General features: G+C 41.0%; 2 protein-coding genes across 5 annotated transcripts; one reads left to right on the top strand and one right to left on the bottom strand.

Annotated features, from left to right (window-relative positions):
* Nucleotides 1–10558: 10558 nt before the first annotated feature.
* On the bottom strand, nt 10559–16107 carry LOC121329297 (beta-1,3-galactosyltransferase 6-like). 2 transcript variants are annotated; one of them, XM_041274839.1, is made up of 3 exons: nt 16026–16107; nt 15819–15905; nt 10559–14102 (listed from the first exon to the last, which is right to left on the bottom strand). In XM_041274839.1, the coding sequence occupies exon 3, from the start codon at nt 14072–14074 to the stop codon at nt 13079–13081; it is 996 nt and encodes a 331-aa protein (XP_041130773.1). In that variant the 5' UTR covers nt 14075–14102; nt 15819–15905; nt 16026–16107; the 3' UTR covers nt 10559–13078. The 2 variants fall into 2 exon arrangements, with proteins under 2 accessions (XP_041130773.1, XP_041130772.1); XM_041274838.1 differs by lacking the exon at nt 16026–16107 and having other exon boundaries at nt 15819–16019.
* A 7101-nt stretch (nt 16108–23208) lies between these two features.
* Nucleotides 23209–83354, top strand: LOC121328412 (adipolin-like). Of its 3 annotated transcripts, none has more exons than XM_041273058.1 (8): nt 23209–24274; nt 58891–59010; nt 61269–61380; nt 62327–62508; nt 65783–65891; nt 67918–68008; nt 81092–81170; nt 82701–83354. In XM_041273058.1, exons 1-8 carry the CDS (start codon nt 24122–24124, stop codon nt 82797–82799), a joined length of 945 nt encoding a protein of 314 aa, XP_041128992.1. In that variant the 5' UTR covers nt 23209–24121; the 3' UTR covers nt 82800–83354. The 3 variants fall into 3 exon arrangements, with proteins under 3 accessions (XP_041128992.1, XP_041128991.1, XP_041128990.1); XM_041273057.1 differs by having other exon boundaries at nt 23209–24292; nt 67918–68002; XM_041273056.1 differs by having other exon boundaries at nt 23210–24292.
* Nucleotides 83355–141166: the final 57812 nt, after the last annotated feature.

Genomic DNA, 141166 nt, shown 5'->3' with positions numbered 1-141166 from the left:
CCATTAATTCACAGACGCTCCATTTCGATGTTTTTTTACTACAATATTTATGTCATTTATGCAATCTCTGTTTAATTGGAGACGTATGTAGTAATCAAAATTGCTGCATTGTCCAATTCCTTGAACATTTGGTTCAATTGTTTATTTTTAATTTTAGCTGTTGGTTTTTTGGTGATATGCTGTAACAAGTGGTTTGAAATGCTCAGCCGAACATTTTTACTGTTGAAATCCCAGTCTGCTAGCTCTGTGACACAAATAATTGACTGCACAAATAGTCCAAAAATACCAGTCAAAACTGTTTTTCAGTTTGCAATGTCAGTGTATGACAGGCTAGCAGTGTGTGTGTGTGTGTTGGGGGGGGGTTATTTTAGCATGGCCAGCTCAACTTTGACAATGTACAGTGAGACTTCAATATGATATTGTTGGATTATAAATAACAATATGGCTATATATACAAAAAGTACCAAAATGTAGTTCTGATCGGTCCATGCAGGTACATGTGAAGCCACCTTGAGGCAGGTAATGCAATTTAAAAGTTTAAAAAAGTGGTCAAAATAAAAAAAAAAAAAAATAATAATAATAATTAAAACAATACACACACCTTACATAAACAGTTGTAGCAACACATGGGGACATGTAACACAATAAAATAAAAAGGTCCTTATGTACCCTTGTGGCAAAGTGCCCACCCCTGTGTGTATTTTATGTTGTATGTTGTGTGTTAAATGTTGGTGTATAGTCATTGGTACACGGGATATAAACGGGGATGTGTAACACGAGTGTTTAAAATGTATATTTGTATTTAGGCACGAGGCTTGCACAGCACTTCACGTGCAAGTAAAAAGTAATAATATGTGAGCACGGGGAATTGCACTTTATTAATTCACGTGCAGTTGTACCGCGACTCCAATTGAATGATTGATTAGCAGTCGAGTCTCGGTACAGCTGCATAAAACCAGCACGTTTTCACTCACTCGGGGTTGTGTGTTCGGTGAGTGGAGATCGGGATTGGAGACGGAGGTAATAATAATAATTGTAATAATAATAATAGTAATAGTTAAAATATCTGCTCACCGTGTTTTGTTTAGTGTTAGTCCGTTTTGTTTGTCTGTTTATTTTGGCTGCCTGTGCCGTGTCCTGTGTTTGTGTTTGTCTTACAACCGTTTATTTTCTGACTGTTCATTTATTAAATGCTGAGCAAGACCATTCGTTCAGCTTCACCAAACTCCACCTCTCTGTCGTTTATTTCCTGGTTCCTGTTTCTGGTCTGACATCTCCCACTCTGGCCGTCTTTGTGACACATGGTGTCAGAACCGGGACTACTAGCGCCTCCTAGATGCAGACAGGAACAGGAACCACAGTTTCTTGTTTAAACAAAAAAAAAAAAAAAAAAAAAATGGAAGGCTGGAGAGATGGCTGCACGGACCTAGAGGAGCTCCTCAGTGGAATGGAGGACCAAGGCAGGTGCCTTGCCTGTGGGGTGTAATGGGAACCGGCCCAGGAGAGGAAGGTGAGGAGAAGGAGGGGCAGAAAAAATCTGCAGCAGCAGCCACAGCAACAGCAGGAGGAGGAGATGGCAGTTGGGAGGTTTTTTTAAAGAACCTCGTGGCGGAGCTGGGCCCCAGCTGTGGGGCGTATGGGCACACGTTGGCCATCTGCCTCATGCAATATACAGAGGCGGAAGTAATGCCTGTGTGGGAGGAGCCCGTGCGTCTAGCGCCCAGATGGGGGGAACCGTGTGTGTTCAGCGCCCAGACGGGGGTACCATGAGCGTCTAGCGCCCAGACGGGGGGACCGTGAGCGTTCAGCACCCAGACGGGGGGACCATGAGCGTCCAGTGCCCAGACGGGGGGACCGTGGGAAACCAAAGCCCGAGTGACTGCTGTTGCCACCTCCACCAGCAGAGGAAGAATGCCTGCTGACCCCATCTCCATCAGCAAAGGAAGAATGCTTGCTGACCCCATCTCCACCAGCAGAGGGTGAGTGCCTGCTGGTATCACTTCCCCTACCGTCACCATGTGGAGGAGAGAAGCAGATGCTTCCTCTGCTTCCATCACCTTCCCCTGCAAGTGAGGGAGAGCCGTACCAGTCCCCTGCAAGTGAGTGAGAGCCGCACCAATCCCTGGTAATAAGGGTAGACTACACGCCGCTCCCACCTCCGCCGCCAGGAGACTACACGCTGCTCCCACCTCCACCGGCAGGAGACTACATCCCTCTGCCACCTCCATCGGCAGGAGCAGAGCAGCAGGAGCTGCCTCTGCCTGCGCCACCTCCACCAGCAAAGGGTGAATGCCTGCTGGGTTCCTGTCCACCAGCAGAGGATGAATGCCTGCTGGTATCACTTCCCCCACCAGTCGAGGATGAATGTCTGCTGGTATGACTACCCCCACCATCATGAGGAGAGGAGCTGGAGCTGCCTCTGTCTCCATCACCATCGGGAAGAGGAGCAGGAGCTGCCTCTCCCTGTACGAGAAGGATCAGGAATAGATGCTGGCTGTCCTCAGCAGCCCTTGCATAGGCTGCTGAGGAAAGCACGGGGAAGAACCGCCCGGCTGCAGTTGCCGAGAAGAGGGCCAACACCCGCACCCCAGCTTGTCCTGACTCCCTATCTCGCTTCGCCCAAGGATCCCTGTTTTGCTTCGCCCAAGGATGCCTGCCTTGCTTCGCCCAAGGATGCCTGTCTCGCTTCGCCCAAGGATGCCTGCCTGGCATCGCCTGTCGCTCCGCATTGCCTGGGGTTGCCAGCCGCTCCGCATCGCCTGGGGTTGCCAGCCGCTCCGCATCGCCTGGGGTCGCTGGAACTGCTTCACCAGGGGTTGCAGTCAGCTCTGCTTGGCCGCAGGGGTCAGTGTGGCCGGAGTCCCACCAGAGGGAGCTGCCAGCTATGAAAAAGGGGGAAGAGGTCAGGAGACCACCTTCCTCCGCAGCAGTTTCGCTGCTGGAGATCTTGGGGGAGGTCTGGAGACCACCAACCCTAGCAGCTTTTCCGCTGCTGGACTTGCCCCGGCTGAAGGAGTCTGACAGCCGCACCATTGGCAGCATTTCCACTGCCAGTGCTACAGCGGGAGAAGAGATTCGCCCCACTGTCAGCACGTCTGCTGACAGCATGGCCAGTAGCAGCCTAGCTACTGGCAACATTGCCGCCCATCAACCCCTTAAAGTCCCTGTTCTTGGCCCAGGACTTTGAATGAGACTTTTGGGATTTTAAGGGGGGAGGTGGCCATTGAGGCCATGTGTGCTTTGCACAAGGGGGGGTGTGGCAGGCTGGCGAGTGGATAGAGGCCCAGAGACAGACTTCAGTTCAAACAAATATACTTTTATTATAAATAAACACAAATGAAAGGGCACAAGGGCCAAAACAAAGCAATTTAAACACAAAAAAGATAAAAAGCAAAACTTACAAAAATAACAGTTTCCAGGCTGGGCAATGCCTTCACTGGATTCAAACTTTCTAAACAACCAAAAAAAACCCAACCTGCTTCCTCAGCTCCCTCTCTCCAAATGAGAAGCAGAGGCCTCCTTTTATATCAGGTGGCTGGGCGCTGATTGATCGTTAATTAACCTAATCAACCCCAGCCACCTGAACATAATAAACCCAGGCAGGTAGGGGAAGTTAACCCCATCCCTGCCAATTTAAAGGGCAGAGCTTTGCTCTGCCACAGGGGGGTATATGTGGCAAAGTGCCCAACCCTGTGTGTATTTTATGTTGTTTGTTGTGTGTTAATGTTGGTGTATTGTCATTGGTACACGGGATATAAACGGGTCTGTGTAACACAAGTGTTTAAAATGTATATTTGTATTTAGGCACAAGGATTGCACCTCACTTCACGTGCAAGTAAAAAGTAATAATTAGTGAGCGCGGGAAATTGCACTTTATTAAAATTCACGTGTAGTTGTACCGCGACTCCAATTGAATGATTGATTAGCAATCGAGTCTCGGTACAGCTGCATAAAAGCTGCATGTATTCACTCGCTTGGGGTTGTGTGTTCGGTGAGTGGAGAACGGGATTGGAGACGGAGGTAATAATAATAATTGTAATAATAATAATAGTTATAGTTAAAATATCTGCTCACCGTGTTTTGTTTAGTGCTAGTCCGTTTTGTTTGTCTGTTTTTATTTTGGCTACCAGTGCCATGTCCTGTGTTTTTGTTTGTCTTACAACCGTTTATTTTCTGACTGTCTGTTCATTTATTAAATGACCATTCGCTCAGCTCCACCAAACTCCACCTCTCTGTCGTTTATTTCCTGGTTCCTGTTTCTGGTCTGACATCCCCCACTCCGGCCGTCTTTGTGACAACCCTTTAAATCAATTCATTGAGGGATTATTTTCCCTGGCGGATCTTTACTGTAATTGTCACAGACGATGCTTCGACCCAGATTCATTTCAAACCCTGTCACAGACTCTTCACAACCGTCTACATAGAATCTCAAGCCTGGACTCACACAGGCGACATCCAGGCTATAGGGCGCATCCTGCACTCCACGCGGAGCGCCTTTACTGGATGCGACACTCGGGAGCCGCCCAAACTGCTCTTTAACATGTGTCTGTATTAACTGCTCTGCAAAATGATAAATCCTAGTTCAGCTTTGCTTTGACCAGTTACTTTTAACTATATACATTCAATATTAATGATCACATTCATGTTCTGGTAGTATGCATGTTTTATTAGCCTTAGAGGACATGTAGCTAAAAAGATCAGTCCAGTAAATGTTAACAAATATGCATTACAATTACATTGGGGTCCTGTAAGAAGATGCACATGTTATGATAAACATTGTTTTGGTATTTCTGCATGAATGAAACTGTAGAGTGTAACCTTTTCATGATCTGCAATGGCATTCCTGACTCTGTTCTGTAGTGCTGTTCAATTGCTGTTGCAGTTGTTTCACTGACAAAAAACAAAGGAATGATTGGAAACGTTCTTTTGGAAGTACTTGAACATATCCATTAGGGAGAGAATTTGGTCATGATTTAGGAATGTCATTGTCATCAAGGGAACACAGTGATTACATTGTTTCATCCCCGTTTCTCAGAGTCTGGTTAAAGTCTTTGAATTGAGCCAGGGCTTATTCTCCAAAGCTGAGAGAGTTAGCTTGAGTGTCAAAGCTGGTGCTCGGGAACAGAATTATAAAGTTCATGACTTTAAAGTAGGATCATTCATATATGTGACTCTATATTCTGGTTTGGACTGATTGAGGAGAAGTCAGAAGAATTTGCTGATTCACTGGCCAGAGTGTGATGCATGCTGGGTTTCTTCTATTGCTCTGTGAAATTCAGATTCCCAACATGACCACTTCATCTACCAGGAAATACAATAAGTCAAGCAGACATGGAGAAAACAGTCAGGTTCCTCAACGTCCATAAACACTCTGAGACATTCTCAACACCATGTCTCTGTCTCAATACCATGTCTCTATCTCAACGCTATGTCACTGTCTCAAAGCCATGTCTTTATCTCAACACTATGCCTCTATCTCCACGCCATGTCTCTCTCAACGCCATGTCTCTATCTCAACGGGATCCTGAGATTGCAATCTGAACACCAGTGCTCAAAACCAAAAACTGTGATCCTCTATAACAGCAGTGGCCAGTATGTGGATCACAGACATTCTTTGGTGGATCTTGGGACAAATCAGAACAAGCACTAACATATAACCATCCCAACAGTTTCTGCATATGAGACTAAAATGCTTGTGTGACGTACATTTTAATTTAGGCGCACGTGAGCGACTAAACATTCCTAAACGTTGACTATAAAAAAAAAAAAAAAGTGATATTTTTTTCACCTGAAAGTAAAAACAAAACAAAACAAAAAACTCACATAGCTCAATCGTAATGTACTCTGGGAATGTAGTTTATTGCTCGCCACTGCCCACTGTTAATCACACGTTAAAAACTACAAATCCCATACCCCGCCAATTTCACTGCTTTATCAGTGTGACGGCTACTCGTTTCCAGACAGTTTGAAAACTTGTCAGACCAAGATAAGGAAAATAACAAATTATTTTCATGTGATTGGAGAGGTTTCAAAAGAAAACCGCAATGAACAAAATTCAGATATGTCGACATCTTTACAAGAAACGAGCAATGAAGGCATGTCAGAAGAGGAAAGCGAACACTCCGAGAAGGGCTATGTTAGTTACACAGCGTATTCTTAGCTAAAGAACATTCAAGTTCAATCAAGTGGCTAGAAGATTTTCCCTGGCTTAAGTCTTTCAATGCAAACAAAACATGTTTTGTCAGGATAGTAATTGATGGCAGGCAAGACTGCATTTTCAACAGGTAGACAGAAGTTCAAATGTGAAAATATATTAAACGGTGTTCAAAAACGGCACGCAATGTGCGGAGATGCATTCGTTCAGAAACATTAGCCAGCCCATCCCTCTACCACAAACATGCAAGTAGCACAAGCATGTTTAGGCAGCTAAAAATCATTTAAGTTGGAAAAAAAGTTGTCATTTTGTTGATGCAAATGTAGTCAACTGCACAAGGGTTATTTAAGAAAGGAAGGAAAAAAGATTTGTAGATATTCAACAATAAATGTGTGCGATTTTTTTTGTGTGCCCCTAAATCTTTCAGTGTGCCTACATTTTTTAACTTAGATGCACATGTGGCTAAGAAAGTTAGTCTAGAGCCCCTCCTACACCAGGTTTCAAGACTCAGATGAAAAATGCTGGTTTTGGTTTCATTATTATAACTACCTATGCTTAATATTAAAAAATGCTTTGATTGCACGTTTGTTACTTTTTTGTTTTGTTTTATTATTGCTATCTTACGTATTGGACACTATTAAATCACGCTCATAATTGTTGGACATAGCTTACTGGTGGATCACGGAGCCCATTGAGATCAATTTGAAATATGGAGGTTTCTAATAAATACACGACAGGTGACACGTTTCTCAGATGGTGCTGTGTTCGCGGTGACCTGATTTGTCATGGAAACCCAGAGTGGTCTCAAACTGTTCAACAGTACCCTCCACACTTAGACTTGAAGACCCAGACAGGTACCTGGAATGACTTCAAAGTGGGATTCCAATAAGAGTACACCTCTCTACCACAGCAATACAATGGGGACGAAGTGACCTGTTTATGACTGACCATTTACAGACTAGACTAACGACCTGATCACTCGTTTAAATCAACATGGATTTAACAAAAACAAAAAGCTTTATGGTTATTTGACCTTTGAAGTTAACAGTTGAATGGTGTTATTTGAAAAGCAGTGTTAGTAATTATGTTTATATTGTTTACCAGTAGATTGAGAAACGGATTCTACAGAAACACTGCCTTTGAGAGGTGGTCCGCACTCTCCATGCTCTTCGGCAAGTTATTACACTGTGGGTTAAGGCACGTGCATATACACTTGTACAAAGTATTGTAGAAAACCTACATCTGACATTTGCTTGTGTGGGTAGCCCACCATAATAGAATTGTATTCACATTTTCCTTTTTGCATGTACTAAGTATTAAACTGCTTGTGTTAAGAATGGGTGCCCCGCCTCTGTGGTTACAACAGTTAGTCTCATGTGTGACTGGTAAGAGCTTGTCTGGACCCGAGCTGGGTACAGGCCCACACAAACAAACCCTCTACACTGTATTTACAGAAACATTGCAGTCTGTTAAGGGAATTGTACGCAGCTCTGCTGTACTGTGTTCAGTTAAATAAACAGAACACTGCTTTCAAGTCTTGTGGCAAGTTTCCTACACCTGGCCAGTGAACTGCTAGGAAATCATCGCATGTGATTGCCAGAAGAAGGAATGCTGGGATGTGCCTAATGTGCTGTGTGTAACCATTGTCATTTAATCAGCAAGTGCAGGCTTGTTTACATGTTAAAATTGAATCTCACCATGTCTTTAGAAGTTACAATCAAGGCTTTTGTTTATTGGGTAAGGCTTCAAACCTTGACAAACCTGCGTTTTTGATGATATACGTCCATAAACAGTGTCTTTGCTCACAGAGTTGCAGAGTCAAATGTGTAACAGGATAGGGTCACGGACAAGGCTGTTCACAGGTAGGAGGAAGACTCTGAGACGGAGAGCTGCACTTAAAAGCACTGTTTTGCACATTTATTGACATGAAACAGGAACAAAATAACCACAGGAACAATGAAACAAGGGACAGGGACCCAAAATAAAAGCTTTAAACAAAACACTACAAATATTTTGACAAAACCCTCACATTGGTGTTGGTATTGGGATCCCTGCTTCACCCAAACAAAAAGTATTTGGCTCCCTTTACATAGCATGTAGCTGGGGCTTGATTGACCATCAATTATTCAATCAAGGTCCCAGCCACATTTCCACATGTGGATTCTGGCAGGGGTCAAATTACCCCTTCCCTGCCAAACTTAAATTCTAAATAATAAATCTTTAATTACAACATATATTACACAGGGCTTCTTTCTGCCAAGTCACCATGTCACTTGGATGGGTTCTGTCCCATTTTCACTTTACACTTACAAGAATAAAAACATCTTCTTCAGATTATGTGTGACTCGATCTGGTTTTAAAAAAAGGAGACATTGTGAGTGTCTAGCAGATATATTTTGCTTCCTGTGAAATTGGTAAATACATTATTTTCAGGCAGATTTACTGGACATGGATACAAAAAGAAAAACAGCACCACTCCCACATGATGTACACATCTGTATAATACAAGGTGGAGTCTGCACCCTTTGGATTAAATGAATAGAGGACTGGCATTAACCTAGAGAAAGCATTGAGATAAATGGATGCTAGTTTAAAATGAAATGTATTTATTCACATTTGACCAAGTTCTCACCTATTTTTGCAGTGGGCCAAGAATGAGACACATACTTTTTTTTTTTTTTTTTTTACCAAAGATATGACATTGGGGTCTGTTTTAATGATCTAACTCTTTTAAAATGTAACAGAACTCCCTGCAGTGTTTACAGAAGCGCATTCCATTGTCGTTGCTGTGTCCCGTGTTGTCTGTATCGCAGCTTTATATTTTTGACCATGCTGCAGACTCTTTTAATACATTGTAATCAACATCACTCATGAATCATAAAAAAGCTGGGGAATACATTTCTCAACATTTACTAAAAGCATTCACCAGCACAAAGAGAATTTCTCCTGTAGGGACTGCAGTGTATTCAGGTCACACTCCCTCCTGCAGTGTATCCAGGTCACGCTCCCTCCTGCAGTGTCTCCAGGTCACGCTCCCTCCTGCAGTGTCTCCAGATCACGCTCCCTCCTGCAGTGTCTCCAGATCACGCTCCCTCCTGCAGTGTCTCCAGATCACGCTCCCTCCTGCAGTGTCTCCAGATCACGCTCCTTCCTGCAGTGTACCCAGATCACACTCCCTCCTGCAGTGTATCCAGTTCACGCTCCCTCCTGCAGTGTATCCAGTTCACGCTCCCTCCTGCAGTGTATCCAGATCACACTCCCTCCTGCAGTGTATCCAGTTCACGTTCCCTCCTTCAACAAGGCTGCTTTTCTGTTCCCACAATACACCACTCATTTCAATCACAGCACCAGCATTGTTGCAGGAGAAAGCGTGATATACACTGCTATGAATACAAATATAAAATCGGGATTGCTGAAAAATCTATTGCAGCTTTACGGTCAATACGGGATAAAGCAAAGATAAAACCATGTGTTTCTTGTAAACACGGCAGGGGGTTATGTAACACTTTCTCCAGGGGTGACCATGTTATTAACACCACTAAACAATGGAAACAGAGACCTCTTTGTAGTTACTGCCCTGAGGTGCCCACTTACCCAAGTTTAATGTGCTGGTTGTCTATGCATTTATTATAGCATGTATGGATAACAGTGCCTCTGCCCAGTAATAATCTTACTTCACTGTATTGGATGTTTTCTTTTGATAATATAACCACATTGTGAGCTTCTCAGTATTTGATGTGTGAATGTCACTTTTGTGCAAAAATGAAATTAATTATAAAAAGTATTGGGTTAGGCAAATGCATAAAGCTGCATCCACAAAGCAAAGCGAGCAAAGTCTCTGAATGTCAATCCACACCAGACACGACTTGGAAACAATCCAAAAGACTGGAAATAAACACATGACCCCGCCCGTGCATACCTATTGGACACACTAGAGATGGGTGGTCCCATTACAAAACAGGTCTTGTTTTGATAAAAGGTTACCTCCGGCAACTCTTTTGTAAAAAAGGTTGGACTTGTAAAATCTATAGATCAGAGTTATTGAACACCCCTGTATATCCAGCAGTTTTAATGTTATCATTATTATTAGTAGTAATTGTACAGTTGTTGTCATAGTATTTTTTTCTTTTTTTGTGGTACCAGTAGCAGTAGTAGTCTGATTTGAAACCAGCTGAACAATAGTAGCATAATTGAACTGACATTTTCAACAAAATTATTTTATTGTTGTACATTTATTTATTCAACTTACTGAAATCTCAGTTGTGCTTCTTTACTAATTCCTTCTGTGATCCTTTTTATTAATTTTTAAAAGTATTTTAAGTGCAACATTATTATTATTATTATTATTATTATTATTATTATTATTATTATTAAAATCTGTGTTACTATAAAACAGTCTGGTGAACTTGAGAGAAAATGCTTTATAAATATGGCTCATAATCTTCACAACTACATATGAGCTTAGAATACAAACGTGTTGCTGGCTTTGTTTTACAGTGTATAGAACAGCAGGACCTCGAGAATATTTTTATTTATTTGGTGAATCTCCGCAAAACGTCACTTTATGCATATGTACAGACCATCTTGTCACGGATTTGTGCCACAGAACAATTTAGTGAACAAAACGTTATTTATCATAAAAACAAACAAACCAAAAGAAAAGCCATGGCTTAAAATGAGGTCACATGATCAAGCTGTGTGAACGCGGGACCTTCTGTCATTTTTAAAAGCCAGCAAAGGTGCACATTTTAATTTAAATGCTGGCTATGTAGACTGCTCCAGTTTATTTTTCCTTATTAATAAACCTATTTTTATGCAACTTTCATAATCAGAAATAAAATGTCTCTGTGCTGCTAAAGCCACCCAGGCAGTCTTTCTTCTGGCTGTCTTTGAAGTCGTTCAGTTTGCAATCATATAATAGTGGGTACTGCTGTGTAAGTGGATACCTCATAAATTAACTTTTCGTCATCCATGATTAACTTGTTTTGAGGCATGTTTTTTAAGGCGTGACTTGTTTTGAGGCGTGTGTTTGACGTGGGTCAGAGGTGTTACTTCTGATTGGTCAGTTTCAATCCAGTCGTGAAATGAGAAAAAAAAAATAGAAACAGGTTCTATTTTAGTGACGTGAATTTTTCTCAGAGTGACCTCACTCCCTGGTGTTGACACTCCCATTTGACTGCAGTGACTTCTAAATGATTGGCTCACGTCTAGTGTGGATGCAGTTTAAAGCAATAGAGTTGAGCAGCTTTGTGGGTGTTTGTTCATTTAAAGTGAATGAAACAAACATAATAACTGCATACCTCTTACAGGTTGTGTACATCCCTTTTTTCAAGTCTCAACTGTGGCTTCTTTTCTGTCGTTAACCAACCAGCTGCTTCCCTTGCTGACTGACATGCTTTCAGCCAGTAACATTTTCCCCAAGACGGTGCTGAAGTGAAATGACCCAGGAAGTACAAACAGATAACCTGAGTAAGGATTAGAAACCATGCAGTTCTTTTAAAACCAAAGCAGCAACAGATAACAGGTTTTAAAATTAAAATGTGTGTGCTCTAACATCTGTTTCTTTCAAAACTTCACATCAGACTAATTTAACTAAATGCAAAACTGGTAAGAAATTAATTTGTTAGCTACAAATACTTTCAAGGCATCCATTTTCAGCATGTATAGATTTTTATTAGAGTAGTTTGGACTACAGCGGTAAGTTTTTCACTTTTGACAGCGGTTATTTTAAATAGCACTAGCAGGATACAAGCGGCCAGTGGGAAAGTCAACAGTTGACCGGACTGTGGCACCTCAGGTGATAGTGTGTGTCTCTCTGAGTCCATCCTCCAGCAGCTCAATAACAGTCCCTTTTAGAGGCATGACCATGTGAACAATGTGCATTAAAAACAAAGCGCTGCCATCCTGGCCATACACAACACACAGTACCTCTAAAAACTGTTTCTGATAGATGTGAATGTGAATCCGGCTGACACATGCACACAGAAACAAACAGCAAAGTGGAAATAATATTATATTTCAGCCATTAGCTCCAGATATTCACTCCAGAGACGATTCCCGGCTAGTTCACAGATTCGCGCTAATCTTGGATTACCTAATGTAACGGTAGGTGAAGTAGTCCAGCATTAGTTCAATCAGGGTCTGTGAAACCAGCCATTCGGAGTGTATTAATGAAATCCAGGGAGATTCCCCAGTTTAGACAGCTATTCAAATGCATGCGGTGCAAATCTGTTTATGACTGTATGACAAATGATAGCATGAAAGGGTAAATGTCTAAAATAAAAATTGCACATTTTACATCGAAGGACATCTGTCGAGTTGCCAGATTTTTTTTTTTTTTTTTTTTACTGGAATGGGGTTTGAATTATACTTTTATTTTAATTCTATTTTGAAAGAATATTTGTACATGAGAAAGCCATGTTTGTCCCAGCACTAGAAAACCCAGAGCTGTCTTCATCAAATCAACCCACTGGTTTGTTCTACATTTGCCATTCACTTTTGTACTGCTATTCAAAATGATCAGAAAGTTAATGGAAACCAGGCAAAATAAATAGAATACAATTGTCATGCCATGCACGGGGGGGGGCCTGAAAAGTAAAAACAAAATCCCAACTTCACAATGAAGTTGTTAAAAACACTAAAAAGCTTATTTGGCAAGCAGTGACACTGAACTGAAAGAGCACACAAAACAGCAGCAGCACACTCTGCGTGTCAACATTTAAATGTACGTTTAGCAAGCATTACATACTTGAATATCAGTAACAAAGACGATATGGTCCATTATATCAACCGTTACATTGTTAAGATCAGGAACACAGTTATAGCATCACACAAAGTTAAAAACTCTTCATTATATATAATTTTAATGTCATCTGAACGGGAGCCTCAACCCAACTTTGAATTCTCCTTCAGTGCAGAACAGTATCAAAGAATGCCATCTTTCCTTTGGCAGCACTGAGAAGGTGGCACGTTCCAGTCGTATATATAAGACAGTCGAAGCTTGACTTCTTCTTTACACAGTTTCCCTTCTCTGATCAGTGTCTGGTGCTTCTCCAGCATATCTTCAATGCTCTGTTTGTGAGTCACAATGTATTTATTATTGCAGCCCCTGGATTTGAATTCAGTGTCAAATCTGGGGTCATGAATGCGCTTCACATCCACTGGACCCAACCATGCCCCCAAAGAGACATCTTCACTCTGCCAAAACTTAAGGTATTCCCGGTTGATCCTGATATAGTGTGCCAGATCAGCTGATAAGACATAGCCACCTCCAAACGCATATGGCAGGTAGTAGTCACAGAGTACCCAGGTGCTTTCTTTCCACTTCCCTGCAGATTTAACCCTTCCCCTACCATAGAAGAACCCCCAGTACAGTTTCTTGGGTTCCTTAGCCTGCAGCTCTTCTTTGATTACATCAAGTCGAGCAAACGTGTCATCATCAGCCTTTAAGACAAACTTGTAGTCTACATGCTGGTCCAGCCAGGAATACATGTGAACGAGCTTGCTGGTGAGATTGTCATAGGAGTCCTTCAGATCTGGCAGAAGCAGCAGGTCGTGGTGCCTGGCGTTCTCCAGGCTCAGGTTCTGGATGTCCTCAGGAAGAAGGCCGTTGGTCCCGACCACAAACTTACAGAGAATGTCAGGGTCACGCTTGGCGAGCCAGGTGCTGCGAATGATGCTCCGTCTCTCTGTGTATTTGGGTCCAGTGGTGATGAGAACGACGAGGAAAGCAGACAGCTCCTTGGTCTGTTGCTGTTGGGGTTCATCTCTCTTTTCTGCGTGATGAGGGAAGCCCGATTCAGAGTGTTTCAGTGTTTCCGACGTGCATTTAGCCAAATACAAGAGGACCAAGGCAAACAAAGAGAGGCTGCCGAGCCCCAGGGCGGTTTTGTGGCGGCTCAGAAGACGCACAAGATTCATTCTGTTAAGCTGTGACCTTGAAAGGAAACTAAAAGAGAAAAAGAAAAAATATAAATATGCCATTGGCAAAAAAGTAATTAGAAAACTATATTGTAAACAGAAAACCACTGAAGAGTGCCAAAGACAAGACCTGTCAACAGTGAAACCGACAGCGAGAAGCATTAAGAAATCATGGTTATAAGACATTTTCTAGGGTAGCGACTGAAGCATGTGTAATGGGGGTGAAAGCTGGGCGTGACCAGCCGACTTCACACCCTGCCAACTATTTAACCACTATGTAAAAGAGCTGGCCTTGTCTGCATTGGTTATAGTGATTTTACCTCATCTCATCTCACCAACAGGACACAATCCGTAACTGCAGTGCATCACACACACACATACTGCCCGCTACAGATGCAGAGCTATTTTAAAAGATGTCTTTCTCCTTACACACAATGCAGTAGCTTAAGGGTCTGAGTTATGAAGATAGTTTAATGGAATTGCGCAGAGAGGCTCGCTTCACAGTTGGTTTCTGAGGTGTTGCTGGTCAAATTTTGTCTTGACAACGCTGTTTGACACATGAACCACACCCCATTGAGAAAAGGGTTCTGAGGGTCTCTGAACCTGCACAGTGATTTCTGTGTAACATCACAAAGATCGTAAAAAGGTAAAAATGCCCATTTTGATGATCGACTTATTTTTATTCTCCATATGGAAGATAACCTAGAATAATAACATTATCATCATTGTAAGCTTGTTTCATGGGCTTATAACAAAAAAATAATCCATTCACATTAGGAATCAAGTAACCCTCTGATCCATTTAAAATGAAATTTTAAATTTCAGCATAATCAGCACCACAGAAGAATAAACATGATTTATTATTTGCATTTGCATTTGCATTTCTAAATAAAAAAAAAAAAAATACCATAACACTGTAATCTTTACATACAAACATACAACAATACTATAACAATATGCCATGTGCTTAAAACACTGTAGGCATGATTTACCGAGTAAGACTTTTGTTTGAAACGTCTGTCATGTATTGAGTCTCTTAGTATTTCTAAATTCTGCACCATTGAGAGTTTTATAGTTATGGATGATGGCTGAACACAAAAGGCATTTCAGATTTGTTAAATTGTACCAGTATTTATTTTTAATTTTGTATCGAATTTTGAAGCCGGTAATATGTATATAAATCTGACGTTGACTATGTATCTGCTAGTACTTAATTCGTCTTTTATTATAAATATCTGAATAATTATTAAAACTGTAATTTCATATTTCCCTTTCAGCTAACAACACTTTGTGACTATACTGTACACCATTTTCATGTGCCAAAAGACACGTCATCTGGTCAGATTTAGTGCATAAATAAAACTGCTAATCAAGATGCAAAATAATAGGTATTCCCTGTTATAATGACACAGACGGTGTGGGGGCCATCTGTTAATCCGCCTTTTACTGCTTTATTCAATTCGTATTCAGATGTCCCATAATGTAAACAAGGCAATTTTAAATAATGTAGCCATTTTCAATGTTGTACTGATATTCAGTGGTCAGCCACACGGCCCAGCTAGGAAATACATCTATAGTGAACTCGGTCAGTATAATTCATTTATGTTTACCACCTACACACGTAATCACTATATTATTATCATCATGCGAAGGCATTTCATTGATTCTGTATCCGTACGAGTATCACTCCTAAATGTACCGTATAACTCGCTACACACAAAAAAACGTAATTTTGAAACAGTACCTTTAATACATCATACAAATGTGATCGCTGCTTCAGTGACATCTTGATGCACCCGATCTGCACAAACAGCAAGCACTGTCTCAGCGTCTGGAATAAGACATCGCAGCATATTAATACAACACATAACGGAAGCGTTCGGTATAAACATCAAGCAAAACAAACCGGTAAACGGCTGATATTCCTCAGTTTGATTAACCAAAAACGTACACAGTGCATTCTAATCCGTGCATACTGACAGCTGCCAGCACTTCGTGTGATCGCATTCAGCTTCTCTAATGCAGAATTCCAGCAGGCTGCATTTACAAAGAGAACTCTAGAGATTAAAACGAACAGGCGCCCTCTATTGACTGGAAGAATACATTATTTATTGTTAGCAAAAAAAAAATAGGTCTCTAAAAAAAGTTAGACTGTCTGTAAATAACAGGGGACCAGTAACAAGGAATGTTTGACGCAATACTCAGATTTAAATAGTATTTTAACCCACGGTTTACTGCTGTTCCACCGGTCTGTGAGGCCTGATCAGAATCACGGTACATTTGTTGGAAGAAATGTCTTAAGAAGTTTCATCAGTTTGAAGGTTGCTAATAATAAAGACATTCTTTCATAATGTCTGCTGCTGTGTTTTTGTAGGTAAAGTTTTGGTTGTGCATTATACATTATGTTAAATCTGAATGCGAGTTTTAAAACTATTTAGTAGTTCTGAAATATATATGTAATGGATTGCAACTGCACTTCCGTTCCCTTGAAACCCCACATTGTAATTTAATTTAAACCCGTAACGGCAGTGCATCACACCCACACGCTGCCTGGTACACACGCAGGGCTATTTTAAAAGATGCCTGTCTCCTTACCCACAATGCAGTAGCTTAAGGGTCTGAGTTACTGAGTTTAATGGAATTGCGCAGAGACTCACTTCACAGTTGGTTTCAGAGGTATTGCAGGTCACATTTTGTCTTGACAATGCTGTGGATGATACATGAACCACATCCCATTGAGAAAAGGGTTCTGGGGGTTTCTCTACCTGCACAATGATTTCTGTGTACCCTATATTGTGAAGTTGAATACAATTAAAATATTGACATTGCTAGTGTACTCTTTAAACACACACATTACTGTGTCGTTGCTGCTTTGAAATTGAACTAGTGCTTCCTGAGGCCGACAGCCACTTTTCTAGTGCTACCAGGACCTCAGCCGCACGTGCAGCAACTTTCTCCTCCAACTCCACACAGCTGGCTGTGACCGAGTTCTCTGGGCTCTCCAAGGTATTTAATACTGCTCGTGCTCTACTGGAAATGCTGGAGCACAACATAGCCCGGCTGATTTGTTCCAGTTGATTCTGGTAGCAGAAGAGGCAGAGTAAACACTTGCCAGCTCTGTATCCTCTCCAGATGAACCAGATCGTAGGCCACTAGGAGCACATCATCAGCATAGGCTAAGAGGGCTACCATGGGGTTCGATCTGTCGAGCACCATCCCTGTCGGCCTCCTTCACAGGAGACACAGGAAGGTCCTTTAGAAGACAGGCGCCTGATTTTCTGCCCTGCCCTTCCTCAGGGATGGTATGGCCCTGTCAGCAGCTTTCCCGGCCCACTGTCAGGTGGCGCAGAGGATCCGGCCACTTCAGGGGTGTTCAAGGAGCAAGAACGGGAGTGAGAAGGAGAAGGAGAAGGAGCAGAGCAGAGCAATTGCTACGTTGTGCTTGAGGACCAGCACAGTGTTTGTGTGTTTTGTCTGTTCGTCCTTGGTAAATGGTTAGGTTCAACCTACAAGGAGCCTGTGTTGTTTACTGTGATACCAAAACGTAAGTGTTATGTTTGTTTGTCGAAGTAAACTGTTTGTTATTTCTGGACTGCTAATGCGATCCGGTGCTGTCGCTATTCATCCAGCATCAAACCCAGACACCAGCACTTCCCCTTGTTCAAGGAGAACTGCCTTTGCACCACAAGCACTAGTATCACTCTTTGTTAACTGTGTCTGTGTTTTGTGTTACATGTCGGTGTGCAGGACTGGACTTTTGGTTATGGGTCAAACCCGGGGATTATAGATACCTAGTGATACACGCCGCTGTGTCACTCCAGCATTATTATTCACAGTTGTTTGTCATCAGGCTGTGGACATTTTTCCTTCAATAAACACACTTGCACCTGTACATCTTTATCTGTCTGTTCATTCTACCCTGCAGCATTGGCTTCACCTGCACTCACTTACCACTTTGCCACAAGATGGTAATGTGATGCCCAGGTATTGTGATCACTGGTAATGTGATGCCCAGGTATTGTGATCACTGATATTGTGATACCCAGGTATTGTGATCACTGGTAATGTGATGCCCAGGTATTGTGAGCACTGGTAATGTGATGCCCAGGTATTGTTATATCCAGGTATTGTGATCACTGATATTGTGATGACCACGTATTGTGATCACTGGTAATGTGATCCCCAGGTATTGTGATCACTGGTAATGTGATACCCAAGTATTGTGATCACTGATATTGTGATACCCAGGTATTGTGATCACTGGTAATGTGATTCCCAGGTATTGTGATCACTGATATTGTGATACCCAGGTATTGTGATCACAGGTAATGTGATGCCCAGGTATTGTGATCACTGATATTGTGATACCCAGGTATTGTGATCACTGGTATTGTGATACCCAAGTATTTTGATCACTGGTAATGTGATGCCCAGGTATTATGAGCACTGGTAATGTGATGCCCAGGTATTGTTATACCCAGGTATTGTGATCACTGATATTGTGATGCCCAGGTATTGTGATCACTGGTAATGTGATGCCCAGGTATTGTGATCACTGATATTGTGATACCCAGGTATTGTGATCACTGGTAATGTGATGCCCAGGTATTGTGAGCACTGGTAATGTGATGCCCAGGTATTGTTATATCCAGGTATTGTGATCACTGATATTGTGATGTCCAGGTATTGTGATCACTGGTAATGTGATCCCCAGGTATTGTGATCACTGGTAATGTGATACCCAAGTATTGTGATCACTGATATTGTGATACCCAGGTATTGTGATCACTGGTAATGTGATTCCCAGGCATTGTGATCACTGATATTGTGATACCCAGGTATTGTGATCACAGGTAATGTGATGCCCAGGTATTGTGATCACTGATATTGTGATACCCAGGTATTGTGATCACTGGTATTGTGATACCCAAGTATTTTGATCACTGGTAATGTGATGCCCAGGTATTATGAGCACTGGTAATGTGATGCCCAGGTATTGTTATACCCAGGTATTGTGATCACTGATATTGTGATGACCAGGTATTGTGATCACTGGTAATGTGATGCCCAGGTATTGTGATCACTGGTAATGTGATGCCCAGGTATTGTGATCACTGGTAATGTGATGCCCAGGTATTGTGATCACTGGTAATGTCATTCCCAGGTATTGTGAGCACCATGTGGCCCCGGAGAGAGAGTCCAACAGAGAGCAGCCAGACTAACCCAGGCCGTCCAGGAATGACCTACGAAGAAAGAATTGAGTATTTCTGGCTAGCACAAAGTTTATTAGGGTTGGCTTTGAAGTGTTTAAACTCGTAAATGGAGTTGACAAAGATAACGCTAACCTGTACAGCACAGCACACAATCCAGCTCTTTCTTTATGTTCTTATTATGTGTGCCTGTATACTGTAGGAAAATGTGAGATCTATGAAGTGATGGTATTACATTTACTGGAAGTATTTTGTTAGCTTTATGTACTTTAAATAAAAATATCAAAGAAGCAAGGAAATAATAGGCACCCAAGACCATGCCGAGGGAAGTTTAATGGTATTTCTATTGAAATAAGTGGGTCCAATTAGACTGTCAAGTGATACCCTATATATTTCACTATACTTATAAAGAGAGAGGACATGCCACAAACCTTCACTGAGCAGGCCCTATACAAATAGTATAGACAGGTAGATGGGGTAGGTATAAGGATACACGCAAAGTGATTTGTGGGTGCAAACCCCCATAATGCAGCCTTTAGCAGAAGTTTAGTCAAATCTGATTTCAATGGCCGTTAAAAATGCAGTGTATGTAAAGAATGGTGTTCACCTGGCATTCTGCACCCGCTATTAAATTAGCACTTTGCCATCATTAATCCATTAAAATATGTATTGAAACAATTTCAAATCTAGAAAACAGCATGGAATTGGGCAGGATCTGGACACTAAGTGGGCGCGCCAGAAACTTTACACCTTCTTACAAGGAGCAAACCATTGTAGAAGTGAGTAATTAAGAGCTGTATAAAAGCACACACCTGCAGGGACCTGCCATTGGCTTCAGGGTGGCTGCTGTGGTACACTTCCTCTTGGCTCTTGTTGAGGAGCGGCAGGAACACGTTTGGAGGACACTTTGGTTGGGATGCTGGAGGATGCGGTGCGAACGCATTATAGCTGAATTGAGGGATGAGCAAGACCCCAGTCAATCTAGGGACCGCTATCCCTGCACATGTGAAAGTGCTGTTTTCTCTGCATTAGTCCTTTCAGACCACAGCTGGAATGTCTGGAGGGATACGCCAGTTTTCTCGTGTTAGGCACATTTCCTGAAGTCATGCTGAAAAGGGCAGGCCGTTACATATAATTTCCTAAGGATACTAGCATAACTGATGTTGGCAGAGACTTTTCCAAACAACTCTGGCCGCAATGCAATTTGAATTTTGCAGCCGCACTTATTTGCACTGCGCCTATACTTTCATCTATCCCAATATCTCAACGCATTCAGTAAACTGTGTATGAAGTCAGCATCTGAAATGGTTTACGGGGTACAAAATGTCAAGAGGCAGCCGATTTACAAATTCCTGTAAGATTGTATAATGCACTGCTGAAGCGGCACATCTGTTCACTTTGAACCCTAGTCACTATTGTAAGCACAGCACAGAGACCAGGACCAGGGGACACATATACTATACTTGAATTGGTCTTTGCAGAACTGAGTAAATCACAAAGTTCCTTTGGTGATTCTTTGATGTAATGCAGTTTTGTTTCCACTAGATGGTGCTGTTACCTGCAGAATAAAAACAACTGAAAGGCCTTGTTGAGTTTGTTTAGTCATCTATAGAGATGTTCATTAATAGGTTTTACTTCCAGACCTGTCTGGTTGTTCATGTCTTTCTTGTACTATTTTTGCTTCTCCTGTGATGACGGCTGATGTGTTTTATTAAACTGTGTACCAAACACTAAGCTTTGGAGACTTTAAACTGGTAAATTGTGAAGGCAGAGAAATGTGACTCTTATTAGAATAAAACATTAAATAATTAATATCAAATTAGAATGTTATGAAATAACAGGAATTTGCTATTTTAAAAGATGTTCCCATTTTGATTATTGTGGATTGTTAGACAATAGTGTGGATGGACATGAGCACTAGTAAATAGTCGTGTTCGGCACGCACTAATTTTTTCAATAAATGAAGCTCATCAGTGATCTGTGCAAAACAGATGTTTCAGAAAGAAGACATCCACTTAGTAGTAAAAATAACAGTTTATTGGTTGTGAAAGATATGCCTGATGGCACATGAACAACTGGCAAACAGTTACGAACATGATAACCTACAGATACATAATACATTCACATTACAATCTGGCCCATGGCCTTATCCATTGGCGCTCGATAGCTGCCCCTATGCTGGCCGAGCTGAGATGAATGCAATACAGTGATTAAGAATGGCTCGGCCAGCGGGCAGGACAAGTGGCACTTGGGGCCACCTTCCCCCTAGACAAGGCACGCTGCAGGGTGGAGGCAGGGAGGAGGAGGACCAAACAAAGAAACGACAGGGGTTTGTGGACAGAGAGACCTATTTAACTGGTCAAACTGTTAACGTATGAGATTGATGGGTGGAGTCTCCTTTCGGAAAGACAACAAATTTCCAATTCAGTCACAGGTCTTCTCAGTACTAGTAAAACACTTGATAAGGAAAATGATAAACCTCCTGGATCACCTCAGCCAATCAGATTCCAGCTGAGCGCTCCTAACCCTACAGCCTGTAGAATCGGGAAACTCATTTTAAACTGCAACCATAGCAACAGACCAATCCATTTAAGTAACTGTAGCTAACTACATAATTCCCCAAATCTTACCATTGTGCACTTCCATTAGGTCTCAAATGTGCAGTATTGAAAGAAACACACTACATAGCAATCATTTGGTTTCTATTTAAAACAAACATCTGGTAGTACCCTTAGTTCTTTGTTAGCTTGCCTTTACTTGCAGTGCCTTCTGGGTCATGTTTCTGGCTGAAAGCATGTCAGTCAAAAGCAGGGAATACATTATTAGTTGTCATTGAAAGCAAAGTCTGCAACTAGTGGATGGATGAAGATGGGGGTGAGGTTTCAGGTCATGCAGTCTCTAGGTGCCTGCTCTTAGCGCAACCTATTAGAATAATTGTGCTTTTTGTAAGTGAAATACACAGGATATGATTTAAAACCTGTGATTATGACAGAGGTGTTCACCTACTGTTTCACCACTAGAGGCCACTGTTTCATAACACAGGACTGGTGGTAGCACAGCTGGAATCAGTATCTAAATGCAGCTGATCTTACAATAATGTGATATGTGTGTGTGTGTGCAACAGCTCGCTGTGGTCTCTGGACCCTTCAGAGAGGCTACTGCAAGATGCTAGGATGTTGAGATTGATTAGCAGGTCATCAGTAGAATAGTACATACATGTGTGTATTCAGATAAGCAACACACTAGAGTCAAATTACAATTCTAAGCAGGTCAGAAAAATACTATAAAGAACAAATGGATTCACTTCCTTAAAATGTCATATCAAAAGTAAATCAGATTTTATAACAGAAACCAGAAAAGGCAAAATCTCCCCAAAACTGAGCAGCCATATAGTAGAGAAATAAAGCAAATATATGCCTTATAAATGCTTACCACACTAATGTTTCTGTTCCCATGCTTTCCCATGGTTATACTGGGTGTTTACCACAGTTAAGCATGCTTTGCCATGCTTTTTAATATGCTTTACCATACTGAACTGTTTATCTATGCTTTACCAGGCTTTCACTATGCTTTACTATATGTTGCTATGCTTTTACTATGGGAAACTTTAGTAAGGGGTTGTGCTGACAGTAGACTCCACTGTCATAGATATAACATTGTGCATTCACTACACTCACCATAAAATGTGAATATCAAATACATTTTTTGCTCTGCCGTAACAAAACGTCCTTCTGGCGAAAAACAGAAAACAAGAGAATGTATTTCAAGTCTTGCATTTGAATTAGTGATTGTGGATGTCCTCACCTGCCAGATGACTCCAATATGAGACCTCCCCTTTTCATAAAACCCATGGAAAATGTTTCAGGAACTAGTATTTATTCAGTGAGGTAAATGAGTGCTGGGAAGTGATTTGCCAATTTGCTGATGAGGAGAAAGATAGAAAAAAATCAGGTGATAAAAACTGCACAGAAACTCCCTGAGAATTCAGAGCAGACAGACAGCCAGCAAGGAATGTACACTCTGTCTTCTGCTATTTACAAAACAAGGAGTGATTGCCAGTCCCATTCAAGTAGAGATTTAGAGGCAGCTCAGAGAAGTTTGTTAGCCCTTAATGGATTCAGCAGCCTCTTGATGTGTGTGTGAAACCTCCAAGGATTATTCTTCAAGGATCTGGCGCTTTGTACTTATCGTGGGCTGATTTGGGTTTGTTTTCTCTCGTCTGGCCAGAAAAAAACAGGCCAAAGGCTACAAAAACTGTGCTGCTGCAGATGCTCTGGGCAATTCCTTCTCAGCCACGTGTGTGATTGACAGAGAGGATTTTGAACAGCAAAGCCCCCGATGCAGTCATCTTTGGGAATGAGTGTTATGGATGTGACACATTGCGTCTGATCACCAAACTAAAAGAGAGTATTTGGGGATTTTTACAAGTCGTTAATGAAAGAAGGTGAATGACCCCCGCTGAGTCCAGAGCGTGAAAAATCTCACTAATGGGTTTATTTGCTGTCAGATCAGTGCAGATCAGTTGCTGCCTGGGGCCATTTCACTCTGTATATTCATAGTCGAGTAGGTTTGCAGATCTTTGGCACTTTGCTGGAAACTATTGACCTTTCATTGAGAAGCCCTTCCAGCAGCAGCAGCAGCAACAGCAGTGCTACATGGACTGAACATTTATACAAAGCAAAGGTGTTTGTTTACTTTTACGTTGGTACTTTTCTGTGTGTTTGAAGTTGTGGCTATTTCAAGACTTGGAAAGATTTGTAAAGCTAGGTTGGAGCAGCTCTCTAAAGCATTCTGAAGTGGTGATTTGCAAAGGAATTCTACAGCATCACAGTTCAGGATGAGGTGCTGGGTGTTGGCTTTCCTGGCTACCACCCTATGGCTACAGCTTGCCCTATTTAGGGATGTGACTGCAAAGAAGGAAAGAAGAAGACAGAAAGAACCAAGCCAATATACTGAACCTTACAACACTACGCTTTCTAACAGTGAGGAGGTGAGTGGCAGTACCAAGGTATGTATAGGGCCATTTCTTGTGATTTCTTATGCATGTTGTATGAAGTAAGCTACCCTTTAATATCAGTCAGAATAAGCATTCACACACAGAATACAGTAAGTGTGTTTACTGTGTCAAATATAGTACTAGATATTGCGTTGATTACAGTATACATCCTACAACACTGTATAACAATGTAAAACAGGAATCTGTAGACATACGCATTGTGGTGCTGATGTGCCAGCATAGCAATGCTGTACAGCAAGTCATTGTGCTTGATTTCCTAAGTGAAATGAGCAGGTTGGAAATCAGTTGTATGACTGTTCAATGTGAATGTGATTAACCGGAGTGTGAGAATAACAGGTGATATTATCAGGAGCTTGTCCCCACAGCATTTCAACGTGGCGATAATAAGCTGAGGGTGCATTAGCAGGAGTGATGTTAAGCAGGTTTTACTGTATTTGTTTCTTTGCATTTTAGAAATGCAGATCAGTTGTGGGCTAAACTGCTTGGCATCGAAAATATTGGAAAAGTAAGCAGGAGCCTGATGCTTTCAAAGTCAAGCCAGCACTGAAATATTGTGACAGAGCCAAGTACGACCAAAGAGGCTGTTTATTAAGTTTTAGTAGTTGGAGCCGAATTTATAACAAGGCTAAGTTACCTTGCCAGGCGATCATGTGACTTGTTATATTAAATTTAAGTCTCAAATGTAGCTACAGTATAATTAAGAGACAGACTCCTTGTGCTGTTTCCCTCAATGTCAACTACTACTAGCAGAGTAAGCACCCCACCAGCATAGCCCTTATACATTACCATGGTATCTGAAACTATACTTCAGTAGCCTCAATATTACTGTAATTGCAATGCCTTCACCCCTCATAGCTAAACAGGTTTAATATTTCATGCAAGTGTAAGTGTAAGTAAAGACTACCAGAAAGTGTACAGAAGTGCTTGAGAGCCCCCAGCTGTGTTTACAAGAAACACATTCATTCACCTTTGCTGTATCTCAGGTTATCCATATTGCAGCTTTTCTTTTTCACATATTCTTGATAGTTTTGATAGTTTTTGATCACACATTTATAAGTTAACTAGAGAATTGGTTGTTTTAAACTGACTTGCGCTTCCCCTTGCAACAATACTGGTGCTCAGATTGAAATGACTGATGCTGTTGAGAAATGTATTTCCTAATTGATTTAGGACCCATGATGTGCGATTAAAAACTGTAAAAGAGTTGCCAATATGTTTAAAAGTATGTCGCTGCGATACACACAGCAGAGCACACAGCAAAGGCTACAGGGGGTTCTGTAACACGTTCAAACAGATTGGCAAACAATACATTTGAAGAAATCGAGTTCTTGTGCTATGGACACCCTGAAATGTCATAGCCAAGTTATTTGTCCCTGACTGCAATAGCTCACATGTTTACAATTATTCAGAGATGCATGTCCTGCTGTCTTAATAATTCTACCAGCACCACTGAAGACTACGCATTTAACATGGACATGGTTCCATAAACAGAAGTATTTTCCAGTCATGTTTGATTTTACTTGGCCTTCTTTCTTGAAATGAAGGCTTGGGGTTTTCTTTGGATCAGAAATCTGGTTTTCTGCTACTGGCGCTATTAATGGAAGCAGTAAAATCTCTAACTCTCTTCACGTTTCAGTGGGGTTTTGTTTTGCAGTGTGAATTCTGTAGAGGGCAATGTCATGATGTCATGCAGTAAAAGTTTTTAAAGACCTGTGATTAGCAGCAGGTTCAGACTGTCACTCAGTAGTGGGAATAATGGATCAGTCTATCCCTCAGTCTGGACAATTTCATAACAATATACACTCAGGACTACTTGTAACCACAAATACAGGTCTTGTGCACGTTTGTCAGAGTATTAAAGCACATATCTGAAGTGAAAGAGGGCTCCCTGCAGTGTCTCCTTGCACTTTCCTAGCTTTGCCCTGGTTAGCTGGGAATCACATAAAGGTTTACTGCACCTGAAGGCTATTTGGGAAGCCTTTCAAATGCTAACAGAGGCTTTCAAATACAATTTCTTACCCCTTGTCAGCATTGGCAGTATTATACCATTGAAATGGAGTGTGTTTAAAAAATGAAAAATGATGTTATTAGTGTTTAGCAAGTAAAATCTGTTTTTATGTACTCATCCTTTTTATTAGTTTAGAATTAGGTATTAATTATTAACTAACTATTAAGACACAGTGAATAATCTTTGTTAATTTGTTACTAACTGTACTAAGATGATGCTCCTACATTTTGTTCCGCTGTGCTTGTATTGCTTCCTTGTACCAAATCACTTCACACGTTATAGTTCAAACTTTTTTTAACCAATGGTTTGTTTTAATTTTAAATTTGTGAAAAAATAAATCAGATTGTTGAACCCCTGTTCTCCAGGAGAATATATGAACAGTCCAGATCGAGAGGAGGCTGTTCAGCCCCTCAGCGCTGGTCTGGAGAGGCTGTTCAGTCCCTTAGTGTTGGTCAGGAGAGGAGTCTGTTCAGCTCATCAGCACTGGTCTGGAGAGGAGGCTGTTCAGCCCCTCAGCGCTGGTCTGGAGAGGAGGCTGTTCAGCCCCTCAGCGCTGGTCTGGAGAGGAGGCTGTTCAGCCCCTCAGCGCTGGTCTGGAGAGGAGGCTGTTCAGCCCCTCAGTGCTGGTCTGGAGAGGAGGCTGTTCAGCCCCTCAGTGCTGGTCTGGAGAGGAGGCTGTTCAGCCCCTCAGTGCTGGTCTGGAGAGGAGGCTGTTCAGCCCCTCAGCGCTGGTCTGGAGAGGCTGTTCAGTCCCTTAGTGTTGGTCAGGAGAGGAGTCTGTTCAGCTCATCAGCTGGTCTGGAGAGGAGGCTGTTCAGCCCCTCAGCGCTGGTCTGGAGAGGAGGCTGTTCAGCCCCTCAGCGCTGGTCTGGAGAGGAGGCTGTTCAGCCCCTCAGCGCTGGTCTGGAGAGGAGGCTGTTCAGAGTGCTGGTCTGGAGAGGAGCTGTTCAGCCCCTCAGTGCTGGTCTGGAGAGGAGGCTGTTCAGCCCCTCAGCGCTGGTCTGGAGAGGAGGCTGTTCAGCTGCTGGTCAGGCTGTTCCAGCGCTGGTCTGGAGAGGAGGCTGTTCAGCCCCTCAGCGCTGGTCTGGAGAGGAGGCTGTTCAGCCCCTCAGCGCTGGTCTGGAGAGGAGGCTGTTCAGCCGCTGGTCTGGAGAGGAGGCTGTTCAGCCCCTAAGTGCTGGTCTGGAGAGGAGGCTGTTCAGCCCCCTAAGCCCCTCGCTGGTCTGGAGAGGAGGCTGTTCAGAGAGAGAGGAGGCTGTTCAGCCCCTCAGCGCTGGTCTGGAGAGGAGGCTGTTCAGCCCCTAATTGAGGCTGTTCAGCCCCTCAGCGCTGGTCTGGAGAGGAGGCTGTTCAGCCCCTCAGTGCTGGTCTGGAGAGAAGGCTGTTCAGCCCCTCAGTGCTGGTCTGGAGAGGAGGCTGTTCAGCCCCTAAACGCTGGTCTGGAGAGGAGGCTGTTCAGCCCCTCAGTGCTGGTCTGGAGAGGAAGCTGTTCAGCCTCTCAGCGCTGGTCTGGAGAGGAGGCTGTTCAGCCCCTCGGCGCTGGTCTGGAGAGAAGGCTGTTCAGCCCCTCAGTGCTGGTCTGGAGAGGATGCCGTTCAGCTCATCAGCGCTGGTCTGGAGAGACTGTTCAGCATGTCAGCTTTTTTGCAGCATGTCAAATATTTGACTAGGTTTCAAATTTTATACAAAAAATCAGTACAAAGCTAGCTATGAGAGATTTACGTGTCTTACAACACATTAGACCTATACTGCAATCAGAGTTTGTCAGCCAAGTGAACCACTTTACCTGATTTACCTTCATCTGCACACCGGCCCCTTTTTAAATCCACTGTAAGTATTGCATACCATTATGTGAAGAGCTGCCATTAAAAGTACATGGTGCTAACAAGTAATTCTAGTCAATCTTACCTAATATACATTGTCTTCACTTCATAGGTTTCATGTTTCCTATATAAAAAACACACATTACAGTATGGTAAAGGTGAAATAGATGTTTTAATAGTAATTTATTTTGATCTGTTGGAGAAGAATATATTGAACCTTCCTAGCAGATAGTTCAATGCAAAACTTTCAGTCAACTTTGTACGGACACAAGAAGGAAATGTGTTGACATTGAAAACTCGTAAGTCATAGGAAATGCACTGACTGGTACTCACATGCGAGTCATTGCTTCTAGCTTCTGGGATTTTGAGTTGTTTTAAAGAAAATAAGTGACATAAATTTAGAACACAGTCCTGGAGGGCCATTCCACTCCAGGTTTAACAGGTAAAATGAGATCATGAATGACTTCAGGGTCTGGATGGAGGTTTACTTGGTACAATTAAACCAGTTAGACCAGGGTAGGAACAAAGACCAGGAGTGGATTTAGAATGTGTGGGGTGTGTTCTAAAGATCTACTAAAAATCAAATACACATTCCACATACATGTGCACAGTAATACATGCACATGGATTAGATAAACTTGACTGGAATTCTTAACTCTGGAATCAAAAGCATTTACCTGAAACGTAATGGAACTGATGGATTCCATTATGCCTCCCATTATAAAAATGATCTCATTGTAATTTCCTTTTTTTACATTTCTTTACTATTTCCTGGTGGTTGCTGTCATTCTGTTCAGTTCTGGGTTCTCTTATATTGAGATATTATCAATGTTCTCTGAATCTACCCTTCCTGCCTTTGAGCTTATCAGAGACTCCGAAGTGTGGGAACTGCACAGCCTTCCTCAGTCTGCTCAAATCATGTGATCATGTAACCTTTCAACTCTCTGTGTGCTGGCAGAGCTGAAGGGTTCTCTAGACTTTGCTAGACAAGCTCAAAGCCAAGTACAGGCAGATTTAGAGGAAAAGGATAAATCAATATTGAAGCAAAAGAACCTAGATTCATTCAGAATGATTGCAGACGCCTAGAATCGAACATCAAATAAACAGGCTTTGTACGTAGGGTAGCGCACCTGCCAGTCTTCTACTATTTACAAAAGCAAAGATAAATGATCATTTCAGCCATTAAACTTCATAGTTTATAGTTATAAAGTGTCAGCCACTGAAATATTTACAAGGCATTTTAAAGCAGTCTAGACTAATTTCACACCTAGCTCCATGCGTAATGGCAAAGGGGTAACCCATTGGGGTCTACAGTATTATCCTGTTCCGCTACAATGAAGCACCAGTGTCTTTACAGTCCTTTTACAGGCAAACTGGCATGCAGTCTTCCAGGAAGTTACGATGTAGTGCAATAACACTGTGTTTATCTGTATAATACACACACTTTAAAGGAAGGTGGTTGCTCAGATACGTCAGGATTAATATTAATATCAAGGAGGCTGCGTGGTCTGGTGGTTAAAAAAAGGGGCTTGTAACCAGGCACTCCCTGGTTCAAATCCCAGCTCCCTCACTGTGTGACCCTGATCAAGTCACATAACTTCTTTGTGCTCTGTCTTTCGGGTGAGATGTTGTTGTAAGTGACATTGCACACACCCTAGTCTCTGTAAGTTGCCTTGGATAAAGGGGTCCGCTAAATAATAACAATAATATGGGATAGTAGGTCATTTAAAGTCTAGCAGAACTCCCTGCAGTATTCTCTTTTGTTGTTCATTATGTAGCATTATATTTCCAATAGAGTTGATGATTTATTTTTTGTTTGAAGATAAAGAGATTTCTTGTTCTAACCCTGGCAGTGTGTCCAGTTCGTAATCCCTCCTGCAATAATGCTGGTGCTCTGTTTGGAATGAGTGGTGTGTTGTTGGACCAGCGTTGTTGCAGGAGGGAGCGAGATTGCAAATTAAATTTAATGTCAACAAATGTAAAGTGTTACAGCCGGTCACAAAAATGTACAAACAAAATACCAAATGGATTATACCAGGCTCACCAAGAGAAAGACCTTGGTGTTGTAATAGTCTAAACACTGTCAGCAACCAACAATGTGGAGGAGCAATAAGAAAGGCAAACAAGAGTACAAATCAAGGGAGGTTATGATGAAGCTGTACAATGCGCTGGTGAGACGGCACTGAGAATACTGTGTCCAGTCCTGGTCACCACAGCACAGACCTGGGACAGAGGGAAGGAACTTCACCACCCCTTGTTTATTACATATCCTACTGATAAAAGTGCCAGTTGCTTATTCTATAATGTTGGCTAATGTTAAATAGGCACATTTCCAATGTCTTTCTGTTCAGATTGATATCCTAATGTTCAGAGTAGATTTATGGAAAGCCTTTAAGCTAACTCACATCATGTGCAAGTCATGCTATGATTTATTTGTCTTTTAGCCTGTTATGCACAATAGCAGTGTCACCTGGGTCAAAGACTGGTACTGACTGAAAGCATGTCAGTCAATATTATAAGGGGTATAGAAAAACTATTGTGATTCTATCACAGTATCACACTTCATAGAGATTCAGAGGTACTGGCACAGCCTCAGTGTTGGAATGCTATTGTGATTCCAAACAACTAAAGACACTTTTAATATCTGTTTGAAAATACATGTTCGCCATAACAGTGTATCCAGTTCATGCTGCCTCCTGCTGTGGAGCCAAACCATGTAAAGCCTTAAAAGTAAGGATTATGAAAAATATGATCCCTTGCACGTGAACTTGTCAGGATACGAGCTGCTGAGTTCTGAACATGTTGTAATTTGGACAGTGTGCTTCTTGAGACGCCTGTAAGCAGAGGGTTACAATAATCAATCCTCGAAAACACAAATGCATAAACCAGCTTTTCAGCTACAGAAGCAGAAAGCATAGGTCGCACCCTAGTGATGTTTCTAAGGTGGAAAAATGATGCCTAAACAGTATTCTGCACATGAGGTTCAAAAGTTAATCCAGGATCAAAAATCACTCCCAAATTTCCCATTTTGGATCTAAACTCAAGCACTGTACCATCGACTGACAAGTTTACAGCATTGTTTTTATGTAACTGGTGGGCAGATCCTGTTCTTTCCACGTTAACATGTACAAAAAACAAACGCAAAAACCTGGTAATAATACTGCAGGAAACTCATTCAAAATAGATTTCCCCTCGGCCATTTCAAAATGTATTAAAACAGTAACATTTTATGGGAGTTTTCACAAGAATCGTTTCCATCTTTGGAAAAAAACCCTGGCTAAATCTCTTCAGGGTTAAGATCACGTGTCACGTGTCAACCAGCCAGTCATGATTGTCCTTTAAGGCGGGACTGCTTGGCTGCAGAAGAAAGCTTCATGAAAAATGTGCCTAGGAGGTGGGAATGTTGCAGTGTGTGCTTGCAACACAGATTAATCTGTTCTGTAATGTAATACCTGCGGTAGGTAAAAATGAGCTATACATGCTTCACATTTTTGTGTCTCTGGTAAATCCTTTAAGAAACGACAACTGTTGATGCTGTAATTAAGCAACAATGAGTAAATCTTCCTGAGGTTTTTAGATTGCATTACCTGTATTTCTACATCTTGTGGCACCAAAACATATTCAGACAGTATGTTTTTTATAAAGCCTTGCTATCTAGAGATCTACTCACAATTAAGGCCACTTTTCTACAGTCTGAAGTTGCTCCTTTTGACAGTATAAGCCCTCCTCTGCCCTGTGTTAGGGCCACCATTTCCAGTCCCAAACGTATCAAGCCTCTGTTAAATTCCAATAAGTATAACTCATTTTCACGTTTGATTTAAATGATATATTAATATCTAACTATTATAAACTAAAACAGAACAGTTTCAATAGAAGCTAGCATTTTAGTAAAATTGTTGGGCAAATGTTTCAACTGTACCTTTAGTGGTAAGGCCACCTTCCTTGTAAGGCCACATGGTGGTCCCTTCACTGGGCTGAAAAGAGAGATTTCACTGTAGCTTTTACAGTGTGCCGTGTAAAAGCCCTTTCAATGTACTATTCTTTGAACCTTCCTAAGACTATGTGGCTGAACCCACCAAGATGTTTTCAGTGAAGGTGTTTACTGCTGGATATCGTCACGCCCGAGTGCACCGTGCCAAGCAATGGCGTCCAGGGCAAAGACCTTAATGCCATTAGAACAAGCAACATTTTTACCTTAAAAAACAGTACCATTGTTGTTTGTTGCGCTGGTAAGTTCATTATTGTAATAACCAATGATACTAGGAATTCATATGATGCAGAATGATGGAGAAAAATGCAGATCGTTAGAGAATTTTTACATTGTGGGGGGAAAAAACTGAATCAATACAATGATCTACATCCATGCTGTGTATTGAAAGAAACATTCATGGCCAACTTCTCCTGATGTATATCCATAACTTGGACCAAGATACACCCCAGGTGTTAAACCTGGACAAAGAAAATAAAACCGAATTAATATGGGTCAGAATAACGGACAAAAATTCAAAGGGCATAATAATAGGAGCATGCTATAGACCGCAAGATTCAGACGGTGAGCACAATAATCTGTTATACAATGACATTAGAAATGCGTGTAGCAAAGGAGAAGCCATACTAATGGGGGATTTCAACTTCCCCCAAATAAAATGGGAAAACCCGGTGGGTAGCGCGAAGGATGAAATAGAAATGGTGGAAATGACAAATGACTGCTTCCTAACACAATTTGTCAAGGCACCGACTGGAGGGGAGGCATGTCTTGATTTAGTCTTTTCAAATAACGAAGATAGAATAACTAAAACAGAGGTCAGAGAACCACTGGCAAACTCAGACCACAACATGGTCTCATTTGAAGTGTTTTTTAAAACCCCAAAAGTAATGACTAAAGCTAAGGTTTACAATTTTAGAAAAGCAAACTATGAAGGAGATTTAGATTCTGGTATAGTAAGCAAACTTGTTAAATTTGCAGACGACACAAAAGTAGGAGGAGTGGCAAACACTGTTGCAGCAGCAAAGGTCATTCAAAATGATCTAGACAAGATTCAGAACTGGGCAGACACATGGCAAATGACATTTAATAGAGAAAAGTGTAAGGTACTGCACGCAGGAAATAAAAATGTACATTATAAATATCATATGGGAGATACTGAAATTGGAGAAGGAATCTATGAGAAAGACCTAGGAGTTTTTATTGACTCAGAAATGTCTTCATCCAGACAATGTGGGGAAGCTATAAAAAAGGCTAACAAGATGCTCGGATATATTGTGAAAAGTGTTGAATTTAAATCAAGGGAAGTAATGTTAAAACAGTACAATGCACTAGTAAGACTTCATCTTGAATATTGTGTGCAGTTCTGGTTACCTCGCTATAAAAAAGATATTGCTGCTCTAGAAAGAGTGCAAAGAAGAACGACCAGAATTATTCCGGGCTTAAAAGGCATGTCATATGCAGACAGGCTAAAAGAATTGAATCTGTTCAGTCTTGAACAAAGAAGACTAAGTGGCGACCTAATTCAAGCATTCAAAATTCTAAAAGGTATTAACAGTGTCGACCCAAGGGACTTTTTCAGCCTGAAAAAAGAAACAAGGACCAGGGGTCACAAATGGAGATTAGACAAAGGGGCATTCAGAACAGAAAATAGGAGACACTTTTTTACACAGAGAATTGTGAGGATCTGGAATCAAGTCCCCAGTAATGTTGTTGAAGCTGACACCCTGGGATCCTTCAAGAAGCTGCTTGATGAGATTTTGGGATCAGTAAGCTACTAACAACCAAACGAGCAAGATGGGCCGAATGGCCTCCTCTCGTTTGTAAACTTGTGCAGAGTGCAGAGGATACCAAACTAGGGGGAGTAGTGGACTCAGGAAACCACACCCCAGTTAATTCAAAAGGATTTGAACCTTCTCTGTAACCTCCTTGGATTTGTACTCTACCTTTTTGGGATTCTGTTAGCCTTCTTTATTACTTCTCTGTGCTGTGTTGTTGCTGACAGAAATGAATCTATCACAACCCAAAGTCTTTCTCTTGGTGTGCCTGTTCTAGTTCTATCCCACCCATTTGGTATTTGGATCCTACATTTTTGTGACTGGCGTGTAATATTTGTTGACACTGAATATCATTTGCCAGGTTTTGCCAAGTTCTATATGTCCTTTAATACCAGGGCTAGCGAACAAGCTATGAAGCTAGGCTGAGAAAACTGAATGTATTTAGCCTAGAACAAAGAAGAACTAGGAGGACTCTAACTGAAGTTTTTAGAGTTTGATGGAGTTAACATAGAAAACCTGAACCAATATTTCAAGCACAGTACAGAAACCAGGGCCAGAGAACACAGTTGCAAATTAAATTGAGATAGATTTAGGACAGAGGTAAGGAGACTCTTCTTCACACAGAGAGTGGTGAGGGGATGGAATGGGTTACCTAGTCATGTTGTTGAAGGAGACACTTCTTCACACAGAGAGTGGTCAGGGGATGGACTGGGTTACATAGTCATGATGTTGAAAGATACACTTCTTCACACAAAGAGTGGTGAAGGGATGGAATGAGTTACATAGTCATGTTGTTGAAGGACACTCTTCTTCACACAGAGAGTGGTGAGGGGATGGAATGGGCTACTTAGTCATGTTGTTGAGGCAGAATCACTTGGATCCTTTAAGACACAACTTGACAAAGGTTTGAGATCAATCAGCTACTTGGAACTGGACGAGATCAGATGGGCTGACTGGCCTCCTCTGTTTAGTAAATATTCTTATGTTTGCATGTTGTTGTATTGCTAAAAAGACATCCCCTCTTTCAAAAACTCAGTTAAAATGTGGAGTTCTCAGAACAACCTTTCTCCTACTGTATCTCAAAGTCAGACATAAGGAGCTTCTTATCAGGTACTGTGTGGCAGAGGCCTCCTGTATGCATGCAACTCTAACCATCAAGTGTGCTAGCACTGCCTGTGTATTAACCATTCAACTTACAACAAAAGAATTAGCAATCTAATTAAGAGATAAATACAAAAAGGGAAGCGTTTAAAATGACACATCCGCCTGCAAGCACTCTAGTGCAACTAATAGTCTGCCTAAGTTGAGTGTGTTGAGTAATTAGAGAAATGTGCAGTAAGATGGAAAATCTCCTGATTGTAGTTCCTTTTGCTGAATTTCCTCTGTCAAACATTAACCACTTGGGATCCTGCCTGCCCAGCGCCGTTTATTTTTGCTACATGGTGAAATCAAAGCCCGTTGATCTAGAGAAATGGGTTGCCGATTGAAGAGTTATTTAAATTCCACCTGTATCAGAATATTTGGATAGAAATGTATGGTGCCATACTATTAAAGTCATTGTATGTAACAAAATAGTTCCATGAAAAGGGGACGGAATAGGATACGTGGCTATGTTGTGGAGGCAGAATCACTTGACAGAGTTTTGAGATCAATCAGCTACTAGTAAGCGGACGTGCATTGATGGGCCGAATGACCTCCTCTCGTTTGTACATTTCCTTATATTCTTGAAAGTTTCTTCTACAGGTGTGCATTTCTGAATATGGAATTGCATGCACTGCAGTGGCTTGATGGTTGCATTAATTGCCTGTTTTGCAGTATTATTATGTTCTGATTGCTTGGTTGTATCTGAATTGTTCTTCAAATGCATTTGCATTCTAACTGTATCTTAACCTAATAGATGATAACTCTCAACAGGGATTCGTTGTAAAAACAGATGACTATATAGTCAGCCTGGAATTGGAGAATCTGAATAAGAGAGAACTCCAAACAGAATGCTTTAGATGTTAAATGTCAAGACAGTATAAGTGCACCCTAGTCATGACAACCAAGCACATATTATAAAATTGGCATGGCAATGTTTTACATATTGATGGTAATGGCTGTGTAATGTGGGTGTGATGTGAGGGTGACAATATATAACAAGGGAGTAATTCATTACCCTAACCATAACCCTAAACCCCCAACACTGAATACGAGTATCTGCGATCCTGTGTCTCCAATGTCAGAGTTGCTAAGCTACCTATTATTATTATTATTATTATTATTATTATTATTATTATTATTATTATTATTATTATTATTATTATAATATAAAGTAACTTTTGATAAGTGTTCTTTTATAAGGGTTCTGAGGAGCACCAATACACTACCAATGTACCATATGTAAGATTTGTTTTCACATTGTATGTAAAACAAACAGTTGGCCGAAAAATACAGTGATGGACAGGATGAGGCAGCCCAATGCACAAACAATGCCTAGTGCCAGCCTAGCATCTTCAAACCTGTTCAAAGGCACTTGGACATTAAGCATTGCAGACTCTCTCTCTGCATCTTTCTCCTCGGACCCCAGGATTGTGCATGGTACTACATTTAGAAACATTAATAATGCAAAAGTAATGCTGTTTAACAGCAGAGGTACTGTACACTTCATTTCGGATACAAGTTCAAAAACTGTAGAATGACTGTCGTTTGCCATGTTAGACTTGTACGTGTGAGCAAAGCTAAACACGTTGGAAAGGCAGTCTCAGACGTAGATTGACTTTATTAAACAAATCTAAATCCTTAGGGCTTATCACTAATTATTTAATTGCAATGGCATGCACTAACAATACAGAGAAATAACTGTACATTCCTGCTTCTTTGGCATGCAGTGTGTATAGTTATATTTGAACAAGCTCCTACTAGAGAGGTGGCTATGACTTATTGCTGAACATTCTTCAGAGCTGTTGTGATTCCATGCTCATTAAAGAGGCAGGAACATGTGCGTGTTTTACTCAAAGGTAGGACAAGAAACACTGTTGCATATATATATATATATATAATATATATATGCTGCTCTTAACGTGGTGACAAGAATTAAACACAGGATTTGATATGCAGTCACCTATAAGTTTTTTACCACAGTAAATTTGCATGGTAATTGTGCTGTTTTCCTGTGCTTTTCCCATGGTTATACTGTGCATTTACCATAGTTTACCATTGTTTTAGCTTGTGTTAGGAATGGAGGTGGAATGGAGGCATATATAGCCATTGACAGATTTACCATTATTGTTTTAATCAATTACCTTTCAGCATGGATGTTGATAAGTATATATTCAGGCTTTGCAAATACTCAGATTTCCCCAGTCAAATCAATCAAATTTACATTTAATATAGAGCCCCATATACACGGGGAGCATCTCAGGGTGCTTTACATAGTCAGCAAAGGAAAAAGCAAAAAACAAACTCTTTCTCTACAAAATCTGCAAAAAAGAAAAAAACAATATACTACAAAAATAATTTTAAGAAAAAACCTGATCAAACAACAATGTTTTTATATGTGTTTTAAAAAAGGGAAGAGAGTGGATGCTTCTAATGTCCCTAGCTAGGGAGTTCCATAGTGTGGGTGCTAGATGGCTAAAAGAATGCGACCCATACGTGGCAGTTTGATCAGACGGTACACTATGTAGGTCAGCCTCCTCAGACCACAGCACCCGACTAGGAACATTATGCAGTATGAGATCAGAAAGATAGGAGGGTGCCAGGCCAAGTAATGCTTTAAATATAAGTAACAACATTTTAAATTTATTCTCTGAGTGAGCGGTAACCAATGAAGACGAGACAAAACTGGGGTTATGTGACAACGGGACTTTACAGTCAACAGTCTAGCTGCCTAATTTTGGACTAGCTGAAGCCTAGAAACAGCACATTGTGGAAGTCTGGCCAGAAGGGCATTGCAATAATCAAGGCAAGAGGTAATGAAGGCATGGATCAAGGTCACCGCTGCAGACGGTTCCATTAAGACGCGTGCAGTATTTCTAAGATGGAAAAAAAGAAGATTTACAAATAAATTTGATATGTGCATCTAAGCGTAACTCAGAATTGAACAAAACTGCCAGATTTTTAATGACGGTGCTAACAACAAAGCAGAAATTTCCCAAGGTCACATTTAATAGTAAGAGAGAGAGAGACAATTTTTATGAGATCACATAACCTCTGTTTTGTTAACATTTAGTTGTAAAAAATGTTGGCACATCCAGTTTTGAATCTCGCTAAGACACTCCGACAGCAGTGAACCCGCCCCTGATAAATGGGGTTTTGTGGAAAGTTGGATATGAACCGCATACATATGGAAGCTAAGGCCCCTATTTTGTAAGTCTTCCAAGATGTAACATATAAATCAAAAACAGAATGGGTCCCAGAATAGAACCTCGGGTACTCCAGAAGTCAAACCAGCAATTTGAGAGGAACAACCCTCAGCTGAGACATATTGGCCACGACCATTAAGATAAGATTGAAGCCAATTTAAGGCTATAGCAGAACTATAAGCTTCGTATTCCAATCGTTGTAACAAGACATGGTGATCTACAGTATGAGCAGGTACAGAAATAAACTGCGTGGAATCAAAAGGTGATAATAAAGAGATAGATTCAGCCACCATGGAAGATGTTAGTAGGGAATGCAAATTAAAGTCACCCATAATGAGTACACATTCAGCTGAGAGACATAAAAAAGAAAGTAAAGCAGAGAACTCATTTAGAAAGTCAAGGTTTTGTTTAGGAGGTTCAATCTTTAAGGAGTAGTGTGCAGAATGAAACATTGTGATCTGCTCAAAAGAATTAAACGTATCAGCCTGGTTCAATTGAGAAACAATTTGGACCAAATTTAAAATAACTGCGTAATTTTAAAAATGCGTAATCAGGAGGAGATGCTTCTACCAATGGGGATACATCGTTTTCAGTGAGCCAGGCCTCCGTACGTCCAAGAGTATCAATATGTTTCTCAGTGATTATGTCATGTACAGAGAGAGCCTTATAAAACGGAGAGTACATTCAAACAAGCAACAGATATATTATACAAAGATTTGGAAGTGGGTATAACTGAGACAGAATTTAAACAAGGAATATAAACTAAATGTGAGTAAATAAGCCCTGTGGTGTCAAAACAAACAGTATGTTTGCGTTATTCTTTACTATCTGTATATTAATGTTATCAGGGGCAGAAAGCACATATCTAGTGCCATGATGGGTGCAAGTTCATGTTTAGCAAACCCAGTGCTTTACAAAGTTTAAAAACATTAGCGGGAATCTGCCTGTGCAGCCCTCCTCCGTAGAGAAAGGAGATGGTGCAGGGAATAGCATCTGCAAACAAACATTAAAAAATAAAACAAAAGTTTCAAGTCCATTTCAAAAAAGCGTGGCAGAAGGGAAGTCAAGCAAATACAGTTCTGCACAGTTTTGTCAAAGCAAGCACCAAGGCGCAGCAGTGCAAGCCCAGACAGGCAAGCGGGCTACCAAGCACGCCAGCCACGAGGCAGCGGAGTAGACGCAACAGGCAGGGCAGGCAAACAAACAAAGCCCACGTGCAGCCAAATGCGCAGACGGAGAGCCAAGAAAAGTCCTGGAAATCAGACTGGACAACACGCAGTATATAGCAGCACACACCAGGCAACCAGGCAGGCCAGCCACCAGGCAGCAGAACAGGCATAAGCAGGCAGGGCAGGCAAGCAGACAGTCAGGCAGGCAGACGCACAGAGAGAGAGCCGGGGAAAGAGCAGGCAACCAGGGGGGAACAGGCAGGCGGCGATGTACTCTACCCAGCAGTGGAAAGGCGGCAGGATACAAGAGCACAAACCAAGCAGGACACGGCAAACACATGTGATAATAAAATCAACCCAAGTCAAATAAAAATCAGACGTCTTCTAAAATATATAAAAGAAAACATAAAAATGGAGAGTGAAGCGGCAGAATGGAAATAAAAACCGAGAGAGAATGGGCGGAGCATCTCACCGGAAATTCTCACCGGAAGTCCATGGACTGTAATACCTTTAACATGTTTTATGTTGGTAGGCATGTAAAAACCATGTTAAAGTGCTTTCACCATTATTTATAAGCCACACATTATCAAGTACCAACCAATAATAATAAGACAACGCTCTCCGGCAATGTTAACGAGTACCACTCTGTAATTGTTTGTCTTGCCTTTGTTACATCCTTGGATATAAAATGCACTTTAGTTTGATTTTCTAATAACACTTCACTAAGAACTGGCTCTTCTATGGATTGTTCAGTTATCCAGCGGTTCAGTGACTCGTTTTCAACACCGTGTCTGTTGAATTTACAGGAACACTACTGTTATCTCATTACATTCTTAAATACATTGGAACTGTACTGGTTCTGATTTTAGACAGGTAAGGAAATGTGGTAACAAATTACATTTTATCTGAAATAACATTTAAAAAATTGACTATTTCCAATGTCTAAGATGGAAATCAGAAAGTGCTTCAACAGTGCAAGTCAAACCTTTCATGTTTCATATCATCTTGCTAGAAAATAATGTCAGAGGAGGGAACGATCATAGCTGGATCTTCAAAGAATATTTTGAGCTGCAGCCTGACCAAACTGAATAGAACATATTTGTAAATATAAGCTGTGTCTGTTTGTTTACATTAACCTCCCCTACACTCTCCACTTATAAGGGAATTAATTGATAAAAAAAAAATACTCAAATTTTGTAAATGAAACAAATTGTTATAAAGTTGATCTAACCCAAATAGTCCATAGTTCTTGACATTATTTTGCAACTCTAAATGATGGCTTTGTACAGGGAGCTGACCAATGCTGACATAAGACCATAAACTTTGCCTATATCCAATTTGTATGGCTAAATATCCAATGACTTCATCTAATACCCACCCTGCGTTAGGCCATTGTCTGAGGTGGCCAATTTCATTCTTTTTATGGACTTTGAATGCCATGCAGTCCAACGCCGGACACATTATTGCCATTGTCAGCCTTTGGAATGATGCCAGCTCTGGGTGTAACTTATAGACAGGTTGTTATCAGTAGGGATTCACATATAGTTAAAGTAAACTATATCTTGCATGCCAAATACATGCATTCCTTAATACACAGCTCACTTCAGACTGACAAATTATTTAACCTTTTTATCTTAACTGCAGACATTTGACATGTGGGAAGGGGTGGGGTAAGATTCAAATCATATTTGTGGTTATGAATGTTCATATCAGTGGCAGGTATTATAGCTTTGAGAAAATACAGAGCGTGTGGAGGGTGTGGAGTAGGAGATGAGTTATCAGTTCAGAAGTGATCCAGACTGCGTGAAAGTAAACTGGTTTTGCTTCTTCAGGAACACAGGGCCTGATTTTTACTCTGTGACATGATGATAAAGTATTTATTTAAAGTGATTGTGGTAAACACACAAATTCCATGCAGTTTCCATGCCATGCACACCCATTAACTGTATAGGTCTGGAATGTGTTACTGTGAAAGAAATCTGTTTTAGCACACATGTATTTTCATTTTAAAAGGTGTTATCTGGTACTGCAGCTGAAATAAATCTCTTTTACCCAGTGCACTACCACATTCTTTTACCTAGTGAACTACAAAATACATGTTTGCATTATCATGTTTGTGTTGAAACTGTACATTTGAGACCTGTGTAGTCAATGGAATTGCACGACAGGTAGGATTTACAAAAGCATTTTACGAAAATAACTTCAGCCCCTTTAATTTAGTAAGGTCAAAAATGATCATATGATCACAGTTTCTGTAAGAATATATTTGACTTTTAAAATAGATTTATGTTAAATGTACCCTTTGACTGGTATATTTTAAGTTAAATGCACAGGCTGTGGAGTGTGCCAGTGAGGAAGTCTCCAGGAATATCCAGGACAATCTGATACCTGTAAGAGTTCGAGTGTTGTGTCGTCGTTGCTATAGCGTATAGGCCTCTGAATGGCACAGGGTGTAGTTTGCTAGACTCTCTGCATAGAGCAGGGTTGGGAATAGACTATTTCTTATTTATGTTGTGAAAGTGTTAAGAAGTTCAATTTGCTATTTTTAGCTGGTATCAGGGGCTCGTTTCTGTACCAATACAATGTTGCATCATGATATTACAACAGGCCGGAGCACTGCACATTTTTTTTTTGTCCAATTAGTCTGATCAGCAATCTGACATCAGTTTTTCATTTAGACTCAATACTACCCCCTAAAGGCCAAAAAACATAAATCACACTGTGGAAGGGGTGTGGGTAATTCACTGACTAGGAGACAGACAGGTGTACTTGAAAACACCACACAGGTGCCCAGTTTTATTTTCAGACAGTTCTTACTTTTTCCGGCAGAGGGCACTGTTGACCGTGGGCTGCCTATCAACGATGATAGACAGCACCACGGAAATACCACAGCTGGTACGTGAACAGCAAGTGCACTCGCAGGTGCTCAAAGAAATAATAATGAAAACAGAAGGCGAAAAGAATAAGGGAAAATAAAACAGTAATAAAACTACAAATAAAAGGTGCTGCACTCGGCAGCGTTATCCCGGTCGCCGCTACCCGCACGACCCGGATCACCGTCCTACTCTATCGGCTATCTAGCCTGCTCTTTCACAATACGCCGGGGTCTGCCCAAGGATTCCCCGCTCTCTCTCTCTGTCTCGCTGTGATTCTTTATTTTTCTCCCGGCTGATTCCCAGTCCCGAATCAAAGCTTCCGCACTCCTAGCGCATCTAAGTGGGCAGACCTGAGAAAACAACAGAGCGTTATTTTATAGGACCGACAATCACCCAAGACCCGCCTCTCGGCCATTCAGAGAGGGGGAAAGTCCACACACACACTTTCCCTCCTCCCCATGTCACTGCCATGACTCACAGGCGGTTGTTGGGTGACTGCCGCCCTCTTCCTGCAGCCCGTGAACACGCCAACAGAGTCAGCACAGATCTCTCCCTGTTACACACACGTATATTCATATTCCAGCATGGATACCTGTAGTTATTAATGATGCTAAATCCATTGGTGACCTTAGATTTATTTATTTGAGCTGATATACTGATTCTACTGTCCCTAGAGGACAAAAACCCCTAAAACCCATACGTTTCTTAATCTAATTGTTGGAATGTAGAACAACATGGAAGAAAAAATACACTGGTGTCAAAAGAGTTTCATCTTCTTCCATAGCTTCAAGTTGATAATGTCACCACATGCAAGCAATGATTGTGAATGTTTCTGGCAGATTAGAATTGTTCTGGGAACGAGCTTAAGACAGAAACTACTATTCCATCAATATTTGGGACAAAGTTGCAGTTTGGCACCAGAACGTTTTTTAATGCCTTCATCAATACTTCACGGTTGAAGAGAACTTCTTTGTCCTTGACCATACTAGTCTCCTTCAAGTTTGGAGCGAGGAGATGTCTAAATTCTTGAAGGATCTGTTGATCAGTTAAGGTCCAGAGTCACTGGTCCACCATGCTTTCAACATTCAAAAGCTCTCTTGGCAATTAACTGATTTTCTTCAGTTTTGCCTTGTGCCTGACATCTGAAGCTGCTTGTTTCATTGTTTCTGTCTTGGAGTTTAATTCTTCAAGCAAAGCCTTTGCTTTTTTACCTTTTCTTCTTTTGGGAAAGAAACTTTTTTCTTCTATCTTAACTTGATAGATCCTCCCATGAAGCCTGAGTGAAAAGATCATGTTGTTCACTGATTCGATATTTCTGTAGAGTTTCAACAGGAGATTTTCTTCCTGACATCTGGATCTTGTTGTCTAATCTTGCCATCTCTGAGTCGCACCCTAAATTAGTAAGAGGAGCATACTTCATTTTATTGAGTGTTTCTTCTGAGATAGCTGAATCACTTGAGAAAAATGTTATGGACTGAAGCTGATTAGAAAACGATTGAGTGTGAACAGGAAACTATTTTCAAGCACAAGATGACCCATGGAGATGTGACATATGAATAGACACAATCATACAGTGTGTTACTCAGAATAGCAAGCTCTTCATTCATGAACTCTTCTCAGATGAAGATCTGCTCAGCTGTGTGGCCCCTCCTTCCAAAACAGTTTGAAGAAAAGCCTCCCCGGTCCGATTTGATGTTGGCTATAACTGAGCTTTGTATGACTTCCAGAAAATAACTTGCAGATGGCGATCTGTGCTAAGCAGGAGACACTGGTTGTAGAATTACCTTTGTAAGCTAGTATCAACAAGCTTTATTGACAGCTGATTGACAGAGAAGGAGAGAGTGTGCATCAGGTAGTTGAACTGTAATTGGCATCCAGCTCATTTCTTTAAATAGGAGTTAGTTCATCACCACAGTTAAACCCTCGCATTGCATTATGAATGTAATATTACCAATGTATTTTTCAACAATGATTACCCAAGGTCATTTTGTAATAATTATTCTGTTAAGCATGTATCAATGCTGGGATAGAAATATACGCAAATTTACTTATATTTGGCCTGTAGGGGGCGGTAGACCATTGGTATTGACTCAAAATGAAAACCAGATGCCGCCAATCAATTTTCTTACCAAAAATACATATATCTAGCTGGTGATCTGTTATTTTTATTCGTAGAGCCCCGGCCTAATTATAATGTCTGGAGCAGAATATGTGACATATACACAATTATGCAATTATGGTTGTTTCATGCATAATGACAGAGACCAAACAAAGTGACCAAACACTACAACAATGAACCTCACAGATGATAACCTGATAGTGTATTTTGGATGAACCAACGACTACATTAAGTTGATCGTCACAAAGTTTTGTACCACAATCCATGTAATGCCAGCAGAAATGGGAAAGGATACAAAACAAATAGTTTGTGGTGGGAGCCATGCTGAAAGGAAGGTTTACAGCAGCTTCAGAGCTATACCTTTATTGGAAAGAACTGGCACACATCTCTGAAAAAAAATAAATGGAAGAACATTTATACCCTGAATAAAAAGCATGTTATTAAGAGAATATATTCTTCTGTGGCTTTTAAAATGTACTCAAATTCTGAGACACCACAGATAATGTATGAATCTGAAGGGGGAGGTCGGGAGCCCTGTGTGATCCCTCTGCCAATCATGGCAATGACACAGAGAGGTTGGGTGAGGGCGTGTTGCATCTCTCACTCTCTGAGTTGTCTGGAGGCGGATCTTGGGTGGTCGATCGACCAATAAAAATGACGCTTTGCTGTTTCTTCGCTCTTGGCTCTTGTTATTGAGAAATAACAACAGGGAGCTCTGTTTGCAAACCTGGGTTAAAAATGAAAGAAAGGGACAAGCAAGTCTGGTTGAGGAATTTACCACGTACCCCTAGTGGGTGATAGTGAGGGAATAGCAAAGCATAACTGAACCCCAAGCCGCCCCGGATAGCGAAGGCTGCACCTTTTGTTTGTAGTTTTGTTATTGTATTGTGTAGGTTTTCGCTTTTTGTTTTTGGAATATTATTTTCAGCACGTGTGAGTGCAATCCGGACTGTGTTCACCCCTACCATTGTTGGTAACCCCTGTGTGATATCTAATTACCATTGTCGGTATTTGGGCCATGGCATAAGAGCACCCTCTGCTGGGATAAATAAAACCATGCATCCCAGTGGTGTTTCACATAAACTTTCTGACTCTTGTGTCTAGTGAATTCCCCACACCCTCTCACAAGCATCTAGAATTTTTTTTTGTGTGTGTTGGGTATTGCCTCTTCTTTATAGGAGTATAAGTGACTTATAATGCTTTTCTATGACACAGATATGTTGTTTAATCATTGCAATTGGATTCTATTGTTGTATAATTATTAATTAACCTTTTTTTTCCATTCAATTTTAAGTAAGACGCTATAGTTTGTATTTCTTGTCAGGACCCCCTTGATAGTGAAATGTATATCTACACAGTTGTGATTGACCGAACAGTTTTCCCCACTCCACACTTGCTGCTTCATTATGATTGGCTACAATGTACATCGCTGTGGAAAGAGACTGGGGAAAGTGGCCTCGCTTACATTCAAATGTCATGTTTGTGTAAATCCTCCTTTAAGCTGCTACAGCATTAACCTGTTACCTGCAACACTCTGCCCCCTTTGATATTCCTTCAGCCCACTAGAAGCAGTGATGCAGAGGGTCTTTAAAATCTTAAAAGTCAACCCTCGCCTAGTAAACACACCCCTCCCCAACACCTGCTACAGCACAGTAAACAAGACCCTCCCTAACACCTGCTACAGCACAGTAAACAAGACCCTCCCCAACACCTGCTACAGCACAGTAAACAAGACCCTCCCTAACACCTGCTACAGCACAGCAAAAAAGACCCTCCCAACACCTGCTACAGCACAGTAAACAAGACCCTCCCCAACACCTGCTACAGCACAGTAAACAAGACCCTCCCAACACCTGCTACAGCACAGTAAACAAGACCCTCCCCAACACCTGCTACAGCACAGTAAACAAGACCCTCCCCAACACCTGCTACAGCACAGCAAACAAGACCCTCCCCAACACCTGCTACAGCACAGTAAACAAGACCCTCCCCAACACCTGCTACAGCACAGTAAACAAGACCCTCCCCAACACCTGCTACAGCACAGCAAACAAGACCCTCCCCAACACCTGCTACAGCACAGTAAACAAGACCCCTCCCCAACACCTGCTACAGCACAGTAACCCTCCCCAAACCTGACAGCCTCCCCAACACCTGCTACAGCACAGCAAACAAGAAACAACAGTAAACAAGACCCTCCCCAACACCTGCTACAGCACAGTAAACAAGACCCTCCCCAACACCTGCTACAGCACAGTAAACAAGACCCTCCCCAACACCTGCTACAGCACAGTAAACAAGACCCTCCCCAACACCTGCTACAGCACAGTAAACAAGACCCTCCCCAACACCTGCTACAGCACAGCAAACAAGACCCTCCCCAACACCTGCTACAGCACAGTAAACAAGACCCTCCCCAACACCTGCTACAGCACAGTAAACAAGACCCTCCCCAACACCTGCTACAGCACAGCAAACAAGACCCTCCCCAACACCTGCTACAGCACAGTAAACAAGACCCTCCCCAACACCTGCTACAGCACAGCAAACAAGACCCTCCCCAACACCTGCTACAGCACAGTAAACAAGACCCTCCCCAACACCTGCTACAGCACAGTAAACAAGACCCTCCCCAACACCTGCTACAGCACAGTAAACAAGACCCTCCCCAACACCTGCTACAGCACAGCAAACAAGACCCTCCCCAACACCTGCTACAGCACAGTAAACAAGACCCTCCCCAACACCTGCTACAGCACAGTAAACAAGACCCTCCCCAACACCTGCTACAGCACAGCAAACAAGACCCTCCCCAACACCTGCTACAGCACAGTAAACAAGACCCTCCCCAACACCTGCTACAGCACAGCAAACAAGACCCTCCCCAACACCTGCTACAGCACAGCAAACAAGACCCTCCCCAACACCTGCTACAGCACAGTAAACAAGACCCTCCCCAACACCTGCTACAGCACAGTAAACAAGACCCTCCCCAACACCTGCTACAGCACAGCAAACAAGACCCTCCCCAACACCTGCTACAGCACAGCAAACAAGACCCTCCCCAACACCTGCTACAGCACAGCAAACAAGACCCTCCCCAACACCTGCTACAGCACAGCAAACAAGACCCTCCCCAACACCTGCTACAGCACAGCAAACAAGACCCTCCCCAACACCTGCTACAGCACAGTAAACAAGACCCTCCCCAACACCTGCTACAGCACAGCAAACAAGACCCTCCCCAACACCTGCTACAGCACAGCAAACAAGACCCTCCCCAACACCTGCTACAGCACAGCAAACAAGACCCTCCCCAACACCTGCTACAGCACAGCAAAAAAGACCCTCACCAACACCTGCTACAGCACAGTAAACAAGACCCTCCCCAACACCTGCTACAGCACAGTAAACAAGACCCTCCCCAACACCTGCTACAGCACAGTAAACAAGACCCTCCCCAACACCTGCTACAGCACAGTAAACAAGACCCTCCCCAACACCTGCTACAGCACAGTAAACAAGACCCTCCCCAACACCTGCTACAGCACAGTAAACAAGACCCTCCCCAACACCTGCTACAGCACAGCAAAAAAGACCCTCACCAACACATGCTACAGCACAGTAAACAAGACCCTCCCCAACACCTGCTACAGCACAGTAAACAAGACCCTCCCCAACACCTGCTACAGCACAGTAAACAAGCCAACACCTGCTACAGCACAGTAAACAAACCCTCCCCAACACCTGCTACAGCACAGCAAACAAGACCCTCCCCAACACCTGCTACAGCACAGTAAACAAACAAGCTACCCTCCCTAAACAAGACCCTCCCCAACACCTGCTACAGCACAGCAAACAAGACCCTCCCCAACACCTGCTACAGCACAGCAAAAAAGACCCTCCCCAACACCTGCTACAGCACAGTAAACAAGACCCTCCCTTACACCTGCTACAGCACAGTAAACAAGATCCTCCCTAACACCTGCTACAGCACAGCAAAAAAGACCCTCACCAACACATGCTACAGCACAGTAAACAAGCAACACCTGCTACAGCACAGTAAACAAGACCCTCCCCAACACCTGCTACAGCACAGCAAAACAAGACCCTCCCCAACACCTGCTACAGCACAGCAAACAAGACCCTCCCCAACACCTGCTACAGCACAGCAAACAAGACCCTCCCCAACACCTGCTACAGCACAGCAAACAAGACCCTCCCCAACACCTGCTACAGCACAGCAAACAAGACCCTCCCCAACACCTGCTACAGCACAGCAAACAAGACCCTCCCCAACACCTGCTACAGCACAGCAAACAAACCCTCCCCAACACCTGCTACAGCACCAAGACCCTCCCCAACACCTGCTACAGCACAGCAAACAAGACCCTCCCCAACACCTGCTACAGCACAGCAAACAAGACCCTCCCCAACACCTGCTACAGCACAGTAAACAAGACCCTCCCCAACACCTGCTACAGCACAGCAAACAAGACCCTCCCCAACACCTGCTACAGCACAGTAAACAAGACCCTCCCCAACACCTGCTACAGCACAGTAAACAAGACCCTCCCCAACACCTGCTACAGCACAGTAAACAAGACCCTCCCCAACACCTGCTACAGCACAGTAAACAAGACCCTCCCCAACACCTGCTACAGCACAGTAAACAAGACCCTCCCCAACACCTGCTACAGCACAGTAAACAAGACCCTCCCCAACACCTGCTACAGCACAGTAAACAAGACCCTCCCCAACACCTGCTACAGCACAGTAAACAAGACCCTCCCCAACACCTGCTACAGCACAGTAAACAAGACCCTCCCCAACACCTGCTACAGCACAGCAAACAAGACCCTCCCCAACACCTGCTACAGCACAGTAAACAAGACCCTCCCCAACACCTGCTACAGCACAGTAAACAAGACCCTCCCCAACACCTGCTACAGCACAGCAAACAAGACCCTCCCCAACACCTGCTACAGCACAGTAAACAAGACCCTCCCCAACACCTGCTACAGCACAGCAAACAAGACCCTCCCCAACACCTGCTACAGCACAGTAAACAAGACCCTCCCCAACACCTGCTACAGCACAGTAAACAAGACCCTCCCCAACACCTGCTACAGCACAGCAAACAAGACCCTCCCCAACACCTGCTACAGCACAGCAAACAAGACCCTCCCCAACACCTGCTACAGCACAGCAAACAAGACCCTCCCCAACACCTGCTACAGCACAGCAAACAAGACCCTCCCCAACACCTGCTACAGCACAGCAAACAAGACCCTCCCCAACACCTGCTACAGCACAGCAAACAAACCCAACACCTGCTACAGCACAGCAAACAAGACCCTCCCCAACACCTGCTAAACAGCACAGCTAAACAAGACCCTCCCCAACACCTGCTACAGCACAGCAAACAAGACCCTCCCCAACACCTGCTACAGCACAGCAAACAAGACCCTCCCCAACACCTGCTACAGCACAGTAAACAAGACCCTCCCCAACACCTGCTACAGCACAGCAAACAAGACCCTCCCCAACACCTGCTACAGCACAGTAAACAAGACCCTCCCCAACACCTGCTACAGCACAGTAAACAAGACCCTCCCCAACACCTGCTACAGCACAGTAAACAAGACCCTCCCCAACACCTGCTACAGCACAGTAAACAAGACCCTCCCCAACACCTGCTACAGCACAGTAAACAAGACCCTCCCCAACACCTGCTACAGCACAGTAAACAAGACCCTCCCCAACACCTGCTACAGCACAGTAAACAAGACCCTCCCCAACACCTGCTACAGCACAGCAAACAAGACCCTCCCCAACACCTGCTACAGCACAGCAAACAAGACCCTCCCCAACACCTGCTACAGCACAGTAAACAAGACCCTCCCCAACACCTGCTACAGCACAGTAAACAAGACCCTCCCCAACACCTGCTACAGCACAGCAAACAAGACCCTCCCCAACACCTGCTACAGCACAGTAAACAAGACCCTCCCCAACACCTGCTACAGCACAGCAAACAAGACCCTCCCCAACACCTGCTACAGCACAGCAAACAAGACCCTCCCCAACACCTGCTACAGCACAGCAAACAAGACCCTCCCCAACACCTGCTACAGCACAGTAAACAAGACCCTCCCCAACACCTGCTACAGCACAGTAAACAAGACCCTCCCCAACACCTGCTACAGCACAGTAAACAAGACCCTCCCCAACACCTGCTACAGCACAGTAAACAAGACCCTCCCCAACACCTGCTACAGCACAGTAAACAAGACCCTCCCCAACACCTGCTACAGCACAGTAAACAAGACCCTCCCCAACACCTGCTACAGCACAGTAAACAAGACCCTCCCCAACACCTGCTACAGCACAGTAAACAAGACCCTCCCCAACACCTGCTACAGCACAGCAAACAAGACCCTCCCCAACACCTGCTACAGCACAGTAAACAAGACCCTCCCCAACACCTGCTACAGCACAGCAAACAAGACCCTCCCCAACACCTGCTACAGCACAGCAAACAAGACCCTCCCCAACACCTGCTACAGCACAGCAAACAAGACCCTCCCCAACACCTGCTACAGCACAGTAAACAAGACCCTCCCCAACACCTGCTACAGCACAGCAAACAAGACCCTCCCCAACACCTGCTACAGCACAGTAAACAAGACCCTCCCCAACACCTGCTACAGCACAGCAAACAAGACCCTCCCCAACACCTGCTACAGCACAGCAAACAAGACCCTCCCCAACACCTGCTACAGCACAGCAAACAAGACCCTCCCCAACACCTGCTACAGCACAGCAAAAAAGACCCTCCCCAACACCTGCTACAGCACAGCAAACAAGACCCTCCCCAACACCTGCTACAGCACAGCAAACAAGACCCTCCCCAACACCTGCTACAGCACAGCAAACAAGACCCTCCCCAACACCTGCTACAGCACAGTAAACAAGACCCTCCCCAACACCTGCTACAGCACAGTAAACAAGACCCTCCCCAACACCTGCTACAGCACAGTAAACAAGACCCTCCCCAACACCTGCTACAGCACAGTAAACAAGAAACACCTGCTACAGCACAGTAAACAAGACCCTCCCCAACACCTGCTACAGCACAGCAAACAAAACCCTCCCCAACACCTGCTACAGCACAGTAAACAAGACCCTCCCCAACACCTGCTACAGCACAGCAAACAAGACCCTCCCCAACACCTGCTACAGCACAGCAAACAAGACCCTCCCCAACACCTGCTACAGCACAGCAAACAAGACCCTCCCCAACACCTGCTACAGCACAGCAAACAAGACCCTCCCCAACACCTGCTACAGCACAGTAAACAAGACCCTCCCCAACACCTGCTACAGCACAGTAAACAAGACCCTCCCCAACACCTGCTACAGCACAGTAAACAAGACCCTCCCCAACACCTGCTACAGCACAGTAAACAAGACCCTCCCCAACACCTGCTACAGCACAGTAAACAAGATCCTCCCAACACCTGCTACAGCACAGCAAAAAAGACCCTCACCAACACCTGCTACAGCACAGTAAACAAGACCCTCCCCAACACCTGCTACAGCACAGTAAACAAGACCCTCCCCAACACCTGCTACAGCACAGCAAACAAGACCCTCCCCAACACCTGCTACAGCACAGCAAACAAGACCCTCCCCAACACCTGCTACAGCACAGTAAACAAGACCCTCCCCAACACCTGCTACAGCACAGTAAACAAGACCCTCCCCAACACCTGCTACAGCACAGTAAACAAGACCCTCCCCAACACCTGCTACAGCACAGTAAACAAGACCCTCCCCAACACCTGCTACAGCACAGTAAACAAGACCCTCCCCAACACCTGCTACAGCACAGCAAACAAGACCCTCCCCAACACCTGCTACAGCACAGTAAACAAGACCCTCCCCAACACCTGCTACAGCACAGTAAACAAGACCCTCCCCACTAACCAAGACCCTCCCCAACACCTGCTACAGCACAGCAAACAAGACCCTCCCCAACACCTGCTACAGCACAGTAAACAAGACCCTCCCCAACACCTGCTACAGCACAGTAAACAAGACCCTCCCCAACACCTGCTACAGCACAGTAAACAAGACCCTCACCAACACCTGCTACAGCACAGTAAACAAGACCCTCCCCAACACCTGCTACAGCACAGTAAACAAGACCCTCCCCAACACCTGCTACAGCACAGTAAACAAGACCCTCCCCAACACCTGCTACAGCACAGTAAACAAGACCCTCCCCAACACCTGCTACAGCACAGTAAACAAGACCCTCCCCAACACCTGCTACAGCACAGCAAACAAGACCCTCCCCAACACCTGCTACAGCACAGCAAACAAGACCCTCCCCAACACCTGCTACAGCACAGTAAACAAGACCCTCCCCAACACCTGCTACAGCACAGTAAACAAGACCCTCCCCAACACCTGCTACAGCACAGTAAACAAGACCCTCCCCAACACCTGCTACAGCACAGCAAACAAGACCCTCCCCAACACCTGCTACAGCACAGTAAACAAGACCCTCCCCAACACCTGCTACAGCACAGCAAACAAGACCCTCCCCAACACCTGCTACAGCACAGTAAACAAGACCCTCCCCAACACCTGCTACAGCACAGTAAACAAGACCCTCCCCAACACCTGCTACAGCACAGCAAACAAGACCCTCCCCAACACCTGCTACAGCACAGTAAACAAGACCCTCCCCAACACCTGCTACAGCACAGTAAACAAGACCCTCCCCAACACCTGCTACAGCACAGTAAACAAGACCCTCCCCAACACCTGCTACAGCACAGCAAACAAGACCCTCCCCAACACCTGCTACAGCACAGTAAACAAGACCCTCCCCAACACCTGCTACAGCACAGCAAACAAGACCCTCCCCAACACCTGCTACAGCACAGTAAACAAGACCCTCCCCAACACCTGCTACAGCACAGTAAACAAGACCCTCCCCAACACCTGCTACAGCACAGTAAACAAGACCCTCCCCAACACCTGCTACAGCACAGCAAACAAGACCCTCCCCAACACCTGCTACAGCACAGCAAACAAGACCCTCCCCAACACCTGCTACAGCACAGTAAACAAGACCCTCCCCAACACCTGCTACAGCACAGCAAACAAGACCCTCCCCAACACCTGCTACAGCACAGTAAACAAGACCCTCCCCAACACCTGCTACAGCACAGTAAACAAGACCCTCCCCAACACCTGCTACAGCACAGTAAACAAGACCCTCCCCAACACCTGCTACAGCACAGCAAACAAGACCCTCCCCAACACCTGCTACAGCACAGTAAACAAGACCCTCCCCAACACCTGCTACAGCACAGTAAACAAGACCCTCCCCAACACCTGCTACAGCACAGCAAACAAGACCCTCCCCAACACCTGCTACAGCACAGTAAACAAGACCCTCCCCAACACCTGCTACAGCACAGTAAACAAGACCCTCCCCAACACCTGCTACAGCACAGCAAAAAAGACCCTCCCCAACACCTGCTACAGCACAGCAAACAAGACCCTCCCCAACACCTGCTACAGCACAGCAAACAAGACCCTCCCCAACACCTGCTACAGCACAGCAAACAAGACCCTCCCCAACACCTGCTACAGCACAGCAAACAAGACCCTCCCCAACACCTGCTACAGCACAGTAAACAAGACCCTCCCCAACACCTGCTACAGCACAGTAAACAAGACCCTCCCCAACACCTGCTACAGCACAGCAAACAAGACCCTCCCCAACACCTGCTACAGCACAGTAAACAAGACCCTCCCCAACACCTGCTACAGCACAGTAAACAAGACCCTCCCCAACACCTGCTACAGCACAGTAAACAAGACCCTCCCCAACACCTGCTACAGCACAGTAAACAAGACCCTCCCCAACACCTGCTACAGCACAGCAAACAAGACCCTCCCCAACACCTGCTACAGCACAGCAAACAAGACCCTCCCCAACACCTGCTACAGCACAGTAAACAAGACCCTCCCCAACACCTGCTACAGCACAGTAAACAAGACCCTCCCCAACACCTGCTACAGCACAGCAAACAAGACCCTCCCCAACACCTGCTACAGCACAGCAAACAAGACCCTCCCCAACACCTGCTACAGCACAGTAAACAAGACCCTCCCCAACACCTGCTACAGCACAGTAAACAAGACCCTCCCCAACACCTGCTACAGCACAGTAAACAAGACCCTCCCCAACACCTGCTACAGCACAGTAAACAAGACCCTCCCCAACACCTGCTACAGCACAGTAAACAAGACCCTCCCCAACACCTGCTACAGCACAGTAAACAAGACCCTCCCCAACACCTGCTACAGCACAGTAAACAAGACCCTCCCCAACACCTGCTACAGCACAGTAAACAAGAAACAAGACCCTCCCCAACACCTGCTACAGCACAGCAAACAAGACCCTCCCCAACACCTGCTACAGCACAGTAAACAAGACCCTCCCCAACACCTGCTACAGCACAGCAAAAAAGACCCTCCCCAACACCTGCTACAGCACAGTAAACAAGACCCTCCCCAACACCTGCTACAGCACAGTAAACAAGACCCTCCCCAACACCTGCTACAGCACAGTAAACAAGACCCTCCCCAACACCTGCTACAGCACAGTAAACAAGACCCTCCCCAACACCTGCTACAGCACAGTAAACAAGACCCTCCCCAACACCTGCTACAGCACAGTAAACAAGACCCTCCCCAACACCTGCTACAGCACAGTAAACAAGACCCTCCCCAACACCTGCTACAGCACAGTAAACAAGACCCTCCCCAACACCTGCTACAGCACAGCAAACAAGACCCTCCCCAACACCTGCTACAGCACAGCAAACAAGACCCTCCCCAACACCTGCTACAGCACAGCAAACAAGACCCTCCCCAACACCTGCTACAGCACAGCAAACAAGACCCTAACACCTGCTACAGCACAGTAAACAAGACCCTCCCCAACACCTGCTACAGCACAGTAAACAAGACCCTCCCCAACACCTGCTACAGCACAGTAAACAAGACCCTCCCCAACACCTGCTACAGCACAGCAAACAAGACCCTCCCCAACACCTGCTACAGCACAGCAAACAAGACCCTCCCCAACACCTGCTACAGCACAGCAAACAAGACCCTCCCCAACACCTGCTACAGCACAGTAAACAAGACCCTCCCCAACACCTGCTACAGCACAGCAAACAAGACCCTCCCCAACACCTGCTACAGCACAGCAAACAAGACCCTCCCCAACACCTGCTACAGCACAGCAAACAAGACCCTCCCCAACACCTGCTACAGCACAGCAAACAAGACCCTCCCCAACACCTGCTACAGCACAGCAAACAAGACCCTCCCCAACACCTGCTACAGCACAGCAAACAAGACCCTCCCCAACACCTGCTACAGCACAGTAAACAAGACCCTCCCCAACACCTGCTACAGCACAGTAAACAAGACCCTCCCCAACACCTGCTACAGCACAGTAAACAAGACCCTCCCCAACACCTGCTACAGCACAGCAAACAAGACCCTCCCCAACACCTGCTACAGCACAGTAAACAAGACCCTCCCCAACACCTGCTACAGCACAGTAAACAAGACCCTCCCCAACACCTGCTACAGCACAGTAAACAAGACCCTCCCCAACACCTGCTACAGCACAGTAAACAAGACCCTCCCCAACACCTGCTACAGCACAGCAAACAAGACCCTCCCCAACACCTGCTACAGCACAGCAAACAAGACCCTCCCCAACACATTGTGGACTATGCTCTGTTCATTTTTTGTTCGGAGAGGGTGGTGTAAACAACGATGTCCGTGTCGTTTTGTTCTGGGTTTGGACGAATATATATATATTATATATATATATATATATATATATATTATATATATATATATATATATATATATATATATATACAAGCAAACTGGACTTATATCAACACTTTGTAAATATGACGTTTAAAATAACGGTGGAAAATACAAAACAGTACTTGAAATGAAATGAACCACTACTTGCCCTAAGTATCAATGTTCTGCAACTAACAGACCACAGAAAGTATTGTGTAAGTACAAAGTGCAAACATACCCCAGCACCTAATGCTTTCTCCTAATACTACTACCTCAGGCACTGTGTCCAGGCTGCTGGCATCAGTGATCTCCAAACCTGGTACTGGAGCTGACCGAACTAAAGTAGCATCAGCACTGGTTGCCAGGGTTACACTTCAACAGTGTACTGGAGCTGACCGAACTAAAGTAGCATCAGCACTGGTTGCCAGGGTTGCACCGCAACACTGTACTGGAGCTGACCGTTGAACTAAAGTAGCATCAGCACTGGTTGCCAGGGTTACACTTCAACAGTGTACTGGAGCTGACCGAACTAAAGTAGCATCAGCACTGGTTGCCAGGGTTACACCGCAACACTGTACTGGCTAACGCTGTCAGCATATGTCATTTATTCCTTTTTTTTCGAAGCACCTTGTCCAGACCCACAGTCTTTATCACATGATTTATTTGCAGCAAAACCATTACAAATATATATTTTTACACCATATGATTTTAGGTGTATGTCTACAGTTCACATGACATTGCACAAATGTGCTTCCAGTGCTGTTACAAATGATTAGTGCATCTAGAGATTGTATAAAAAAAGATTTCATCACTTACCGAAAACATTTGATAACTTCCTTCCAACAAAAGTCGAGAGACTGAAATTTGTATTCTATGTTGCTGGCAGTTTCCTCCAAAATCATTATTAAAATACAGTGATCAGTTCTCACTAATTCTGTTAGCGGGGCTGATAAAATATTGGGTTGTAACTTTGGTTCTTTTGACATTTTAAACATGTTTGGTGCTGTTTTACTTCTCAAATACAGTAAGGCTCTATTTGGTGCAATGTTTTTGTAGAGCAGTAATATCATGACATACGGAGCTACACAATTCAGAATACAGGTAGAACTGAGGGAATCCTCGGCTCATGACATAGTGAGCTACACAATTCAGAATACAGGTAGAACTGAGGGAATCCTCGGCTCATGACATAGTGAGCTACACAATTCAGAATACAGGTAGAACTGAGGGAGTCCTCGGCTCATGACATAGTGAGCTACACATTTCAGAATACAGGTAGAACTGAGGGAGTCCTCCGCTCATGACATAGTGAGCTACACAATTCAGAATACAGGTAGAACTGAGGGAGTCCTCGGCTCATGACATAGTGAGCTACACAATTCAGAATACAGGTAGAACTGAGGGAGTCCTCGGCTCATGACATAGTGAGCTACACAATTCAGAATACAGGTAGAACTGAGGGAATCCTCGGCTCATGACATAGTGAGCCACACAATTCAGAATACAGGTAGAACTGAGGGAATCCTCGGCTCATGACATAGTGAGCTACACAATTCAGAATACAGGTAGAGCTGAGGGAATCCTCGGCTCATGACATAGTGAGCCACACAATTCAGAATACAGGTAGAACTGAGGGAATCCTCGGCTCATGACATAGTGAGCCACACAATTCAGAATACAGGTAGAACTGAGGGAATCCTCAGCTGTTGACATACTGAGCTACACAATTCAGAATACAGGTAGAACTGAGGGAGTCCTCGGCTCATGACATAGTGAGCCACACAATTCAGAATACAGGTAGAACTGAGGGAGTCCTCGGCTCATGACATAGTGAGCTACACAATTCAGAATACAGGTAGAGCTGAGGGAATCCTCGGCTTATGTGTGACCCAACGCTCCTCACAGATACTCCAATGCTACACTTCCAGTCATCTTTGAGACGTTGCATGAAGGAATAAAGTCGACACTGAAAACATGCCAGCCATAGGAAGGGCAGTGATCTTTTTTTTTGGAGAAATATATGTATATTAAAAAAAAAAATGACCTCAGGAAGAGTTGTTGTCTAAATAAATGAGACAGTCTACATTTTCTTTCCTACAAGGATCTCCAGAAGCAACTCAGGTGTGACGGCTGGGTTCCTTCAACAGGAGGTGCAGCTTGGAAAAGGGGGCAAAAGACTTCACCAGTTTCATTGTTAACAAGTGCTATGAAAAAAATACCATTAAAAATAAAATACACTTTTAACATTATGCATCTTTCACATAGGAAATGTGAGATCTACAAAGCGATGGTGATAGATATTAGATTTCCTGGATTTATTTGATTAGTTCTGTGTACATTAAGAGTCCCCTTTTCTCAGCGTCACATCGTAGAATACCACATAGGTTCCTGTTTAAATTGAGTGTCAATTGAAAGCGGCGTACACTGTTTTCTGTAATGGTTTTAAGGTAGAGAAACATGTGTGAATAATGTCCCTGTGTTTGACTGTTCTTTCTGTCAGGACAACAATTTAAATGAGATGCCAATCACACATGTTAATTAACAGATCTTTTTATCTGTGTAGCTTCCAGAGCCTCGAGATCACCGCCCAGTGGACCCTCGTGGCTCCTGGTTTGATTTTGTAAAGAGACCCGAGGAAAAAAAAGAAAAAAAGAAATGCAGCGGAAAGGGGAGGAAGCCATTAGTAAGTTCATTCTGTTCTTTATTGTTTTGTTCCCTTGAAAACATGACTAGACAAGATCAGGACAGGGGTGAGGGGCTTGGGGCATGGCCGTGGGGAGGGGAGGGGCTTGGGGGTGCCGTGGGGAGGGGAGGGGCTTGGGGGTGCCGTGGGGAGGGGAGGGGCACTTAATTAAAGCCTTTAATATCTTAACAGGAGTTGACATACAGTTAACCTGAACCAATACTTTAAGTGCAGGACAGAAACTAGGACCAGGAGACACAGTTGGAAATGAAGTGGAGCCACTTTGAAAGGAGACTCTTCTTCACACAAAGAGTGGTGAAGGCATGGGATGGGTTACCTAGACTTGTTGAGGCAGAATCACTTTTAGGACCCAACATGACAAAGTGTCTTAGGTTCTTATATGGAGACTGTCCGTCCTATATGTCACACTTACATTTTTACATAGAGAACTGCTTTTTAAAGTACATATACAGTAGCTAACAAAAAAATTCCAGTACATCTTATTAGATATTAGACTGCCATCACTTTGTGGATCTCACATTTTCCTAATGACAAAGACGCACTTTATGTTAAACATGTATTTGATTTGTAATGGTATTTTTTTCATAGTATTTATAAACAACAAAATGGACGCATGTATTGTGCTCTCTTCTCCATGCTCTACTTCTCATTGAAGGAATGCATCCGAAACATGTGAGCTGCTTCAGGGAGTTTAAGTCCTTGTAGGAAAAACAGTTATCAACGTTTTGTTTTTTTAGATAATGACTCTTCCTAAGCACATTTAAATATAGATATATATGATATTTATATATATATATATATATATATATATATATATATATATATATATATATATATATATATATATATCAAAAAATAAAAAAGGATTTCAAATGTTTGCCATTTATTTGATTTAAAAGAACTCCGGCTCCAAGAAGCAAGATGCATTGGCTCGTATTTGAGAACCAGTCACTGCTTTTCCATTGACTGACGTGTTTCAATGTTAAATCCCTCATGTGACTTTAGGAAGTTGACCAGAAGTACAGCATTGAGGTATCTAGAAGGAGCCTTCAAAAAATAATGTTTTTTAACAGCTTCAAATAAATTACCATTTAAAAAATCAAGTTCACTGTACGTCACACTGACATTTGTATCTATTTCTGGAGAATCGCTTCTTCCATTGTCATGCAAAATAGTGTTAAATTGCTTATTACTTTACTTTTCTGAATAATGTTGATATATTTCACGGTCATGATCCTTTTCATGGTAATGCCAGCTCTCGTGGTGGAATCCCAGCCGTGGCGTGGGCTGCATGTAAGGGCATGCTTGCTTGGATGTGCCTCTGTAAACCCACAGCTACACGCATGTTAATAAAGTTAACCTCAATTAGGCCAATATTAACAAATGGAATTTCTACACGAAATGCATCACTGGATCAGTAGTCCCAAAACAGCACTAAATACAGAACAGAGACGCTGATCTGGATCCAAGTTAATACATTTCCCAATACCCTTTGAACTCGGCTGTTAGAACCAGGGCAATTGTTTTTATTCATTTTTGTTTCCCCTGGTGGGCTCCAAAAGGAACTTGATAAGTGAATTAGTATAATAAAAAGTAATTTACAATAACAGTCTGCTAAATGTGGCCAGGTAGTCTTAATAAGAATGAACTGTATCATGTTTCAAATAGAAATACATGTTTACTAGAACATGTGAATATTTAACACCTATACAATGAATGAAGCGAACAACAGCTTATGGAATTATTTTACACTCACTTTAAGACTTTGGGTGGGGGGGGGGGGGGGGGGGGGGTTACAGACTGCTCCCAGACCTGTGGATACACATTTACTGTTGCAATCACACAAATAAGCTGCTGAAGCCCTAGATGTTTTCTCTCAGTTTACAAGTGCATTAATGTAGTCCTCAACAGTCATTGAAAGCTGGATTTATAGATGATTTGCCTGCATACAGAGTATCAAGTATTCTTCTTCTCAGTGTTATTTCTCAATGGTGGGAGGCACATGGCTGGCATGGCTTCTTGTCTCAGCTGTACCAATCTCTGCTTTGACAGCTTTCATCAAGACATGCCAGTGGTGCTGAATTGTATGGTTGTGATGGCACTGTAGTCATCTGGGGGCTAGGTTGAAAGCTAGATTTGAATCATGATATCTGTCTCTATATTTGTATGGTTGTACTCTATTGAAAATGCTCAGTCACAAACAACTTTATTCACATTTATTCTTGTTGCTTTCATAGCCTGGACCTGCAGGCCCCCCAGGACCCCCAGGGCCACAGGGCCCACCTGGGCCCCCAGGAGCCGAGGTGACTCAAGAGGTCTTACTGAAGGAGTTCAGAGAGATGATAAGAGGTAGGTCACGCTCAACATCTTTCAGGAGGTCTTACTGAAGGAGTTCAGAGAGATGATAAGAGGTCTTTCAGGAGATCTTACTGAAGGAGTTCAGAGAGATGATAAGGGGTAGGTCATTCTCGACATCTTTGTTGTGCTGCTGCCATGTGAGTACATGGTAAAACCTGAAGAAACTGCCATCCATCCGTGTGCTTTTTCATTTAGCATTTAGACTAAAACATTCAATGCACTGGAAGTTCTATAGTAGCTCCCACTGGGATAGTGCAGTCTCCAAGCTCATTAAGATGGATTTTATTGGAGGCAGTGGAAGCACTTAACACAACCAAAAATGTATTTCTCCACAGGGGAATAACTAAGCAAGTTTTACTGATACACGTTGTCTGGCATGAAGTTGCTTGGGGTAAATCCACACATGCGGTGACTTAGTGTTGAACTGGCAGGCATAGAAAAATCACTGAATGAGGGTGCAATCAAACATACGTACAGAGGTGGCTCTTTTGAAACCTCAAATGGTTTATTAACTGAATTTTAACATCCCATATTGAGATGATGCTGAATAAAATAAACTGAACCCTAAAACATGCTGCTTTCAAGTTGTATAGTGCATGCAGTACATCCTATTTATCAGTGTTTATTGAAGCCCTGCATGTACCCTTATAAAAATGAACCACAGTAAAATCCAAGCATAGTGTGATAAAGCACAGTCAATGTATGTAAAGCATAGGCAAGCATTGTAAAGCACAGAGAGATATGGTAAAGTTTATTTAAAAATATGTTAAACTCTGGTAAATATAGCCATGGGAAAAGCACTGAAAAACTGCAAAATTACCCTGCACATTTACCTAGCAAACTTTTATAAAAGTAAATCTGCCTAAACAAATTTGAGAAAATTGCAATGCTGTTATTTTTCTCATCTTGGTGCTGACTGTTTCCACTTCCCCTTCAGAGGCTACAGAGAGACGGGAGGCAGTGAACACCCAGATAAGCCCCAGCGCCGAACCCCCTCCTGCCATTGCACTGGACAGCATTGCATACTACAGGAGGCTGGAAGAGGCCTTCCACTGCAAACTGAAAGGACCGCTTATTGTAGACAAGAAGACCCTGGCGGAGCTTCAGGTGTTTCAGACAGTGAGTGTTGTAATGGATTCAGTTCAGTGTGGTGCTGTTTGGGTGAGTGTTGTAACGGATTCAGTTCAGTGCGGTGCTGTTTGGGTGAGTGTTGTAATGGATTCAGTTCAGTGCGGTGCTGTTTGGATGAGTGTTGTAATGGATTCAGTTCAGTGCGGTGCTGTTTGGGTGAGTGTTGTAATGGATTCAGTTCAGTGAGGTGCTGTTTGGGTGAGTGTTGTAATGGATTCAGTTCAGTGCGGTGCTGTTTGGGTGAGTGTTGTAATGGATTCAGTTCAGTGCGGTGCTGTTTGGGTGAGTGTTGTAATGGATTCAGTTCAGTGCGGTGCTGTTTGGGTGAGTGTTGTAATGGATTCAGTTCAGTGGGGTGCTGTTTGGGTGAGTGTTGTAATGGATTCAGTTCAGTGGGGTGCTGTTTGGGTGAGTGTTGTAATGGATTCAGTTCAGTGCGGTGCTGTTTGGGTGAGTGTTGTAATGGATTCAGTTCAGAGGGGTGCTGTTTGGGTGAGTGTTGTAATGGATTCAGTTCAGTGGGGTGCTGTTTGGGTGAGTGTTGTAATGGATTCAGTTCAGAGGGGTGCTGTTTGGGTGAGTGTTGTAATGGATTCAGTTCAGAGGGGTGCTGTTTGAGTGAGTGTTGTAATGGATTCAGTTCAGTGGGGTGCTGTTTGGGTGAGTGTTGTAATGGATTCAGTTCAGTGCGGTGCTGTTTGGGTGAGTGTTGTAATGGATTCAGTTCAGTGCGGTGCTGTTTGGGTGAGTGTTGTAATGGATTCAGTTCAGTGCGGTGCTGTTTGGGTGAGTGTTGTAATGGATTCAGTTCAGTGCGGTGCTGTTTGGGTGAGTGTTGTAATGGATTCAGTTCAGTGAGGTGCTGTTTGGGTGAGTGTTGTAATGGATTCAGTTCAGTGCGGTGCTGTTTGGGTGAGTGTTGTAATGGATTCAGTTCAGTGAGGTGCTGTTTGGGTGAGTGTTGTAATGGATTCAGTTCAGTGAGGTGCTGTTTGGGTGAGTGTTGTAATGGATTCAGTTCAGTGCGGTGCTGTTTGGGTGAGTGTTGTAATGGATTCAGTTCAGTGGGGTGCTGTTTGGGTGAGTGTTGTAATGGATTCAGTTCAGTGCGGTGCTGTTTGGGTGAGTGTTGTAATGGATTCAGTTCAGTGCGGTGCTGTTTGGGTGAGTGTTGTAATGGATTCAGTTCAGAGGGGTGCTGTTTGGGTGAGTGTTGTAATGGATTCAGTTCAGTGGGGTGCTGTTTGGGTGAGTGTTGTAATGGATTCAGTTCAGAGGGGTGCTGTTTGGGTGAGTGTTGTAATGGATTCAGTTCAGTGCGGTGCTGTTTGGGTGAGTGTTGTAATGGATTCAGTTCAGTGGGGTGCTGTTTGGGTGAGTGTTGTAATGGATTCAGTTCAGTGCGGTGCTGTTTGGGTGAGTGTTGTAATGGATTCAGTTCAGAGGGGTGCTGTTTGGGTGAGTGTTGTAATGGATTCAGTTCAGTGCGGTGCTGTTTGGGTGAGTGTTGTAATGGATTCTGTTCAGTGGGGTGCTGTTTGGGTGAGTGTTGTAATGGATTCAGTTCAGTGGGGTGCTGTTTGTGGTAAGCTTTTAGTGGTTGTAATCTTACCTGCCCTGCACTTCCATTCACTATATAGGTGCTGTAGGTTTAGCAAATAACTATCGACAATATAGGAAAATTCTCAGCTTTCTCACCTTTCTCGCCATGGCACTGACGCCTTTTAAAGAATTCATACACGACACAGAACTTTGGTTTCTGTTACTTAATTAATTCTGCAATTCTAAATTGCGATCTAGACATCCTAATAGCTATCATTATCTCTTTAAGCAAGGTGGAAATGTACCATGAGCTATAATTTAATTTGGTTGGAAATAGTAAGGGTAGAGATTGGAGTTTAAAAGAAACATTTTCCCGCTCAGTGTTCCAAGACTCAGTATATGGACAACACACAAAAGCTCCTGTGTATTTGACTTGTGGCAGTCTGTTATTCCAGATATCAGAACAATGCCAAAACCGACTAAATGAGAAGAGTGCCTAACATGTACCCACTCTAACTGATCTCTGAGCCCAGTGCAAATAGAACCTTAGCATTGCTACTCAAGTTCAATTCCTGTAATCCGTAATTCTGGAAACAACAACTGATTTACAGTCTTTATGAAGTTATTCGGCCACAAAATTTTCTTGCGTGATGTCTTGCTCATTAAAATATCTAGCATATTTTTAAAGAGGAGGCAGTTGTCTAAGCAGGGATACCAAGTAATTTAGTATAACTATATATCAGTGTTTTTAAACAGAACCGGTTCTATGCTGTACAAAGTTTGTGCAATAGTGGTACTGCATCAAATTGCAGTTCAGGATCTTAACTGTTTGTAAAATGATCCTCTTGTTGTCAGGCATGTGCTCTGCAATTGGCTTAATCGCTGGTGGTTTTGTGGGGTGCTGTGCAGCTTCCTACCCATGACCCAAATCTACATTGTTCACTTCCTTTGAGAAAGCCAGAGACAGGAATTATTAATCAGCAACAATTTACTGGTGCCGAAAGTTTTTCTTTAAAACTCCAGGGCTGGATTAAGCAGGGCAGGTATATTAGTTTAATTGCTGTAAACGACTGCGTTATTTCGAAGCTGTAACCAAACGTAATCACTGATGATATTCTCTGGCTGTTTCTTTGTTAATGTAATGTTTTTGACTGGATAGAAGTATTTCATTGTCCTTTGGCTGTGATCGCAAATAAAAATACACTGCCATTTAATAGGGTGCTTATCTAACACGGTAAACTATGTGCGCTTGTAAATAACGAGGTTTATTGTTTGTGTGTTCACCAAGAAACATGAAACTTGAGTTCTAGGCTAACAGTTTAAGTCACCTCCTTAGATTGACCCACCTTGCCCACGACGGATTCGCACAGGTCTTGTGTTCCCTCAACGTCCATTGGTTTAACCTCTATCATCGTTTTCAGCAGCTACTGTAGCTTCTAACGATAGTAGTTTGTTTTTAATACTTGTTGCATTTCAACACAGGCATTGTAAAGCTTGTTGTCCACTGTGACTTGTCTAGTCTTTGCCTCTCTACCAGTTCCTCCCTGTGGTCAAGCAATGTCTTGTCTGTTGTAACCTGCCCCCAGCCCTCACTTCCATGTTGATGTGTTGGCTCTCTTCTTGTTTGAGCGTAGTTCCTCCTTCTTTATCTCACTGTCTCACTTGCTGGCCTCAATGATTTCCCATACATTAGATCAGACAGCACTTTGTTTCTTTGCAGCCCCCAGCGAAGGGTGCATTCCTTCGCGGGACCGGGATGAATCTATCCACAGGTCGGTTCACAGCACCAGTAGCAGGGATCTATCAGTTCTCTGCCAATGTTCATATCGGTAAGTATCTCACTCCTTAAACTAGAACATGATGCGCTACATTTTCAAAGCTATTTACTCCAAATTGTCTTTAGCACACTTTTTTTTACTGAAAGGAAAAAACACCAATTACAATTTCAAAATGAATAAGAAACAACTTCTGATTGCTTAACCCTTTATAATAACATTGTGCTAATGAAGATTTGAAGTATGTGGTCTTTTAGGGTGTTACTACAGTAAATTATACAACAGCTGGACACTGGTCTCCCATTGTTTTCCATGGAGGCCAACTGTTCTGTTATTTCTCAATAACTGAACAGATGACACTAATTAATGACACCTGTTCTAAAACCCTGCTTACTGATGAAGCATTTCACTCTTCTTGCTTTAAAGAGTGAACTCTTTCAGTGGCTACAATGATTATTTCAGACAAACAGGTAAATAAATAATTGTAATAATGGTTTCCTGCTAACAATGAAACTCCTTTGTTCAAATATGACTTATTGACCTGGGGTGTTGCTTTATGACCTTGTAACATGCCACGATCCCTTAAATATAAATCACCTCAATATAAATCTGCTAATGCAGTGAATAAATTGGGATGTTAATGTTGTTGGGCCTATTTCAAAACCTTTCATTCCAAACAGCAATTATATATATATATATAGATAGATATTATATATATAATATATTCACAGAAAAACAAAGTTACAAAACTAGACATAAACACAGCACAAATACAATTTAAAACAATTTAAGTAAGTTAGCTTGAAGTAATTATGGAATCAATATGGATTCTTGGTATGTCAGTATACTTTATGTTACACCACAGACTACTCTAGGCCCTGGAGGTGTGATATACATGTGATATACATGTGGCAGTCTTGACTGGGTATGCTAGAATGAGTAGGCTATGCTCTGGGTATGCTAGAATGAGTAGGCTATGCTCTGGGTATGCTAGAATGAGTAGGCTAGTTTGGAGCTGAATCCTACTAAGTTAGTATAGGATTGTGTCCCTTCAGTGGGAGAGCAATGTAAAGAGAGGCATTGCCAGAAGTGTTGCCCCCTGACACCCTGCATGTGAAATTCTGTTAAGCTGCTTCACCGGCACTTGGTTATGGGAACAGACTTGCTTGCCATAGACGGTTATTACAGAGTCTGCCTGAAATATGAGGTATTTATGCCTAATATATCCCAAGTGCCCCCAAACCATGCGAGAGCCAAACACGCCGAATCACTGCTGGTCACATTCTGTGTGCTTCCACTAAACTAACCCTCCTTTAAAAGGGTTTTATTCAGGAGGCCTATCTAGAGTGTGGACTCTCAGGCCTCTAACTCCTGTTGTGTGTTTCTAAGTGTTTGGTAGCTCCCTCTAATCAAGAACAGAGTGTAGGGCCTATTTCCTGCAAATGAAGCAGACCATGGAAATCCTTGGTAAATGCCTTGTATAACCGTGGGGAAACTGAAATCAGTGGGTAATTAACATACATTCTCCTGGACAGTAGTGTTGCTCTCCTTTCTTCAATACAGGTATATGATGGTAACCCACGCTCAACCAAGCACTAACAAAAGCATACTTGTCATTTATTTATGAATGATTATCTTTTATTATGAATCAGGTTACAGATGTGTGACTGAAAACAGATTCTATATTTTTTTAATTGTAGGATAAATAGCTTATGGTTAGAAAATGAAGGCAGTAATTTGTTTTTCCAGGGCCTTCATTAAAAAAAAAAAAAAAAACATTATAATAGGGCTAGGTCTCATATTTGCAGTTTGAAAGCCAAATATGATATTGTAAACTTATATGTTCATTTTAAAACATAGTTGCCATATATTAATAAGTGAGGGTGACTTGTCCAGTCGACTAGTCGATCATTCGATGCTACTCTTACAATATCAGCATGAAAAAAAGCACGGGAAACTACAAATTTACCAGACAAATGTACAGTGGCAAGCTTTGATGAGGTGCTTGCTGTTATACCTGGATCCAGATGTCGTTTTTGCTGGAGTGTAATTGGTATGTCTCTGTTGTTGTTTCCAATAGACCACAGTGAGTTAAAAAGCAAAGGCCAGCTGCGAGCGAGAGACAATGTGAGAGTACTGATCTGCATTGAGTCCCTATGCCACAGGTACACGTAAGTACTGCTTTTCTAATAGAACTATCCTTCTACTCCTATCAGTGCTCTGTGATGCTTGTTGCTTTTCTAATAGAACTCCTGCTACTCCTATCAGTGCTCTGTGATGCTTGTTGATTTTCTAATAGAACTGTCCTGCTACTCCTATCAGTGCTCTGTGATGCTTGTTGCTTTTCTAATAGAACTGTCCTGCTACTCCTATCAGTGCCCTGTGATGCTTGTTGCTTTTCTAATAGAACTGTCCTGCTACTCCTATCAGTGCTCTGTGATGCTTGTTGCTTTTCTAATAGAACTGTCCTGCTACTCCTATCAGTGCTCTGTGATGCTTGTTGATTTTCTAATAGAACTGTCCTGCTACTCCTATCAGTGCTCTGTGTGATGCTTGTTGATTTTCTAATAGAACTGTCCTGCTACTCCTATCAGTGCTCTGTGATGCTTGTTGCTTTTCTAATAGAACTGTCCTGCTACTCCTATCAGTGCTCTGTGATGCTTGTTGATTTTCTAATAGAACTGTCCTGCTACTCCTATCAGTGCTCTGTGATGCTTGTTGCTTTTCTAATAGAACTGTCCTGCTACTCCTATCAGTGCTCTGTGATGCTTGTTGCTTTTCTAATAGAACTGTCCTGCTACTCCTATCAGTGCTCTGTGATGCTTGTTGATTTTCTAATAGAACTGTCCTGCTACTCCTATCAGTGCTCTGTGATGCTTGTTGCTTTTCTAATAGAACTGTCCTGCTACTCCTATCAGTGCTCTGTGATGCTTGTTGCTTTTCTAATAGAACTGTCCTGCTACTCCTATCAGTGCTCTGTGATGCTTGTTGCTTTTCTAATAGAACTGTCCTGCTACTCCTATCAGTGCTCTGTGATGCTTGTTGATTTTCTAATAGAACTGTCCTGCTACTCCTATCAGTGCTCTGTGATGCTTGTTGCTTTTCTAATAGAACTGTCCTGCTACTCCTATCAGTGCTCTGTGATGCTTGTTGCTTTTCTAATAGAACTATCCTGCTACTCCTATCAGTGCTCTTTGTGATGCTTGTTTTTCAACAAAAAACAACAGCTCATAGCTGTTGTATAATGGCAGTACAGCACTGAAGAGTGTGTGTCGCTGGGGGTATTGCCTTGTCTTCTCGTGCCTCACAATGATACGTATTGTGACATTAGTGCACCATAGCACCACTATTGTCTGCTTTCTCTAGACATGATGTCATTTGTAATCACAATTACCACAAAGGGACGAATAATAATGCGTGATTTCAAATCCCCGAGACGCTCCATTACAAGACAAACTTCATAAAGAATGTGCAAAGAGCAAGATCAAAGCATCTTAGCTTTCAATCACCTGATCTTCAGAGTGTCACTTGAGCCAGACGTGGCTTCAAATGATGGGGGTTTGCTAGTATAACAATCGGGCATTGTTGTGTTTTCATTATGTTGTGGATGGCATTGTGGATGAACAAGTTGCTTACCCAAATAATTTGCAGACTTGTCAGTTTTCAGGCTGTAATTGGAATGTGGTAGTCTAGCCTTTCTGCCAAATCAGCACTTAACTTTTTTTTTTTTACAGTTGAAGAATTTAAAGATAAACATGGAAGTTAACTAAAGTAATCTTCTTGTTTAGATCCACTTCTTGTCATTTTCTGTTTGTCACATCCTGATGTCTTTTTTTAAAAGTTCCCCTGTTGCCTCAAAGTAGTTCTCAGACTGGTGTCTATCCTATAAGTACCGCTGGCACACCAGAGTTTAACCATTAACATGTTCTCTTGCAGCACTGGTCCTAGTGTAGCTACATGCACTTTAAATCTTAATAGTATCAAAACGTTCTCTTCACGCACCATAATTACAAGCAAAAAAAGCATGAATGTGTCTTTTAGTCTAGGTTGACTTGCACTACTGTTTATTAGCTGTAAAGTGTTGTCTGTTTTACCTTGTATGGATCAATTTCCTTTGTAAAACACTAACTAGGTTTTTAAAAGGAAGCATCTTTAACCTTGAGATGTGTTCCTGTGACCGGTAATCTTGCAACTTCACCTGTGGGGCGCCATATGGTTTAGTACCAGCAACATGCACGTGGACGAGTTCTGAATACACTACAGTAAATACACGTGAGTGAGCAAGCAGAGTTCTGAATACACTACTTATCTTTTCAAGTTAATTTGTATTCATGTATCAATTTATCCATATTTAGATCAATGATAATGTATTTTAAGAGGCATTACTAACATTCAAAACCATCTATTTTCTTAATGTAATGACTATAAAGAAATAAAAAAGGTCAGGGTTTTCTGAGGAGTGGATGGCCTTTGTTACAGTTCTGTATGTCTGCTTATCCACTGAAGCTCTCCAAGGAATGTTGGCTTTAGGTATCTGAGTATTTAAGCTGGAGAGAGGTCTCTCTGCACAGTATTATTACAAGGTCATGGCAGGAGGTGTGATCTTGCAGGCAGCTCCGATTTAGAAAAGGAAAAAATAGACAAAAGGAGAGAGAAAAACAAGCCAATTATCCTTAAGTGCGTCAGAGCTTAGGCTAAAGGGCACACATTCCAGTTGGTAATTCCTTGATGTTTAAAAATGTAATGGAATTATTGCAACGGCGTTGCAAATCATTTGATCAAATCATTTATTATTTCGTTTTCACACTGGCCCCAAATGCATAGAGCAAAACATTAAAACATGTTATTTCAACATGTATGTTATTGGGTCTATGTCACCAGTTCACATTCCATTGCAAATGAATGATTATTACACATGTAAAGTTTATACAAAAAAAAATGCAAATAACTACTTTGAGAATAAGAAGATTATCCAGCTGCTAATAAATTGAGACATTCAAACTTGTATTCTGTGTTGCTGACAATTTCCTTCCAAACCATTATCAAAATACAGTAATCACTTTAACTGAACTCAAATAGTAGAGCAATGAATATGATGATAAAACATTGTATTACTGCTGCTTTTATTAGGCAGCATTATAATACAATCCTAATGCAATGATGCTAGTGCTCAGTCTGTGTGCTTAACTTTTCGGCTGCTCTTTGCAATGCTTTTTCTACTGTCTCTTGACGAAGCTAGTTGTGTTTTTACTGGTTGTATGAAAGCCATGAGGAATAGTCTCCTGATGTAAAATGAACGAGAGAGTCTGGGCTGCAATGCAGTTTCTTTTCACGGCCCTCATTTCATTGTATTCTTTCATTCAGTGTTGGCTGTAGTATTATAAATCAGCCCTGGGAAAACTCAACCAGAAATGATAGAAGGTTAAAGTCTGGCAGTGTTAAGATCTGCCACTGTTTCCAACACCATTAAAGAGGTTGCAGCCAATAAAGTAGATCAATCCTGCCTGGCATGCAATCCCGGACTATGTGGGTCTCAAATGTGCAGTTTCATTAGATATTGCAAGGTAAAAAGTTCTCATTTTGATGGTTCTCTTCCAGGAAACATGTTACACTTGCACTTCCTAGGTCATGTCACCTCAGCAGTGAAGTCATACTGGCTGCAAAGCATGTCAGTCATTAGGGGAAGCAGCTGGTTGGTTACGAGCAGTAGGACATGTAGGGGGAGGGGCAGTTTCACTCTGCAGGTGACAATGAAATTGCATGACTATCAGAAAGCCTGCAAACAGATATTTCTTTAACCTAGTGTAGTTCCAGAGATCGTGTTCTAAAATGTAAATAAAATAGATTTCTTTCAAAACTAAACATCTGAGACCTGAGTAGTAAATGGGTGTGCATGGTGTGTAAATGTTATGGAATTAATGATCTAAATTATTTCAATATACATATATTTATTAATGATCAGTTATTAATGAAGCATGTTTTTATTATAATTTAAGTATTAGACATTTAAACTCAGATAATATTGTTTGGTCTATGATAACCCATTAAAAAATCCACACTAAGCACACACCAGATGGATAGTGCCATTACATTATTTTTTGAAGGCGGTTTCTCTGAGCATCTTAGCACAAAGATTATTGTAAAACTAAAATACCAATATGTGAAAAGTACAGAGGCGGATATTCGAGACTCATACAACCAGGTTGTATTACAGTGAATTGAAATATTCTGGTAATTTAACATTTACAAGCATGATTGATTGTTATTGCTGTGTGCTGTGAGAAACTGAACCATACATAAACCGTGCCACACACAAAGCTCGGACGAGATTGCAGTGTGACTCCTGCACCAATTAACACCCTTTCAGAGTAAATTCCCACCTCAGCATGGTGTTCCAGATGCAAGCCTTTCCGTGGGGCTGGGGTCTGTGCAATTGTCCTAGACGCCGACAGACTGACGCCATTGAGATCATTAAAATAAGGCCCTCCCGATTCACACCAAGCACTCAGTCGCGCTGTTTTTCTGGTTTTCAAACCTTCAGCCACAATTTAATGCTCTGGGCGGAAGCATTATTCAGATCCACTGTTGTCTAGATTAAACCTGTAGCTTTAAACACATTCCAAGGTATTTTAATGACACGGTGTGCTCAGTTCCTACCAACTTGGAATTGTTTGCAAAGCAGAAGCCTTAGTTTACCTGGGAAGGAAATCTCAAATTACTAAAACTTTTAAAATAAAAATGAAAACCCGCTGCACAGCTCTGTGTTTATTAATACCTTCATCAATGGTCTATTACCATAGTGAGGGTTTATTAACGCATGCATTTATTAAAAACACATTCTGAACTTGCTGCAACCTCCATCCCAGTTTGACCAAAAGCAATGTATTTCTTTAATTATACAGCATACCTCTTAGTTATTACCCCCCACCTTTCAGTGCGATTGTCCATACAGATGTCACACATTATTGAACCACTTATCCAATTGTCATGAAACTTGGTTCTAACATTATTTAGCATAAATTATTGAGATTATCAGATTCTGGAGATATAGGGTGCAGGAGTAGGATAAGGTTGTCCAGGGTGTCCTCAGCTCACCATGCACCAGTGACCCCTGTGGTTGCCTGCAAGCTGCCCAGAGCTGCATTGTCCTCTGACACTGTAGCTCTGAGGTGGCTGCATGGTGAGCCTGCAGTGTGTAAAGAAGCAGGCGGCTGACGGCACACACTTCGAAGAACAGCGTCTGTTCGTCTTTGCCCCTCCCAAGTCAGCACAGGTGTGGTGCGGTGAGCTGAGCCAATATATATATATATATATTGGACAATTTAAATTGAGAGAAAATAATTTTAAAAAATAATTAGCGATGGCTAAAAAAAAAAAAAAAAGAAGTTTGTGAAATTGTGAGCAAATCCATCTTTGATATTGCTTGATATGACACTGAAGCTGTGAGCTGACAGAGTCATTAGACAATGTCAGGTATATATGCTCTGGGTATTTACATAGTAACGTCAAAGTGTTATTATATATCTTTAGGATGCAACACTAAAATAAAACATTAAAACGTATTAACTTTCACCTTCCAGCAAGAAAACCATTGTTTGAGCAGGCTACTCTGAGTGCATAAGGGCTATCATCACCCTTCAAACCAAATGCCTCCCTCTGTTTCAAAGAGCTCTTATTCCAGTCAGGCATTTAAGAGAACAGAAACAAGCTGCTGGTAGATAAACTTTAACAAAGGGGATTAGCAATATGGGATATGCTTGGAAGACTTTTTTTGAGATAATAGTTTTTTTTTTTTTTTCTGGTGGAAGTGTTGTTTCACCAGCTTGATAAAAACACTTCACATAAAATGACTTGCAGCCAATTTGGAGAGCTTGTTTTGTCTCTCGAGGGCTTATCCTAATAGTTTACATGGAAGACATGAGGCTGTAGCTATGACTACTTAATCAGAAATGCTTGGGTTTACCACCATGTTACAAAGATTAGATCATAGTCTTTAGGTGTGATAAATGTTCCAATGTAGGGAGCAGTGAGGGCGAGTAGTTGTGTGAGGCATTACATAGACTTTATAGAGCCTTCTGTTACTTTGATGTTCCTTTTAATAAGAATAGGTGTTCATGATAACGTGCACTGAGAGATGTGAACTTGATGAAGACACAGTAGTGTCGAAACGTGTTTTTTGTTTGTTTGTTTTTCTAGTCATGTTTTAAGTAATAAAGAGATTTTTTTGAAGAAAATAAACGAGCAGGAGTTATGTAATTGATCCATTTGAAGCAAAATAACGAGAGTACGACCATGAATGTCGCTATGGAAACTCTTTTGGTAACCCATCTAAACTGAACGTTTGGTTGAAAGAATTTTGAACTTTTGCATTGCAACATAGAGGCTTTACTTTTACTATATATATATATATATATATATATATATAAAAAGATATGTATTATATATATAATATAATAATATATGCCACGGATACATTTATATACAGTGCCTATAGAAAGTCTACACCCCCTTTCAAAATGTTCACCTTTTGTTGCCTTATAGCCTGGAATTAAAATGCATTTTTATATATATATATATATATATAATCTATATATATATATATATATAATATATAATATATATATTAATAATATATCCACATCCTACCGCACAACTTCCAAGTGAAAAAAATATTCTAGAAATTTGTAGAAAATTAATTAGAAATAAAAACTGAAATAGCTTGGTTGGATAAGTGTCCATCCCGCTTGTAATAGCAATCCTAAATTAGCTCAGATGTAAGCAATTGCCTTCAAAATCACACACCAAGTTAAGTGGCCTTCACCTGTGTTAAATTATAGTGATTCATATGATTTCAGGATAAATTCAGCAGTTTATGTAGGTTCGCTCTGCTGGGTAGTGCATTTCAAACAAAGACTCAACCATGAGCACCAAGGAGCTTTCAAAAGAATTCCGGGACAAATTTGTTGAAAGGCACAGATCAGGGGATGGGTATAAAAAATATCAAAGGCCTTGAATGTCCCTTGGAGCACGGTCAAGATGATTTTTAAGAAGTGGAAGGTGTATGGCACCACCAAGACCCTGCCTAGATCAGGCCATCCCTCCAAACTGGACGACCGAGGAAGGAGACTGTTCAGAGAGGCTACCAAGAAGCTAATAGCAACTTTACAAGAGCTAGAGGCTTTATGGGCATGTGTGAATGTGATAACAATATCTCAAGCACTCCACAAATATGGCCTATATGGTAGGGTGGCAAGAAGGAAGCCATTACTCAAGAAAGCCCACCTTGACTCCCGTTTGAAGTATACAAAAAAACACTCAGGAGACTCTGTAGCCATGTGGCAAAAAGTTTTGTGGTCTGACAAAACTAAAATTGAACTTTTTGGTCTAAATGCAAAGCGTTATGTTTGGCGCAAACCCAACACAGCACATCACCCAAAGAACACCATCCCTACTCTGAAGCATGGTGGTGGCAGCATCATGTTATGGGGATGTTTCTCATCAGCAGGGGCGCACTTGTCAGGATAGAAGGGAAAATGAATGGAGCAAAGTACAGAGAAGTCCTTGAGGAAAACCTGCTGCCCTCAGCAAGAACGCTGAAACTGGGACGGAAGTTCGCCTTTCATCATGACAATTACCCAAAGCACACAGCCAAAACTACACTGGAGTGGCTAAGGAACAAAAAGGTAAATGTCCTTGAGTGGCCCAGTCAGAGACCTGACCTAAATCCAATCGAAAATTTGTGGCATGACTTGAAGATTGCTGTCCATCAATGCTCCCAAGGAGCTTGACAGAGCTTGAACAGTTTTGTAAAGAAGAATCGTCAAATATTGCCAAATCTAGGTGTGCAAAGTTGGTAGAGACCTATCCCAACAGACTCACAGCTGTAATTGCTGCCAAAGGTGCTTCCACCAAATATTAACTCAGGGGGTGGAGACTTATCCAATTATGATCTTTCAGTTTTGTATTTGTAATATATAATTTTTTCATAATAAAAACTTTTTTCACCCTTAACAGTGTGGACAATGGTGTGTAGATAAGTGGAAAAAAAATCCTCATTTAAAATGCATGAAACTCTGAGGCACTGACACAACAAAATGTGAAAAAAAGTTCAAGGGGGTGTAGACTTTCTATATATATATATATATATATATATATATATATATATATATATATATATATATATATATATATATATATAATATATTACAGTAATCCATTGCCAGCTGCGGAATTCATGTATACACGGTTTTCCTTTTGTTTACCAATTTGCCAACTGCGTCATATAGATTTGTGTATATGCGGTTTTACACAGAAACATATGACACATCTGCATTTGCTTCCGTGGCATCTTGTGTATTCTTCCGTGCTCCCATCTCTCCAACATGCAGGGTCAGCAGGGTGCGAATAATGAGTAAGAGACGCGAGGGAACCTGTATCAACGCTGTGCTAAGGTGTCAGCGTTATCAATGTAATAATTGGAACAGTTCTTATTTCTAGACCCATATATCAGAAATCAAGTAGATATAATAAGCTAAACATTTATTAAAAATATAAAATGCAACAAACAAAGAAAGGGTACCTGCGGCCTTACACAAATCTTTTTTTTGCAAACTGATGCGCCTCTGTTTCAAAACCTCAGTCTCATTCTGGACTGAACCAGTCAGTATACGAGGGGGTGTTACACATAGGATTAATAATAACAAGGATGGGGTTTTAATCATGTGTGTATTAGTGTATGAAACTGGTTATGAAATAGCTGTAAGTCTAGTGCCTTGCATATACTATTGCTTTACAATAATACCTCAATACCTGATAGTCTGACCCAGGGGAGCCCTGTGGTAGGCATGTGTATTCAGTAGTTGGTCAGCTACAGCGAGTGTGATAAGCCCTCCTGGTCCTAAGCAACGTTGGAAAATGACATACTTTCTGTAAACTATGAAGGACTGGTTTTAATGGTGGGAGCAAGAACGGTGATGTGTGTGGTAAGCACGAGAGATCACACAAACACCAAAAAGCCAGTGACACTCAGAAAACCAATGCTTCAATAACATCTTTCACTGCCAAAGGGAAAACGGAGATCAAGAAAGTTATAAATGCATGTTGTGACTAGTTCAGCAAATCTGTTGTAGACATGTTCCCAGACTCACACATTGAAGTATTCTGCAGAAAAGTCTAAAATGCACACACATAGTGAAAGATAAGCGTTTCTATTACAATTTCAGCATCAACACTGCTTTAGAAATTCAGATTGATTGAGAATGTGTGTTTAAAGGGCAATAGTGTGTTAATTTAAAATAGAAGATAGTTGACAATGAAATGTGACTGACAGAGGTCTTACTGATCCACCACATGTGTGCAGTGTAATGAATAACGTTTCAATACCACATTGTTATGTATTTTGGCTTTTTTTAATATATATTTTTTTTTATGATGGACTTATCAAATTTTATGTTTTTTCTTGTTATAAAGTAGGTGCCATAGCTTGTCCTTTGATGATGAGGTCAATGTGCAGTACCAAACTCAGCCTTTAGGTGTGCTGTGTGATGAAAGTAACAACATCTACTGTGTATACCTTGCTGTCATGCAAAGTCAACTGCAGTGGACATGTTTACAAAGTATTGTCTGCTGCCAAATCTGTCCCCTACAACTACAGTGCAATAAGAACCACAGGGGCCAAGACAGAGCTGGATTGTGAAACATCTCATGGTTGTTTTCATGCTTGATATTTTTCCTTTTTAAAAGCAATTAGAAGGAAGCAATACAGTGGACTAGTTGTATGCCATTGTCTTATGTAGGTGTTCACTTCAAGTCAGGCCACTAAGATTTCAGTTTACAAACGCTCCCTTATTTTGAAAACTCAGTGTTGACAGGTATGGTAGTGTGAATGATCGATTTCAGCTCCATGTTATCATATGGGTTTATTCAGCCAAGTTTAATAACTCGCAAGACTATATGCCAAAAGGAAATTCTCTCACCACTACATGTGTACAGTTTGCTCTGACAACGTCATATTTAAAATGCTATAGATCCTAACGACTGTGCACCACCAATACCATTTCATTTCCACATCACAGCCCACCAGAAGTGGTATGTAGCATCCTGTACACTCTCCAATCATTTTCAAATTGCTTCCCACCCACCTGGTCTTCCGGTGTGTTTTTGAGCGAAGTTGGTGACTCAGTGAGTGTAGTAAGGTGCATTAGAAATTGATAGATTATTTTGCTACACAAGGTAACGGTTGTGGGGGCCAGCACTGGTGTTTACATGTACTGGATCCGAGGACGACCCAAACCTCAATGCATTATTTGTCAGGAGGTTTTATCAAACAAAGCTTTTAGGAGTAGATGTAAAGTGTTGCTCCTGTCGCTATAGTCGCAAACCAGTTGCAAACGAGTCGGAAGTCTAGGGTGAAATGTACCAAACAAACACAATGCTGTTAGCGACTTTTTAGGGAATTCTTTGCAGCAGCAGTTTCTGTTTGCGTTTCAAGTGTAGATGAATATGTAATTATGGGCGTTCCAGCATAAAATCGCAAAAAGGGGGCAGATGAGGGTTCTCAAATATTCTAATGAGATGTACGAAAGCTGCAAGCAGTGTCAACACTTAAAATTGTATCAATTTGTTAAGAACTTTTGAAAGCATGTTTTAAACAGTTGCAGTTATTGCTTGCATTTTCCAGTCAACTGTTTCTCATGTGTTGCCAGTTGTGCATTAGGTGAACAGCCAAATACTTATTCTTTCCTAAAACCAGGGTGTATTTACAAGTCTTGAAAACTATGACATTTCTGGTTTCCCTAACGTGTTGGGAGCAATAGACTGCACACATGTGCCGCTAACCCCTCCAGCTCATTCTGAACATCTGTATAGGAATAGGAAACACACCTGTTCTGTTAATGTGCAGGTGGTGTGTAATTGTGCACAGTTTAGCACTGCACCCCTGACTAACTTAAATAAAAATGAACAGTATACATTTGGCTTATAGGCTACTAATGATAATATAAATTATTGGTATAATGCTAAATTTGTTGCTGGTCCCTGGAAATTCATATTAACAAGAATTGACTGTCCTACTGTAAGTATCATAACTTGTCAATGCGCCACCATGATCTATTTTGTGTCAAGTATCTAGGCTGCCAAGTTAATAATAACAGCAGCATGATTTATTTTGTGTTACCAGTAGCCTACAGGCTAAAGTAAAAAGAAAGTGGGCTAGGTGTGCATTTGATTTTACTACTGTTCTATACTGTGTAGGTGTACTGTACAGATTTATATTTTAACTAAAACACATTTGTGTTATTTCAGTGCAGTGATTTATACATTTAAAATACACTGATCACTAAAAATGTATGTGTGTGTGAGATTGTATTGTATTTTTTTCAAACCCGACACCTCCTAACAAAAACAATGTCATTTTGATTCTTGGACCCTTGCATGTATAAACATTATCCTTCAGGCTCCCTCTGCTGCAGCAAACCACAACTCAACTCCCACTATTTATTAGAACAATGTTGCTCGACTCAGCGCTAACAAGATGCAACACATATTGAAATTAGTTTACTGGGGCTCTTTTCATTAAAGTATTTTCTTTGCTAAGCGTCGCAATGCAAATGCAATTGTGGCACGTTTGTGCTGCGACTGGCCCATCTTAGTACACCTACCCCTTAATCCTGCAAAACTGAGACACCATTTATCTACAAAGCATGAAAAAAAAAAACTTTTTTAAACAAAAGAAACAGGAACTTTGCCATCAAGATCGAGTAATGAATGTACTAGCACTTGTATTAATGATACTACAGATTTCCAGCCTGAAAACCTTGCAAGCTTTATAAAAAAACTGACTGCGATATGGACAATGAAGGATACAGCAAAGGTTACGTAATACGTTTCTTGTAAATGCTGCAGGGAGTTCTGTGAAACTTTAAGGTGGAAGTTTTTGGTTTGGTTGTATTTTTTTTTTCAAAATTAGAAGAGTGAATGAAATGTTTTCCTTGAGGTGCTTGGGCCATCTTTCTAATCCAGTTATCTACTGCACAGGAGACTTGTCAAGACTTGACTTGTGACAGTGAACCATTGTTCAAATTAAAAGTCTAGAGGTACTTTAATAGAGATTGAAGCAAAGCGTTTTTAATCTTTGATGTGTTAAAACCGCACCGAACAAGATATTTTTCTGCCATTAGACATGTTTCCATATAACCATGACTAAAGCGTGATAGCTTTCTGATTGAAGCTGTTGCGTCAGTGCTCACACGCTGTTATTTTAATGGCTCATGGTTAAAGCTCTAGCTGTCTTTCTAAAGTCCAGTGATTGAAATGTCTACAATTTGGTTCCAATCAAAAGGTCTATAAACTTTAAGTAGTTATAAAACAGTGAGGGCTGGAGGGTTATAATTGTGAATGTTTCATTCTGCCTTTGCTGATTTACTGCCTAAGCTGGAAAAAGGGCAATTCCACCCTTGGTAATAGGAAACGTCTGCAAATAAGAGTGGCAATTATGGCTCAAGATTTTGTTGGGGATTTCTAAAGGCACATAACAGACTATTGGCTTTCCTGTTCCCTTTAGGTAGGAAGTATTTACCACTAATTTCAAAACAAAATAATAGGACCAGATATCATGTTTTAAAATGAAAATACATGTTTGCTTAAACAGGTTTTCTTTAAAACTGTACATTTGAAACCTAAATGGATGTGTGTGGAGCATTACATTCATGGAACTATTGTGTTAGCTGCACTTAAGAACCAGGCTCATATACAGCAGACCCAGTTGCAGTCAGATACTGTGGGGCACATAGGTTTGGTTTACATGCAAAACTAAAAATAAATCTCACTTTTTTGTCACATTATTTTGGTGGTACCTTTCAGGCAGTTTGAGTTTACATGCATGTAGTTCTCTTTCATTCCTATCACAAATGAAAGAGCCTAGCAGAGTCTACCACAGCCAGATCTCAATCCATTTGGCCATGTTTGAGCTGATCTACACATTTGTCACAATTGTGTGAATTATTTATGACTGCCTTTATTAATATCCCTCAAGACACCTTCCAGGGCCTTGTGAAGTCTATGCCACGTCATTGTAAGGCTGTGATCAGGACAAATGGTGTCCCAACCCAATACTAGGTACAGGTCCTTATGAAGCTGACGGGCAGTGTTTGTTACAACCTTAATTGTTTATCACATTTCCAAGATGTGATGATTTCTTAAAACTGTTTTAAAATAAATAAATTAATAACACTGTTCCTTTTTTATTTTCCTTTCAGGTCATTAGAAATGATAGTTGGACTGGAGAGCAACAGTAAAATTTTCACAGTGCATGTGCACGGATTACTGGAATTGCAGGTAGGATGTTTCAGTGCATGTGTACGGATTACTGGAATTGCAGGTAGGATGTTTCAGTGCATGTGCACGGATTACTGGAATTGCAGGTAGGATGTTTCAGTGCATGTGCTCGGATTACTGGAATTGCAGGCAGGATGTTTTAGTGCATGTGCACGGATTACTGGAATTGCAGGCAGGATGTTTTAGTGCATGTGCACGGATTACTGGAATTGCAGGCAGGATGTTTCCGTGCATGTGCACGGATTACTGGAATTGCAGGCAGGATGTTTCAGTGCATGTGCTTGGATTACTGGAATTGCAGGCAGGATGTTTCAGTGCATGTGTACGGATTACTGGAATTGCAGGTAGGATGTTTCAGTGCATGTGCACGGATTACTGGAATTGCAGGCAGGATGTTTTAGTGCATGCGTTTGGATTACTGGAATTGCAGGCAGGATGTTTCCGTGCATGTGCACGGATTACTGGAATTGCAGGCAGGATGTTTCAGTGCATGTGCTTGGATTACTGTAATTGCAAGTAGGATGTTTCAGTGCATGTGCACGGATTACTGGAATTGCAGGCAGGATGTTTTAGTGCATGCGCTTGGATTACTGGAATTGCAGGCAGGATGTTTCCGTGCATGTGCACGGATTACTGGAATTGCAGGCAGGATGTTTCAGTGCATGTGCACGGATTACTGGAATTGCAGGTAGGATGTTTCAGTGCATGTGCTCGGATTACTGGAATTGCAGGTAGGATGTTTCAGTGCATGTGCACGGATTACTGGAATTGCAGGTAGGATGTTTCAGTGCATGTGCACGGATTACTGGAATTGCAGGCAGGATGTTTCAGTGCATGTGCACGGATTACTGGAATTGCAGGTAGGATGTTTCAGTGCATGTGCACGGATTACTGGAATTGCAGGTAGGATGTTTCAGTGCATGTGCACGGATTACTGGAATTGCAGGCAGGATGTTTTAGTGCATGTGCTTGGATTACTGGAATTGCAGGCAGGATGTTTCAGTGCATGTGCACGGATTACTGGAATTGCAGGTAGGATGTTTCAGTGCATGTGCACGGATTACTGGAATTGCAGGCAGGATGTTTCAATGCATGTGCACGGATTACTGGAATTGCAGGCAGGATGTTTCAATTTCAATGTACTAAATTGTTGTCTCTGTCGCAATTGTTGCAAACCACATGCAAACCAGAAGGAAGTGTAGCGTGAAACGTACTAAATTTAACAAATGCTTTGCAGCTGCACTTCTTATTTGCACTTTAGCCTTAAATGAATATGTGATTATGGGCGTTCCTGCAGAAATTCGCAAAAACAGGGTGCAGATAGTGCAAATGAGGGAATAAGTGACACACAATTGCATAAATTTGTTAAGAACTTTTGAAAGCATGTTTTAAACAGCGCAATGGCCATTTAATGGCATGTGGCCTTGCCTTGTGCCAAACAGCATCCGTTTCTTTCATATTCACAGTGCATGTTAATTTTCTATCTGACTGCTGCAGTTACTAACGGGTTCATCTTTTCCTGTTCTCCAGGCTGGACAATACACTTCTATATTTGTGGATAATGGAGCAGGCGCCCCCATCACAATACAAAGTGGGTCTGACTTCATGGGCATGCTCCTTGGTGTATAGCCATTCCTGTGTACATAAGTGGACTTCATATTTAACAATGCATCTAATGGGATATACAGTTTGCACCTGGAATATGAAGCCAGCAAACCGCCTGACGAAGACGTATTGGATGAATCACAAGAATTCCTTTGGGCTTCCTTTCACAGATTGCTGCTTTTGAGTTTTCACCGTTTTTATAACAGCTAAAGAAAGACTGTATCTTTATTTAAATACCTTTTTTAGCCTCAGAAGAATCATATATAAAAAAAAGTTGAAAGTGTTGTATAGTTTTTTTCCCATGTGTTTTGTGAAACCATGTATATTTGATGTTTCTGTGTCTGCATTGGTTTTACATGTATCATACTGGAGTGTAATTCAAGTTGGATTGTGAGCAGTGTTGGGGAGCTTGCCTGTGTCCCTTCGTAAACTCCTTAAGGAGTTTGAAGCTCATCAAGTTATATAAAGATATCTTTCCAACAATGTATCATAACAATAAAGATTTATCTAGCAATGACGGTGTCCTTTGAAGCTCTTCTGCACATTAGGTCTAAAATGTTTTCTTTTGTAAACAGTAACCTGGCTGAAGTATTAAAAGTTTTTTCATTTTATGTACTTGCATTTTTTACAAGACAGAAACTGTATATTGACCATGCAAAAGTAAGGCACAAGGTAGGAAAAAGTTTGTCTATGATTTTTTATTCCTTGATTACACTTATTTCAAAAAGGCAAATGGTGGGCTCCCGAGTGGCGCATCCAGTAAAGTCGCTCCACGTGGATGTGCCCTATAGCCTGGAGATAGTGACCATGACCGGGAGTTCCTAGGGGGTGGTGCACAATTGGCTGAGCGCTGCCCGGGGGGAGGGAGGGCTAGGTCGGCCAGGGTGTCCTTGGTTTACCATGCACCAGCGACCCCAGTGGTCTGGCCAGGCACCTGTGGGCTTGCCTGTAATCTGCCCAGATCTGCGTTGTCCTCCGACCCTGTAGCTCTGGGTGGCTGCAAGGTGAGTCTGCAGTGTGTAAAGATGCGGGTGGCTAACGGCACACGCTTCAGAGGACAGCATGTGCTCGTCTTCACCACTCCCGAGTCGGTGGCAGTGGTGAGCTGAGTCTAAAAATAATTGAACTCGACTAAATTGTGGAGAAAATAATAATTATAATAGCAGACGACTAAATAAAAAAAAAGGCAAAATTAATGCTTTGGTATATAGCTATAAAAAAGAGTAAAGGTCAAAGGTGGTTATGGTGATGTTGTATAATGCACTGGTGAGACCGTGCTGAGAATACTGTGTCTAATTCTGGTCAGTACAAAACGGACTTGTGGCCCTGGCGAGTCTAGCAAAGAGCAACCAGACTAGTCCCAGGCTTAAAGGAATGAGCTACAGAGAAATGCTGAAATAACAGAGTCTACTTAGCTTGGAACAAAGAAGAATTAGGGGGACATGTAAGCCTTTAAAATCTTAAAATTAGTTGACAAAGTTAAGACCAGAAAACACAGTTGAAAATTAAGTGGAAATAGACTTAGGAAAGAGGGAAAAAAATACTTCTTCACACAGAGAGTGGTGAGGGTATGGAATGGGTTACCTAGTCATGGTGTTGATGCAGAATCACTTCGATCCTTTAAGACCCAGCTTGACTAAGTGTTAAGATCAGTCAGCTACTCAGAGCCGGACGAGCACTGATGGGTCTCCCCTCATTGATAGTGTCCTTATGTTCTTATATTCTAACCTTATTCTCTGCCATTCATGAATTGATATTGTGGCATGGCTAAATACAATGTCTAAGTAACCACTCCTGAGACAATTCAGAAAGTGAAAATAAATAGACTTGTTTGAGTTGAATGGAATAATTATATGTTTAAGAACAGCAGTCATTATATATTGTATATCAGTCAATATTGTATTATTATTCAATACTAAAATGCCCATTTGTCGCAGAGAGCTAGAGTCTTGACCGCCACTTTCAAAGATGATAATTGCTCTTGTAATTAGGAATGATGGGAGATTATACGTATTTGTCATTATTTAGTCCCAAGTATTTCAACTGTTAATATCTCATCAATTATTTTAGTGTTAACTTCATATTATTAAAGTGATGGAGATCCTCTCACCTGTAATTTAAGATGCCTGCCCTTTTGGTTTACTGCTGATTAGGAATGTTTGCTCTTTAGAATATTGGCTTTCCTTAGTTATTATCTGGGTCATTGACCTGTGGCCGTGTTATTTCAGTCTCCGGGGTATGGAGAGCTCGCTGTGCTGCGGATGGAAATGAACAAGCCTGATTTCCAGTCAGTCTCAATGGCAATTGGAAATGTGATATTAGTTGTTGGCAAACTCCTGCCTGAGTGTCATTGGGAGGGGCACCATGCCCCCCGTTGACTCCATTGTCTACACCACAATGAATTTAATAAGGATTCAAAATAACATTTGTTTTCTATTTGTTAGGTATCAACGATATTTACAAATTGTTGATCTAAGCAGCCAGGGAATCACTGTTGCTCCAGACATCCTAGTAGGGATTATTATTTATAAATGCAGAATGTGGATTTAAAACTTCCAGACTGTGGACAGAATGTTTATTCCACCTGTGGCCCAAACAAGAAGTTCTGTGGAGCTGCTATAACTGACACTATCATCACATGACCTGATATTCAGGTAAGGAGCTGCTATAACTGACGCTATCATCACAGGACCTGATGTTCAGGTAAGGAGCTGCTATAACTGACGCTATCATCACAGGACCTGATGTTCAGGTAAGGAGCTGCTATAACTGACGCTATCATCACAGGACCTGTTGTTCAGGTAAGGAGCTGCTATAACTGACGCTATCATCACAGGACCTGATAGTCAGGTAAGGAGCTGCTATAACTCTTAAGCTCGGAAAACGTAACTATTTTCCCGAAAAACTATCAAATCAGTATTTCCAATTCTGAATTTTCAAACACAGAGTTGCAAGTAGAACACCCTTGTAAGCATGTTTCTACATTATTCATTCCATAAATCTATCAACATACTAAAATTACTCTGGCAATCAGAAACAGTAATTGTCACAAGTTGGCTCTTGCAGATTATACACATTAGGTGCTCTTTGAAACTTAATATTGTAAGTGTCTGTTCCAATATAGAGGTTGTGAAAGCAAAGAACATTTATCTCTACGCAGTTGATGCAAGGAAATTAAAAGGCAATTGTACATGTTTTGTAGCAGCTTGTGACAAATTTGTTTGGAGTCACTTAAGGCTGCATTAGACCAAGCTGACACAGGCTTAAAACATTATGGTGCTTTTGAAGCAGCGTTCATGAGGTGACAGGCCCAGCTCTATGGTACTGGTTAGTCTAGTTCAGGAGGAGAGACAGACCCAGCTCTATGGTACTGGTTAGTCTAGTTCAGGAGGAGAGACAGACCCAGCTCTATGATACTGGTTAGTCTAGATCATGAGGCGAGACAGACCCAGCTCTATGGTACTGGTTAGTTTAGTTCATGAGGAGAGACAGACCCAGCTCTATGGTACTGGTTAGTTTAGTTCATGAGGAGAGACAGACCCAGCTCTATGGTACTGGTTAGTCTAGTTCAGGAGGAGATAGACCCAGCTCTATGGTACTGGTTAGTCTGGTTCATGAGGAGAGACAGACCCAGCTCTGTGGTACTGGTTAGTCTGGTTCATGAGGAGAGACAGACCCAGCTCTGTGGTACTGGTTAGTCTGGTTCATGAGGAGAGACAGACCCAGCTCTATGGTACTGGTTAGTCTAGTTCAAGAGGAGAGACAGACCCAGCTCTATGGTACTGGTTAGTCTAGTTCATTAGGAGAGAGACCCAGCTCCATGTCACATCCTTCAGGGTATACATTCTGAATATTCTAGTCAGCCAACAGTTTATTTTATAATTATAATTTGAGTGCAGGTTTGTCTATTAAAGTTTCAGAATTTATGTTCGGTCCTAAAATGTACCATTAGGACCTAAGATTTATTAGCTTTAAAAAAAAAGTAATTAAAAATATCTAGTGGCCTACGTGTGTTAATGCTGATCTTGCTGTTTATTCAATAACTTGTTCCAGTGTGCTCATAACATTTATTCAAAGCCTCCTGGCTTTGTTAGAGAAGAGAGCACTGTGCCTGTGTTGTTATTATGACATGCTGAAATACAGTTGCTGAAAGTAATCAGTCTGCATCCAGCTGTTTGATTTCTATAATCTGTCCTTCAAACTCCTAAGGCATGGGGTATGAATGCATAGAGCATGAACAATCTTGTCAGTTACTGTATATTCATTCTTCACCACAGATGTAAATTCAAAATTAGAGCCTTCAATAACATGAGAAAAAGTTGCCTTATTGACTTGTATCCAACATGTAAGGTTGATGGCTAACGAGTCTCTGAAACGTATACAACCCCTGATAGGTTATCACTAATGAAATGCAACAATATAATTGGCAGACCTGTGTATTGTGATTCCTAAAATACTTGCTCACCCATAAGATCATCTGAAAAGCTAGGTGCCCAATAATGTCCACATCAGAACCGGCTTGTTTATTGTGAAAAGGAACACTTGCAATAATAGGTACTGTATAGGGGTAGAATGCTACTAAGTTGAGGTAAAAAATTGTTTCAATAGGTCGACCAGTCACCACTTTAATAAATCATGTAGTTCATAATGACTGGCGCGCTATTTGTGAAAGTACTGTAACAGTTATTGCAGCACATTTTAAAACGGCTTGGAATGTTTGAACTATGTATTATTGTTCTAAGATGTCGTTATTCTGTATGTCCTTTGTTCCTGGTCTCTGTTCTACGCATATGATACTGACTACGGTTAAATTTGATAAATCCTCAGCAGTGCATTAATCAAACCCTGGACTGTATCATCTTCTGGTCCTGTTTCAACAGTGCTATCCTGCTGCTCCTTGAATAGTACTGTATTGCATGGCTTCAGAAGTGTGGAACAGAGGGTACTATCTGTCCCCAAATGTACAATGGTGTTTGGTACCAGGTCAGATGTTATTCTGGGACAAGAAAGGTTTACCGAGAGAGAAACCTTGGAGATGTCATAGAAACAAAAAGCAGGCAGTGTGGGGAAGCCATGGGAAAAGGCAAGGAGAATACATAAGAACAAGTATGAAAGCGAGAAGGCCATTCGGCCCATCTGAGTACCTGATTCATCTAAAAGTCACAACAACCACAACAACATGATAAGGTAATCCATGCCATCCCTTCACCACTATGTGAAGAAGTGTCTCCTTCAACAACATGACAAGGTAACCCATGCCATCCCTTCACCACTGTGTGAAGAAGTGTCTCCTTCAACAACATGACAAGGTAACCCATGCCATCCCCTCACCACTCTGTGTGAAGAAGTGTCTCCTTCAACAACATGACTAGGTAACCCATTCCATCCCCTCACCACTCTCTGTGTGAAGAAGTGTCTCCTTCAACAACATGACTAGGTAACCCATTCCATCCCCTCACCACACTCTGTGTGAAGAAGTGTCTCCTTCAACAACATGACAAGGTAACCCATGCCATCCCCTCACCACTCTGTGTGAAGAAGTGTCTCCTTCAACAACATGACAAGGTAACCCATGCCATCCCCTCACCACTCTGTGTGAAGAAGTGTCTCCTTCAACAACATGACAAGGGAACCCATGCCATCCCCTCACCACTCTGTGTGAAGAAGTGTCTCCTTCAACAACATGACAAGGTAACCCATGCCATCCCCTCACCACTCTGTGTGAAGAAGTGTCTCCTTCCCTCTCCTCTTACTTTCCACCTGTGACCTGTGGTCCTGGTTTCAGTACTGAGGTTAAAGTATTTCTTAGGGTTAACAATGTCAACTCCTTTTAAGATTTCAAAGACTTCAATCATGCTTGGTTATATAGTCAAAATTGTAGAGTATAAATCACAGGTTATGATTTGGTTGTAAAACACACTGGTGAGACTGCAGAATAATAAACTCTAATCATGATAAATTTTATCCTCCATGCAACTCAATTGAATATAAATATTACAGTGGCATGAATGAGATTTGTGTCACTAATCTTTGTGCAATGATCTGTTGCTTCAGCAATGTCAATGGAGGTCCTGGGTATTTCCTGGGCCTCAGCACTCTCTCTGCAGTGCGGGGGAGAAGGCCTCTATTGCCAGTGGGCCTCACTATTGTAACACAGGATTCATCTCAGAGTTCAGAGGGCTTTTTTGCAATAAAACATTTTTATTGCTATTATTTTCATTTTATGTAAATACTATTTGTACTCTTGCACAAGGCGAGTCATTCAAAAGTAACTTTTACTGGCATGCACATCCCACGTTTTATAATTTTCCTCTCAGGAATGCACAAAAGGACTTTTCATTCATCAGAACATGGAAATGGAATTAGAAAAGATTAAAAGTAGATACAAATGTCTATAGTAGTAAGAATAGGTTGTGTAGGCCTTACTTTAACCCACTGAATTAACCACAAAACAAAGGATGACATGCAGTAGCTTAGGTTTTTTGTGTGTATTTCAGGCAAAAATGTAATAAAGTTAAATTAGACACCATATTTTTCTTTTACTCTGCCATTGTTGTTTCTTCGGAATAAACAAAGTGACCAAAGACACATTTTCATAAACTGCTAACATTACTGACAGAGAGACGCAGACCCTGATTCGGGGGGTGCAGGGTATCCGCATGTCCTGCATCTGTATCACAGAGAGACGCAGACCCTGATTCGGGGGGTGGGTGATCAGGATATCCCTCTTCCTCAAGAACAATTCCATTCATTCAGTGTGGGTTCCTTTGAGCCTTTTCCAGTAACAATAAGACCCTTCAGCACCAAGGAGGCGTGTAAGGAAAAAAGCGAACAGAAGCCCTGGAATTGTTTATAGCTGAAATATAATCAATTTTATAAAATGTCACGGGCAAAGTAAGCGCTCTGGTTGGTTGTTCATGATCACAAGAATTTTTGCACAACTGCAAAGAAGAACTTTTTTTTGCTTCCTCTCTTTTTTAAAACTTAAATCAACTGCATAAAGATCAAAGTGTGTTTGAGTCACAGCTTTTAAAAGTTAATTTTGCATAATTATACATTATTTCAACACTCAAAAAGTAAACAGAATAGCATACATTTAAAATGATAAACAATTTCCATGGATGATATATATATTTTTTTTAAATCTCATAATCTCGATCTGGTCGGCTACGACGAGAAAGCCTTTGAGCATTCCTCTCATTAGTATCGAATGCCGCTGATCAGCAGTTTCTAAAACCAGGGTAGAGCACGGTTGTGTTGGACCTTAACAACAAAGAGATCACGTATGAAAAAACTGAATAAAAAACAACTAGGTTCTGTACAGTGAAAAGTTTTTTTGTGTTGAATATGAGTGACACCCAGTAAGCAAGCAGGCCTGTCTGATGCCTCTTTTCCACTGTACAACCGAGTCAAGCCAGGGATGCTGCACATCCTCAGTGGCTGAAGACGCTTTGCTTCGCCTAGTGTTCACAGCACACCCAGGGAATAGGTTCATTTTATAACTACTGCACATCCTGTCATGTGTTATTGCTACATAAATCACATATCAGAAATCAACCAATCACAGAGAAGTTTTTGACAAAATTCCAGTACATGTTATCCTGTGTACAGAGGTCATCCTGTGCATAGAACACCAAACCATAATTCTAATGTTCAAAAATCAAAACATCTACCTGGTATCTTTTGTAAAATGGATAATCCTATAAACTTCACTCTTTCTTTACATTTTAATGAACTTGACACTAGTGTTTCCATGAAAATATTACCAGCATGGTTACAAACTTAAAGACAAACATTTATTTGGCTTTTGTTTTGAATTGTCTCACCACAACACAGCACTGTGTACTGTGGTGTTTTGAAAATATAGTAGCTGAAGTTGATATTAAATAGATGTTTTTGCTAATAGGTTAGCACTTTGGAGACTGCAATGTGCTTTAGGGACTGCATAGAGAAGTGTCTCGAAATGGACTGGCTGTTAACGAAATCTATCACACTTTTTCAAATTAATGACTGCTGTAAACTAGTTGATAAGAATCTTAGGCAAACTCAGCCAGAGCTATTAGATTTCTGTTTAGTCTGTTATCAGTTTTCTTTGTGCTTTGATATCGAAACCCTGAAGGAGCCCCCTCTGATAGGAAAGGTACATGCTTGACTCGTTTAATAGGATAATGTATTAGGGTTTGCTAAATGTTTTTAGGAGAGTTAGTGTTGACTGAGGATAGACTAACTAGGCGTCACCCTTCAGCCTGGGTGAATATTTTTACTGGATTTAAGCAGACAGGTTAGTTTTTAAGCCTTATTCCAATTTCACCCTTTAGAAATGATTTAGAATTTGCACTCCAGACTGACTCCATTGGTATTTATGAAGGATTAGTGGCTAATTGCCTTTCTTCACTTTTTATTATTAGGGAATATGTAAACTCCATTGAACAGCAAGCTGTAAATCTTCAAGAAATGACTAGCTGTCTAATAAAGCTTTATTTTTTTAATAGAGAAAGAAATATAAATCATTCCACTAAAAGAAACAAAGGCACATTCAGAGCCCTGGCTTTGTATTTGTACTGTGAACCAAACTTCAGTACACAGGAAATACTTTAGCATGTGGTTAGCCTGAAGAACAATATACCTTTTATAATCATCATTTATGATTATTGGATTGAGATTGCATATTTTCATCACCACTTCAGTAACATATGTCTTGCTGGTATTCACAACACAAACAGTGCCAGGCTTCTAACTGGCAGTTTCAGTACACCTGGCTTCACCCTTGAGTAGTGCACTGCTGGTGTCCCCTAGTATAGGTAGTGCTCTTCTACCTTTATCATCTTGAAATGCAGTGCTGGTGTTCCCTAGTATAGGTAGTGCCCTTCTACCTCTGTGATCTTGAAATGCAGTGCTGGTGTCCCCTAGTACAGGTAGTGCTCTTCTACCTCTATGATTAGGGCAATGCTGGTGTTCCCTAGTGTAGGTAGTGCCCTTGTACCTCTATGATCTTGAAATGCAGTGCTGGTGTCCCCTAGTATAGGTAGTGCCCTTCTACCTATGACCTGATCAGCTCAAGAGCACAATGACAATGACATTTTATTTAGGCTGTTTCAGCCCAAGTGAAATTAATCTGTATCCCAAAGCAACCCCCATTGTAATTGGCACCCAGCTGAGCCATCTCAATTACAGGGGGTTGAAATGCAAAGAAAACACAAATTGAGCAGGGGGTGTCCCGTCATGGAGCTCAGCAATTGGGGTTATATATTGCCAGCACACACTGAACTTAACATTGTCAGCTTACTAATGATTACCTACAGTGAAACAATGTGTACATATATATTACACAAATCAGAACATTTTAGATGGGAAATAGTTTTAGAATAAGTACGCCAAGAGGATAGTGTGATGTTGTTAAAGAGTTACTTTACCCTCCTTACCTGATTGAAGTACATGGTGCTAACAAAATCATTCTAGTACGTATTAGCTGATATGCATTACCAGCAGTTCTCACAGCAAAGTGGAATTAGGTTTTTTACTGGTCATTTATTTGAAGCTGCTAGTGAAGAAAATATATAAACTGCTCTGTGCAGACAATTCAGTGCAGATTCCAGTCATTGACATTCAATAAAAAAAAAAAAAGAGGAATTCAAAATCAAATACATGTTTAACATCATGAGTGCATCTTTCTGTATCAAAATATGAGATCTACAAAGTGATGGACATTAGATTAGGGATCTCCAACTTTAATCCTGGAGAGACACAATCCTGCAGGTTTGCAAGATATCTATACATCATCAATGGCTAAAGATCTGGAACTAATTAAGCCAATAATTGGTTTGATTAAGTAACTGAGAGCTTGGTTGAAACAAAAACCAGAAGACCCTGTAGCTCTCCAGGACCAGGGCTGGAGACACCTGCATTAAATCATATTTAGCAGAATTGTTAGCTCTGGGTACTTTAATATCCTATAAAGTGTGTAATTCTCAATTTGATGTTTCTACTATCATTATTGACATGCTTGTTAAGTATTCCAGCAAACATGCATTTTTGAAAGAACTCCTTGTGGGTGGGAGGGCACATCCGAGTTGCACAGTGCTTCACCTGTTCCATGCCAGCAGCCTTGTAGAGATTTCTCCCAATAATTTTTTGCTTAAAAATAGTCAGCATGCCAGATAATTATCGAAGAAGAAATACCAATTATGAATCATACAGAATACACATAACAGAATATTAAACAACCAATTAAATACCTTGTGGCAGAGCAAAGCTCTGCCCTTTTTAAATTGGCAAGGATGGGGTTAATTTCCCCTACCTGCCTGGGTTTATTATGTTCAGGTGGCTGGGGTTGATTAGGTTAATTAACGATCAATCAGCGCCCAGCTACCTGACATAAAAGGAGGCCTCTGCTTCTCATTTGGGAGGAGGGAGCTGAGGAAGCAAGTTGGTGTTGGTGTTGGTGTTGGTGTTGGTGTTGGTGTTGGTGTTGGTGTTGGTGTTGGTGTTGGTGTTGGTGTTGGTGTTGGTGTTGGTGTTGGTGTTGGTGTTGGTGTTTTGAATCCAGTGAAGGCATTGCCCAGCCTGGAAACCTTGTTTTTGTAAGTTTGTTTTTGTATTGGGGTTTTTTTGTGTTTAAATCCCTTTATTTTGCCATTGTGCACTTTTGTTTTGTGTTATTTATAATAAAATTTAGTATTTTTTTTGAACTGCAGACTGTCTCTGGGCCTCTATCCACTCGCCAGCCTGCCACATACCTCTATTTAGAAAATGTAGGAAATATTCCTTTAATGTTTACTGTATTTTAGGGAAGAGCCACTGTTTCTTAACCCCTAGTGTACGTTGCTGGAAGGCCACACTGCAAATATTTGAGTGAATCCCCCTGACATTTCTCTAGGATCAGCAAGTTCAGATATTAATGTCATTTCCATGTCTGGGATCTTTATCCCTTGTTCCATGAAAACAGAACTGCAATCATGTTCAGACGCAGCTCTCTTTGCTATATAGTGCAGGAGGAATCCTGCATTAACACATGCCTCAGTCCCAGTATTGTTTAATATCAACCTGTTTCATATCACTCCTGTTCATGTCACTCTCCATGTATTGTCAGCACATTGAAATGTCCCTGATAGAATACAATGGGAGTCATATCTCTTTGGTTATCATCGCTCTGGTTAAATCATTCACATTTAACAGCCATGCAGCTGATTTCCTACCCACTTAACATGACTTTGGGAAATAAAAGGACCTGCTTTCATGTAAGTAGGTGGCTGTGCATACAGAGAAGAATTAAAAGGAGCTGACATAGTTAACCCAAAGTAATACTTTAAACATAGCACCGAAACAGCATCAGAGGACACAGTAGGAAATTAAGTAGAGATAGACTTAGGACAGACGACAGGAGATGGTGAGGGGATGGAATGGGCTATCTAGTCATATTATTGAGGTAGAATCACTTGGATCCTTTAAGACCCAACTTGACAAAGTTTTGAAATCAATCAGCTACCAGGAACCAGACAAGTTTAGATGGGTTGAATGGCCTCTTCTCATTCATACATTTTCTTATGTTCTTTTTGAAATGTTTCAAATATAAAGTATGATTGCACAACGCAGCACTGCAATGTGTGTTTGTACAGCTTTCTTATTATTTCCTATGTGTACACTGAAAATAAATTGTGTTAATGAACCCTATTGTAACTGATGCAATACCTAGTACAACTCCGCTTGTTTTCCTTTTTGAGGAGATCTTAAACAATTTTGACAGCAGTTTGCCTTTTCTACACTATGGAGAATCTGCAATGTGGATTATTTAAATTGCAATTGAGCAGATGAATTAACCCTTTGCAGTCCATTTATTCTGTGCTTGTCAGGTACGTCAGGTGCAATTTATTTTCACATGCGCTGTTTCATTTTTTTTTTTCAGAGTAAAACAGGTTTAAAAGGCATTGCATGGCAAAACGACATCAGTACTGCATCTAGAGCCAAGCCCCACCCCTTGTTTATATTTTTCACATACCTCTTTATAGACGTGCATACTAATAAATCCTCTCCTGATCACTCGTTTATCACCAAACTCCTCAATAATGTGATCTAAGTCATTATTTATTACTATAACCTCTCAAAAAGCTTTGCAAATGTCTGTGATATTCTTTGAGCACTGGATGCAGAAGCAGCTATCTCCTTTGTTATGTCCGTGTTATCTCTGTGGTGGATGGGGCTATGAGATACGTCCTTTTTTTTAGTTTCATTCGGCTCCTATTGGTCTCACTCGGCCATTGAAAGGTTTTCTTGGTTTTCTAGAAAGAACAACTAGAGACCTGTGCTTTACATCTTTTTGATGATGTTGGACTGGGTCCAACATCAGACTGGAAAGAGAAAATTGTAATGTCTGACCTGGTTCCACATAGGACCGCAAAGGGATAATGATGATAATGTATTTGGCTGGAGACTTTGTCTGTGGGTGCTGACAGCTATCCGCTATGTTGACTGACTAGCGAAAACACGATGACATCATGTAGTCTAGTGCTGTGGATAGGAAGTGGCTTGTAGAGCCAACTCCCCCCAAAAGACAAAGCCGCCAAATCATGACTGGAAAAATGAAAATGATGACTGGTTAATGCAACAGCTGCAGTGGCACAATGTCACCTACCCCCAAAAATAGGAAAAGGATGAATGGAAAGTAAGCAGCTGAAATACGTGCCCGCCCCCCGCACATGAAATGCACTGAGGGAGAACCCAGTCTCTCCGGCCTGCTACGCACCCTGCAGAAAGTAAATATGAACTGCTCGTCACTCAGGTAAGGAAAGAAACCCTCCTTGCTGGTAGGAGGAAGCCTTTGGGAATCCATAGCTGAGAGGAGCCCTTCCTCCAGACTCTAAAGACAGCTGTCTCCCTGTTTGGCCTCGACCCACGTGTGACTGAGAGGTCAAACAAAAAGAAGCGACATGAATGCAAGCCACACAGAGTTTTTATGGCGCTTGGATATGATGTGTTGATTAGTGGGCGGATTCTCCTTCCAGAAATACAATTACAGGTCACCAAAAATAATTATAAAAAACCATATGCACATTCTGTATTTTGTACACTGTATATAAAATAATAAAGTTTTGCTTCAGTGTTTCATTTAATACAGAAGGGAGTTTGTATTAATTTGTATTAATAAAGACAAAATCTCAAAACATGCTATTCCAGATCAAGCAGGTACAGTTTAAAAGGAGTTGACAAAGCTAATCCTAGTCAATCCTGTAGGCACAACACAGACTCCAGGAACCAAACGACACCGTTGGAAAACACGTGGAGACTGACTTAAGAGAGTTAAATTCGAGTGTCCAATTATTTAACCTCAGATTTTCAACACAATTTTTAAAGTCAGATGTCGTTCCTGCATCGCAGAAAATCCCCACAGGAGAACTGAAGGTTCAGTGAGTGTCCTCCAATCCCATGATCAAGCCAATGAACTCATTACACAGTCCCTCTAGAATCCCCGCTGAATATCGGTGACTTTGCACAGCCAGGACGCGAACCTGCGCTCTCCTGACGGTATGACAACCCACACACTACGTGGCTGTGTTTTTACCAGGGACCCCAAAGGGATTATGGGTATGGAATGGGTAGGTGCAATCATGGTTGTTCTTATTTTTATTTAGTCACTACCTTATTAATACAGTTAAAACGCCCATGATGATGTTTTGGAATCAGAAACAGCTCATAGTGAAATTATTATAAAAAAGAAAAAAAATAATTGAATTTGAACTTTTAAGCCTACCATCGCCTTTATTGATATTTGTATTGCTATGAATATCTATGACGTCTCCCTTTGATATTTGAATTGATTATTTTCCATTGCAACCTAAAACTGTGGATCTGTGACGAGAGAATACAAAACTGTGAATTAGGTCAATTAAAAAACAACATTGCAAAGTTAGCATTTCCAGAGCATCTGTTAAATAATGTTATTATCAGTGGTATTTGGCAATGGCATCTTGAATGAATATCAGTTGAACTGGATATGCTTTAAGTGGAATAAGGAACTCAAAGTGTGTCAAAGAGTCAGTGATTCAGACAATCCACTTTCCTGCGCCCATCACACTCGTAAACAGTAGAGTATTTCACCAATTCACCACTTTCGGTTGTTCATCCCTTAAATAGACTGCATTTAGAAATACTAAAAGAATGGCAAACATTTTGACTAGTCTTTTTTGATGTCTTCAGTGTCTTGAAAAGTGACACGTTTGTCAATACATTTCTTTCTATTTGAAGCACTGTTGCAATCTATTGCAAACCCAAATGAAAATGGAATTCTAATGGCATTCTAATGTTACATAATGTGACATTAAATAGTGGATTTATCTACAATACACATACTTGGCATGCCTTATCAGCCTCAAGCTGAAACTCAAGCAGTATAAGAGGGTATGTGTAACTCACTGCCTCGTTTGCAGAATAATGCGAAAACCAAGCAAGATATTAACTGGAAACTATTGCAAATTCCTGCAGCAGCAAAATCTAAAACCCAGTTTGTTGGCAAAAGGCATTGTAGACATTGAAAGAAAATCTGAAATGTTTTCCAATAATTTTTTCAGGTTTCTTTTAGTATTGCTGCACATATTGGGTGCGTGCAGTTTTCACAACCGGCTCTCTTTAACTCTATATTAATTCACCAGCTTTCTTTAACTCTATATTAATTCAACAGCTTTAAATACCAGCTCTCTTTAACTGTATTCAGATCATTCAAATAGATCCCATTGGGTTAGAGGCACAGCGATTGCTCCCTTATCCAGGGTGACTTATAGTTGTTACAAAGTATCACATTACAAAATACCACAATACAAAATATCACATTACAAAATATCACAATACATATCACATTACAAAATACCACAATACAAAATATCACATTACAAAATATCACAATACAAAATATCACATTACAAAATATCACAATACAAAATATCACATTACAAAATATCACAATACAAAATATCACATTACAAAATATCACAATACTAAATATCACATTACAAAATATCACAATACAAAATATCACATTACAAAATATCACAATACAAAAATATCACATTACAAAATATCACAATACAAAATATCACATTACAAAATATCACAATACAAAATATCACATTACAAAATAATCACATTACAAATTCAAATATCACATTATTCTTTCTCATTGGTGCATGTTGTTTCCATGCTGTGTGGTTGTTCTTAAAATATCCAACAAGTTCCTTTCTACCACTTACACAATCTTCTCAAAGGAATTAGCACTATTGCAAGTTAGGGTAGTTTCAAATGTAAAATCAGTAGTAAAATAAGAGCAAATTCAAATGAGAGAAAATTAAAAGTACATTTAATATGAAACGTGGGTGCAGGCAAGAGGCAAACAATAACAGTGTAAGTTGTTCTGCTTTGTTTTAATTTCTGTATTCTTTCTCATTGATTAAATTGGTGCATGTTGTTTCCATGCTGTGTGGTTGTTCTTAAAATGATCCAACAAGTTCCTTTCTACCAGCCTTACACAATCTTCTCAAAGGAATTAGCTGAACTGTCCTGCACTGTAAAATGTTCCATGATCACTTATTCTTCATGTAAAATGTACAGTCCATGATCACTTATTCTTCATGTAAAATGTACAGTCCATGCTCACTTACTCTTCATGTAAAATGTACAGTCCATGATCACTTATTCTTCATGTAAAATGTACAGTCCATGCTCACTTATTCTTCATGTAAAATGTACAGTCCATGCTCACTTATTCTTCATGTAAAATGTACAGTCCATGATCACTTATTCTTCATGTAAAATGTACAGTCCATGATCACTTATTCTTCATGTAAAATGTACAGTCCATGCTCACTTATTCTTCATGTAAAATGTACAGTCCATGATCACTTATTCTTCATGTAAAATGTACAGTCCATGATCACTTATTCTTCATGTAAAATGTACAGTCCATGATCACTTATTCTTCATGTAAAATGTACAGTCCATGCTCACTTATTCTTCATGTAAAATGTACAGTCCATGCTCACTTATTCTTCATGTAAAATGTACAGTCCATGCTCACTTATTCTTCATGTAAAATGTACAGTCCATGATCACTTATTCTTCATGTAAAATGTACAGTCCATGCTCACTTATTCTTCATGTAAAATGTACAGTCCATGCTCACTTATTCTTCATGTAAAATGTACAGTCCATGCTCACTTATTCTTCATGTAAAATGTACAGTCCATGCTCACTTATTCTTCATGTAAAATGTACAGTCCATGCTCACTTATTCTTCATGTAAAATGTACAGTCCATGCTCACTTATTCTTCATGTAAAATGTACAGTCCATGCTCACTTATTCTTCATGTAAAATGTACAGTCCATGATCACTTATTCTTCATGTAAAATGTACAGTCCATGATCACTTATTCTTCATGTAAAATGTACAGTCCATGCTCACTTATTCTTCATGTAAAATGTACAGTTCATGCTCACTTGTTCTTCATGTAAAATGTACAGTCCATGCTCACTTATTCTTCATGTAAAATGTACAGTCCATGCTCACTTGTTCTTCATGTAAAATGTACAGTCCATGCTCACTTATTCTTCATGTAAAATGTACAGTCCATGCTCACTTATTCTTCATGTAAAATGTACAGTCCATGCTCACTTATTCTTCATGTAAAATGTACAGTCCATGCTCACTTGTTCTTCATGTAAAATGTACAGTCCATGCTCACTTATTCTTCATGTAAAATGTACAGTCCATGCTCACTTATTCTTCATGTAAAATGTACAGTCCATGCTCACTTATTCTTCATGTAAAATGTACAGTCCATGCTCACTTATTCTTCATGTAAAATGTACAGTCCATGCTCACTTATTCTTCATGTAAAAACACCCTCGTGAAGGACTATCTTATCAAGGAGGTTACGAGCAAGTACTTGTCGTGAGTGCTTTTAAAAAAAAAAGTATTTATTTTTTGATTGTTAAGTGTTATTTTCAAAAGTTTTAAACGACAATAACTGCATTTGCATAGTGGCAGATTAAGTACATTGCTTATCTATTGTCAACATACATGTACTATAATGGCCTCAACTTCTGCCTGGATGGACAATAAATCACACGTTATGAAAAAGAGGTCTTAGGTCCTGGAAAAGAACACCCCTTAACAATCTTACAAGGGGTTCACAAAGTGAACTAATACTTTAAGCGCAGTACAGAAACCAGGATCCGAGGACACTGTTGAATTAAGTGGACGGAGGGAAGAAGAAGTGGTGGTGGTAGGGATTGGGTTATCTAGTCATGTTGTTGATGCAGAATAACTGGTACCATTTAAGACCCAGCTTGACAAAGTGTTGAGATCAGTAATCTAAGTGGAACTGGGCAAGCTGAATGGGACCGCATGGTCTCCTCAATGGCAATGAGAGGTTGTTGTGTGCATCACTGCCCAGTAAAAAAAAACCTGTTTACGCCTAAAAACATCACAAATATCACCTAATGGCATACTGTAAAACTAACTCAAACTTGCATTTAAATATAGTTTATGTAAAACTATGATTTTTTTTATTTTTTAAAACTTTTATTTTACTAGGTAGCACATTCAGATTAAAATCTCTTTTACAAGTGCGACCTAGACAAGAAAGACATCAGCAACACAATAAAACACGATACAAAAACACAGATACAAAAATACAATACAAATCAGAATAATACAATCAACAATCAGTGGAACAGCCAACAATCAAATAGCAACAAACAGTAACAAGTCTACTCAACTAGTTAAAACATGCACAACTCTAGAGCAGATCATCGTGCAGCTTACTCTTAAACTGTGCTAAAGTTATTCAGGACTGCAGCTTAGGGTTAGATTGTAAATCATTCCAAAACCATGAAGCAAAATAGGCAAATGATCTTTTAGCAGCCTCTGTACGCACTTCAGGAACCGTGAAATTCAAAAATGTATGCGATCCAATGTAAGCGATTATAAAGTATTAATTTATATATGGAGGTAATTTACAAAGAATAGCCTTATATAACAGAATATACCAGTGCTTCAAGGATGTCCAGCCAAACAAACTGTATAGCACACAATGAAGACTACTGTAACTTGAATTTGTGATATATCTCAAGGCTGTATGAAATACAGAATCCAGTTTGCTTAATGATACGGGTGATGTAAACCTACAGACTGTGTCCCCATAATCAATTTGTAGTAAAAATGTGCAATTAGCCTTTTTTTTGTAACTACAAAAAAACAAGATAGGAGTCTATAAAAGAAACCTATGATAAATTTCAATTGCAAGATATGGACCTTAAATCGAGATTAATATGCAACCAGATACCCAGATACTTAAGGTTATCAACTACCTCAATGACCTTGTTATCTAAAGTAAGTAAAGCTAATTCTTTAGTAGCATTTGTCCTTGTAGAAGAAAATACTGTAGCTTTTGTCTTACTAGAATTAAAAAAAAAAAGCTCTAGATTAATTAAGACTTGTTGAATGGAATCAAAATCAGCCTGCAAATTATTGATTGCCAAGGAAGGGGAGGAATTACATGAGTATAAAATAGTATTATCTGCATAAAGATGGTACTTACAGTGTTTAATGTTATCACCAGTGTTGTTAATAAGCAGGATAAACAATAACGGGCCATTGGTGGCTCAGTTGCAGGGAGCCAGGAGTCCTCTTTTGGGGGCAAGCGAAGCTCACTTTCAAACCTTAGAGGCCGACAACGTTGTCTCGCCCTCCGAAAGGTTCCCGCTGGTCAGAAAAAGCACCTTCACATACAACATGTATTCATTACAGTAAAACCCAAACTCCACCATGCACATCCATTCATTATATCGATCTCAAATGTGCAGCTTAGAAAGAAACACTTAATGTAGGAAACATTTTAAAACTGGTACTACACTAGGTTAAAGAAATATCTGATTACAAACCAAGTCTTGCACTGGTGAGGGAAATGGTCCCAACCTCTTCACTGCCTTCTTTCCTGTCAATAACCAGTCAGCTGCTTCTCTTATTGACTGACAAGCTTTCAGCCAGTAACATGCTTTCACCCAAAAGACACTGAGAATAAGGCATAAAAACTTCAAACTTTCTTTAACCTGAAGTAGTACCAGATATCACTTTTTAAAATGAAAAACCATGTGTGCTATAATACGTGTTCGTTATAATACGACACATTCAAGACCTGTGTAACCAAAGAAAGTGCAAAATGGCCAAGATGTGTGGAATTATTGTGTTATACAATTACTTTAAGGGAATCACAAGGTGTTGTTAAAGATAGTACTAGTTCACTGTAAGTGTTGCTTAGGTAAAGATTGTGCAGTGGTTGAAATTCTTGCAGCATGATTTAATTCAAACTCAGTATGATAACATTATCTCATTTAATTGCATGAACATAATTTGCTAGGAATACTTTGTCCCAGTTGAAAATGTAATTGATACACATCAGCTTGCAGATATGCTGCACAAAGCACATGTACTTTGCTCTCACTTGATTCTGCATACCTCTGAGAAAATAAGAGAAGTATCTGTTTCACATCAGAGCCCAGGCATGTGCTGTGATGTCTTGCAGTGATTACAGAAGCAGGTATGCCATGGGTAACCACAATACAGGGATTCTCCTTTCCTTTCTCTGCGCTCCAGTCTAAACACAGTGCGTTCTGGGACTGGCTGTTTTCCGGTGCTTCTTGGTCTTTTTCACCACTGCTTGGTGATGCAGATTACTGCCAACTGCAACAGGTTACTGAGCGTTTAAGCGAAGTGTTCCCAGAAGAGACAACTGCATAGCTTTCGAGAACCACTGTAATATACAGCCACTGTTTATTAAGCCCAGTTAATTGTTTCAAGTTTAATGTCTTTCTTGATGTAAATGACTGGTAAGTGTTCCCAAATGATTGGTTTGGGATTAGAATTGAATTGAACAGGTCAACAAACGGATTAATAAAAGTATATTGAAATCATTGTACATCTAATATAATCAGTAGTACTAAGCAAGGGGAGAGAACCTATTACTCAAAATCAATTGTCACTCTGAAAGTGACCACACTGTGCATCATGTTTATTTAACAATGTGTGTGTGTGTATATCTATATCTATATATATATATATATCTATATCTATATCTATATATATATATATATATATATATATATATATATATATATTATATATTTAAAACAACTCGTTCTCTAACTTGTTGAGCAAGAGGTCTCGTTATCTATTACCAAATGATATGGGATGGGGGTGCTGATTGTTTGCAAATCTTCAATATGCATTGATAATCAATTATTTTGCCAACAGCATGCTGCACATGAAGTTCAACCAGGCAGGGATGAAATTCCAACCTCCCAGCCCTTCCATATGTAGCACAAACTTGATTTGTAAAATTAAACAGATTTTATTCATAATCAAATAAATCCCATGATTTACAGGAGCAGAGCCCCAGCCCTGCCACATACCTCCCCCCTTGTGCGCAACACACATGGCCTCAATGGCCACCTCCCCCCTTAGAATCCCAGTAGTCTCGCTTAACCTTTTGCAGTCCATTTATTCAGTGCTTGTCAGGCGCGTCAGGTCCAATTTATTTTCACACGCGCTGTTTATTTTACACGTGCTGTTTAAATTGTTTTTTTTTCAGAGTAAAACAGATTTAAAAAGCACTCAGTACTGTATCTCCAGCCAAGCCCCACCCCTTGTTCGGTGTATTTTTCACATAACTCTTTATAGACGTGCATACTGATAAATCCTCTCCTGATCACTTGTTTTATCACCAAACTCCTCAATAATGCGATCCAAGTCATTATTTTATTACTATAGCATCTCAAAAAGCTCTTCAAAAGCCTGTAATATTCTTTGAGCGCTGGTTGCAGAAGCAGTGATCTCCTTTGTTTATGTCCATGTTATCTCTGTAGTGCATGGGGCTATGAGATATGCCCTTTTTTTCGCTTCATTCGGCTCCTATCGGTCTCACTCGGCCATTGAAAGGTTTTCTTTTCTGGAGAAAAAATGACTAGAGACTTGTGCTTTTTGTCTTTTTGATGATGTCAGACAGGGTTCGACATCGGACTGGAAAGGGAAAATTGTAATTTCGGACCTGGTCCAACAAAAGACCGCAAAGGGTTTAAGTCCCAGGCAAAGAACAGGGACTTCAAGGGGTTCATGGACGGCAATGTTGCCATTAGCCAGGCTGCTACTGGCCATGCAGTCAGCAGACGTGCTGACAGTGGGGTGGCACAGTCCAGCAGCGGAAAGACTGCTTCCTCCCTTGGCGGTGGAGGCGAAAACAGTAGCTCATCTCCCTCTGGCAGTAGAGGCAGAGGCAGCTCCTGCTGCTCTGCTCCTGGCGGTGGAGGTGGTGGAGGCAGAACCAGCAGGCATTCTTCTTCTACTGGCTGAGGCGGGAACAGCAAGCACCCTTCCTCCGCTGCTGGAGACCTGGGTTCTAGACTGTGGGCCTCCCCTTCCTGGGCTGTGGCTGCACCGGCTCCCCCCTTCTGGGTGCTGGATGCACAGGCTCCCTCCTTCTAGGTGCTGAATGCAGGAGCTCCTCCCACTTGGGCATTAGTTCCCCTTCTTCGTATTGCGTTGGGCATATGGCCAACGTGTGCCCATATGCCCCACAGCCTTGGCACAACTCCACCGCGAGGTTCCTCACAAAGGCCTCCCAGCCGTCATCCCGACCTCCTCCTGCTGTTGCTGTGGTTGCTGTTGCAGCTTTCCTCTCCTCCTTGTCTTCCTGCTCCTTCTCCCCACTTTCCTCTCCTGGGCTGGTTCCTCCTCCTTGTCTTGGAAGAGGCAGATCGCCATCGTGTGTCCGTACACCTCGCAAGCAAGGCACCAGCCTTGGTCATTCAGGCCCCTGAGGAGGTCCTCCAGCCCATTGCAGCTGTCTCTCCAGCTCCAGCTTTCCATTTTTGTATTTTTTTTTTAATCCAGGAAAAAATTCACATGCAGTACCTGCTCTGGCCTGAGTCCAGGAGGCGCTGGTAATCCCGTGCTGAACACCACGTGTGAACAGGCTGGCTGTAGGGGTGAAGTCAGGCCAGAAAGGAGTACACACATGCAGTACTGAGGTTGAAATTGAGACGCAATCGTTGCGCTTAGCATTTTATTAACACCCAACCCGAGTGAGTAAAATGTGCATCTATATATACTGTTGTGCCGGGATTCAATTACTAATTAATCATTCACTTGAATCCCAGCACGTGAACTAATTTGTGCAATCCCAGTGCTCACACATTATGAATTACTTTGAATGCACATGTGCAATCCCCCGTGCCTAAATACAACTATATATTTTAAATCACTTGTGCTACACAGACCCATTTATATCCCGTGCACCAATACCTATACACCAACATTAAAACACCATACACAACATATAACACCAAATACACACAGGGGCAGACAACACTGCCACAGTGCTTCAATTCAAACAGCTGAATATAATTAAACACTGCATTGCTAGTGTGCTGCTAGTGTACTTTAAACACACTCAAACGTTACTGTGTTGCTGCTGCTGCTGCTCCACAATTGAAGCATGAGATTAGTCGACTGCCAGCTCCTGAGGTCGACTGTCATTTTCCTGGTTGACTTTCCAGTATGAACAGGGAACTTTGTTTTCAGTGTGTGTTTTGAGCCGGCTTGGGTACCCCTGGAAATATCATTAAACACGTACCAGTAAGGAGAACACTGAAGGACATTATAAACAGCATGGGTTTGTAATGCTGAACTAGATTCTGCATGATCATTATAGAATCAAATAATTACATTAAAAGGACAGGCAACGGTTACATTTGAAACAAATGATTCAATGCTTCTGTAAAGTGAGAGTTAATGAAAATCTTTATTAAAATTGGACTGAATTCACTAAAAACCCCAATTTATTTTAAAGAATCAATAGGCACTGTTGAATTACTGAAACATGCACCAAACATATTTATTTAGATAAGAGTGGTAATCAGGCATTCAATTGTAACATGATTATCTGCATTCAGCACTATGGCCAAAGATTTGCCAGTTGTCCTTGATATTAAAGCCTGTAACTGTTATCTGTTGCTTATATCAGTGTTTCAGAATGTATAAAATACATAACTGTTCTTGTAAATGTAATTTCTTGTTTTAAATTGCCTTTAGAGCAGCTATTTGGACGTGCTGCAACGCATTCAGTTTAATATCTCAGATAAAAGGATGCCAGCACATTGCAACATTTCTCTCTTCTCAGTGGCAAGAATTTCCTGTTATCAGTAACAAACTAGCTGAATGATTTCAATTACATCTGCTATAGTGCTACAAGCAACTTAAAATAGAGAGAATTCGAGGAAGTTTATGAATAGCTGTATTGTGTTCTCTGCCAGATCTGAACTGTGTAAACTAGCATAGCTAGCCTGATAGCTAATAACACTTAATTAGCAGATTCCATATTTCTGAACCACACATCTCTAGACTTCCCTTGAGGCAAGAGAACCATGTGCCTGATCCTTAGTGAAAACAAGAACGCTTCTGACAAAACTACGAATAAAAGCAATGCAAACTTTATTAATGAATGGGATTGTATGAATGACATTGCTTTGCTATGCTGGACATCACAACAAATTTAGTAGCCAAAATGGAACTTTCCTTTTTAAGATTTCTATTCATACTATTGCCATACTACATTTTTTCTAGATTTTGGAAATGCATGTTAAATGATCATCATTTATGAACAAGAGGAAACTAGTTGGCAAATGTGTGCTGGCATGGTTTCTAGAAGTTGACTGATTCCAGAATATTGTGGGCAGCTCGTATGGGATGTCCAGGGTGTTATTGTGGGCAGGTCCTGTGGGATGTCCAGGGTGTTATTGTGGGCTGCTCCTATGGGATGTCCAGGGTGTTATTTTGGGCAGATCCTATGGGATGTCCAGGGTGTTATTGTGGGCAGCTCCTATGGGATGTCCAGGGTGTTATTGTGGGCAGGTACTATGGGATGTCCAGTGTGTTATTCTCAGCAGGTCCTATGGGATGTCCAGGGTGTTATTGTGGGCAGGTCCTATGGGATGTCCAGGGTGCTCTTTTTGTTTTGTGGAAATGAGACCTGACAATTCCATTCTGGCTTGATAAATAAATTGTACTGCAGAATACTCATCTTCTACTGCAACAAAAACGTTCTGATCATCTGATCTTCTTACATCTGATCTTGTTTTTGGCTTTCAAAATCACACAACTTCAGAACAGAGGAAACCCAGGGTCAAAGCAAATAAGAATCCCAATGAAACAAGGCCGCTCCAGCCAAATCAAGCACCTGCAGTGAGTTCAGTCATTAGTTCCTGAAATGCATCAACATAACCCAACTGTGCCATGCATAGTGTACAGTTAGAAATGCCCATAACTGCAAATACAGCAGATCCTGTTAAATCTGATTGGCTCCAGCGGTGCAAAGGATATGTGAAAATCTCTCAGAGGCAGTTGTTACATTTCCTTGTAGCTGCTTTATTAGTGTCAGGGCATTATAAATGAACAATGTCAGATACATCAGTGTACTGTACTGCCTGCACATATAATATTCAAAGCATATCAGTGAAACTATATTTGTTTTAAAAACACCACAATACAGTATTTGTCAATTTACAAAACAGCATTCAAAAAGCATTTCTTGCCGTGTATTCTCAGCCGTTGCAAAGTAAGTCAACCCTTTTTTTTTGCACCATAGAGTAAGTGCGTGTTAAGAAATGGAGTTTAAAACAGCAACAACAACAGCAACATGATCGCACATAAACTCACACTGGCTTTGGAGGTTTGTTAAAAGCTCAGTAATTATATGAAGACCTTGCTCTCTTGTGTTCTTGCTTTCTTTTATTGAACATGGTTAAACCCTGCACTTTGTTTAACAGGAAGTGATTGCATATAAAAGTGAAACTGATTTTTTTTTTATCTACAACTAAATCAATTCTGTCCTGCTGAATGTACTGTTTTAGACTCATAACAAAATGTGCATTGATCAGTTTGTAGCCTATTTAGGTATATAGAGCAATGCAATCATTTCAAACTTTATAAGCATCTCTAACACCATCTTTAGTGTTCTGCTTAAAGAAGCGTCAATGTTTCTCCTTTACAGTTCTATTCAAATTATTAACTGGATTGAGTTGGTAAGGAAGACATTGCATATAAATAAAACACAACTATACAATTGGTCTATAAGGGTCATTCAAATACATCTATTCCAGGGAATCACATAGAAATTGAAAATAATTCTGTAAGTTGACATAAAGCTAGTCATTTTAAAGCCTTGACACTAATGGTCCTTGTGTCCTGGTACTCTATTGGTCCCAACCATAAATTGTTTTCAGGTGCCACCCTGATTAATCTCAAACCCTATTTTATTGCTCTTTTATAGCAGAATATATGATAAAACGGTGTTTTGCTAATTTAGATTGGGTTTATTACATATTGTAATTAGTGGCAGATATAGAAAACATAAGAACATAAAAAAATGACAAACAGAGGAGGACATCTGGCCCATCATAACACACTCTTCCCCCTCTCTGTGAGAATAACTGTCTTCTTCCCCCTGTCTTTTCCTCCTCATTTCCAACGTGTCCCAGTCCTGGTGTCTGTGCTGTGCATAATGAATTGGTTTGGGTTAGCTCTGCCAAATCCTTTGACATGTTAAAGACTTCATTGTTCAGTAAGACCTATGTAAAATATGGCTGGTCTGAACTATCCCTTATAAAAATGTACCAAAGTAAAAGCATAGCAAAGTGTAATAAATCATTGTGAAAGCATGGTATGGCATAGATAAGCATGGAAGAGAACAGGGAGGTATGATAAAGTATGTTAATAAACATGGCAAACCAGAATAAACATTGTTAAATCATCGAGTTACCATGAGAAAATTATGGTAAAATTGCAAAAATACTGTACAAAAATACTATGCAATAATACTGTCCAAAAATACTGTGGCAAACTTTTATAACGAGGGCTATGATAGAGTTATTCCTCTTTTTATTTCGTTAAACTGTGGAGATCACATTTAATATACATATACCTGTTAAAAGATATTAACACAATAATGGGTGCAGCACTTCATTTAATCTCTTAAATCAATAGCTAATTTATGAGAGCAGACAATCTACCACACCTTTCCAAACCGTGAGTATTGGACAGGTACAGCTTTCTTGACAATTTAATCCATGGATGAAAAATTCTCCATCATTTTGCTGCTGACAGCACAATTGAGGGAGTTAAAATACACACATGTAGACATATTTTTAAACTAAAAAGTCAAGGTATGGCTTCATGTTTTAAAGTACATATAGTTATATAATTACAGAAAATCATATCTAATATGTACCACCATCACTTTGTAGATCTCATATTTTCAATTAGGGAAGAGGCACTTATTATTCTAAACGTGCGTTTATCAACAATAAAATTGGTGAATGTATCTTGCAATCTTTTCCAAGCTGTACCTCCCACTGAAGGAATGCACAGGGAAGGTGCTTCTAGGAGTCTTTAGAAATAGTTTTTCTTGAGCACATTTTTACAAATGTCCACTAGTCAAATAAATATATTTATATTATAAAATCATCTACTGTGAACATATTGCTTCATAACACTTTGCGGTTTGTGCACAAAATATATATTTTTTTGGATTGTTCTACTGGCCCATTTGAAACAGCACACTTAATAATTACGCTTGACGTTTTCTATTTACAATTTTAAATACGCAAACACTTAGATCCTGCTGCTGCTGCCACAGACTACTTTGCTTTGCGGGTCTGAAAATGATGCTGACACTAAAATGGTGCTCCTTCCTCTATCCTCTCACAAATTCACAGTCCTTGATGCTGACAGTAAAATGGTGCTTTCTTCCTCTCTCATCTCACAGATTCCTGTGGTGTGTGATTAGTCAGCTTCCAATTTCTCAGGTTTGATAACTGGGGCTAGCCCTATCTGGTATGGTACTCTTTCTTGTGTCAGATTACCTTACTAGACTGATACAACAAAGAAGTTGCCATGGAACACTTATAAATACAGTATATAAGAAAATGGATTGAGAAGTGTTGGCTGTTACTCCTTCTTACAGCATTGTGAAAGGGCCTATTATTTCAGTTGTCAATGACGGCACAAAAAACATTATGCACATAATACACAACATAGCAACAAATAGCATGAATCATCCAGGCAGAAATATCTCCCAGACAGACAGCATCAATGTATCGAACAATTAGTTGAGGAAGCTGGTGTGTGCCAGTGATCGTAAATCTACTGCAGAAAGGAGGTATTTTTTTGACTATCACACCTTTAAATCCCAGACTTTCCCATAAATCTCAGTTTCTGATAATTCATTTGTATTACTTATTCTATTCTTAAGAACATGAGATGTTTTACTAGATTTTTACTAAATGTCCAACTGTGTCCCCCGGTAAAGTATTGATTCGGGTTAACTATTTCATCTCCTTTCAGACTTTAAATCATGTCCCCCTAATTCTTCTTTGTTCCAGGCTAAATAGATTCAGTTCTTTCAGTTCACCCAGAGAGTACGGAGTGATCTAGGAGAGGAGTCTTCTGTCCAGAGTGCATGGAGTGATCTAGGAGAGGAGTCTTCTGTCCAGAGTACATGGAGTGATCTAGGAGTCTTCTGTCCAGAGTGCATTGAGTGATCTAGGAGAGGAGTCTTCTGTCTAGAGTGCATGGATTGATCTAGGAGAGGAGTCTTCTGTCAAGTGCATGGAGTGATCTAGGAGAGGAGTCTTCTGTCCAGAGTGCATGGAGTGATCTAGGAGAGGAGTCTTCTGTACAGAGTACATGGAGTGATCTAGGAGAGGAGTCTTCTGTCCAGAGTGCATGGAGTGATCTAGGAGAGGAGTCTTCTGTCCAGAGTGCATGGAGTGATCTAGGAGAGGAGTCTTCTGTACAGAGTACATGGAGTGATCTAGGAGAGGAGTCTTCTGTCCAGAGTGCATGGAGTAAACTACACTGAACAACAATATAAACGCAACATGCAACAATTTCAAAGATTTTACTGAGTTACAGTTCATATAAGGAAAGCAATCAATTGAAATAAATTCATTAGGCCCTAGTCTATGGAGTTCACATGACTGGGAATACAGATATGCATCTGTTAGTCACAGATACCTTAAAAAAAAAAAAAGGTAGGGGTGTGGATCAGAAAACCATTCAGTATCAGGTGTGTCCACCATTTGCCTCATACAGCGCGACACATCTCCTTCGTATAGAGTTGAGCAGGCTGTTGATTGTGGCCTCTGGAATGTTGTCCCACTCCTCTTCAATGGCTGTGCAAAGTTGCTGGATATTGGCGGGAACTGGAACATGCTGTCATACACGTCGATCCAGAGCATCCCAAACATGCTGAATGGGTGACATGTCTAATGAGTATGCAGGCCATGGAAGGACTGGAACATTTTCAGCTTCCAGGAATTGTGGACAGATTCCTGCGACATGGGGCCGTGCATTATCATGCTGAAACATGAGGTGATGGCAGATGATGAATGGCACGACAATGGGCCTCAGGATCTCGTCACATTATCTCTGTGCATTCAAATTGCCATCGATACAATGCAATTGTGTTCATTGTCCGTAGCTAATGCCTGCCCATACCATAACCCCACTGCCACCATGGGGCACTCTGTTCACAACATTGACATTAGCAAACCGCTCGCCCACACGACGCCATACACTCTGTCTGCCATCTACCCGGTACAGTTGAAACTGGGATTCATATGTGAAGAGCATACTTCTCCAGCGTGCCAGTGGCCATTGAAGGTGAACATTTGCAGACTGAAGTCGGTTACGACGCCAAACTGCAGTCAGGTCAAGACCCTGGTGAGGACGACGAGAACGCAGTTGAGCTTCCCTGAGACAGTTTCTGACAGTTTGTGCAGACATTCTTCGGTTGTGCAAACCCACAGTTTCATCAGCTGCCCGGGTGGCTGGTTTCAGACGATCCCGCAGGTGAAGAAGCCGGGTGTGGTGGTCTTGGGCTGGCGTGTTTACATGTGGTCTGCAGTTGTGAGGCCAGTTGGACGTACTGCCAAATTCTCTAAAACTACATTGGAGGAGGCTTATGGTAGAGAAATGAACATTCAATTCTCTGGCAACAGCTCTGATGGACATTCCTGCAGTCAGCATGCCAATTGCATGCTCCCTCAAAACTTGAGACATCTGTGGCATTGTGTTGTGTGACAGAACTTCACATTTTAGAGTGGTCTTTTATTGTCCCCAACACAAGGTGCACCTGTGTAATGATCATGCTGTTTAATCAGCTTCTTGATATGCCACACCTGTCAGGTGGATGGATTATTTTGGCAAAGGAGAAATGCTCACTAACAGGGATGTAAACAAATTTGTGCACAAAATTTGAGAGAAAAGCTTTTTGTGCATATAGAAAATTTCTGGGATCTTTTATTTCAGCTTATGAAACATGGAACCAACACTTTACATGTTGCGTTTATATTTTTGTTCGGTGTATTTCAAATGGTGCAAACTTTAAATAGGCCGTTATTTAAACTACCGCTAATGAGAAATTATGGTAACAGTTATTTTTCAAAATGTTTTTAAAAAAGCAGATACTGTTTAATAAAAAAAATGTATATAGTTAAAACAAGATGTATACTATACTATTATTCATAAACATCTAGTTGAGTTGTTTTATGAATGTGTATCTGTAATAAAACAACATTTGTGAAAAATAAAATGAAAAATTATAAAAAATATAAATAATTTCACAGGGCTCTAAATATAAGATAAGATTGAGCACTATGTACAGATTGAGCACCATGAAGTATTTTTCATGGCACAATGTGGCAGAGCAAAGCTCTGCCCTTTATAAATTGGCAGGGATGGGGTTAAATTCCCCTACCTGCCTGGGTTTATTGTGTTCAGGTGGCTGGGGTTGATTGGTTGATTAGCATAATTAACGATCAATCAGCGTCCAGCCACCTGACATAAAAGGAGGCCTCAGCTTCCCATTAGGGGAGGGAGGGAGCTGAGGAAGTGTTGGGTGGGTGTGGGTGTGGGTGTGGGTGTGGGTGTGGGTGTGGGTGTGGGTGTGGGTGTGGGTGTGGGTGTGGTTTTTGGTTTGGTGAATTTTTTTGATCCAGTTAAGGCATTGCCCAGCCTGGAAAGCCCAGTCTATTTTTGTAAGTTTTGCTTTTTGTTTTATTATTTGTGTTAAAATATCTTTATTTTGCCCTTGCGCCCTTTTATTTTGTGTTTATTTATAATAAAAGCATTATTTTTTTGAACTGCAGTCTGTATCTGGGCCTCTATCCACTCGTCAGCCTGTCACACACAATCACACTGAAGTAGCACCTAGCTGACACTTTTAATACGAACGCTATGTGGGTATCGACTAATACAGCCATGTCTCCTGGATGCATGCAGTTATGTCTTTGTGTTACAGTGGATCTATTAGTTCATGTTTCTTTAACTTAGACCTGCTAAATAACCAATGCTGTGGGCTTGCTTAGCAAACAGACTGGTTACACCATTGTCACCTTCACCATCACTCCCAGTTCATGGTGTTCATACCAGTTTATTGTAAATAGTTTGCTATAGTATGGGGAAGGTTTTTATATTTTAGAAATTTCATATACTGCTATTAGGTTGCTGGCATATATTTTAACTTAGTTAAGTGTCTGACATACATTCCATTAACTAAGACAAGTAACAATACAGTTACCATGGTACCACCAGAATCACTTTCTCCTCGCTGTCAAACTGTAACAAAGCCCTGGAAAGTACAGAAAGCATGTCCTATGCTTTCAGTTTTTTAGGCTAGTGTGTCTCCTTATTAGGTCAGGAAGTCTAATCTTGACAGTGCTTGACAATGCTTTCAAGCTATTGTTAAATTGTCCAGCTACAGAAGCTCTGGAATGGCCTAAGTACACAGACAACACTTAGCAGTGGATAGTCCTATAAATTTCACAGCACAAGCGTGGATCTGTCACTGTTATGCAGACCATATGGCTCCAGCACTAAATTGAGCAAAACATATTGTTATTAAAGTGCCAAGTCTGCTGCTGAAGAACAAGTTACAAGAGCATTGCGTTAATAATATACAAACTAAAAGATGAGTCGCCTGCCAATATAAAGGAAAACAAAATAAAGGAAAAATCGCTCTTCAATATATTGGAGTTAAACCAGATATTTAATTAAACACGAGCATATTTAAGCTCATCCCTACCTGTATGGATTTTGAATAGTACATTTGTTTTGCTTGTAATGGCATTAATGTAATTATACTAACACAGAAGACAGGTCTCCCATTAGCAGGCAGAGACAGGGGATTGCAGGCCCCAGGGGAACATAACAGTAAGGGGGCTTCTCTGTACATATTCTGAAGGAAAGATGTAACTCTTTGAAACGAGGTCAGCACTGTAGAAGATGTATCTGTCTGTTTGAAACGAGATCAGCACTGTAAAAGATGTGACTGTTTGAAATGAGATCAGCTCTGTAAAAGATGTGACTGTTTGAAACAAGATCAGCTCTGTAAAAGATGTGACTGTCTGTTTGAAATAAGATCAGCTCTGTAAAAGATGAGACTGTCTAATATTTTGTATTGCAAACATCAAAATAAAATACCAATAATTGAACGTGTACTGCACTAAAAAGGGTGTTTATAACAACTTTGTGAGATTTTGGAATGATATTTCAGAAACGTTCCAATGTTACTTACCTAATCATGGCCATTCCAGTTTACAGCAGATGTAACTGGAGCGTTCTACTGGTCATCGGCTTGTCATATCTCCAAGGGTGGTTGAATGTAATTATTTGTTAAATAGTTCTACTAAGACTCCCTCATAGCATGAAAAAAGGAATTCAGTAATGTGCTGTGCTAAAGTTGTGCCAACATGCCATTTCTGCTACTAATTTATATGTGCTTACTCTGTATTGCGAATATCAGAATCGATGCACTGTAACATGAACTTCATAGAAATATGTCTGGTAAAAGATGTCTTCTTCAAATCAATAATGTTTTCAAAGAAAGGCTACAACTACTATAATTATTATGAGAAGTATTTTGTATTAAAATATTTTTCAAGGATTTATTTTGTGACCTAAATGGAGAGCTCAGCTCTCTGATTTATCAGCCACAGTCTAGGGGTGTATTGTATTTGGGAGATACTGAAATTGAAGAAGGAATCTATGAAAAAAACCTAGGAGTTTGTTGACTCAGAAATGTCTTCATTTAGGCAATGTGGGGAAGCTATAAAAAAAGGCCAACAAGATTCTCGTATATATTCTAAAAGTGTTGAATTTAAATCAAGGGAAGTAATGTTAAAACTACAATGCATTAGTAAGACATCATCTAGAATATTGTGTTCAGTTCTGGTCACCTTGCTACAAAAAAATGATATTGCTGCTCTAGAAAGAGTGCAAAGAAGAGCGACCAGAATTATTCCAGGTTTAAAAGGCATGTCCTATGCAGACAGGCTAACATAATTAAATCTATTCAGTCTTGAACAAAGAAGACTACGCGGTGACCTGATTCAAAATTCTAAAAGGTATTGACAATGTTGACCCAAGGGACTTTTTTGACCTGAAAAAAGAACAATCACAAATGGAGATTAGACAAAGGGGCATTCAGAACAGAAAATGGGAGGCACTTTTTTACACAGAGAATTGCGAGGGTCTGGAACCAACTCCCCAGTAATGTTGTTGAAGGTGACACCCTGGGATCCTTCAAGAAGCTGCTTGATGAGATTTTGGGATCAATAAGCTACTAACAACCAAACGAGCAAGATGGGCCGAATGGCCTCCTCTCGTTTGTAAACTTTCTTGTGTTCTTCTTATGTTCTTAGCAGCAGCCCTGTTCAGTGTTTATTTTAGAACGGGGTTTCCCCCTCCGCTCCTGTACTGTGTTTTGTGTTTGTTTATTTATTATTTATATATAAATGTGGGGAAATGCCGTGTGTTTTGTTTTGAAAATGTATTTTGTTGTTTCTGTCTTTGTTTTGTTTTGTGGTAATGTGTGGCTGTCGGCTAGTGCATGGTTAAACTGGCCGGCAGTCACACAATTAATAAACTCATGCAGATTGTGGCTGAGGGGTAATAGAATAATTATGAAACCCCTTGGCCACTGTATTTAAACCCTGTAGTTTTCCCTGCTTGTGGTGGGTGTACAGAGGAGAGTACGAGAGGGAGCAGGGAGCAGGGAGCGAGAGGTGAATTACAAACGAAAGTAAAACTAAAAGAAACTTCAAGGGTCAGTGAAGGCGATTTCCCAGCCTGACTTGGAGTTTATTATTTTGTTTTTGTGTTTGTGATTATTTTGTTTAAATCTTTTATTTCGCTCAGTGAGCAAGTGTTTTTTGTTTAAACATTTTATTTATTTTTGTATTGAAAATAAAACGGCGCACCGTACCTGCTGTTTGTTATTCTTCCGGCTTCTGGCCTGATGTCACTGCAACGCCATTTCCTGCCACACATACTGTATATATAAAACATATACAGCATAAACAGATGAATCTGTTGTGAAATTACTAACAGTGTGCGTGTCGCTCTCATGGGGAAGCGCTGCTGTAGCTCTGTAGCCTTCCGCTAGTTGGCTTATCTTATTGTTTCATTTTTTATACCGAGTTTCATTGTCCTCGCGTTGTTTGTTCTAAAGTTGTATAATACGCACTTCTTAGAGGAAATTTGCAATGGGATTACAGGAGATAAGGAAGTGTACTTCTGTCTCAGTTAAATGAAGATTATTCAATGTGTCCCTTGAATTTGATGCATTTTGACCCATCAAGTTATGTCAATCGTACCAACCTGAGACTGGCCCACCCCCTCCAAGCGTTCTGCGCTTTTCCGAAATCTAGAAAACTACTGTATGGCACGAGGGTGGTATGATGACATTAAAACTGTAGAAAAAACATTTGACCAGGTTGCTCCGCCTTTCTCAGTAGCGTGCAGTCAGCACTTGTTGTATTACAATTTGATATTAAAAATTAATCATAAAACAATTTTCATTTTTTCTTTAATTTTATAAGTATATTTTTTTTTAAATAAAAAATGAATGAACCTGAATCTGAAGGATGTGCAGATACTCTAAGCATGCTCTGCATGATTCCTTTATGCAGTTGGTCGGTATTTATTGAATTGAAGAAAGCATGTTAATCACGCAGCACAAAACAAAACATTTGTTGAGCAGCAATCAATAACATTCTGACAGCGGGACTAAAACTAAAACAGCTCATGTTTTAACATTGATTATTTATTTTATTCTAACCTTTTGACATAAAATCATTTTGATTTCACATCACTTGTTTCCTTAAAAATGTGTCATCCCTGCAGTGAATTATGGGATTGTAATTCTGCAAACCTCTGAAATCTTTGAGTATTCGCTGTACAATGAGTCTAAATGAAAAGATGCACGCATTGCATAACGAATCACACCTATTCCCATCCTGGCAACGGAGTTGTCTGTGCTCTCTCTCTGGTGTGTTTACTGTTATGTGTGAAATTGCAACTAAGCCTGTTCCAGTCAGTGAAAGCAGACCATGAAGAATTGAAGAATTCAACTGTAAATCCATGATATCATATATCAGATGTTATTGCCAGTCTTCAGCCAGAGCTTCTAACAGTGGAGGTTAAATGTCTTCTTTTGATTGCGTATTACTTTCATTTTGCGCTATTGTATGCTTGTTTAAAGCTTGTAAATAAGTATACAACCATGAGAGTGCATGCAGTTAATATGGCTTCAATTATCTTCCAGCACCAAGACCAGAGGACACCTTTACAAACAGAGAATGTGAGTGGTGACAAAATTCAGCTCACTGCTCATAATATCCTCCGCTCTTTCTTCCATTCCACTCCACTGCTTGTGATTCCCACTTTGCTCCCATGATCCAGAGAAAATAGACTCAGCTCACGAGGTATTAAAAAACAAACTAGCCGTTTATTCCCCCACTGTGTTGCCGATTGCAGATGAAAAGAATTTACATTCAGAAAGGAATACTATTTAAGCTTCCTTATTATAATCACATAGCTTGACCCAAGTAAAAGAAAATCCCCATGTGATCAGCAAAGAAAATAAGCCAAAATTAAGTGCTCAGAAAAGTTATCTAATTCATTCTTTCTCATTATCATTGACTGGTACTGAAAAAAATCTGTAAACTGAAAATAAAGTAAAAGTTAGGAAATATCATCTTGCAATTGACAGGTTTTTAACAGGTTCCTACAATGTTGTGTACAGCGTCACCTATTTCAAACTTTGCATGATTCATATTATATTAGCTTTATACTGGGCTTGTTTGTATCCCAATATCTTATAGGGAGCTGAAAGCAACCCACAAACACATATGAGTGAGTCTCGACGGGGCTAACGGACCACCCTGTAGTGTATGAACTGCTCTTAAGAATGCAGAAAATATAAACCCTGTTCACAGCACTGTATTGGTGCATAACCATAGAACTGTGTAAGAACAATATACACTATGTAATTACTGCAGACAGATGGACAAGTTTCTCAGATTTTTATATGGCATAAGTGCAGCTCCACAATCGGTAGAATATATAGTTTCCCTCCATAATGAATTATAAAATGCAATGCCAATCACATTGAATCTAATTTTTTTAAATGCACTTTTCAAGTCTGTAAAACAGAAAAGTGCCTAAATTTGGTTGGAAACTGGAAAATGAGTGGTTACCATGCACATGCATGCTGGAAAATACTGTAAAGTGACTGCATCTGTATTTGTCTCCTTTCAATAAAACAATTGTGCAAACTCCATGGCCGAACATGTATTTAAGCAAAATAAAACCATGCTCAGTTCTTCTCAATGCTGTGAAAGAGCAGGCCGGAAAAGTCTGCTCTGTGTTCTGCTCCAGCAACCACCCCGCTCCGCCCCCATGGCTCCATATAAAATTGGTGTGCTCCGCTGCCTGCTCCTCTCCAGCTCTGCTCCCTCACAGTCTCTGGTTGTAAATTAAGTGGAGACAGCCTTAGGACAGAGTGAAGAGTTGCTTCTTCACACAGAGAGTGGTGAGGGGATGGAATGGGTTACCTAGCCACGCTATTGAAGGAGACTCTTCTTCACACAGAGAATTGTAGCACCCACTGGCTACATAAGATTGTTACAGAATTGGTGGCCCTAACGGGGATCCTTTGTGTTGTAGGTTCTAGAGACATTGTCATCACAAATATATTGCAAATGTCATGGACTTTCTTATGTTATGTTCTTATGGTATTATATTATCAGGAATCTACTTTGAATGAACTTGAATCTAATTTGTCTAGCTTTGCCTAGAAATAACGATCAACCTCACACCTTGAATGCACCAGGCACTCAGGAAACAAAAGGTTAATCAAACCCGTCTCCGTGATTTAATTAACCCGTCTAGTGAGAGAGGTAGTTTAGCATAGGAGTCTAAAAAGAGATAAAAATAGCTTAAAAGATTTAAGACAAATTTCACATCATATTGATTTAATACCACTGAGTACAGGATGCAAGCGTTTTTATTCTTAAATTGCCTAACAAGTATAGAATAACCCAGGTAATAAATCCCTAAGAGAATTAAACTGTTTGCAATGCCTAACTAAAGTCTCAACCAGACATGTTTGGTGTCTAAAGAAATGTAATTTCTTATGGTAAAAATAACAGGAATTCAGAATAAAATCTGAATTATTTAACAAAAGTTATGCATGTTTGAAAAAGTTTCCCCTTTCCAGATTATGGTAATAAACTAAATCAGACAGAGGAAGAGGGGGAGCAATCAGTCAAGGCTGCAAGCCCATTCGCTACAAAATAGCCAATTGGAGCATGCAGCGGGAAATTCAAATAATCTCTTTGTTTGAAAAGTATAAAACCCCCTGCTTTGGCCCCAGCTCCTTGCAGCCCCAGACTTGCGATAGCCCCCTCTGCTATCCGCTCAGACAACTACAAGACTGCACCTGGAGCCCTCAGCTCTCAGTATTTATCCATCAAGATTGGGAGCCCTGACACTCGGAGGAACGCAAGGTAATGGAATGCTGAAAGTGACTGCTTGTCAGGCTAGGTAACAATACTCTTAAATATCGAACTCTCTCGGCTCTAACCTGGGCTTTCAATAACCTGAAAACTCCGCCTCCAACAGTTTTTTCTTCAAAATTATTTAAGGGGAAGTGTGGCAGGGCGATTGCCCTGCACAATGGAAAATTAATGTTTGTGTGATTCATATGTGGGAATGGGTTTATTTTGTGTCGTTTTGGAGTTGATTTGTGTAATTTAATTATTGTTTACAGACGGGCGCTCGATTGAGACTTGCTGCCTGCTATGCTTAGTTGAGGGAAAGGGCAGCAAGTGATTGGATGTACTGGTCCTCAATCAGCAGATGGGTGGGTCTTGACCGAGTGTACGTCAGGTTAAAAACATCCGTGGGAGATGGCTTGGGGCTGCTGCAAGGCCTGCTGTTTTTACGGCACCTTTGATTTATTGTTTGTTGTATTGTGTTTTATTTTGCATTTTTGTACAGTTTGCTGTATTAGTCCTCTGTGCGCTACCAACACTGGTAACGTCACATGACCACCTTTATTTACTTTTGTTTTCTGTTTGTGAATAAATCCTGCACACCTGTGCTGGCGTTTTCAACTTCACCCCAGTTGTCTCTCTGTATGCTTGAACAGCAGCTACCCACACACGTGACACGAGCAAGACCCTGTCACAGGAAGGTAGTCTCAACTCGGTACCTGATGCCCTTTCCAGAGTTCCTCCATCTCTATGCACCATCGTATCTGCAGCAGTGTTAGCTAGCAAGTGCCCTGCAAGTAGTTTGGATCTGCCCACAACATTGGACCAGATTGCGGCCACACAGTCCAAGATCTTATTATTTCTTCAATCAGCCAGGACCTGGCTTCATCTATTGTTTCAGATTCCCGCATCTCCTTTATATTCCAACAGGTATCATCAGATACCTGTAAGGAAAGATGGTTACCTCTACCAGCTGGACATTCTGGAGTCGATGACCTCTTCTTTCATTATCATGACAATCCTTTAAGAGGGTATCTTGGATGCATGAAGACCCTGACTCGGATCTTGGAAGTGGCTTCATGGCCCATTATTCATAAGGATACATGGTGCCACCTCAAGGAAAGTCAGCTATGCAGTGATACAAACCTGCTAACACCCAACCTGCTGGTTTTCTCCAGTCCATAATGATAAATAAGCCTGGAGAAATGTTGGGTCAACACCTGATGGGACCACTTCCCAGAGGTAAAAAAGGAAAAACTTATATCCTGGTGCTAGTTGACTGCTATACAAAGTGGGTTGAAGTATTCTCCTTGAGGGATAGCAAGACCCCTAAAATTTGTATCAGCCTTAACCCAGGAAATATTCACCAGATGGGGAACTCCTAGATACCTCCTCTCAGACCGTGGACCTCTGTCAACTACTTACAGAAGTATGTAAATCCTGGGGCGTCATTCAAAAGCTTACCACCAGCTACCATCCACAGAATAAACTGACTGAACAGGTTAACCACACTTTAAAGGTCTTGGTGGCATCATTTGTTGGTAAGAACCACCAGTCATGGGATCACTGGCTGCCGGAGTTTTGTTTCGCAATGAATACTGCAAAGCACAACACCACAGGTCATACTAATGCTCAACTAGCTGTGGGTCCCAGTAGCAACCGCCCACTGGACCAGTTGATTGCCGTGTTTCCATCTCCATCATCCGATCCCAATCTGCTTCTAGAACGACAGCAACAGATAGCATGGGAAGTAGTTGAAAGGGTCTCAAAAGCTGAAGCCCATCAGGTCTGGAATTACAATACCCAAAGAGTTGGTTGTCAGTTTGACGAAGGGGAGTTGGTTTGGATCCATTCTCATTCCATGTCAGTTTGAAGAAGGGGAGTTGGTTTGGATCCGTTCTCATTCCATGTCAGTTTGAAGAAGGGGAGTTGGTTTGGATCCGTTCTCATCCCATGTCAGATTGAAGAAGGGGAGTTAGTTGGGATCTGTTCTCATTCCATGTCAGTTTGAAGAAGGGGAGTTGGTTTGGCTCCATTCTCATCACATGTCAGATGCCTCTGGTGAGTTCTGTGCTAAGTTTACACCTAAATGGATGGGCCCAGCCCTGATCTTAAAACAGCTTGGGCCAAACAATTTATAAGGTCACTTGGGGTGAACCAAATTCTCTAAAGGTAGACGCCATTCATGTAGTGAATTTAAAATGCTACTACCCACGTTGCTACATAGAGAAATAAAATAATTTCCTCAGCTGTCCCTTTAAACAGGGTCTGTAGTTTTCATTAAAAAAACCTGCATTGTCCATAATTCTTGGCCTTATATTGCCCCACTCTGGGCAATTTGAATTCTCCCCAGTTAGAGAGGGCCACCTTTTGGCTCCATATGAGGCTGCTTTATATCAGTTGGGCAGAGAGAAGAGAGAAAGGGGAGTGCATGGCTACTTTTTCTTTAAACTTATCTTTGGTTTACAGTTTATATCAGGCTTTTGTCTTTGCTTTTTTGATGTATTCATTAAGTACAAAGTATGTTATATATTTTCTGTATTCCTCTTTTTATTTATTTTTTATTGTTTGATTTACAGAATAGTTTCATTGCTTGAGAATTTGTTGTTTTTCAGTTTATTAGTGTCTGTTTGGATTTTTTTAAATCAACTTCTCATAACTGGATTACAATTATTTAAATGCTCACAAATTCCTGACCGTAATGATCTCTCACCATTACCATTTGGATGGTTCATCTGACCTTCTTAACCAGACTTCATAAACTCAGTGAGATTTTCCATTACTTTATTTACAAAATTTGGATTTAGACATTGTTGCATTTTTTCTCTTCTTTTGATACATTTTTCTGGGACTGTTTAGTTTTCTTTTGATACTTTTTGAGCTTCATTTTTTCAAATTCAATGTTTTGTATATTTTATTCACTCGATTAATTATTCTTGTGTTTGTTTTTGTTGGCTATTTATTCTAACATTTCCAACCTTTAACTATATTTTGCAATAAGCCGTATCTTCTTTGTTATTGGCATGAGTCACCCCTTGCTTTTCTTTCTCGCTGTGAGTTCACGTTGATAACCTGGTCCCTGTAATAATCTACGTTTTAAAAGCAATTCAAATCTAATACTCCTTTAAAAATAAAAGAAACACAATTCTACACACCATCGTTTCATCTCGTGAGTCTGCAGCTCAGGGATGTTTTTAGCTTTCTCACCATTGTTTCATCTCGTGAGTCTGCAGCTCAGGGATGTTTTTAGCTTTCTCACCATCGTTTCATCTCGTGAGTCTGCAGCTCAGTGATGTTTTTAGCTTTCTCACCATCGTTTCATCTCGTGAGTCTGCAGCTCAGGGATGTTTTTAGCTTTCTCACCATCGTTTCATCTTGTGAGTCTGCAGCTCAGGGATGTTTTTAGCTTTCTCACAATCGTTTCATCTCGTGAGTCTGCTGGCTCAGTGATGTTTTTAGCTTTCTCATCATCATTTCATCTTGTGAGCCTGCTGACTCAATGATGTTTTTAGATTTCTCACCATCGTTTCATCTCGTAAGTCTGCAGCTCAGTGATGTTTTTAGCTTTCTCACCATCTTTTCACTACATGAGCCTGCTGGCTCAGGGATGTTTTTAGAAACAGTTTATTGAGTGCCACCAGCTGACCTCAACGACAGTATAGATGCCACTGGTAGAACAAACCAAAGAATAAAATGTGCCCTTACTGAATTGGTATAGGGTTACATACATGAGAGACATGGAACCTACAGTAGTACCAAACATCAGTGTTTTCAAAATAATTAGCTAAAACATGCGTTTCTTTCAAAAGTGCATATTTGAGACCTATATAGGAAATAAATGTTCATTGCAGAAAAAAATTCATGGAGCTTTTTTGTCAGCTTTATTGTCTATTTTGCGCTACTAAAATAGCAGAAAGCCAGCGTATATTTTTATTCCCAGGATTATACCCGCTTGTTGAATCTACTCGTGCGTTCGTGTTTGTTTGTTTGCCAGCTCCAGTTCTCTAACTAAAGGATATCTTTGATTTATGGTGTCCGTTCTTTAATATTCTTCAATTGCAGCAGAAATATGTATTGTTTATGTTAAAATATAAATCTATTGAATCACTATCGCTTAACACTGGGCCAGTTTGACACTTTTAATTGCTTGCCATGTCTATATTTTAGCTAGCACACTAATTTATTTCTCTTTTTTGAAAGTTATTTGGCCTCCAGATCAAATAAGTCCCTTCCTTATGCCATGTGGGAGTTGTAATTATGTCTGTATATATATACACAGATGTTCTCAATATGTAAAGTCTATACACGTACCTTTGAAGAAAATATCACTTTTTTTGCCAAAGATATAATAAGTAAAATGAGTCATGCTGCTTACTTTATATGAAGAGCAGTGTCAAAGATGACATTATTCTTGTGAATTGGCTTTGGAGTTTGACAGTGACAATTCTATCATGTCTTTTGTTTCCTTACAAAGCTCAATATAATTACTTTCAATGCCTCAAAGGTGTTAAATTCATTGCCCTTTATTTTCATTTCTTTTACATATAACATTTCCAGTTAAATAATGGAGTATTCCAAACATGAATGGTAATATTCTGGGACAGTCAGAAAAGCAGCTCACCAGCTTCTATTGTTTGTGAATGCAAACCTTGTAAAGCTGGTGAAGTTAACCTGTATCTGTACTGTACTTATAGCGAACAAAATAATTCCAGTAAATATATATGACCATCATGCATGCAACATGCAAGAGGCACACATTGGTGCTGATGTAACCATAGACACAGTGCAAACAACTGTGTCCAAACTGCCTAGCGACCAGGCAATTATTTTGCACTACGGCCTATGTAAGCTTAAGAGCAATGCAAATTACACAACATGCACAAATAATGAGCTGCAATCATGATAATGATGGTTGCAATGAGCACCGCCTGTGCATCGGGGTATCCAGCGGCAGCCCAGGGGTGAGGGGAGTTAGGAGTACAGAGAGCAGTAGGCACTGTGAGATTTGTGGAGCATGAAAATCAAGCCAAACAAAAAAATATGCCAGAGGCAGGGCAGCAAAGTCCTCTTGGTACACGGAAAAGAAAAGAAAAGTTTTCTGAGCAGGAGCTGAGAGTCCTTACAGCTGAGGTCACTCAGCATGAAACTGAGTTATTTGGAAAAGGCTCAGCCAACATCCTTATGCTGTGATCCTCTATGGATAAAGTCAATGCTGCCGTGTTACCAGGAGGAAAGTCAACCAGGTGATGAAAAGGTGGCAGGAGCAGCGAACAAAAAAAGTGTAACTCGCAATGCAGCACAGGCATGCAGCAAACAGGAGGGAAGTCATCCCAAGAGGGAAGTGATCCCAAACAAAGTGTCTTGCACTTCTCCTCTGACAGTTTTCCTGCCGGTCCTCAACAAGAGCCAAGCGTCACCGCATCAGGAAGTGGACCACAGCAGCCATCCTGAGGCCACTGACCAGGCTCTGCAGGTGTGTGGTTTTATACAGCTCTTAATTATTCGCTTCTACAATGGCTTGCTCCTTGTAAGAGGAGGTGCAAAGCTTTTGGAGGGTCAGCAACTGCCCAAGTGCAAGGCAAAATTCTTACATCTCATTAGAATGTTTGCGCCCGCTTAGCATTCCAGATCCCCACCAAATCCCATGCTCTTTCCTTCATTTGAATTCATTTCAATCTCATTTAAATGGGTTAATGATGGCAAAGTGCTAATTTTTAGCGGGTGCAGAACGCCAGGTGAAAAACATTTTTTGCATATGCCACATTTTGAGTGACCACTAAAGTCCCACTTTATGGCAGCCGTACATGGTTTTCACAGCAATATGGGTGTTTTGCATCTGCAAATCACTTTGTACGTATCCTTACATCGGCCCCATTGCTGAACTGTAGACTAGCTGCTTATTAACTGACAAATAGTTTAAAAGTTGACATTTCAGAATGTCTTGTTATGTAAAGGTACAAGTTACAACCCAAAATATTGTAGCAGGTGACTTAACACAAATATTTGTCATGGCAAGAAAGCCCAAAACATTGAATTAAAGAATATATCATTGTAGTGGGCTTTACCACCCTGCTGGTAGTGTTACCAAGCTAATAATTAAAGGGGGTTCCAGATCATGCAAGCTAAACATTCCTTAAGTATTTACACTTGGTTGGATTGATTAGAAATCAAGATAGTAAGTGATTTATAATTATAGAATGGCAAGAATAGAGGGAGCTGTCTCATTGGCTAACTGGTGTTCCAACCTGTGACAGGATGCCACTGAGCAGTGACGTCAGGCCAGATTGCAGGAAGAACAACAAACAGGCAAGTACTGCTGTTCAAAGGCGCGCCAAGCCGCGTTTATTTAAAGACAAAAAAATAAATAAAATATTTAAACAAAAAAACACTTGCTCACAGAGCAAAACAAAAAGATGAACAAAACAAATCACAAACACAAAATAAAAATGCACACACAGGTCAGGCTGGGAACATTGCTGTCACTGATTATTTACTGTTACTGTAAATAATTTTACTGTTTACTGTTACTGTTATTTTATACTCCTCTCTCGCTCCTCTAGTTCCACCTCTGAACTCCCCACCTCGAACATGGAGAGCTGCAGGCTTTTTATACAGGTGACCATCTCCCGATTTAGCAACAAATGAATCACTTAATTCGGGAGATGGCCACCTTCTGCACGAGTTTTTGAATCATCCCTGGCAGAGAACGAGTTTACTAACCTCGCCTATTTCAGAACATGCAGCAACAAATAAAACAACAAAACACACAGCGCTTCACCGTCATTTATATAAACACTAAATAAATAAACAAACACAAAATAACACAGGGGCAGAGAGGGTGACCCCAATCTAAAAAATCACAAAAAAAGAAAGGGCGCGTTGGCCAAACAAAACAGGCACTGACTAATATGCTTTCTTGTATCGAGTATCTTTTCCGCTGGTCGGTAGCATTCGCTCAGTCTTTCCTCTCTCTGCCTGTTGCAGGCAAAGCTGCAGATTTTTATAGTGATGAGTGAAGGATTAAGTAGCTATTAGTTGTCTTGTTAACCTCTCGGTCACATTCTGCTTGGGTTCACTATGGGTGTGTGACTGTCTGCTAATTATATAATGTAGCTGATCAATCCTGCATTCCCACGAAATAGTTTAAAAAAATGAAAAGAATAACAAAAAATGGCAGCGACTTTTCATCCGCCATATATACATAAACTCATAATAATATAAATAATAACAGAACCCATACAGATATATACATAGGGGACGGGCACTTTGCCATAACCCCATATTAATAAAAAGTAATCCACCACGATCACTCTGCAGGAACCTTTCCATATGTAAAAAGATGTTTCCACACTGAGAAATGTGGTCCTTTTTCCTGCTCCAAAATTTAAGACTGTGTTTCTTTAGTGTTATTGATGAATAGCTGAAAGTGTTCCAGAACCCCCTGCAGTGTTTACAGGAAACTCGGTACTTTACCTTTGCTTTGTTCTGTGTTCATTGCAGTGTTTACAGGAAACTAAGAAAGACCTTGAGAAGGGTTAGGGATAGGGTTGTATTAAATTAATTTCAGTGTAAGAAAGACCTTGAGAAGGGTTAGGGATAGGGTTGTATTAAATTCATTTCAGTGTAAGAAAGACCTTGAGAAGGGTTAGGGATAGGGTTATACTGAATTAATTTCAGTGTAAGAAAGACCTTGAGAAGGGTTAGGGATAGGGTTATATTGAATTAATTTCAGTGTAAGAAAGACCTTGAGAAGGGTTAGGGATAGGTTTAGGGTTAGGATTACGGTTATACTGAATTCATTTTAGTGTAAGAAAGACCTTGAGAAGGGCTTCCTAAAGGCAGGATCCAGGCATTGCTGTGTAATGCTGGTGTATCTGAATAATAAAATCATGGTCTCAGACTGGATTTTGAATTTCTGACATGTTGGGTCCTGTCCAGGAACATATTTACAGAGCTTTGATCTTGTAAAATATACTCGATTATATTCTCGATTAACTTTGTGGTTGATCTTGTAAACAAACCCTGTTGTTAGGTAGCCTGAAGGAGTACTTTGATGAGAGTAGAGGGCCGTCTTTACTATTACAATTCACTGTGGAAAATGAACCCCTCTACCTTTTAAACTGCAAGCTCCCTAATTGCACATTAAACCAAATTGTGGTGCACCAATTGTTACAAGGCAGAAAGGAAAAGTTTATTTTTTTTCCAGATTGGGTAAACAGATTAACCTCGAAGGACATTTTCCAAAGCGGTCAGTGTTAACAGAAAGAGTACTAAAAGCCAGACCCTTTTCTTTTGTAGTTCATGGAAATGTATTTATCATAAAACATGGTTTGAAAATGAATATATGATTACAGTATAATTACTGTGCTGTTAAATCACCTACTGGTGCCTGGTAGAGAGGTTCTGTTTTACCGCATCCCTTTAGCCGGGTTTATCTTACTGTTGTGTGGGGAACAAAACTGAACACAGTATTCAAACTCAGCTTTAAATAATCTCAGCATAACCCCCCTTCATTTCGATGTTGTTCACTGTGTTCTTTTTGTCTTTTTATTTGTTTCCCCACATTACCTAGTTTCTAACAGTCAGGTCTACAATGCCAAGGTTTTTTTATGTACCAGAGCTGCTCCAGTTCAGTACCCCCGTTTGGTATTTGAATCCTATATATTGGCGCATGTAACAATTTTAATTCATTGACTTTCATTGGCCTCTTCCGCCCAATTCTGAATACAGTCGAATCCCTTTGGATTTCCAGAGTTGAACAATGTATGTTTACCACTCCCCCATCTTGCTATCATCAGCAGATTTTAAAGCTCGTGTTGAGTTTCCAGTTTAAGGATTAGTAGTTTGTGTGACACTTTGTCAAAGGCCTTTCCATTAAAGTCCAGATTAAATTAGGTCTACGGTTGTCTCCGATAATGTTGTTATCAAATAAATAATTTAGCCGTTATATTGCTTCCATAATTTCATAATGTTATAGGTGTAAGTTCCCCTGTTCCTCCTTTCTTGGCATCACATTTGTGATCCATTAGTTCATATTGATTGTCTAGAACTTCACAGTTTTTTTTAAGCACTCTAGGGTAGATGCTGTCTGAACCCCAGGACTTTTTGGTCTTGAGAGCCCCCAGACCCCTTTATCCCGTATGATTCATGTGATGCATCATGCAAACTGTCTTTATAAAACCACCTAATAAATAATCAGAAATCAAGTTAAAGATTTGTTCAAATTCCAATACATCTTATCCTGTGTACAGATGTCATCCTGTGCACAATTCTAAAGAAAAAAAAAAATAACAACACTTATGTTTAATAGTAGTTTGTTTTTATGAAGTTATCATTGTATTGGGTGTCTCTTATTATAATGCACAGCCAGCATGCTCTAAATTTATTTAAAAAAGAAACTTCTTACATACAATGTATATTTATTTATAAGGCATCTATGTATATGCAGCATGTTTTGTTCAATGCTGGCTCTGGAATGCCTACATGACGAAAAAATGAATAGATTATTATTTTTACAGAATACCAGACACTGCCTTTTGGTTTTCCTAACCAGAAATAAGTAAATCAACACGTTTGCACAAGCTTAGGTTGGGAGGCACTGTATGAGCTACCTTGCCATCAACATGTCTGAAGCTTCTGTCATCTGGTGGATTGATGGTGATTGGGATGTTCTCATTACCTCTAAGCATGTTTCCTAATTACAAGTTTCTTGAAGCATATCTGACATCGGCTGAATACTTGTCTTGGTGCCCATTTTCCACAGGGCCAGGAGCCTGCCTTTCTGATATCTGATTTTTGGCCATTGTTTTTGAGTGAAGTGACAGCCCGCATCTATAGCACTAAATGAGCTCTCCGTGGAGATTCCTATCAGTTCTTAATGTACCTTTAGGCTCCAGGACGTATTTGTAAAAACAAGAGGAATGCAAGCCATTCAGAGCCAATGAACTATTAACAATGATTGTAGATTCCACTCTGAGATACCTAGTGAAAGAGACCAATGTGTCTACTAGTTTTGACTTGGTGAAGAGTGCATAATTCAAGCAATTTTTAAGAAATGTGATTTGCAGTAATTAATTTTTACTATAAAATAACTCAGTTACAGAAAGGAATAGAAAATGACTGCTTTATGTATGTGATTCAATCCTAGAAAAGTGTGTTTTCACTCTAGATGACTTTTCAAACCCTTAGTGTTACAGGAAATAAAACACATTACTTACATATTTCTGCAATACCTTTTTCAACACAGTCACCATTGGTTTGATATGCGGGGTAGTGAATCAGATGTGGGGGAAAAAGCCAATGATAACAATGTGGGTGTCATCTTCTTGTACCCAAATAAAGCTCAAAGGCTCCCAATATTGTGAAAAAAAAAAAAGAAGCTAAATATAAAATCCTGCCATACATACAGCACAGAAGGATTCTCCTAACACTTATCACTACTATGCTATCAAACGTACAAATTAAATAAGAGAACGCATAACCTTCCTTACCTGATGCTTAGATCCCCAAGTTTTTCATTGCAAACTTGTCAAGTACTTTTACCACAGCCATTTAAAGCATGATTTGCACGGGACTAAAAACCAGGTGTCCTCAGAGTCGGTCAAAAGCAGAGGATGTCTAGTCACCTCCCAGACGTGGATTACTTTTTATCAACGAAAGTCGGTAAATTCAAAATGACATGCGATGTTGTGGCCAGAGAAGGCGCTTTTATCCATGATTTTTAAACAATGGACCACATTTCATTGTATCTTCTTTTCCAAAGGCTACAGCAATCATTGCATCCGTTGAGACTTGTCTATTTCCATACGCATTTTCAAATGCACCGTTAAAGGCATTCATTTTTTAAGACTCAACCATCTATGTTTTGTAACAGGTTGCCTGAGTTTGATATTTTGCAAAAGGTCCTGATGTCCTGTAAAATAATCAGAGGACCTCTGAGAAAATGATCTGGGATAAAAAGAAATAGACAGTTCTCATCTTCGACTTTGACATTTCATTGTACAGTCAGTTTGAACAGTATGTGCACAAGCGTTGTCCAATCAAAGGAGTCGAAGGTTGAATCTGGTGTAAAAATGATAGGCCCAATCACAACTATGTTTGACTTTTTTTTTTGCTTTTGTTTTTTTAAGTGTGCTTCGGCGGGCAGCGAAGCAAACAGCTGGCACATGGGTCAGAACTCACATTGGTTGTGACGGGGGTACAGTGTCGGAGGTGGCTTACATTTTATTCTCTCCAACGTCGTTAAATAATGAATTTCGGGGTGACGAACCATGGGGGTAGCAGCAAAATACGTCTGCAAGCAGCGTGCTTCCAGCTGACCACGGCAACCACGGGGGTACCAGCAAAATACATCTGCAAGCAGCGTGCTTCCAGCTGACCACGGCAACCACGGGGGTAGCAGCAAAATACGTCTGCAAGCAGCGTGATTCCAGCTGACAATGGCAACCACGGGGGTACCAGCAAAATACGTCTGCAAGCAGCGTGCTTCCAGCTGACCACGGCAACCATGGGGGTAGCAGCAAAATACATCTGCAAGCAGCGTGCTTCCAGCTGACCACGGCAACCATGGGGGTAGCAGCAAAATACATCTGCAAGCAGCGTGCTTCCAGCTGACCACGGCAACCATAGGGGTAGCAGCAAAATACATCTGCAAGCAGCGTGCTTCCAGCTGACCACGGCAACCATGGGGGTACCAGCAAAATACGTCTGCAAGCAGCGTGCTTCCAGCTGACCACGGCAACCATGGGGGTACCAGCAAAATAACAGACCAAAGTTCAATGTCTCCTAATACATTATTTTATTCTCTCTGCAGTGTGTCTAACTGTGTAGTGCATTGGTATGGGTGACGCAATAACACTGTATTCAGTTTATTTGTCACAGTTAAAAAACAATGTGTGTAATAATGGTATTATAATTAGGGTTTTGCACTGTATATAGTACTTTGTAGTCCCCCAGTTTTGCTCTGCATGAAGTATTTCTTTGTATGGTATCTGAATCTGATAACTGAAGTTTTCTTATTCTTCTTGATCTTAAAGTTAATGTAGCTAACACAATAATTCCATAAATCTTGGCCATTTTGCACTTCCATTTGCTAAGTAGGTCTCAGATGTACAGTATTAAAATAAACACTTGTTATAGCACAAAGGTATTTTCATTTTAAAACACTGAGTGACTCAATTATTTATCACTCATGTTGGCTGGTTTTGATTTCTACATGTTTGTGTGTATATATAGGACATGAGAGGAAGTGTATCGTGGGAAACTATGGCCCCTAGGGAAGAACTATAGTTACCAACAGGAGACTATAATGCATTGTTCCCTGGAGGTAACTATAGTTCTTCCTGAGGGGCCTATAGTTTCCCACTATGAGCCGAGGTCTGCAGTCAAGAAAGTCTTGTTTTTATTAGTCCCTAGTGCATCGTTATTCATGTTTTTTTGGCATAGAATTCTCTGTGGTGTCCGTTGAGTTTGTGAATGTCATATTTATTTACATCATCGAGTTGGATTTGTTTGAATTTTAGGAAGTCAGAAAATACTGAAACAAGTTTTTGTGATGATTTTAGTGTTTGCAGCATCTTTGTTTCGTAGTATATTTTGAAAATCATTTTCTGTTGTTTGCCATTTTGCTTTATGTGTGAAGAGAGAAAGGATGCTCAGCGTGACGGCGTAATGTTTAAAAAAAATAAAATAAATTGACCGTAAGCACCATCACTAGAACAATAGCTGGATCTAATTTTGGTCACATGATAAGGAATTCCAAAATTGGTTAGAATCTCTAAGGACTGATAAGATATATATATATTATATATATATATATATATATATATATATATATATATATAGATATTATATTAATATGTATTATAATAATATAATATTAATATTATAATAAATAATAATATATACATATTTCGCTCTGGGTTGTCTTTATAAGTCTTTATAATTTAATATTATTTGTTGTTTTTATGTCATTTTCATTGGCTATATAAAATATCAAACATCAAATAGAAATGCTTACATTTAATATATGTATTATTTGTATCGAACTTTTGAATACAGAAAATTATTCCTAGTGTATTAGTCATGTTCTAACTTGTTAACAACCATGCTGTAATGCATATAAACACGTTCTGAGTTATCTATAAAAACACCTTCTGCAGAAGCTTTGGAGAGGATTATAGCTGCTGATTTACTTAACTCAACTCTATACAGACCCATCACCTCGAAAAACAAAGGAAATATGTGCATTGTGTCAGGGATGAGGCCTACCCTGTAAAGAATGGGCTTGTGTTTGATTATGAATATGGTTGGTTGGGTTTCTAAATAGAAATTGTATATTTTAAAAGTTTTTGTAAAAACAAAGTGTGTGCTAGATATGGCAGGACTGAGAGGTTAAACTTCCCTCCCTGCCTAATTGAAATCTAATGTGCTGCAGGTGGCCAGGTGTCAATCGATCTATTGATTGTGAATTAAACCTGGTCACATAGAAAGCTGGTTCTTTATTCTTCTGTTGCTTGTTCTGTTCTCTGTGTACCAGCATGGAGACACATAGCTGTGTGGATATATAGGGAAAGTAAACCAAGACTGAGGAACATTGTGTGTTCAACCAGGATCCTTAGGAGCATTCAGGGGTTTTTAATCCCTCCTAATGTTATTTAGTTTGTGCAGGGAGAAGGTTCCTGGAGCGGGACCTCTCTTTTAGAGGGAGCAGCTCTTAACCACTGTTGGGTTTACTTTTATTTTGTAGCTGTTTTCCCAACTGTGTTTTGTTTTGCCTTTTTGTTTTTATTTTGATGTGTATATCCTCCAGCACTAGGCATTGCTGGTACCCTAGTGACGACCATGTACCACTGCAACTACCTGTGATTTAATAAAACCTGGACGCCTGAGCAGTGTTTCAACATCAAACCCTCTGTATCTCGTTCTCTCAGCGGATACCCACACAGTAACAGAACACCACTGTTACATCCACTGGTAAGCACAAAAGGGGAAATGGGTCAGAAATATTTAGCAGCAATAAGATCATTATAGTGTTTAACTACTGTGCCCCTTCAGTCCCAAAAGGGTTAAATACACCTCCTTAGAATTGTAACATTGACCGCTTTACCCCAATCCATTCATTAGCAAAAGAACACATTCACGGGTCCTTGGCTGCTGTCTAGTCTTTGCCCATCATGAGTTACAAATAGGAAAAGATCTAAGAAGCAATTCGCTCAGCTCTGGAAAGACAAGCAAATCAATCTTAAAAGGCTGTGAAAGTGCTGAGGAGAGACATTTCTTTCTCAGGTTACCAAGAAGAAAGGAGACGCAGTAACTCCACACCTCAAGAGGAGGTCATGTCAGGAGACCCCCTGCTCAGCCAGGAACAGGTCCCCAAAACACAGTGTGAGGAGACCCCCTGCTCAGCCAGGAACAGGTCCCAAAAGCACGGTGTCAGGCGACCCCCTGCTCAGCTAGGAACAGGTCCCCAATGCACAGTGTCAGGAGAGCCCCTGCTCAGCTAGGAACAGGTCCCCAAAGCACAGTGTCAGGAGACCCCCTGCTCAGCCAGGAACAGGTGCCCCAGGTCCCCAAAGCACAGTGTCAGGAGACCCCCTGCTAGGAACAGGTCCCCAAAGCACAGTGTCAGGAGACCCCCTGCTCAGCCAGGAACAGGTCCCCAAAGCACAGTGTCAGGAGACCCCCTGCTCAGCTAGGAACAGGTCCCCAAAGCACAGTGTCAGGAGACCCCCTGCTCAGCCAGGAACAGGTCCCCAAAGCACAGTGTCAGGAGACCCCCTGCTCAGCTAGGAACAGGTCCCCAAAGCACAGTGTCAGGAGACCCCCTGCTCAGCCAGGAACAGGTCCCCAAAGCACAGTGTCAGGAGACCCCCTGCTCAGCCAGGTCCCCAAAGCACAGTGTCAGGAGACCCCCTGCTCAGCTAGGAACAGGTCCCCAAAGCACAGTGTCAGGAGACCCCCTGCTCAGCCAGGAACAGGTCCCCAAAGCACAGTGTCAGGAGACCCCCTGCTCAACTAGGAACAGGTCCCCAAAGCACAGTGTCAGGAGACCCCCTGCTCAGCCAGGAACAGGTCCCCAAAGCACAGTGTCAGGCGACCCCCTGCTCAGCTAGGAACAGGTCCCCAAAGCACAGTGTCACAGCTCAGTCAGGAACCCCCTGCACAGTGTCAGCCTAGGAACAGGTCCCCAAAGCACAGTGTCAGGAGACCCCCTGCTCAGCCAGGAACAGGTCCCCAAAGCACAGTGTCAGGAGACCCCCTGCTCAGCTAGGAACAGGTCCCCAAAGCACAGTGTCAGGAGACCCCCTGCTCAGCCAGGAACAGGTCCCCAAAGCACAGTGTCAGGCGACCCCCTGCTCAGCTAGGAACAGGTCCCCAATGCACAGTGTCAGGAGACCCCCTGCTCAGCCAGGAACAGGTCCCCAAAGCACAGTGTCAGGAGACCCCCTGCTCAGCTAGGAACAGGTCCCCAAAGCACAGTGTCAGGAGACCCCCTGCTCAGCTAGGAACAGGTCCCCAAAGCACAGTGTCAGGAGACCCCCTGCTCAGCCAGGAACAGGTCCCCAAAGCACAGTGAAAGGTCCCCAAAGCACAGTGTCAAATCACAGTGGAATGTTGTGTGAAGTCACAGGGATGAAAATTCTATTACTGGATGTTTTTTTTTTTTAATACAATATACAGTACCTATATAGTGTGTATATAATAGGAAAACAGAAAAAAACACCTTCTGTTGCTTCTGCTGTGGTAGAGTTTGCAGTTAGTTTATATTTTGGTTGGTTTATGAATTCTGATATAACATGTTGTACATTGAGAGGTTTGATGCTTCTATGGAGCGCCGGTCATCCTGAAGTACGCAGAAAATGATCTTTAATTCTGCATCAACACTTTTGGTCTTTTGCTCATTTTTAAAATGTTTGAAGTGTTGAGCAGTGAGCAATGGGAACGGCTATATTACAAAGCAAGGCAACCAAGCGAGTTCAACATCATTAGCGCAAATGTGAAAAATTGCATTTCTTTTTGTTTGTTTTTTTGGTTGAGATGGAGTAAAATCACTGACATCAACAAAAATCACGGAATCCATGACACCGTGATTTAATCCCAGCCTCAGCTATGAGTCATACAGCATAATGCTCAATCTGCCATTCACTTTCCCAGCAAGTATTGCCTGTGATTGTTCCAACAAGTTTATGATCCATTAATTAAAGGAGATTTAGTCTGGTACAGTTAAGCAGTTTACAATATAAACACGATTGCTGTTAGAGCAGTATTAGAAGATATGCTTGAATGTTACAGACTGACATTGTCAGACTGTAAAAACTCGTTGCACCGCTAGCTTAGGGACTACAGGCTTAAAGGACTGAGCTATGAAGAAAGACGGCAAGAACTGAGTCACTGGAACAAAGAACAACTAAGTGGGGCAGGACTGAACTCTTTAAAATCTACAAAGGAGTTGACAGAGGGAAGGAGAGACTTCACACAGAGGGTATGGAATGGGTTACCCAGTCATGTTGCTGAAGGAAACTTCACACAGAGAGTGGTGAGGGGATGGAATGGGTTACCATGTTGCTGAGACAAGTCTCTTAAGATCCTTTAAGACCCAACTTGATAAAATTTTAAGATCCATCAGCTACTAGGAGCTGGACGAGCTTAGAGGGCCTGAATTACTTTTTCTGGGTCGTACATTTTAATTTCTTATTTACAGCTTTACCACGTATTGGTAGCCTGCCAAGTTTATGGTGAGTTGCTGTGCATTTATTTCACATTTGAGTGTAATACTGGATGTGGTCAGTATGAGCCAATAGTATTGCAATTGTTCTGTCCCCACATTGTGTTTCTTAGATACATTTGCACAGCTGTAGAAGGCTGTACGTCATTGCTGAGGCTGGATAGATAGTGAAAATGCCTTGTACAAAAGATTGTGTATAATATATGGGCTGTTGTACACTAGGGAGTATTTTTTGAAAAGTGCATGTGCCAATGATAGATTTGGAAAATATATATTGCGTAACAATCAAACAGAATGCACTAAGAAATCATCAGAAAATATAGAAATAATCCAAGAAAACTATTATAACAACAGAAATCAAGTGTATTATAAAGCCACACCAAGTGATCTACACATATGTAAAGTATACAATACAGTTAACCCAGAACCCAAATACCACCATGAAACAAAACACACAATATTTATCTTACAGCACCAAGGAAGACATATTTCTGGGTTGTCCTGTCCCTTATTATAGAAATGTACGAAAACTAAAGAGTTTAAACCTGCATTTCTGTAAGGGAACAACACTTGATGAATATACAATATTTACAACAACTACCAACAGCGAGTTAAACAAAATAATAATTCAAGGGGATACGGTTAGATCTTACCAAGATCAATCAGCAAAAAACAGATAGGGGTCCCAAAGCAGTCCAATAAATCCAGTGAAATAATCCACAGGGAAAATGTGTTCCAAAAGAGAAAATGGTAGCAAGCAAGTCTTTTTAAAATCCAGAAGACAATCCTTTGTTACCAAAACACACAGCAGTCCAGAAAAAAGGCTAGACTCTGCAACTATATGTGGTTAAAAATACCAATGTTTCATTGAATCATTTCTAGAAAGGACTCTTTATTTTAAGTTCAAGGCAGGAAGAGATAACCCCAGATAACCCCACTCTTAAACCGGTTTCAAACTAACTCGCTACTCAGCTGGCTTTAAGATGTTTATCAAGACAAATAGAAAAAAAAGTTCAGCAACATTGCTATCAATTTGCTAGCAAAGCACAGAACAGATGACGACAAGTAGAAGAACTACAAGTTCTTAAAGGTGTGACATTTTTTCTTGGCCAAGCATTATTTATTTTTCCTCTTTAATTAGTTTGGGGTTGTTTTCTTTATGCTACACTTACCGCTTTATGTAACCTGTACACCTGTACCAGGGCTTCATTTGTACAAGCCTTTTCTGGTCCACTGCTACCACGACACCACTTCTGGTGAAGACCAAACAAACACCGCGTTTGTGTCCTTGAACTACTTAATTATGCCTAGATAGTAATTTTATGGCTGGTGTAAAACATTTAGCACAGGCAGTATTGTAGTTTGGATACAGTGCCATTGTGCTAAAGTTACTGTGATAGTAAAACTTAAGAAAATATTAATATTATTTAGGTATGTTATTTTGTTTGTAATTTTGAACAGTGTTTACATGTCATAAAATGTTATCTGTATCCTGACAACAGAATAGGCCAATGGCATAACGTTTAGAGAATGTAAAAGGGTAGCGTCTCTGGCAAGGCTGGTTACCACCAGCAGAAGGCGCCCATACAGAAAAATAATATATTACAGTATATGTCAAAGCAATACCAATATATTTAAAATACATGGTAATATATTGCCATCTCTTTCCTAGATATATGCTGTATAGTGCAATATATGCAAAGTAGCCTTTTTTTTTTTTTAGAATGTATTGCAATATATTTTGATGAAATCCAAAATATATTTTAGAATATTGCTATCTATAAAATATATCTGGAGATGACAGTATACTACCATGTATTTTAAATATATTTGTATTGCTTTGACATATACTGCAATGTATTACGGGTAGGGGTCTACCTAAATCACGATTTCACGGAAATCATGAAATTAATCTCTTTTAGGGGCCAATGCATATCGGAAAAGTACGGAGAAAAAAACAAACAAAAAAAAAACCTTGTTTAAATGAACTACTGCACAATGCAAGTGACGCAAACTAAGTATCTTCCTTCTGTAGATAGCCCTGTTTATTCCCTCACCGTCCTGGGTGCAAAAAACAAACAAACAAAAAACGTCCACAAATAACATTTACAAAAAAAAATTCTCCAAAGCGGTAATGTTGTGTACTATTCATATGACAACAAAGTTTTAATCAGCCTATCAGTGCGTCTTTACTGCCTCTCTGTGACCTGTACTGTGCAGTAGGGGGTGGGACAAAGTTGGTTCTGCATTGTTTTCATTTAGGTTGCTAAAATCTAGTTTTCTAGGTCAATCTAGGTAAAACAGTAGAAATGGATGACAAAAAAAGGAAAGTATATTTCCGGTAATGATCATTTCAAGATATTTGCCAAAGAAACTGTACATGCAGTTTGAGGTAATTGATTTGCATATCTTAATGTGTCTTTGGAGAAAATACGATCGATCGCTATTTAGCTTCAGAATCACACATTAAACAAAAGGCTACAGAGGCTGCTGAACATAACGTTAAATAAACAGCTTTCAGAAACCAAACTGGAAAGTCAGCGCAGGCAAAAAGTATTCCTGTCTGCAAATTAAATCAGTACTAAAACGATCTGGCACAGCCACCCCGCCTCAACCTGCTGCTTACTTTTTCACAGTTGGATTTTTAGACCCGAATAGCCACGTTTTCTGTGTACGGTACTAATAAAATAAATTATTGGATGGGACAAATAACACGACAATGAACGTGCTGCATACATTGCCTTTATTAAAGTATGCCAGATGCCCTTTGGTAACTGAGTTTTGGGGCTGTTTCTAATTGAGTTCCATACCTGTATAACTTGGCAAAGCTTTGCCTTACACTTCCAACCAATTCAGTGGATGCAGCCGTGCAGTCTCAGTGTATGGGCAAGTCAACTGCAGGGGGCTGCTGCATACTTAACTTTAACAAATGACAGCACTCTGTTTTACTAAAGAAGCAAGTACCACAGTGTTCTGAAATACTGTTTACTTAGGTTTATTTAATGTTTAAGCAGGTCTGCAAAATGTCCACGAAATCCTAATTTTATTCTGCAACCTCCCCATGAAAAATACATAAATTTACCACGATTTAAGTAGACCCCTAATTATAGGTACTGCTTAGCCTGGGCATTGGCCTTCACTAAGACAGTCCATAGACACAGTTCATCTACTCAGAAAACTCGTCTCAAATACCACAACCAAACAGAGCATTTCTCTACTCACAACCAAACTCTACTCACAACCAAACATCTACTCACAACCAAACAGAGCATTTCACAAACACAGTCCATCTACTCACAACCAAACAGAGCATTTCACAAACACAGTCCATCTACTCACAAAACTCATCTCAACTACTACAACCAAACAGAGCATTTCACAAACACAGTCCATCTACTCACAAAACACATCTCAACTACCACCACCAAACAGAGCATTTCATAAACACAGTCCATCTACTCACAAAACTCATCTCAACTACCACAACCAAACAGAGCATTTCTTTCCTTTTTATACCGTGTGGCTGGGTCTTAAATGATGATCAATTATTCAATAAAGACCCAGCCACATTCCACACATGCATTCAGCAGGGATGGAATTAACCCCACCCCTGCCAAACAAATAAAAGCACACCACCCACACTATTCACACCAGCAGGGCTTCTGCCTGCCACAAGCATCAGTGCATGGTTCCAGAAGTAATCTTATATAGTGTTATTATCTGTGCAGGAAATATGGACCAAGGAGCTTTCAAAACAACTCCGGGATAAAGTTGTGGAAAGGCACAGATTAGAAAAAACATTTCAAAGGCACTGACTATCCCTTGGAGCACAGTCAAGTCAATCATTAAGAAGTGAAAGATATACGGCACCACCCAGAATCTGCTTAGAGCAGGCTGTCCTCCCAAACTGAGCAGCCATGTAAGAAGGGCATTGGTCAGAGAAGCCATCAAGAGGCCAATGACAACTCTGAAAGACCTACAGCATTCATGGCTTAGATGGGAGAAATTGTCCATGTGTCAACCATAGCTGAAATTAATAGCTGAAAAGGTGTCAAAAGATTCTGTGGTTCGATGAAACAAAAATTGAACTATTTGGCCTAAATGCAAAGTGTTATGTCTGGCGCAAACCCAACACAGCACATCACCCAGGTAACACCATCCCTGCTGTGAAGCATGATAGTGGCAGCATCATGCTATGGAGAATCTTTTCATTGGCATGGACTGGGAAGCTTGTCAGGGTAGAGGGCAAAATGGCTGGAGCTAAATACAGGCAAATCCTCCAGGAAAACCTGCTTCAGTCTGCAAAAGACCTAAGACTGGGGCGGAGACTCACCTTTCAGCAGGCCAATGACCCCAAGCACGCATCCAAAATGACACTGGAGTGGCTTAAAAACAAGAAAGTGAATGTCCTAGAGTGGCCCAGTCAAAGCCCGGACGTGAATCCAATTGAGAATCTGTGGCTAGATTTGAAGATTGCTGTCCACCAACAATCCCCATCCAACTTGACAGAGCTTGAACAATTTTGCCAAGAAGAATGGATGAATATTGTATGATCCAGATGTGCAAACCTGATAGAGACTTACCCCAAAAGACTCACAGCTGTAATTGCTGCCAAAGGTGGTTCTACCAAGTACTGACTCATAAGAACATAAGAACATAAGAAAGTTTACAAACGAGAGGAGGCCATTCGGCCCATCTTGCTCGTTTGGTTGTTAGTAGCTTATTGAT

This window comes from Polyodon spathula, chromosome 16 (genome assembly GCF_017654505.1).
Source record: "Polyodon spathula isolate WHYD16114869_AA chromosome 16, ASM1765450v1, whole genome shotgun sequence".
Taxonomy (NCBI): Eukaryota; Metazoa; Chordata; class Actinopteri; order Acipenseriformes; family Polyodontidae; genus Polyodon; species Polyodon spathula.
Note: the sequence above shows the minus strand (reverse complement) of the source record. Positions and strands in the feature narration are given on the sequence as shown.

Coding starts and splice junctions, on each gene's coding strand:
- LOC121329297 (XM_041274839.1), bottom strand. CDS start 14,074: ATGAATCTTGTGCGTCTTCTGAGCCGCCACAAAACCGCCCTGGGGCTC.
- LOC121328412 (XM_041273056.1), top strand. CDS start 24,122: ATGAGGTGCTGGGTGTTGGCTTTCCTGGCTACCACCCTATGGCTACAG. Junction 61,381..62,326: donor GTTCAGAGAGATGATAAGAG/GTAGGTCACGCT, acceptor CTTCCCCTTCAG/AGGCTACAGAGAGACGGGAG. Junction 62,509..65,782: donor AGCTTCAGGTGTTTCAGACA/GTGAGTGTTGTA, acceptor GTTTCTTTGCAG/CCCCCAGCGAAGGGTGCATT.